We start from the raw sequence: 138,346 nt of genomic DNA on the forward strand, positions 1-138,346 counted from the left end.
CTCTGTTTTAACTATTTAAACAATGCTCTTGTAGAAGGGCAAGGAAAACTTGTTTTGAAGAAGAAACCATCCGAAGATAACCAAAACTCCAGGGTGGCGCAACAGTCCTTTGCAGTCAGTCCTATGCAACGCAAACACAGCTGGGCTTCATGGCGGTGGATGGAAGGCTCTTGACAAAACTTTTGGCCAGACAGTGCTGTTTAATAGCAGTTCTCTAGATGTGCAGTCAGGACAGATTTACAAATAAAATTTTTAAATTTTTCATGTGCAGAATATTTTGAAATTCCATTTTTCATACCACCCTAGTCATTTTTTGTTTCATGTGAGGGCCCTAACACTTGGAAAGTGGAACTATGAATAAAGAGGAGAAAACAGACAAATTAGTCCAACCCACAGCAGAATGTCTGACATACGTAAATGGATTTGACTCTGGGATCTTTGGTTAAAGTGATATGTAGGTCCGAGACCTACATGCTTCTCTTTTATTTTTAAAAGGTGGTTTGAATTTTTTTTAAAAAAGACAATAGCATTGTCTGTAGACGTAATTGTTATTCAGCACAGCATCTTTTTCATTCAATAAATTGCTGATAAATTTATCTTGCTGCTGCTGAGAATACCCACTGTGACATACTCTGGCTACCCAATGTGTGTATTTGAAAAAGCTAGCGTGGACATGTAATGTTCTTTGTAATTCTAGATGCTACCTAATCCCACAGATATTTCTACTGACATCAATAAAGTTGCTGACATTTTACAGCTGTGGAATTAATCACTGTGGCCCAGGATGTCAGAATTTTAGCTGAACACTGATGGTAGTCACACCGTTCCCTCTGTTTAACTGGCATCTTGAAGGGCAAAAGAGAGAAACATGGCAAAAAGTACTGGAGGCTGAAAGGAGCTGTGTAAATTCAGAGAAATAGGTTGCTATGTTAATCTACAGTTTTTATATCCTTGGCTTGCTTTCTTTTTGTAATATACTAGCTTTCCTGCTTCTCCATTTATCAGAATTTTATCTCTACATAAACTAATTCCCAGTTACTGATTTCTAAACCTTGCTGCAGTGATTTCAAGGTATTGTGATCCCCTTGTATTAATCAGAGTAAAAAGTTCATCCTTTAGTTGAAAGTATTTTCCATTTCTTAGAATGGAGGAATGCAAGGAGGCTCCTGCATTCTTCTACTGACTCCTTTTCTGACTCTGTTCTGACTTTACACAGTGTTGATTTGTGTGTCTCCATTTCTCCCTTAACATGCAACTCACTACTCACTACCATACACAGTTCTAGTACCAACAAGCATGAACAAACAAAAAACTTTGCTCTGAATTGTAGTTGTTTGTTACTCAGTGTGGAAAACTGAGCTGTTAATCTGACAATGTTTTTCTTACTCGAAATGTTGGAAGATAAAAAGCACGCAAATGCGAAGTGGCTTCTGAAAGTAGAAGTTGTTCTTGAGGACAGCTCTTGAGGAGTCTCTTGTAGGGACTTTTAAGCCCTGTCTATCTCTACCTCACTTTCCCAAGTGTAAAATTTAATTTGTAAATATCTAAAAATAAAAATACCCCTATAGGGTATTCTCTAAGTATAAATGAAATATTGCCTTCCCCAAGAAGACTGGAATATGATTATCAGCCATACTTTAGTAACTGATGTGAAAGAGATGAAAAAATTTTTCACATTTCTCATATCTAAAAATCTCTTATACAAACATGTTCAGTTGTCTTTACTGCTAAGCATCTTCTGCTTTGTGAGAGATGAGTACAGTAGATAAAGGCAAGAAGCAACATTGTCACTGAATATGAGCCAGCAGTGTGCCCAGGTGGTCAAGAAATGCCAATGGCATCCTGGCTTGTATCTGAAATAGCGTGGCCAACAGGGACAGGGAAGTGATCTTACCCCTGTACTCGGCACTGGTGAGGCTGCACCTCGATTACTGTGTTCAGTTTTGGGCCCCTCACTACAAAAAAGACATTGAATTACTCGAGCGTGTCCAGAGAAGAACAGAGAAGCTGGTGAAGGGTCTGGAGCACATGTCGTACGAGGAGCGGCTGAGGGAACTGGGGGTGTTTAGTCTGGAGAAGAGGAGGCTGAGGGGAGACCTCATCGCCCTCTACAACTACCTGAAAGGAGGTTGTAGCGAGGTGGGTGTTGGTCTCTTCTCCCAAGTGACAAGATGAGAGGAAGTGGCCCTAAGTTACACCAGGGAAGGTTTATATTGGATATTAGGAAAAATTTCTTCACCAAAAGGGTTGTCAAGCATTGGAACAGGCTGCCCAGGGAAGTGATTGAGTCACCATCCCTGGAGGTATTTAGAAGAGGTGCAGATGTGGTGCTTAGGGACATGGTTTAGTGGTGGACTTGGCAGTGTCAGGTTAACAGTTGGAGTCAATCTTAAAAGTCTTTTCCAACCTGAATGATTCTATGATTCCTTACTCCTAGAGATGCAATCTCTTTGAAACTCTTAGCAAAGTAACAGGGATGTTGAAAAGTTCAGCCTACTCTAGATGCCCCAAGTGTCAAATGTTCATGACATTTGGGGATTTTTTTCAAATTAGTTTAACATCAAGGTTATTGAGTTCCAGAAGAGGTTTTGTTCAGCGTCAAAGGTAATAGAAGGCTGGTTTCTTTGCTCCTCTAGCAAAATGTTTCATTAAGTATAAAATTTGCTCAGAAGTAAATTGCAGCTCTCTCATAGCTTCTCCAAAGATAAGCAGTGCATTTTAGTTAAGTGTACCAGCTTATCGCTTCCAAAGGAGATGCTTAATTAAAAAGTACCGACACTGTCAGTGAGAGAGAGTAACTAAATCTCTGCATAAGTCTTCCAAGTAATTTGCTGATGCATTAATAATAGCTCCGTTCTGACCAGACATTTGTTGGTAGTCATTACTAGGGTACTCAGTAACTGTAGCTTTCTTAATTACAGGGTTATCATTTAACATTATCAAAAGAACTAGTAAATACGTGGATTTTTTTCTATTATTTACAATTGTGCTAAGCCTCCTCAATACCAATCTTTCTGTCACTAAATACCTGCACACATAGACACTAGGGAGCTGCGTGCTTGTCATGCTGAGGCGTAAGGCAAATGTAGTAGGTTTCCTGATGATGCTACAAGTGACCGTACTGAGGTTAATGGCAATGCATCCAGTGTTTGTCAACTTCCCACTGTGCTGATCCAAGCCACCCAAGAACAACTTCGATGGATGGAGACTTCAGTGCGGACTGAGAGTGCTCAGTCAGTTCTGCTGCCTCTGCTGGCTGGGAGAGCGCTGATTTAGATCCATCTTCTTTTTGGCTGGCAAAGACTGGCAAAGCAGGGAAATATAGTTGGGGTTTTTTTTCCTCTAATAGGAACTATCAATAATTTTAAAGATACACCAGCATTTTATATGGAAGCATGTGGTTACCTTTAGCAATTGGCACAGAGTCTGGTTAGTTTGACTGGCATCTCGTCTTCCTCTTTTTTTGGCCGTTTAATGTCTTCCAGCATTGCTGCTAATTTTAATTGCCATATGCCAGTCTACGCTGAAGACCAATGAAGAGGAAATAAAATCCTGCAACATGATGCATTATGTATCACCTATGAATAACAACAAGTAGGAAAAAACAAAGAGGAAGCACGAGTCCCATTCATCCTTGGCTGTTGGCTTACTGTGCAATGTGGGAAAAGGACTTTGGCTTCTCCCTGTGCCTGCTGCCCAGGCAGATTCCTTGCCACGCACTTGGTGATCCTCTCAAACACCAGCACAGAACTGCCTCCAGTCGACCCCCAGAGCTCAGACCAATGTCCAAACACACCTCAGGCTGTGAGACCATCAGTGACTCCTACACCAAGTGTATAATTATCTGCCGTTAAGGGAGATTTCTAATTGCTAAGACCTTAGTGTTCATTTCCATTGCATTTTAATTGCAACATAATTAATAGAAAATTGAAAAAAAAAAAAAAGAGTAGATGTGGTAATACCTCATTAACCTGCTTTCTGAAATAAAATATATGTAGGTTGTCTTTCATTGGAACGAAAGAGTGTTTATATAGTAATATGTTTTACAAAGCTGAATTCTAGCCCCCAATTATTTTAAAGTAGAATTCAGCACTGTAGTAATTGCCAGATAGTGCTGAGTTTAGCTTTTTCTTTTTATAGTAACAATGATTTTTCCAGAAGGTTTGGATCAAGAGCTCTTTGACCCTGAAAATAATGCATTTTTAAACCACATTGCAGTTGGAGAGCTGCCTCTGTCTTCCACACACGATTTCCCTTCGACTGCCCAGTGCTGGAGGACGGCGATGTGACAACTCGTCGAGAAGGCGGTCAGGAACCAGACCTGGCGAGAGAGAGGGGCCCTCTTTTGGCAGAAGGGAGTCGTTTTTCCTGCTGTGATAGTAGGGGCGTTTTTACCCCGGGTCTCTGTAAGCGGCCCCGTTACCCCGGGTGGCGCGGCGCCCCTCGGCCCGGGCGCGGGCCCCGGACGGGGCGGGCGGCGGGTCCCAGCGGGCGGGAAGGCTGGAGGGGGGGAGAGGGGGCAGCCCCCCGCCCCTCCGAGGGGTGGAGGCCGCGGGGCAGCCGCCCGCCGGCGGCCGGCCCTGCCCGGTGCCTCCCCGCCCCGCCCGGAGCACCAGGGAGACCCCCGGGGGCGGCGGCCGCGCCTCCACTGAGGGGACCTGCCCTCAGGGGCGCGGCCCGGCGCGCCGCTCCCCGCTGGCCATGGCGCGGGCGGCCCGGGGTCGGGGGCAGCCGCCCCCCGCGGGCCGGGGCGAAGGTGCCCGGCGGGGGAGGGCGGCGGGGCGAGCCGCCGCCGGTCCCGCCTCACCCCCCCCGGCAGGCAGGAGGCGCCTGGCGGTGCCTGTCTCTGCGCCCCGCTCCGACGTCTCGGGGCGGGGGAAGGAAGGGGATATGAAACTGGCGGGGCCGGGAGCCCGGCGCGGGGCCGGGGCGCGGCGGGGCTGAGGGGGCTCTGCGGGGCGGGGCGGGACGGGACGGGACGGGACGGGGCGGACGGCGGTTCCCTCGCCCGCAGGATGCGCCGCAGCCCGAAGCCTGTCCGCCGCGGGGCCGTGCCGGGCGCGGCGGGGCAGCGCCCTGCCCGCGGGGCGGAGGTGCCGGCCGGCTCCCGGGAGCGCCGCTCGCCGCCGCCGGGCTCCGCGGCGCCCTGAGCTCCGCGGCCGCGGCCCCGCGCACGCCTGGCGGGCGGCGCCGTGATGCCCGGCGGCGGCGGCGGCGGCGGCGGCGGCGGCTGGAGGGCCCCGACGTAGCGTGGCGGCGCGGCAGCCCGGTGCCGCGGGGCGGAGGATGGCGTGCCGCGGCGGCTGCTGCTCCAGCGCGGGTCGCCTGAACGCGGACAACGCGCGGTTCCTGCTGCTGGCGGTGCTGATCGTGCTGTACATGCTGTGCGGCGCCGCCGTCTTCTCGGCCATCGAGCTGCCCACGGAGCGGGAGGCCAAGGAGCGCTGGGAGGAGCGGCTGGAGAACTTCACCCGGCGCCACAACCTCAGCCGCGCCGAGCTCCGGCACTTCCTCCGGGAGTACGAGGCGGCCAGCGTGGCCGGCATCCGCGTCGATGACATCCGGCCCCGGTGGGACTTCACCGGCGCGTTCTACTTCGTGGGCACCGTCGTTTCCACTATCGGTGAGCGGCGGGACCCGCCGGCGGCAGCGGAGGGACGGGCGGGGGCCGGGGCGGTGGCGGGGCGAGGGCGGCCGGGGATGCGCAGCCCCCTCTCTCCCCCCCAGCCCCCCGGGCTTACAGCGGGCTTCGGGCCGGTGCCGGGCACGGTCCTGTCGCCTCGCCGCTCTTTCTTCTCCCCGCTCCTGCCCAAGAGGCACTGCCGCGGGCAGCACCACGCCTGCGGAACGCGCGCTCCTGCCGGGCGCCCCGGCAGCCGGCAGCCGCTCCTCTCCGGGGCGGGCAGCGCAGCGTCTGCCGGGCTTCTCCCCGGGAGTTTCGCTTGCCCGCGCGGAGGAACCCGGCCTCGGCATGTGGTGGCAGACTTGGTGGGAGAACTGTCGCACCCAAAGCCGAAAGCTTTAAACAAACGCTGTATGTCTTTAAATTCTGGGAAATCTTACTAGAGCAAATCTTAGATCAGGAGGTAGGTGGCTTCATAGGCTGTAAGCCGGGAAGGGACCTTTCTAAGGATCTAGTCTGGTCGTAACAAGAACCATAAAAGAGATCTTGTAGTGTCCAGCTGCGAAGTGTACAGCTTCGAAAGGTTGGCTTTCAAACGGCTCGGGTTTTTGCTTGTTCCGGCTTTCTGAGGCAAAATCAACAAGCCGGTGGGCACTGCTTATTTCGTTTGTGATTAAACCCAAGTTTATTCAGGTTGAAGGAGCCTTCGGGGGGAAGGCGATATTGAATAGAAATTCCGAGGGGGCCGATGAGAGTACATTACGATGAAAAGGGACAGCACCAGAACTGACATAAGCACCCCAGGGAGCCCATGGGTGTCAACAGAAAGGCTTCATTCAGGCGCCTGCGGACAGCTAAAAGCCCCGGAGAAACGGAGCTTGCTTTAGTTAAAGACAGGCAGTCTGGTGTGCATTTACCACTGTGACAAATGGGGTCACTAAATCTTGGTAATGGTATCTCCAATTCACATCAGTCTCCTTCCACGTGTGAAATGCACGCTGAGGAACGATTATTTAATTACCAACAGCAATTCTTCAGGAAATCTCCATTAACACTTGTTCCCTGAAGAGGAGTTTTGAGATGCCTTGCCGTATGTGGGACGTGGGAGAGTTTGTGCTGTCCTGCCGTTTGTAGAATACCTGACCCTTTCCAGTGGTTCTGTTCAACCTCTCCCTAATACTGAGTTTCTTAGGTCTGGAGTTAATTTTTTTGTGTGGAAGATGTCATGGGGATGCTTTTTTATTTCCTCGGGGCATCAAGATTTGGGTGGGTTTTGTCCTTAGACCTTGTCTGTAAGACCCAAGAACTCTGTTTACATGTTCTGCTGAATTGGTAATTTAAAGTAACTTACGGCATTGTTAAACCAATTTTTGGGAACTGCTGTAGTTTGTTTGCCACTGTAACATCTCCCTTAAGGTGCACTTCTTGTATGATCAAAATACAGTGTTGATGCTAACCTTTGCTACAGCCATAAAATCATAGTAAAGAGAGCTGGGACTAGATCTCCGAAGTCCACCTGGTCCACCTCTGTTCCTGGAGGAGGTCAATTAAATGCTGCTTTTTTTTTTTTTTTTCCTGGTAGATATTTGTCCAAGCTGTTGGAGATCCCACAACTTCCACAAGGAATCCAGCCTTGTGCATTATTATCCTCAGCAGAAAAAAAAAATAATATTTTCCTGATGTCTACATTATCTACATTACTGCAGTTCAGTGACTTGCATTATTTTTGTCTTACCATCCTTCGTACCCAGAGAATGACCTCTTAGGTACTCAAAGACAGTTGTCATGTGTCCCTTCAGCGTTCTCTCAATTCAGAAAGCCACAATATTGTAACCCCCCTTTGAAGTGGTACAGTTACTTCTCATGTGTATTACCTGATGCCAGTAGTTCTTAACATTAATATTTATCTTACATAAATGAGAATGTTAAGGAGAGAACAGTATCTGTGGTCTTATTAACTGTAGCTGCTTGCAAACATAAGCATCCACTTATCCACTCACACTTTCCGGTAATTCCTCTGGCTTGCCGATTTCCGTTGCCCACAATTTAGAGCTCCATCAATGTTTCTGCAGAAAATGTCCTTGAGAACCCTTTTTCCTCCAGATTGTGTATGGTCCCTTCTTTTGACCTGGCATTGCTCTTTCTCAGTCTTAACAATGGTGTCACTTTCTATGGGAGTTTTATCAATTGCATCATTCTTTCTTAATCCCGTCAGTGGCACTGCACTCTTTCAATCATATCAGAGGCATCCCTCTTTCTTAATCTTTTCAGCAGCATTGCTGCTTTCTGAGGCTGATGGTGTGCTTCAGCTCTTTATCTTAGCTTCTGCTGTGGGCTGGACTCTCCAGACATGGACAAGACTGTTGTGCTTCGGCCAGATCCCCTCAGCTGTGCCACGCAGGAACACTTTCCTGCAGGCTCTGCAACCACACACTCATTTTTATCAACCGTATTGGGGTCCTAACAGTAGATTTTGTTTTGCACATCTCAAATCAATATTTTTGCTCTATTCTCAGCCCTTTTCAAATGATCCACATCTTTCGTGCCCCAGTACAGTGCCACAAAATTAATGTATTACTCCAGCTGTGACCTCGCTAGTTCTGGGGAAAGTGGAAGGATTATTTCATGTGGTTTTCAGTCAATACTTATGATGGCTATATACATTTCTACAGCCAAATAAAATTTGGTGCCTTCAGTTACAAGCATTTTTTCAGGAAAAGGTGCTTTTATGGCATATTCCTAATATCAGCTAACCTTCTACACTCAGTACTCTATGTGCTGGTACAGAAGCTTTTAATTTAGGAGGTAAATTGTTGTAAAAGCAGTCATCTTTTACTTATTTTGTAAACTTTTTTTTTCCCCTCTCTTTTGCATAGTGGAAATTACTTTGCTACTCCACCACAATAAATGTATTTCTTCTGCAGCAAATAAGGTGACCCTAGCCACTTTGATATACTGCTAAAGCATCGCTCAAACCTTACCTGTAGCATCAACTGCTTCCTGTACTTTAGCTAGAAAGAAATACCGTCATATATTTTTGGCTTTTAGAGGAAAGGAGAGAGTTTTGCAATATCTAAGGAAATCGTATTGTCTTTTTAATTAAGATTCACATAAAATGTTTGTCACGTAGATATTGGAGCATGATATCAGTGCATTGAGTCAAGAGGTCAAAACTAATTATAACCAGCCTATTTTCATTGTCAGGAAAATACAAAGCTAAACAGCTGAACTAATAAGAATTAAATAATTTGTCTTTTCTCAGTTTAGTAATTTAGAGTTTGTTCCATAAAAGGATTTATTCCTATCAGTGCTCAGCCTGTAACTTCTAATTTTGATGTGTCTTTTGTTTAGTGTGATCCAGCACGAAGATTACCTATACAGTAAGTGGAAACATTAGAAATGTAAGAAAGTAACCACAAATACCTGCCCAACTGGGAGATTACCTAGACTAGCCAGGAAGTGATCCCAAGGAAGAAGATGGGGTCAAAGCTTCTCCATCCCATGCAGGCAGGTGCCTAACTCTAACCCGCAGGGAGGGGCCCACACGTGCGTAGCGGGGTCCTCCATAAGCCCACTTTGGTTTCCAGTCAGCCCTTTGTTGCATAATGTAGTGTCCCTTTTGCCTAGAAATCGTGTGGCAGTAGTACTGGCTCAGAATGTGAGACATCAAAGCATTCTTTCTCAGCAAGGTCTTGAAGCAACATCCCTGTGTCTCAGCAGAGTGCCCTGGCCACCGGTCTGGGGAATAATTTTAAGCCAGGACTCTCAGAGTTTTCTGTTGAAACTCTTCCACTTTGCATAGACTAATAATATATTCTGCAGATCAGAAAATAAAACAAGATCTAAGTCCCAATTTTCACTTCAGTGAATGTTTATGTGGTTTATACAGGGGGATATAGCATTTGGTAGGCTCTGAGTGTTCAGCAGCATTAGACTGTAAGGTCGCAATCATCAGCAGACACTCCGATATCTAAGGACCTCTGTGGTACTTTGGAACAGTAGTGCCTCCAAAAGAGGTAGGGAGCTGCTGCTCAGGTGTTTGAAGATCTACACATTGGATCACTGCTTATCTTTCGTGACAGACACCTGGGCACCCTCAGTTCCACTGGGAATAAGTGGACACTATTACCCTTGAGCAATACAGAGGGTTAGCATACTGGGATATTTGCAGCATCTAGATCCTCCTCTGCTCTTTGAAACCATTGGAAAAAACTGTTATTGACTTCAGTTGCATCAAATGAAGAATTTACCAATGCATCAAGACACCCTTATCTCATGTACAGCCGTTTTTCTTTGAATAACCTAAGAAAATTGAAAGGACTTTGTTTCCTTTTTCTTTTTTTTTTTAAAAAAAACAACCTATGCCCACCCTGGCCTGTATTATGATCTTGATTAAAACCTATTTTAACTGTAAATGGAATAAAATGTATCTTGTCATGAAGGCATAGCCTGAAGCACTCCTCCATGCTAGGATATGGCTGGCCTTTTCACAGGCTGATGGAGGTTGGAGGGGATCTCTGGAGATTGTCTGGTCCAACCCCTGCCCTCCAAGCAGGGTCAGCTACAGCCAGCTGCTCAGGGCCGTGTCCTGTCGGGGTTTGGATATCTCTGTGGACAGAGACTCCATAAGCTCTCAGGGCAACCTGTGCCAGTGTTTGACCACCCTCACAGTAAAAGACTTCTTTTTCTCCAGTTCAAATGGAATTTCCTGTATTTCAATTCATGCCCGTTGCCTCTTGTCTTTTCTGTATGAACTGTTTATAACCAGTGAGGCAAAGGAGGAAGTTGTATCGTCTTCACAAAATGAGGTACATTTTCTGGAGAAATTGTCAAAATTTGCATCCTTCCTCTCTGCAACAAGCTGCAGCATGTTGGGCTGGAGGTGTAAAGTCTTCGTGCGAGGTGAGATTTGTCCACTGATGTATTACCTGAGGCCCAAGAAGTAAAATTTCCTGGAGCGCAGGGTGATTTTATCGTAGAAAGTGGTGAGCAACCACACAGCGTATTGTACAGTAGGGGTAGAAGGAGTCACGGCATCTTTAAGCAGCTAGCGAGGGTTGCTGATGGGAGCATCGTTTACTAACGGGGAAATCTACATGGGGTGAGACAGCTGCACTGTCTGCGTTACAGCAGTCTGTCATGGAGTGAAGGAGGGAGTGCTGATCAATGTCAGAGAAAGTGCCTGTTTCCTCATTTTCACCTGTGTAAGTGCAGTACCTGCTACTGACTGGAGTTAACAGCTGTGCAAGAAACCAGGTGTGTGTGTGTGCAGGACAATGCCCAGCAAACCACCGAGGTCATTAAAACCAGAGAGCTGGGCTACTGCTTGCAGCCTTGAGATCACCCTGACTTTACCATATGTAGACTGAACAAAGGGGCCAAGGGCCAGGCTTATTCCTGGTGTCACAGAGACCAAAGGATCCACCATTACCTAACTGTACCATGCCTAAACTATTTGAACTTGTATAGCACAAGGTGCATTGTTCCCCTAGCTAAAATTTTTCTTCTTTAAATATTGTTTATGCTGGGAGCAGCCCTAATAATTCAAAATGACCTGCTTTAGCCATAACCAGGGCTCCATAATTCCAGGTGGGACAATGAGATAAGCTCACAGGAGTTAGCGTTTTCTTTTTCATAGTTTCATTCAGTTTCTGGATTTTTATAATCATAGGTTTTGGTCTTCTCTTTCTTCTTGGTGAGCTTACACTTCAAGGAAGTTGTGCATATGCGGCAAGTGTGTCCTACCATTTAGAGTGAAGCAATACAAGTTGTGCTTTTAGTTATGCTTCTAGCTGTGCCACTCATTCATTAGTAAAGTGTAAGTGTCATCTCTCTGCTTCACTTTATCCAGCCCGACAGTGAGAATAGACCTATTCTTTGACTCAGAGAGGCTAAGCTCATTTTCATGCCTATGAAGTGTGTTGTCATTCTTGTCCCTGAATGTCAGCTGCCTCATCATGAACTTCAGAAGACACCTGAATTCTGTCCCAAATGCAACCTCCTATACATTTTATTTTAAAGATATCTCTCTTTTCCTTAAAAACAGTGGCATGCAGCTGTTGAATAAAAGCATAGTGATTAAAGTTCTGCCACAGGAAGGGGAGTTTAGGTTTCAGTTCCCTGCTCTGATCATAGCTTTCAGATTCTGGCTATTCTTGATGAAGGCTACATTTAGTGGAGAGTGAAGTGTTTTTAAAATTTTCAGTTTTATGGATCCTTTACTGATTCCAAGATGCTTTTCACCAAGACTGCTCTCAGCGATGGAGATGTTCATATGACGAACTCCTTGTTCAGCACAGGGGCTGTTTCAGATACCCTTATGAGCTGCCTACCTTTTCCCTGGTGCAATGTACAGAACCAGAGCATTCAAGGACTAGATTACATTCTTGGAGCCTCTAAGCCTGAGTCCTTTCCTGGATATAAAGTACTTTTTGTCATCTTGCCATACTCATCAGAAGTGCAAAGATTGCACCAGGCTGTTCAGATTCTCTTTCAGATAAACAATTAGGAATAAAACATTTATTTCCAACAAGCTCTATTGAAGGTAACATACTGATGATTTGCCTGCTTTCTTCTATTGTAGAGTGACCAGAAGGATAGATAAGAATACCCCAGATACCAGTGCAGGTCATGACTGCTTCAGTTAGGGTGACAACCATTCTCTCTTTTGCTTTGAATCTACCACATCCTGCTGTCTCTGACTTGACAAGCATATTCCACTTGTACCCTGCAAAGGTGAAAGACAGGTTACTGAATGTCATGTCTGCTGTCCTTTCCCTTTTGGCATATTTTAAAAATGATAATTAGTTTCCACGATGGCAAAATATTCAAATATCTCATAGTTTCAGTGCAGAAAACTAGCAATTCTGGTGAGCAGAAGTAGTATATGGGAAACAGCTTCATAAAAATGTCATTGCAGTAACTAATCTATCAACAACTGTATGGTGATAATTTAAAAGTGAAAAGCGTGTCTGGCTGAGTAACATTGAACCAGGAGATGAAATTTAGAAGGGAAGATTTTGCTTTGAAATATTTCGCAGATGTAACAAAGTGAAAAAAAATGTTACACTGATCTTTGGAGGCTATTTTTTCAGAAGGTATTGAAAAAATCCTGCCGGCCATCGATGTGTAAATAGAACAGAACAAGGTTTATTTTTTTTCCAAATAATGTAGCATTTGCATTAAGAGGACTGCAAAGAGGATTTTTAATTAAAGACAAAAAACATCTCACTCAGTAGATGTCTTTAAAGTGGAGCTACAAAAGAAAGAGGAACAACAAGGCTTGCCCCGTGTCAACAAGAGGAAACAGCAGCCAAAACCAATGAAATTAGAGGCAGTGAAGAACAAGAAGGTTTATTTGATATGCAGGGAGCTGGCAGAGTGGAAAAAAAGAAAAGGGAAGAATGTTTCCTCTCTCATTTTGATACTTTGAGAAGAAAGTTTTGTCTAATGTATATAAAAAAATCCTTCATTAGTTATAGGTCATCTTTAAAAATGCATTGTAATACTCCTGCACTGACAGTCCTGAGAGCCTAGAAGATGTGTGCTCTGAGAGTGAGGATGGGACTGAATACCTTCCCTTGGGCTTGGGAGGGTGCTTCAGGAGAGGCATCTCTAGAGAAAAAGGCTCTTCACTTTTCACTCCCATCCTTCATCACCCTCTCCCCAGTACTTCCTCCCTCCCCCCCTCTCTTTGTTCTGTATTTGCCAATAAGGGGTACTTAAGCTGATGCTTTAGGGAAGTTGCAGGTAAACTGAGGCTGTTTACTTGCTTTACAGAGACTACCAAGTAGTTGTCAATTTATGTAACTTGTAATTGCTACCAGTCTAGGACTGCATCTGTTTATAAACTAGAATATTCCCCACCTTTGAAAGCCTTACATGCTCAAGTGAATGGTTCACTATAACTTTTACTGAAAGCTTTCTGTAATACATGACAGATCTGTATAAAGCAAAGATGCAGGAAAAAATGTGAAAAGGAGAATAGCGGTTATAATGACAGGATGGCCACCAGTCTCTGCTATACGCAGAACAAAGTACAAATCTTCAAACAAAGCAAACCATGTAATAGAAAGGAAGTATAAAATTAAATCAACCTGGAAATCCTTTTACAAGCAAGATCTAAAAAAGGTAGAGGCATGATAACTTAGCATGTTCTCTCTTGGACACAGGTTAAAACACACAAGATTAAACTACATGGTTGTAACACACAAGGTTAGGGGAAAGGCCAGGTCAGTTCTCTTGTGTAAATTTTCTTGCTTCTGTTAGTGCCAGAGTCTTTTAAGTCATCCAATTTTACAGAAGATATCTAAAACAGATCAGATGAATTAACATGTCCTAATGTGTCTGTTCCTCTTCCCTGACTGGAAAAAAACAGCTGAGGTGCCAAGTGCAAATGCAGATATTTATACTATCAGTGTTGAAATTCAGGTGAAATAAATCCCACCCTAGCAATCTAAAGATGGGCACCCAGGCAGTAGCAGAACCAAATCAGGGCACCACTGTTGGCAACACTGACTATAACTTCTCTGCCACAGGTTCCCTCTCTCTTAAATGAGATCAGTAAGTAGTTAAAAGCACTCTGAAATCTGTAGAGGAAAAAATTTTATCAGTTACACCCTCTCAAGAAGGTTTGGATTAATTTTTTTGTGAGAAGCTGTCAAGATTCTCCAGGACATGACTTGATCATAATAGAGGATTTATCTGTTTACAGTGCTGGGAGGTGAGCACAAGTTCTCTAGCAAGTTTTTGAAAGTTATGTTTTTGAAACATAAGCAACCTAAGAGGAAATCTTTCTGGATTTGACTCTAGCCTAGATTCAGTGGAAGTGTAGAAGGCAACTTCTGTGACCACCAAGTGACGGAGTTCATTATTCTTTAGAGGAGAAGGAGGAAGAACAGAAAATCAGGGGATTTCAAGAGCAAAACTTTTAATAAACTCAAGAGATCTGCAGTGTGCAATCTCAGAGGAACCAAAACTAAAGAAAAAATGAGTTAAGGCAGGCTAGCAGTTTCTCGGACAAAAGATTGAATGATGCTGGCTTAAGTGATCTAAATGTAGAAGGAGGTCAGGAACTGTAATAAAAGACCCAACATGTCTAAATTTTAAGTTAGTTATTGATTTCAGTCACAAGAAGGAAGCATATAGAAAATTGATAGAAAATTAGATCACTGAAGACAAGTAAAAGGAATAATATGGAAATACAGGAACAGAATAAAAAGTCCAGCCTCTCAAAACATGATGATATTAGCAAGGGATATCAAAGCTCATGTAAACTCATTCATCAGCACAATACTGATGAGAAAGACTTCTTAGTCTTAGTCAATATATTGGTCTGCTGTATAGAAAAGAGGAAGAGTTCTCAACAAATGATTCCAAGAAGGCTGAAATGTTTAACGAGTTTTTCTGCATCCATCTCCTGAAAAGGTCAACTCTGAACTGATGTGTGGTACAGTTAATGCTTGTGATGTAAAAGAACAAGTTAGAATCCCTAAATCTGTCAGATCTTTTTAAATCATTTAAACCAACTCAACTGCATTCTAGAATATTCAAAGAAATTACTAAAGTGATAAGGACCCCTTTGGCAACTCACAGAACAGACTGAAATTCCAGGCAACTTATAATGGCAACTATATTGCTATTCTTTAAAAAAGAGATGATGACAGGGGGGAATTAAAAAAGAAAATTATAGCCCAAACAACTTAACCTTAATTCACTGAAAATTATCAGCATGAAATGACCAAAGTGGATCTTGACAAATTTAGTTTATTTTGTTGTAACTAGCCCTTTAGATGAGAAATAAGCAACTGATATCAGATATCATAGAATCATAGAATGGTTTGGGTTGGGAGGGACCTTAAAGATCATCCAGTTCCAACCCCCCTGCCATGGGCAGGGACACCTCCCACTAGACCAGGCTGCTCAAAGCCCCGTCCAACCTGGCCTGGAACACTGCCAGGGAGGGCGCAGCCACAACTTCTCTGGGCAACCTGTTCCAGTGTCTCACCACCCTCACAGGAAAGAATTTCTTCCTTATATCTAATCTAAGTTTAATACCATTACCCCTCCTCCTATCACTACATGGCCTTGTAAAAATTCCCTCCCCATCTTTCCTGTAGGCCCCCTTTAGGTACTGCTATAAGATCTCCCCAGAGCCATCTCTTCTCCAGACTGAACAACTCCAACTCTCTCAGCCTGTCCTTATAAGGGAGGTGCTCCAGCCCTGTGGTGATCTTCATGGCCCTCTTCTGGACCCACTCAAGCAGGTCCATGTCTTTCTTATGCTGGGGGCCCCAGAGCTGGACGCAGTACAGGTGAGGTCTTACAAGAGTGGAGTAGAGGGGGAGAATCATCTCCCTTGACCTGCTGGCCACACTTCTTTTGATGCAGCCCAGGATACGGTTGGCTTTCTGGGCTGTGAGCACACATTGCTGGCTCATAGTCAGTTTTCCATCCACTAATACCCCCAAGTCCTTCTCCACAGGGCTGCTCTCAATCCATTTTCTGCCCAGCCTGTATTTGTGCTTGGGATTGCCTGACCCATGTGCAGGACCTTGCACTTTGGCCCTGTTGAACTTCATGAGGTTTGCACAGGCCCACCTCTCCAGCCTGTCCAGATCCCTCTGGATGGCACATCCCTTCCCTCCAGCCTGTCGACTGCACCACACAGATGGGTGTCATTGGCAAACTTGCTGAGGGTGCACTCAATCCCACTGTCCATGTTGCTGACAAAGATGTCAAACAGAGCCAATCCCAATAGCAACCCCTGAGGAACGCCACTCATCACTGGTCTTCAGTAGGGCATCGAGATGTTGACCACAACTCTTTGACTGTGACCATCGAGCCAATTCCTTACTTACTGAGTGGTCCATCCATCAAATTCATATGTCTCCAATTTAGAGACAAGGATGTTGTGCAGGATGGTGTCAAATGCTTTGCACATGTCCAGGTAAATGATGTCAGTTGCTCTTCCCTTATCTACCATATCTTGACTTTAGCATGACTTTTGACATTGCCTCACATTTGATAAGCTACCTGAGGAAATGTGGTCACTATGAATTATCAGTGGAACAACTGGAAATTGTATTCGTTGACTAGTTTTCACTGCATCACTGTCAGAATAGAAGGATGTCTTAAATGGGTTTCTGCAGGGGCCTGCCACCTGACTCCAGTGCAGAACTGTTGCTATGCCTTTGTAAAAAAAAAATTTTTTTAAATGACATTGAAATTTATGAGGAAGATTGCCGCATTCTATTTCCACTATATGCTGTACTGGGAAGCATTGTCTGGAATACAGTTTTCAGATTTGGGCTGCTTCACTTATAGAAACAGAGTCTAGAAGGAAATGATTCGTGTGATCAGACATCTAGAAAACAGAAATTACACAAAAATTGGTAGAAATCAAGGAACTTGCACAGCTGAAAGAAGGGAATTAGTGAGGGAGAACATAATACATGAAAATACAATGCAGGAAGGACTGAATGCTCTATTCTCTAAGTGCATGGCATCTAGGACATATGTTAATGGGCTTAGATTGCAACAAAAAAGATTCAGGTTATACATTAGAAAAAGTTCCCTAACGCTAAGTAAAGTAAAGCGGTTGTGCAGTCTCTGTAGGAATGCTGTAGAGACTTTATCATCAGACTCCCTTACAGCCAGGTTAACCAGACACCCCACAAGAACAGTGCTGGAATCTTTAATTCCACACTGGGCAATGAATGGACAAGATGACTTTTTTATGCCTCTGACAGAGCTTTTTTCCCCAGGTTCCGATAGTAGGTATTCATTATCTCTGTTACTCTCTCAAAAAAAAAAAAAAAAAAAAAGGCAAGGTGTTCTGCACACTGCATATAGAATCTTGTTCTTTGACAATTTTTCACTTGTATTTTTAGAATACAGATAAAAAGAATTTTGTGACAAATTTACAAGGAACTCATAGATTTATTTTTTAAAAAAACTTTCAGGAAATCAAAGCAACATTTTAATATTAGGATGAAACAAGCTTTGACATGTGCAATTATGTTACCCTGCTTAGTATACATCTCAAATTAAATAAACTTTGAAACAGCTTGAGATAGAACTGATCATGCACTGAGAAGCAATTAAAGTGGTGAAGTCAGATATAACAGTATCTTTACTGCTGCTGGAATGAAAAAAAAAAACCAAACCAAAACAACTCTGTGGAAGAAGATTCATCAAAAATGTAGCTAAAAATAAACAGATCTTTACTTTGAAGAACTTGGGCCCGTAAGGAGCTAAGTACTTTGCTGGAAGTGTCTAGTTTGGCAGCTCTGATTAATTGTACCTCCTTCTGCTATTGTTACATATACTAGTATGACTTACAGACAAAGAGCAGGAGGAAGGTACTGTTATCCATCCTCAACAGATGAAGAATTAAGGCTATGAAATTCCATTTAAACCAAGCAGTGGATATCCTCCACTGTGTCCTCTACTGCTCCCTTCATCTGCTACTTGCAAGAGACCTTGCAAAATAAGCCATTGCTCACTTTGGGACTCTACACTTGCATTGTTTTCCTGCAGAAACCAGGGGACGGGAGGAAATCAAGGGAGGAAGGGTGGCTGGGCATGCCCAGACCTTGCCTTCATATAAGGGTGGGACATGTCTGAGGCCAATTCTGTGAGATCCCACCTTTCAGACACAAACACATAATAAATCTCAAAAATTGACATTGTTGGAAGGCCTAAATGATTTGGATGGGCGAATCCTATATTCAGGACAGATTTAACACACTTAAACTTTCTAAAAGTCCATACACCCCCATGCCAAGGCATTTTTTGCACAAAAACTGCTGAAAGCAGCAGGGACCTTTGTAGGAGGTCTGTGTGTCCAAAGGAAATGTTGTGAGTTCACTAGGTGAACATTGGAAGGAGCATCAGAGGCAGCACTGGACTGCCCAGCCTCCATCTCCAGGCTATTCACACTGCAGCCCTTTGCAGGAAGGTGAGTAGATCAGGAAACACACTGTGCTCATGGCTGCTTTTGCAGCTCCCTGGCAAAGACTGAGCATACAAATACCAGGCCAAGGAAAGCTCTGGTAGATGTTGGCTTTCTCCAGATGGGCCAACTGGAGAATGGGTCCATTCTCCAGACGGGCCACTCTCCAGCCTACTCACCTTGTGAAAAGATCTCCCTGCTATAATTCTACTCCTTCTGCCTAATACTTACTTCTAAGACATCTATAATTTCCAAGCCAGAAGTTTCCTGAGGAGCATGCTGCAGGATAAACTGGAGATTAATTCTAGTATTGGAGCACATAGCAAATGAGGGTTTTCTGACAAGTGGTGACACATGCAGTACTAAGTTTTCCTATTTCCTGGAGGGAAAATTACTTTTTTAATTGAAAGCAAAAGCCTAATCAGGATTGAGAACATTAGACGTGCCATGAAGTGGGATAAGTTGGATGGAGAAAAGAAAAACACTAATTTAAACTAATTACTGGCTTGTTATGGGAGCAGTTTTAATTTGTTCAGTGGATGAATTCTAGGAATAAAAGAGGATCTAGGTATACCGAATAGTGAGATTGTGAAAAAAAAAAAAAAAAAAAAGACTATATTGACTTGAGTGATTAAAAACTAGTCAGTTCAAATAATGATTTATATTATAGTTATTAATATAAAATAATTATCCTGACTTGGATTATCCCACGTATAAAAATAATGGGAAAGTTGTGCTAATTAAATCATAAATGCTGGGGGGAAGCATTGCAAACTTAAATCCCAATATTAGGTGACTGTCTTAACTGAATTTTAGAATAGTTTAGTCAAGATATAAAATACTGAAAATAAAGGCTTTGAGTACCATTTATGTTTACTTGTATGGATAGTACTGTTTATTCAGTGGAATTATTTCAGCTGCTAAAGTGAGGCATTTGTTCAGGTGATTGATGCACCACCAGAATATAGTAAAGCTTTTTCAGTGCAGTAAAAAATACTTCAAAACAGAATTGTTTCAATATTAAAAATTAAAAAAATACTTTTATATATGAATAGTATTCTTTGAAATTTTATTATATAATTTAGATTGCCATGAAAAATATTTAGGATTATAACACTGGGATTTTTATAGCATTCATGTGGCTGAAGTGTTCCACTGATTTCACACTGCCATCCTTGAAAGAAGAATATAGCTTGTGGAAGTGTTTAAGGTCTTTTTGACTTGTGAAAATGCAATATATAAGAAGGTGCTGTTGATTGCAAATATAGCCCAGGCTTTTTGCAATCTCAAACCAATTTTGACTTTGAGGTGGTTTTGTTCTCACAGTAAGAATGTTAATAAGACCCTAAATGTGGTTTTATTCACACAGAAGAAATTATGACTATTTTACTTGTGACACTTTTTAATAGAAAGCAATTCTGCTGAAAATCTGATAGCCTTCAGTTATTAGAAAACTGAAGAAGTGGAAAGTATATGTTGCTTCAGTCTAAAACTGTAACATTGTAAAAAAGCAAAACAAGTAGCACAACATTGAATTTAAATGTACTAAAGATGCAGACTAAAAAAAGTTTTCTATTTTAAGCATGTATTTGCATCCATTTTGTACTTTTCTGCAACACTCTTTTGCTGTAATTAGTCAGAACTTCACAGCAACAACTGTCCAGCCTTCTTGCTAAAATAGACCGTTCTAGTGTACATCTGTACTTGTGATTCTCTTACTCTTGCCAGCAATGTAGATGTAGCCTGTACAGACAGCTGAGCTTTGCTGATTCTGTCTGGTAGAGGATAATGCTTATGGGCACGATACTGAATTCCATGTTCTTATGCACACACATAAAGTTACTTATATAGTCAAGCTCAAAAATCTTAAATCTAGGTAGAAAAAACCCAGCATATTACATGAACTGCTTTGAAAAGAAAGAAATGTTATAGTCCAGTTAGAAGCAGAAACTGATTTTTTTCTGGTTATTTCTATAAAAATATAAATAGAATAGTGCTGCTAGGGTAGAACCTTCTCTTTAAATGCAACTTTTCTTTCATATTGCAGATTAATTCCTATTTTTTTATTCCTTCTTTTTGTGTTCTCCTTACATCACATTTCTATTCCCTGTATGCTGTGCACTGGCACTGTGGTGCTGTTTGTTGTAAGAAAAATTGTATTTTGTAACGGTCAGTTTCTCTCTTTTTCTAAGTAGGAGTTAATTTTGTTATACAGGCTGCCCTTCTTCCTTTCATCTTTTATGTATAATGCTTTAAATGGGAATTTTCATCTGCCCAAAGAACTAGAGTCTGCATCGTCCATCTCAGGCTGCAATATTCCTAGTTCATCAATTAAGCAGGTGCAAGCGTGGTTTGCAGCTTAATGACAAAGTTCTGAAGACTGTCCTACATGCTCCAGGGAGCGGTACTGACTATTCCTTCCTCTGAAGTGTTACTTCACCACAAATTCAAACATCCTTGGGCTGAAAGAGACACTGCCTTCCAGATGAGCTGTAAACCAAAGTCCCTTGTCATTAGAACTGTCCTGGCACCTTTTGTAAGAGTAAGACTTTAGTCTTGCCCATATTTTAATTTGAATGTTCCTGGTACAGGTACATAAAAGAATTTCCCCCGGTTTTCAGCTGGACGCTGTATTCTGGCTGCTCTCCGATACCTCATGGATTTTTGTTTTCTATTACATTACAGCCTTGTTTCATGGCAGGACTGCTGTAGTTCAGTGTTGGTGACAAGACACCCCTGTACAATCTTAAAAATAATTTTGGAAGGAAATGTGTTTCAGAAATTATTAGTATTGAAGGATTGCAAAGAAATAAAACATTTACTCTTGAGCACCCTTATTTGCTCTTGAGGGCCATTAGTGACAATTTCAAAGGTTCCCCACATTTGTTCCTTCCAATGTCTGTCTGGAATCCAAAAGAGCAGAGGAATAGGAGGTAGCATGTAACAGGCTTGTCATAACTAGATACTAAATATTTTGTAATTTATGCAGCTTTGCAAATTCTCCTTTTATAAGGAGAAATGCTCCTGTTAGTGATGTTTTTTCTCTGTTGCTCCCCCAGAATGAATTAACTCCTGCTTCAAAAGCTGATTCAGGAGGGTACTGAGAAAAAATTAACTGGATGAGGTTTTATTGCAGAAACTTTGGAACTGTTTTGCTGATGCGTTTAAAGTTGAGCATGTAAATAACAAGGTGGGTGAGTTTGCAATCAGTTTAAAAGCCATCTTTTGCAGTGTACTTCTATACAGATTGTAAAGTGTTTTGCTCCTCAAATCAAGGACAAAATACTGTTTTTTGAAATAACATTTTAGTCTACAAGTCTATGCCATATCTTGAAGAGGCTTTTGCACTGAAGGGCAGAAAATTTTAAGATTAATTTTTTATCTTACCATCATTCAAGGGGCTAAATTCAATGTTTTATGCAACCTGTCTGCAGAGCCTTCTCACCCTAATGAAAACATTGGCATGACTCAAAATGCACACAGATCTGCTTTGTTTACTATGTGATTTTACAGTTATGTTTCAGAGCAGACTTGCACTTTAAAAATCAAATTTTGCTCCCATTGAATAAAAATCATTAAATATCATCCATTACTACTAGTTTATGTATTTGCTCTTCCTAAAGTTCTTTCTCATTGCCTCTGAGGCTCGTTAACATAAGTACCCCATCAGAAAAGAAGATGTAAATCCTACTTTTAATCTTCTGTCCATGCTCAAAAGCAGAGCTGCAGTCAGCTGGGTATCACCACTCCTTTTAAAGCAGGTGCCTGGGCAGTGAGCAGGCAGAAGTGAGGAGGAAGTGACCAGTAGCAGTGGTCAAGGCAACTTCAGAGAAAAAGGACCTCCCTGTAAAGGGCCAGTGGGCAGGCAAGTATTTAGGATGAGGATCACAGGCTTACAGTCACTTGCGGAGCTTCAGCAGCAGCACAGGTACTCATTACCCCTTGCTCAAACTGACGTGATCCAGCTGTCTTTTAGTGACACTGAATATTATCCAGGCTAAATGCCTTTGTCCCTCATTCACAGGTATTCCAGATATTTTGAAGACTTAGGTCTGGCTAAAGAACGTGTTGAATATAGACACTTGCCTTTCAACAATGAAACTATGCTCCAAAATCTTATGGCTCACATGTTCCTGGACTGCTTGATTTAATGAGTTCTAAGATAGACTTTGTCCCTTAAACATGACAATTACGGCATCACACAGGTGCTTGTTCCTATAACATTTCATTTCTTCATTAAGGACTCTGAGCTTGAGGCTTTGTTGCTAATTGGCATATCTGTAGTTCCTGAAGAGGAAAGACCTTTAACATATTGAGAGGATCCATTCTTTAATGGTGTCTGTCCATTTATTTCACACAGGGAATGCCTGTTTTTCTTCTCACCACTTCAGTGGGAAGCATTTTAATCACTTAGGACATTTGTAGAAAATACAGTCACTTGGGGTGGCTACAGTTGGTGTTTTCTTTTACCTGTGGCAAAAGCTTAAAATCTGCATAATCTCATACTAAGCAAGAGCACAGAAGTTAAAACTTCATCTATATGTATGGATAGGGATGGGACCCATCCTATAACCATTGTAAGAATTTCCTGAACAAGGAACTAACGTGAACCAAGAACCTAATTAGAGTAAAAATGATCTGTCTATTGCTTCCTCTGTCTCACTTCAGACTGGCAGTCCTACTGAGAACCTTCTCCCATGTTGTCTCAGCATGCTGGGAACCTTCCTAAGGATTAAAAAAATTATGCAGGTTTCTGCACAATCCTTACTGTAGAGACCTAGATAACACTGCTATAGCTGTGCCATGAGTGTCGCTGACAGGACCTGCCTTGGTGGCAGAAAATTCCCCTGCAGGATAAGGAGTCATGTTGCTCCAGGACAGACTGGTATTTAAGCAGTCACCAAAGTTGATGAGGAAAGGGCACAACAAGTGTGTTGGCTGTCACTGATTCTGTATACTTTTGGGGCATCCTTTCTCAGAGTGTCACGTGCAATCCTAGATGGAATTCGGTGGGGTCCCTGGGTGATCCTGCTGCCATTCACACCCCCAAACCCCTCCCTCCCAGGTGCTCAGGAGAAAATTCCCTTGCAGTAGAGCAATCTCTCTGACTATTTGGGGTGTACTCCATACTAGGGTAAATCAAGTGCTGGCTAGAATAAATGACTTAAAGTTGTGTTGCTTCATCTATGCTTTTTTTTTTTTTTTTCTTAGAGCAATGCATTATATCAGCAGCACTTTCAATTGCAAACAGATCATTTTTTCCATGACAGAACATGTTGCACAAGGAGGAAGTAATAGGGAGTAGCCCAAATCTAGCATGAAAATGAGCAACTCAGAAGCATACAAAAATACCAGCTCAGTTTCCGATGTGTTTATTTGCTGCTAGAGCTGTGAGATACAACAGTCTCATACCTAGAATTGCCTCCCCAGCATATTAAAAGGGGAGCATTAGCAAGTGTTTGCAATCCTGACAAAATCATGTCAACTCCTGACATAATGAGTAATAAAAAAAACCAGCATGAAACACATTTAAGTAGTAGTTTGGGATATCTTAGAGTTGACAGAGAATCAGCACTTGATCAGCATGGAGAAAAATCAAAGCAAGAAATATGGGTAGGAAGAAACATTGCTCTGACTTCCATAAACAATTCCCAGCACTTGCTCCTAGTGCAGGTACAGCTGTCTGCGGTGAGGATGTTGCAGGGGTCAGAGCCAGCTTTTGCCTTGGTGTGGTATTAGAAAGGCTGGGTGACTAAGCTGTAAGTTAAAATAGCTGTGTAAGAAAGGAATAAATGTAAAGGGCTATGCATTTATAGGAAAACAGTAAGTATCTACAGCAGGGGAGGCTCATCTGATTGGGCTGAAACATTAAAATCACATCATTTATTTATCTTTCATCTTAAATAGCATCTTGGTTGCAAATGCAGTTTCCTTTTCTCCCCCCATGCTGTTTTGACTGTTAACCTGTCTATAAACTGGCGCCATGCCCAAATTAATGTAACTGGAAAAAACTGAACCCTCATGCTTTGATTGATGCCTGCGATTTCTGAGAAGGAAGATGCTCTCAGCAAAGCAGTATGTAGAAGCGTTTATCTAATAGTGACTGCTGTAAGACTCTTCTGTAACTAGGGATGTGGGATCTGTCTTACTGGCCCACAGTATCCAGCCCAGTATTCCTCCACTGCCAGGGGATTATGCCTCTTGTAGCTGAAGAAGGACTTGTTTTTGGCAAAAATATTTTCTTCCTCATTCTTCTGTTTTGCTCTGCAAGTCCTATTTTCCATATAGTGCCTAGTGGGTCCTGGCCCTATATTCTGCTGTAATGCCAAAATCATGGAGTGCAGATAATCAGCTACAAAGAGGTGGATATTAAGGGGGCAATCTCCTCCCGACTCCAGCTGAATTTCATCTTCTGACCTGGAATAATGAGTATTCCTCTTTATCTGAGCTCTTGTAAATCTGAACATTTGGTCATTATTTTATCTCCCCTTTAATGGTAAATTAGGCTGCAGGATATCTGTGACTTAATTTCTGCAGCGCTGCTGCATAATTCAGAATTACAGACCAAGTTATAAAATCAAAATCTGTTTCTTAGCAGAACTGTTTACAAAAGAGACACTCAACTTTATTAAGAAAGGAGCTAGCTAGTAATTGGTAACTGGCCCACTAAACCCTTGAACTCTGGAACTGTCCCTGGACACAGCATTAACTAGGGTGCTAGAGGACAGTCTGCAGTAGCAGTGTGTTCAAAGGAGTTACGGGAAGAGGGTGACCTGGTGGAGCTAGTTCAGGCTCAAGATACCATTTGCACAGAGACTCCTAAAGTTTCTACATGTCATACACAAAAAATTGTCTGCAGGAATACTTTTTTTTTTCCTCATTTTTCAAAGCAACATGGAGCAGCCACATATGTAATGTTAGGGATTCTGCACACTGCCAAGTGTACCAAGGACTCCACTTGCTGAATCAAAAAAGGAGAGTGGTTTCTGGAAAGTTTCTGGCATTGGGACAGTTGGAGACCTTTCCTGGAATAAGGGTAGCTTCTCCCCATGCTGAAGGGAGCCCAAGGAACCCTGTGCGTCCAAGAGCTGCCAGCACAACTGGGCTGTCGTGAACCTCTGGCTCTGCAACAGGTTGTTTTGGGGTTACAAGTTACTTGTCACCAGACAACCCATAGATTGGGGCTTTCAACCCCATGCAAAGAAACCAGGGCTCTTTAGCAGACCGCTAAGGAAGATGGCTTCTCAGTTGTCAGAATCCTGTTTCTGTTTTGGGAAAAATATGTTAAAACCAAAATGTTTCTGCGAACTACTTGGGTTTGATGTTTTGTTATTTCCCCATGAAAAAATGTTTTGTTAGAAAATTCCTAGTTAATTCCACTATGCAAAAACAATTAGAATATAAGTAATTTTCTTTCTTTGTTCCCTTATTGTTTTTACTTTTTAAAAATATATTCTATTTTTAAAATTAGAAACGAATCAAGCATCTGGCAACATGGGCTTTTCTTCACATCAAGTAACTATTATGGGACTTGCCCAACTATTATGGGCAGTTTGTTCCGCCCAGTGATGTTCTTCTGTGGTGGCCAACAGAATTTTACTTGAATCCAGAGAAAACAAACAAACTTTTTTGTTCCATAGAGGATGTCAGAAACCTCTGCCTTAACCACAGAGCCAAATTCAAATTCTCCTTGGCAAAAAAACTGGCAGTGCTGATGGATGTGAACATAAGAAAGTGAAGTTGGCCTTCCCCACAATTTCTGAGGCTTGATTCAGAGAACAGATAACTCAAATCAGTGATAAAACACAGATTTAACCCTGCAGAGAGGTCTGTGCCTCCTTTACATGGCTTTAATGAGGCTTTGTCCGTAGCAAAACAACAGAATCCTAATGCATTTTAGGTCTTTTGTAGACTTCGCTTGGAGGAAGATGCATTCTCAGAGACATGAGTTACGCAGACATTTCAGCTCTTCATATTTAATTGCCACTTAATTAAAAAGTTAAAATGGAATAACTGTACTGGTTAATGTTCCCAGAAAGGCAGAAGGCAGAAAGGCAGAAAATGTTCAAGTTACAACGTTGTGTTGGCATGCAGAAAAGGAAAGTTAAGTGGTTACAACAAACTTTAACAATATACTTTGTGTTAGATGTAAATATAACTGGTTGTCATTACTTCGTTACTTAGGAGGTGATCAAAACACCTATAGATAGAGAGAAGCAAAAGCCTCAATAACATCAAATGCAATTTTTAAGTACTTAGAATAACAGCTATTTCAAAAGAATGGGCAAAGACTTTTGAATCATATGACTACTGATTTTCTAGCAATATACTGTCTTCAGCACTTGCCCTTTCAGAGGACATCCAAAAACTAAATCTATGCAAGATCCACAAAACTAAGCAACATAAAAGAAAAAGATACTCAGCAGAGTGGATGCATAATTAAACACTGCACAATTAGTGCTATAAATGGGTCAGACCCTGAAACACCATGAACTGGTTAGTTTTGTTTTCTAAAATCATGAATTCAGTTTTGGTCAAATAGAAGCAGTGGCAGTAGAGGTTTTAATTTCAGAAGTTTATTTCTAAAATGGAGAATGTAGTTTTTACAACTAGTTCATTCAGAGAAGTATATGCCTCTCAGAGCCTCTCTGGGTTTTGTTTTTTTGTTTCAGGACCCAGTAAAGCTGTGGGGTCTGATGACAGCAGAAGTCCAACAGATGCTGCTATGAATGGTTTCATTCAGATGCTTTTTCCACTTTATATAAAATCGCTTTCAACAACCACAGACTGCACCTGATCTTTCTTTTCCCCCCTCTTCTTTCCTTATTGTCTACTTGTTCATTTGTTCCTGACCATTACCTTGTTCCTGATGACAACACACGCATGACTGAGGCTTTCAGGCTGTGTTGGACTGTTTTTTTCTGAAGAGTGCTCTTCTAGGACAGAGCTCTGGAGAAGCCCTCGGGGGCCTTTACCTGAGTCAGCTGTCTGGTGTGATAAGCTAAGGGGCTGGCAGGAGTGGTTTTTCCAGGAGCAGATTCCTCTGAAGAATCTCATTTTCCTAGGGCAGGGATGAAAGATGACCCCTTAACAGCATTCATAAGTGGTGACAGTCAGCATCAGGACTTTGCTATACTGGTAAAATAAAAAAGTAGAGGTGACATGGTCATTATCTTACCTGGCAGCTCTATGTCCACGCTCCATTTCTCCTCCTGTTATAGTTGGTGTCGTGGCCCAGGTTCCCTAAGAAGAGACAGAAAAGGCTCTGTCCCAGCCCTGTGTTCAGGCTGGTGGTTTAGATACTACTGCGGGGAATGAGAGCAATGCTTAAAACTTCCCTGTGTCCAAGTAGAAGAGTTGAAGCTTCTGGCTTCCCAAACGATTGATTACTTCAGTCATTGCCCACTATATACAATAAAATTAGGCACCACCACTAGTGATTTTGAACAAAATTCATAATTGCCAGTGGCTAGTAAAGTCAACAAGTGTAAGTCAAGTGATGCAAAGAGAGTTTAGACATCTCTTTGATCAGGCTGAGTTGCTGTAGAGTATTCATGGCAGCTCATATTTAGGTCCTTCAGGTACTTTGTGGAGGAACAACGAGGCTCTAGGAATTTGGTAAGAAGTCAGGTATCTGCAAAGGGGAGAGAGTCTGAATAGCACTCTTGAATTTCTGTGTTGAAAATGTGCCTCAAATAGATGGTGCTGTAGACAGTGACTGAAATACAATCCAGATTCAGGCAGATGCTTAATCTTACACATCCTTAGTAATTACCTTGAAGTAATAGAATTACTTACTTTCTTATTCTGGTCAAGTCATACATACTATAAACAGGTCTCTGCAGAAATGAGTTTTAAATTTTCCTTCTGCAATTACACATAAAACATATAATTAATGTAGTTGAAATTTCTCTTTTGCTTTTTTTGCTCCGTTTATTTCTTCACAGGATAGTGAAGTATAGCTAGTCTTCTTCATACTGGCATTTCTTACAGCAAGGTGAAACAGAAGAGCAAGTGAAGTCTTCTGTAAAACCACAAACAATCTCATAAGGATAGAAAGATAGCTATTGTTTAGATCAATTAATTTCAAGTTTTGAGTATCCATTTAATTTTACATTTAAAATTCTCTTTTTATAATATTATGAGAAAAATATTAAGATTTGAAGCTCTGATGTGTGAAGTAAAAGAATAAACCTAATGCTTGCTGTAGAGTAAATCTTCCTGCTGCAGAATCTGCCAAAACTTCACATAGCAGCACCATGGGAACCTCTGGAAACATCAAAGGATTCAGTGATTACTGTCAAAACACGCACAAATTAGCAATAAAAAACAGCAACCCTGCAGCATTTTAGAGATTATTATCTCCTTTGAACCTTCCTGGATTATAACTGATACCAGTTTAGTTTCACTAAATTAAGAGCATTTTGTTGGAAAAACAATCATTGTCCCCTTTGACATAACATAATGAACCATGGCAGTAACAGTTTCATGGTCATTAGTCAACTGTATGCATGAAGTGCGAAGCCTAAACTGCGTGGCTTTCTGCCCTTAAATCACAAGGTCTCAGCACAAGATGCCGCACTGCCAAGGACTGCCTTGACATGCCGCCAGGCACCTGACTGCCAGGGCCATCGTGCCTACAAACTGTGCTAATCTACAAGTGCAGGGCTGTGATATTAGCTTAGATTTGGGTAGGTATTACTTTTTTCAGTGCACCAGCACTTAGAAATGGAGATTTCTAATCTTACAGAATGGTTCCTTGCAGAAGTGACACAGAAGGTTTGCCCAGGCTATTGGGACACCTCTATGTGAATGTCTATTTGACACACGCCACGTGACAGAAGACCTGCATTCATTTACACACCTACACAAAAAAGTGAAGTAATAAATAGAAATTAACCAAACGCACAGAGTTTTCCTCAAATTTATCAGCATTTGATATGGATTTTTCCTGTTTTCAGAAAGCATGTTTTAATGTAGAAGCCCTATATATGTCATTTAGCTGACTTCTGTGTTTGGTAGGCAATTAAAATGCAGGAGTAATACTCTTATACTGAACACTGAAATGTGTGTATGTGATCAAAGTCATATGGAGACCAGTGATGACTGTGAAGTCCATGTAGAGGAACTGAGTTTAGGGATGGTTTTGGAGACGGTTCTAGCTTGCCTGGTGCACTCACACATCTGGTAATAAACTCAGGAAACAAAGCTGAGGTTCTAACTTAGGTTTCATCTGAGCTGTGAATGTGTAACATCCCACCTGGCCTAGATGTTTGTGAGTATTAAAACTTAATTAAGATTGTATCAATTCTATCTGATTTTTTTTTTAATTTTACTCAAACTCAGTTTCCTTTAATTTGTTCCTTTTATTCCCTTAGACAACCCACTCTACAGTCACCATTAAGTGTCTTCTGATCCCCTTATTTTCACAAAAATCAGCACATGCTATATCTTATCAAAAGCTATGTTGCTAAATGCTGGGCAATGTGTATATGCTGATTGCTGTCAAACAAAATATATAGGCATTTTTTCAGACTGCTCTTTTTTTAGAATAACATGAATTAGCATCTCTGTCTGTTACTCAAACTCTTACTGTCAGAAAATCTGTAGGAGACTTCTAGCCCTGTTTCAGATTTGACAGAGACTGATCAACAGCTCCAAACATTACTCAAGCAGAATATGACTGACAGATAATCAGGGAGATGGGCAGCTGGGCACATGAGCTCCATTTTATTGCTAAACTAAAACTATATCTATGCTTATTTTTTAAGTTGCTACCACTACTGGACTATCCTATGTCAAGCTTTTCTTTAGATTTCTGAAAGCTCAGAGCTTCACAACATATCTCTGGGTGTAACTGCTTTTTTGTTAGTTCCTGGCTAGGCATGGTATGAATGTCTTTGTATTTACATGTTTTATGTGTACATACATAGGTTCAACAGAGGTATAATGGGCTTCTCATAGCAGAATTAGACAGGGAACCCCTGAGTGCTAGATCTTTATGAAGTAACATAATCTTTGTCTAAAAATGGTTTTGCTTTGTAAATGTTCTATAAATAAACTAGAATGTAAAGGATGAGCGGGAAGGATATAGACTGTGCATGTTCACACACACTTGGATTAAAACTTGAGCAACCTCTGAGCAGCAAATGAAAATGAGTAAGACAAAACTGAAATCTTCTATGAAAATAAGTAAGACAAAACTTTACTTTCATCTTTCATACACTATCCTCTGACATCATTATTGTTACCTCCACCATTTTTTCTGCAGAAAAATTCCATTTCTTCTCATTGATATGGGACTATGGAAAAACTTTCTGGGTAAAAATGGAACAGCCATGTTTTTCCCCCCATAAAATCCAGTGAATCATCTTTGACTCTTACGCATTGCTCATGATCACATTTGATGAAAATTAAGAGCATGATGGATCTTCCTCAGCAGCCGTAAGAAAAGTTACTGGAAAAAGTAGCCTTTGAGTTCAGTTGAGGAAAATTCTGTGGGGATTTTCACTCTTCCATCTCCCAGTACAATACTGGGGCTCATAAATTATCAGAGCTCTCAGTACCCAGTAGAGAAAATCCAGGACAAATAATCAGCCTTGAAATGTAAAGAATGCAAACCATTCACTGATTCACCCAGGTATTTATAACTTTAAAAATATGGAACCGTTGTTTAGAATCAAAATATAGTGCCAGCTAGAAAGAACAGTATTGCAGGCATAGGCAAGAAAGCCTGCTGTCCTTATAGTGTTAGTTAGTTGCTAGGAAAATATCACTGCTAATGCAGCCCTGTACCCATGGCAATATGAGTTTATGAAGCTGAGTTTGCAGCTCTCAGGTTCTTCTGGTTTCCATACTGAAATGCAAATCATCCTAAGATTTCTGGCCTCACTTCAGGAGCCATACAGCAATGAAATTAGTATCTCTGCCATTAGATAAAACTGGTGATTGCACATTTTACAATGCTAATGTTCTTGCTTAGCACATTAGGATATGAAACTCGCTGTTAATGGTGATTTTAGTTCCTCGCTGATAGAGGCAGTGCCACTGATTATTGTTGAAAACAGAATGTGCTTTGAGCCACAGGTCTACTGTCTTAGATTAGACCCTAATGGTAATCATCTAAATCCAGAAAGTCCTGAATTTGGAAACTCAGCAACACTTTTATTTCTTGGTAGTCAAATCATAATAGGGAAGGAAGAAAGGAAAAGGAAATGATATCACATATTCTCACCTACACAAGTTTGCATTATGTATTTTCTCTTTGTTCCAAACTCTATATTACTGGATATATTCCTTGAGAAGTGGTGCTTTGTTCTTAAAATTAAATGTGTGGCCTGAAGGAAAGAAATGTCTTTAAGGAATGGATAATTTCATGTTTCCATGATGATACATCAAGTTGTTTCAGTTGTAGTGATTTGTATTTAATCCTGGAATATCGTAATATTGGCTCGGTGCTTTGGAGTGGGAAATGTACCAAAAAATCAGCAAGCTGCGCTTGCCAGGTAGTGCTCAAAGGTATGACTTGACTGGGATTCTTATGATACTGCAAACTGTGTCACTTTGCAAAGGTGCCTCCCTTGACAAGGTATTTTAAGTAGAAAATTAGAATAAAATTGTCCTTTTGGACTATATGGACTTGGTTATCTCAGTGCAAGAGACTAGACTCTGAAATTAGTTTTCACGCTTGGACAGATGTGGCAGCCAAAGTGTTGCTGTCGATTTATTACAGATGGTCTTGAACATTAAAATTGAAGTGGACTATGCTATGATCTGAGTTTCAGATAGCTCAGAGTTCCCATTTATATAAAGTCAGTGGTGATCTGCAAGGTATTGAAAGTTGGTGTTTAGTTAGCTCTGAAGGAATGTTTTCCTGCAGATCTTTCCAAATATGATCTCGTACTATAGTGATATTTAGGGCTTTCCCTTCTCTGAGTGAAAGGGATCTGTGCCTCGGCAGATGGAAAGATGGGAAGATGGAAATATGATTAGGACTGCAGGACTTCCCCACGCTTTTTAAATGCTGTGGGATCTTTACATCCTACCTCCACAGCAACCATGCATGAATAAAAGAAACACTGTCTTAATGTCTCAGCAATAGGAGAAGCATTTGTTGCCTTTTGGCCTTAAATAAGCACTGCTCATCTTTCCTTGCAGGAATAATTCAAAATAGAAACAGAAACAGAAATAGAGGCAGAGTGACTTCACTGGAAGAACATGTTTGCCTAAAGATTTCTTCACAAGGAACTGAGGCCTGTGTATACCTGCATCACATAGGAAAGTTGTGCTAGTGCCACTCAAAACCAAGATTTTCTGACATCTTTTACTTTCTATATGTCAGCTGAACAGCACAGTTAAATCCTGCAAGAGAAGCTTGTGCTCTCTGTCACAGATACCACATTACACTGTACTTTGCATTGCTACTTCACTTAAAGTTTGCCAGATTATGCCCTTGTTAATAAGAGTATATGTATTTGGTGTTGTTCCAATAGGAAGTTGTTAACTGTATTGCATAAAAGGAAGAGCCTGTTATATGGTTCCAGCTCAGAAATTGCTGTCTTTGCTATCATATAATGTCAGCTGGCCATACCATAGAGATCTTGCATGCTGCACTATACAGTCTGTCCCTACTTATGTGAGCAGGAAAAGGAAAGAAAATTGAGTTTGTTCCGTGCAATTTGTTGAAAAGAAAAGGGCTAAGTTTAGCTCATATTTTGTGGGCTGACATGCAGCTGAATAAATCTGAGTTTATTAGCAAAACAATCCTTCAATTACAATTATGACAGAGACAAAATATTCAGTAATTATATCCTGTTAATACTGCCAAAACAAAATTTTCAGTGTAAAATTTGGCTAACATGGAATCCCAAAGGGTTAAATAAACTAAGGAGATGAAAGGACAAAGTCCACTGTCAGTGGGAGGCAAAGATGAGTATGTAAAAGAAGATGCCATAAAAATTTAAGCAAACACAACAGGGTGTTTTGCTAGAAGTGAAAACCAGGAACCATTCTCAGTCGTTGGTTTTGGTTTTTTTGGTTTTTTTTCCCCTGCATCTCTGCTAAAAATGAAGACAGTAGTTGTCTTTATCGTCTTGATATGGCCCACCATCACCACAGTACTGTAGTGGCATCTAAACTGCAGGAGATCTGTTGGTCTCCCAGAGGAGACAGGATGGCTGTGGCTAAACTGCACACTGGGCAGTGATTCCTGCTTGCAGGTCCAGGTCTGGCTCCGCACTGGGGTAAGACCTGAGCACACCTGAGATGTTACTCCAAACGGTCAGAGAATGTATTTTATCAATCAGCCAAGTACATAATGGAAATACAAAGGAAAAATGCTTACATGACTCTAAGGTACAATATATGTCTATATATATTGTAAGAGATATATAAGATATGTATACATATATATGTGTGTATATATGTATATATAGTGTATATGAGGTATTTGTGGGGGTGAACACATTGGTGTTATATACACATTCTTCATGTTCTTTTGCAGCATGAATAAATGCTGTTGATTTGAGCCTCTAGGCCTTTACTGCAGGAGGAATAATATCTCCTGGTGTTATCTTTCCCTGCTTCCCGAAGAAGCTCTCTAACAAAAAAGAAATCACTTGTGATATTCTGCCAGGGTGACTTGGATAGATTGCATCGGTCGGCCAACATCAACGGGATGAGCTTCAACAAGGCCAAGTGCCAGGTCCTGCACTTGGGCCACAACAACCCCATGCATCGCTACAGGCTTGGGGAGGTGTGGCTGGAGAGCTGTCTGGAAGAAAAGGATCTGGGGGTTCTAATTGACAAGCAACTGAATATGAGCCGGCAGTGTGCCCAGGTGGCCAAGAAAGCCAACGGCATCCTGGCTTGTATTGGAAATAGTGTGACCAGCAGAAGTAGGGAGGTGATAGTGCCCCTGTACCCTGCACTGGTGAGGCCACACCTTGAGTATTGTGTCCAGTTTTGGGCACCTCAATACAAGAGGGATATTGAGGTGCTGGAGCGAGTGCAGAGGAGGGCAACGAGGCTCGTGAAGGGCCTGGAGAACAAATCCTGTGAGGAGCGATTGAAGGAGCTGGGACTGTTCAGTTTGAGGAAGAGAAGGCTGAGGGGAGACCTCATCACTCTCTACAACTACCTGAAAGGACATTGTAGAGAGGTTGGTGCTGGTCTCTTCTCACAGGTGATTAGTGACAGAACAAGAGGGAATGGCTTTAAACTCCAACAGGGGAGGTTCAGACTGGACATTAGGAAAAAATTTTTCCCAGAAAGAGTGGTCAGACAGTGGAATAGGCTGCCCAGGGAGGTGGTGGAGTCACAATCCCTGGATGTGTTTAAGGGTCGTTTAGATGAGATGTTGGGGGATATGGTGTAGGGGAGAACTTTGTAGAATAGGGCTGATGGTTGGACTCGATGATCCCAAGGGCCTTTTCCAACCTGAATGATTCTATGACTCTATGAAAGCAATCAGAAGAAAAATGCTTACCTTCATGAGGTTATTGTCACACATCTTCCCATGCAGTGATGAAGCATTTTGTTTCATGGTATACTCTTAAAGGACAGGTAGGCAAACAAAATGGAGCATTTAGAAGTTTGCAACTTACCAATATTTATCACCTCTTGTGCAGGCTTTGCTGTTTGCTTTGTATGAAATAACCACTTACTCAGAAGCTAATGACAATAGAAAGACAATAGAATAGCGTGAAGTTATCCACTGAAAATGAGCAGGTAGAAGTTTAGAAGAACACCAGGAAACTACAGGGAGAATATTTTGTGATTGCTTTCCTGGAAGAGGAAGGATGGAGTTTGACTTAAATTGTCAGGGAACAGCTGTGCATAGTTTGCTGAAGAAATAATTAGCTAGTTAAGAGACATACAATAAGCATCTTAGGTAAATACACAGTGGGAGTTATAAAGAAAGAAAATGCCAAAATATTAGTAAAATCTTCAGAGACAGATCTGAAGTGGACCAGTGACTGCTGTAGTGAGAGAGAGAGCTGGAGTTATTGCTATCCGAGCACTGAAATGCAGCAAGCAGGTACAGATCAGATGGTAACTTCACTAAAAAGGAAGATACCAAAAACAATTATGCAAATTAAACTATGACAAATACAAGTGTACTTCAATTGACTGACTTGTATTTATGAAAATAAAATGTTCTTAATTAAATTATGATAATTTTATAAAATAAATCATTATGCACCTAGTTCAGATGTTATATACTATGCCATGCTATACTATATAATCTCTCACAGTATATCTTATGCATAAGACTGTATACTCTTATACATTTGATAATTTTGCCAGATATGGATTATTTAATTTGAAAAAACTCAAATTTTTATAATCCCTTTAGAATAAAAAGAAACAAATTAATTAAAAGGTTAATTTTTCAGTTAACAACCAAAATATATTAAAAAAATAGCCACTTAAATAAAAGAAACCCAAATTTTCAGGAACGTTTTTTTATTGATTGAAAAGATATCTGGAATAAATTGCAGCATGTTCATTGATTCAAATGGCTTGGTTACAGCTGTTTATTCCTGCTATTAGATTTTTTGGTGGGGAAATGTTCCATTGAAATAATTAAAAAATATCCTGTTGAAAAATAAGTTTCGTCTATAGAAAAAAAAAATTGCTCAGGTAGGAAGAAGAAAGAACAGGTCTGAGAATCAGACAGGAGAGGTGGGCATGCTAGGTGAAAATTCATCTAGTTAACCATTTTTTGTTTTTTCATTTGTTTTCTTTTGCTTCTCTGAACTTTTTTTTCTCTTGGAAATTCCTGCCTGGTCATACTTCAGTATTTTTAATTTTAGATAATTCCAATTTTAGGCCATTTCAAGAAAAAGTATGTTTACCGATGTGTGTTGCCAGTTTCTAGTCCACTGTAATTATGAAGTCAGGGAAAAGGGCAGCCTGAAGTTTGGATCCTGGCATCTACAGGGACTACAGTTACATCCAGAATCTTTCCTCTATGAACTGGACATTTTCTTTCTTCCTCTCTTTTTAAATATGGAATATGGAACAGCAGAAATACATTTCAGGCTAAATATATATATATATATGTATGCTGATCTTCTAACAGTAGATGGAAAAGAAAGGAAATAATTTTCTTTCCAATAAACTGAGAAAACTTGAGTAGGAAGGAAATGAGAGGCAAAACCATGAAAACCAGTATATGAGGGACAGCCTGCATGAATTCATTTCTTTCCATGACAAGGTAACGGACCTTTTCAGTGGGAAAACAGAGAGGTCAGCCTTTTAGGATAAATTTTGATACTGTCTCACTTGGCTGATCATGCACATCTTGCATAAACATGATGTAGATTAAATTACTGTAAAGTGAGTATAAACTGGTTGTAAAACACTGTTCAGACAGAACTCATCACTGTCAGTGTGTGTACATATATATCAGGTGGTGCTCCTACAGCAAGGTAATCTGGTCCCAGTGCAATTATTTATTGATAGGACAAGGGGTACTGGCTTTAAACTGGAAGAGAGTAGATTTAGATTAGATATAAGGAAGAAATTCTTCACTATATGGGTAGTGAGACACTGGAACAGGTTGCCCAGAGAAGTTGTGGCTGCCGCCTCCCTGGCAGTGTTCCAGGCCAGGTTGGATGGGGCTTTGAGCAACCTGGTCTAGTGGAAGGTGTTGCTGCCCATGGCAGGGGGGTTGGAACTACATGATCTTTAAGATCCCTTCCAACCCAAACCATTCTATGATTCTATGATGCTCTGATATCTGGTATCAGTTGCTTATTTCTTATCTACAGGGCTAGTTACCTTGTCATACAATAAAATAAACTAAATTATGAAAAAGGAGATAATTTACTTATTGAACTCACAGCTGTCGTAATGGTGGGAGGGGTGCAAGCCTTTTGAGTGGCAGGATGAGAACTCAAATTGGAGGAAAGATCTGCAAGAAAGGGGTGAAGTCTAACACAAGGAAATACAAAATCCTGCACTGAAGAATGACCAAGTATGCAAGTACAGAAGCTGGACAACAGGTCACGTAGAAATTCTTCAGTAACAACCCCTGGGCGTTATAGAGCATCATGAACTGAACATAAGAAGATACCTACCTGGAAAAAGAAGGAAGGTCTCCTTTGGTGTATAAGCAAGAATATTGCTAGTGGGGCGTGCAAAGCAAGCACTGCCATCTGTTTGGACCCTGTTTGCAATTACTGGAGTACTCCTCAGTTCTGGACACTGCACCCCAAGAAAGAAGTGGAAGTCGGAGAGAGTACAGAGGAGATGGCTGAGAACGATCAGAGCCTTAAAACATCACCTGATAGCAAAAACTGAAGATTTAAGATTGTGCTGAAGAAAGAAAGAGGAAGGAAAATAGGATAAGAATCTTTCACTACATGAAAGGAACCTGCAAAGGCAGACAGAGCAGTCTGCTCTCTGTACGGGGAGCAGGGTGAGATGTGCTAGGGGGACTGAGAAAGATTCAGGCTACATACTAGCAGAAATGTATTTCAGTGCCTTTTGGATCTTACTAAGCAATTAAACAACCTTACTTAGCTTTGGTCTGGGTGGAGTAATAGATGAGATGTCCTTTTGTGTTTATTCATATTTAAATTGCAGTAGTGTATAAAGTTCCCATACCTGCTTCTGGGTTGCTTTGTGCAAATGTGTGGTAAAGTGCAACCCTCATCTCCAGTGATTTATATAATGTGAAAATATTTTCTCTTCTTCACCAGTATTTGTATTTAAACAAATACCTCCTTGTACTTGGGCTAGAAAACATAAGCAAGAATGCTTCACTTTCTTTACAGCATGAAGTATCTTTTTTTATTTTTATCATAGTATATCTTCCCTTCATATGTTACAGCCAGAGCCTTTTCAGTCTCTCTTCACTCAGCAGTTTTCCAGTGCTTTTCATCATTATTGTTATTACCCTGAATCCTCTTTCTCCTACACTAAGAGAAGCCCACAGCTGAAGATAATAACCGTGATGTGATCACACCAGTGATGTGGACTAGGGCTTTGCAGTGCTGCACACTCTGACTCCCAACTCCAGCAATTTACAGAAGTGCTTAAGTTTAATTATATATATAGTACCTTAGCCTGTACCATGTTTTAGATGAATCTTGTGTCTGTTCTTTATGTTCTAGCATTTGTTAGCTATTTTAATTGTTACTTGGCTCTATGTCTTTTTAAAGATAAAATTGTTTGGTGTGGCAAATCAGCATCTCTTTTTTATTGTGGAAGGCTGTGTGCTCTCTTGTCATTCTTTCCAGAGGCATGCATTTGACTAGTTTAGACAGGTTCGTATTAGACTAATTTAGTTCATTAACCATTCTTTTCTTACTTTACTTTATGCTTCTTCTTCCATATCTATTTTCCTATTTTTTTCCCCAGTCTGATGATGTTTTCTATTTCTTTGGGGAGATTCTTTACTGAACGAGTCCCTCAGCAAAATTCAAGGCCCTGTTGTGGTCTCCCTGGCCGAGGATGAAGTCAGGAGAGCCAGTGCATGCATGCAGTTTTAGACAGGGTCAGATCCAGATGCTGGGTTGAAGCTGTCATGAAAGCCTCAGAGCTGCAACTGATGTGCAAGGACATGGTCTAGCAATGTTCTTTCACAAAGAAAAAGACAGAGGTGGATGTAGAAGTCGTTTGTACATGAAAAAGGGGTTTAAGTATCTCTGGGATGGTTTGTTCTTACAGAATTGGGAGGATAACAGCATGAGGACTTACAGCACTGCAAAATCCTGCCTTAAATAACAGAGGAATGTTTTCACACTTGCCATAGTAACAGCAAAATCACTAGTGGTAAAATTAACTTAGCCTCTGTGCACTTTGTATTATTGCCATTTTAGCACTTGGTATGCCTTTTAACTTTGCCCATGGCCAGGATACATAATGAAATCAGAAAGACTACAGTATATTAAAGTAGTCCTTGACAGTGGTTGTAGTGCATACGTGTGAAAGATGGTTTAAAATCAATGCTTGGAAATAAAGTTTTAATTCAGACCCTGTCTTCATCAGAGAAAAATTGAAAAAATAATGTTTAATCTAAAACACCGGACACCTTGAGGGATAAATTTACTGCTAACTGCATTTCGTCACTGAGGCTTCTGTGATAAAATTTGGATTTTGCAGAGTCGCCACAAGCTTTAACAGGGACCTACATACAGACTTTTCTCCTAAGTGCTCATTAGGCCTGCCATGAGTTAACTCTGCTAATAGATCATTGTTCAGAACATGAATGTCAGTGGAAATTGAGTTTTAGAGTACATGATGGTATTAGGCTGCAGACATCATGAGTTTCCTAATAAATACATTCATGTGATTGTTATAGGTATGAATACATCACACATTTCAGTAACTTTGAAAGAACTGTGAGGAATCTAAGTGACTTTTACAGACTTTTAAAAATAAACCCTCCCTTTTTGAAGAAAGTATTCCAGCAAGTGTTTTCTTTAAAAAACAACCCAGCAGTTCCCTTCCCTTTCTGAGTCACGAACACTAAAAGCAGTAATAGCATGTCCTCATGATAAATGCTTTAGTGGCAAGGAAAATACAATTGGTTTTTGAAAGTCAGGTTATGTATTTCCATTCTACCTCTAGAAACCAGAAAACTTAGTTATTGCTTAGTCAATTCACTGAGTTTTGTGGAGGTGATGAAGAACGAGAGGAAGGATATCCTTCTCTTTGCTCTGCAGATGTCTGCAGTCAGGAGCTCAGCTTAGAGCACCCCTTAGCCAACGTTATTTCGGTAGCAGGGTAGCACCAGCTCTCATACTCCCTCTCTAGCACTGAGCCTCGCTAGAAAACCCTCAAGCCAATGCCTCTTGAATCTCCTAGAAACTCATTTGGGTATTGGTGGGCTGCACAGGGTTTGACAGTGGAGCAAACAGGTCATCTGCCACCATCCTTGTCCACGGCCAGGCAGAGTAGAGGCAAACAGTGCCAGAGGGTGGGCACCAACCTGGGGCAGGTGAAGAACCTGAAGCAGTACCTCCACACAGCTGGCCCGAGTGGAGGAGGCTTTGGGAGCCCCAAAGTGCTTACTGACAACTTCATCTGGGTAAACACATATAGCTTTTTGGACCTTTTTGATTAATATTTTTTTTCTATTTTGAGCAAAATTTTTACAGAATAAAGGAAGTCTAGGGGAGAGCCACACAAATTTCCAGTGGGTCGAGGTGTGGCTAGATGAGAGACTATTAAAAAAGGTAAATATTAATCACATGGTAAGAGGCAGTTAAGTAACAGCCTGTAAATATTTGATAGCACAGTATAAACTGGTGACAATCTACAAATATTTGAAAATATAAACATATGGGAGGAGTGGATTTACTTAGCATGAAAAATAGTATGATTAATAGTAATGGGCAATAGTAATTAAGCAAGAAAAAGTTTAGGATGAACACCAGGGAAAAATAATTAGAAATTTTATTAACTGCCAAAACTTGTGGTTTTGAATCAGCAGTGGTCTAGATGATGCTTGCTGTTAAGTGTTCTACCTACATTGATCTGTTAAGTTGTGTTCAAGGCAATTAAAAGTGTAGTGAATCTTTTTTTTGTTATTTCCTTCCAAGTTTGCAGTTGTGCCAAGCTGGGCATGGAGATGGACTATGATTGCAAATGCTGAGGGAACTGACATACTCAGTCACAAGTAGAAGAGTCATCTATGAAGCATCTCTTCTAGTAAGATGTGGTTCTTGCACAGAAAAAGATTTTTGAAATGTTGTGAGTGAAGAATATTTTATTAGAAGTTATGCAGATCCTACTACATGATATATTTTAGCCAATTTAATAACTTCAGTGGGTTAGAAGTCTTGATTTAAGAAGGATCCCACTTTAAATTCTGAAATACCATGTAACTTTATTTTAATGGAAAAGCTATGCCCAACAAGTAGCTTTCAGAATACTAAATCTTTTCAGATAATTTCTGTGTAACATAGAAGCAATATAGCTGAAATATTATGTAGCTTAATACTCAACTAGGCTATTAAAATTATTTGGGGGTTTTGATAGTTTTTTCCCCCAATTTTTGTCATCCCTATCAGATAATATTTATTTTGTTTCCTAGGTACTGAGTCATTTGTGCAAAGTTTTACATCTGTTGTTTACAGCACATTTATATGTCACTGAATTTGCTATCTTGGTGTCTGACTCATCATTGTGTTTCCCCAGTGTAAACAGATTTTTTGTAAAGGGAGTTACAAAGGCATAAGAAAGGAGTAACATAGCACTAGACTAAACTCTTTGGCTAGTGCAGAATTTTCCTATGTGAATATCTGTGCATGGCTAATGAGAATATACACAACTAGAGACAATTTTTCTTTTTTTTTTTTTTATAAGCTGTGTAAATAGTTATGCTTTGGGGTCTAAACTGCTCTCTAACTGGCATAGTCAAAAGGAAACTTTCCGTGAACAATTTCTCTTATAGCCAATTGGCAACAGCCCTTCCCTTTCTGAAGACTAGTTATCTGGTTATTTTCAGAGGTGGGATACACTATGTTGGGCATGCAGACACCATAATGTCGTATCTATATTCCTGGGGAAACCAAAGAGTAGCACAAGAGTGGTGAAGCAAATGCAATTTTAAAAACATGCTCTCTCCTTTATATAATGCCATTTACAATCTTTTCCAGCTGTGACCTGGACCTGCTGACCCTGTGCAGGGCTCCCATGCTAAGCATATTGGCTTGTACTGTGTAACAGTCAGAATATTTGGACATTGATGCCTGGGTCTTTTTTAAATCCTCAGATGTAATGAGGTGATGCTAACATGGGGAACAGCACACAGGGGTGAGGGCAGCCACTGAAACTGTCCTCCAAACCTGAATGGGCAGAAATCTTAACGGTGCTGCAGGGTTAACATGCTGCCTTGCCAGGGAGACTGGAAATGCGGGAACATCACAGTGTATAGACCAGAAAGATGTGAGCTGTTGCTGTTCATGGCCTTTTGCAGTTCATCCTTTCCACCACAGCAACAGTGCACTGAAGCTTTAGCAATGGAAGTATACATGGAGTCAAATGTGGAATAACTGGTCCATGGGAAGTCAGAGGTCAGCCATGCGCTGCCATGAGATGCCTTATGCCAGTGTGATCAATCTGTTAGATGATAGGAGTTGCAGAGTCTTTTTGTGCATTTAGTACTTTAATATATTTTCCTGATAAGCATTAATTTTATATTCATGGGGCAGCTACTTAGTCCAGGAATTAGTGCTGTAAGTTGTTTAAAGAAATGGGAGTCAAAAAATTCTAGCATCTATTTGAGGTTTTGCCACTACCTGATAGACAGGCTTTGCCTCTCCTGTGCCTTAGTTTAAACATCTGCCAAATATGGCAAAAATCCTTAATTATCTAATACAACTGCAGTGAGATTCAGTTTAATCACATACATAATGGAATGTAATATTTGAGTTGATGAGTTAGGAAAAGTACAAATAAATACCATTGTTAAAGCCTTGTTAAACATAATTTTTATTAGCTTCTTCGATTTTCAAGGTGATGCTTTGCCATTGATTTCAGCCAAGCCGAGATTCTATTCCAAGTGCAGGGTTTTTTTGTACGTTTAACCCAATGAAATGGTTTCTTTAGCTTACCCCATACAGGTTTACAATTACAGAGAAACATTTTGTAAATTCTGTGCCTATTGCCTCACCTGGAGTAAGTAATGTTGGGGCACTGATTGTCATTTGTTATGACAGACTCTCTTAATATCCTGCTTCATTGCTTGGATTTTTTCACTTTATTTTTTTTAATAGAACACTTGAGTTATATTAGTAAACTCTTCTCCAGGTTTCTGTCCCTTGGTCAAGTCTATGCTTTGTCTTCTGCTTCAAACTACATACAAAGAATTGGGAGAGAAGATAAAGTTTTAGGAAAGAGTTAGGGGAATAGTAGAGTATCATGGGACTTCTTTTCTATACAAAGTCTTGAGTTCATTCTAATTTATGAAAAACGAGGGTGTGTGATGCTTTTGTGACCACACAGGGAACAGAAAACTGATTTTAGAGACAGCCAATCTAGCAGATTGGTTTGTATGGTTTGACCAGCTCAGGCTTTCAATGTTCTGTTTTAGCTGTTGGAGGTAAGGGGTTTAGCTATAAGAGGTAAGGGAGGTAAGCTTTTACCCTTAGGGATTCTTTCATTCAGAATTTAGGAAGAAGGATTTTTTTTGCCTGCTGAAGATTTTATTACCTTTTATTACCTTCCCATATCAGGAAGAATTGCCAGCAAGAATATTGATATAACAAAGTAAACAACTATGTATTATTTTTCTTAATCTAAATAATTTTATTGCTTTAAATATAATCTTCTATCTTACATACTGTGTTCCCTTTCAGACATGAACAGGTTTTCCTTTTTTTATTTGCCATGTTTTCTGAACTTCATGTGATACATGGGAAAAACAGAGACTCCTCCCATCTTTCTCAGCATTCTAGGCATCAGAATACATGAGAAGATGCTCTGTGGAAGGTATTTGTCTCCAGGGATGGTCTAAATCATAGAAAGAAAGCTAATTTAATGTTTTCTTCTAGCCATTAATTACCATTCCATATGCTGTTGAACACATTATTGTGGCAGTCATGGTGATTATTTAATGGAAATATTTTTAAATCATAATTTTTCTGTAGTGTTTGCAGCCAAAATATTATGGCATTGTATATTGCTGCCTGAGAATCTGTCCAGATATCAAAGCAGAACTCATACCTATTTTCACTAACTGCAGAATAACTGAAAAACCCCTCAGAAAGGCTACAGATGGCCATTACTGAAATTCTTTGTTGTTGTTGTTGTTTTTCTCACTTTCAGTAGTGTACGACTGTGCTATTAACATTGAAGAAGAAAAAGAAATACTTGACTTTTGAGTTGGTTTTGATTTGAATTGTAGAGCCAAAGTTTATCTCTGGGAGAACCAATCGTGATTTTAGCAGAATCAACTTAAACCATTAAAAGAAAAAACCAGCACAGAGCATAAGATTTCTGTATCACTGAAAGAAAATTTCAGACCCATCCATTGTAACTGAAAGTGTGCTAAAAAGTCATGAGTGGGATTGACTAGCCATCCATTGGTTTATTCATCTGTCTTTCAAAGATATACCCATGTACTTCAGTTTGTCACAGCTTCAAGCTGGTAATTCCCTACCACAGGATAAACTAAGCTAATGTGTAAGTTTTTGAAAGCGGTGACAATATTTTCAGTCATTCACCTTTTGGTGAGAAATTCAAGGGGGAAGTCTGTGTGTTTGGGACTCAGCCTCACTGCACACATTGCACACTCACTACTTATCTGCATGTGCCATCAACAACTGTTTTTAAAAGAGTTGAAGTTCCTGTTTCCTGTCACCACTTCCCTTTTTTCAAGGCATAAGCCCCACACCATCTGTGCACATTTCATTGCAAGGCTCTAATTTCTATCTGTCAAGCTAAAAGGAAGCATCTTTTCATAGCAGTTCAATATTGCTCATTGACATTCAGTGGGATTCATCCTGGAAGGCAGGAAAAACTTTGTCAGAAAAAAAGAAGTTTTAGAGTGTGAGAATAAGTCTCAAAAGTGTCCATCATCCATGGAGATACGCTTAACTTTTCATGAAGAGCAAATATGGCAGTTTTCTGCATATTCTTACTTTAAATTGTCAAGACCCAACTTGTATTAATGGAATTGTTCACTTGTTCTGCAGTGGGAAATGTTAGAAATTACTTCTTAATTATTGGTGTCAACAACTGCATCTTATCCAGTGTGCTAAAACACAATGCTTCATCTGTGGATGTGCATGTATTGCACATCTGCTTTAAAGTGAGATTTTGTCCTGTTCTGTATTTCCTATGTAAAGCTATAGTTCTCTCTCACAGTGTTCCAGTTAGTTTACATGCACATGAATAGCAGGGAAGAGAAGCTTAAAATCTTAAGAAAGTGATGTTGTTCATGTCTAACAGACTATGCCCATATCAAATGTGCAAAGAGAAAAAACAGGCAGGAAACTTGGATATTGTGTTCAGGTAGAATCACACCTAATTAGAAGATGTCTCAGGTTTTTCCATGAGGTGCTAGCAGACTTCTTACTGTACCTGTTTAATGATGCTAGAAAATAATTGGAGACCTGAAGATGTGACAGTTCCTGATAGGATTTAGTTTCATTTATTAAAGTTGGGCTTGGATAAAATCATCCTTCAATGAAAAAAATGGCAATGAAATATAAACTGGCAATGACTATTTCACTATGACTTCTTCATAGAGCTTGCTTCTATCCTCTGGGAAATAGAAGTCTAAAATAAATGATAAGAATTAAAAGCTGCTAGCAAACTTCAGGATGAGTTCTTGTATATCTTTGCAATTGATTTCTTGCCTTAGAAACAAATGTCATAATGCATGAAACTCAAAGCTGCTCATGAATAACGTTTGGCTGAATGAGATCCCAGGAGACTTTAGTCTCATTTGGATTTGCATTAACAAGTGAGTAATTTGCAATATTTGAAAAAAAAGGTTGATTTAGTCAAACTGCCGTCATATAAAACAGAGATGGATGGAGTCTAATTTGGACAAGTGTGTCCTGAAGAAGTCTAGCTGTGTAATGTCCTGGTTCAGCCCCCACCTTCCGAGCTGACTGGACCTCTATCAGCGAAGTGCCTAAGGAAAAGTAAAACAGGCAAGCAAAGTAATATTTTATCTTGGCTCTGGGAAGAGAAAGGCAACAGCAACAGGAGGGAATATTAAATTAATAAAAATCAATTACTTGATTGGTTAGGTGGCCATTGAGATGAAAGCGGCAGTATTGCACTCTTGGTTTCCCTGTACCAGGGTGAGACCAGGGCAGCAGGGGAAGAAGAACTGGAGGATGCAGAGGAAAAACAGTTCCATCATGGGTTTCCAGCAGTAGCATTGATGTACCTGGTATCTGGCTTTCACAGCGCTTTCTGGCTCCGTGCTATACAGTCATGGGGAGGTTACCAAAGCTGAGGCATGGTGTCATGCATGGGGTTGTCATCTTAGACTCCTAAACGTAATCGCAAAGCAACTGGAGGTAAAAGTCAGCTTTTAAACTCAGAGGTATAGTAGCTGTTTCTGCTACTTTCTGTGTTATGGAAAGAACTATAGTTTTTCTTCAATGGAGGGTTGCACAGAAGGATACCTGCTCTTTTCCCGGACAGCTAAACTGCTCAGATGAAGCTGGCTTGTCAGACACTCTTCAAGTGCCTTTAGAGTAACTAAGCATGAATTTCCCTGATGGTTCCAAAATTTAAAAAAAACAACCTGTGCTCAGCTAGATGTGACGAAGGTAGTAAGTTGATCACGATGGACAACTCTCCCTCCGCAGATGTCAGCTCCTCCTCATCTTTCATGAGAGGAGCAAAGACAGCAGAGAAAGGTGCCGAGCTGACTGCTTTGCTGAGTCTCTGCACTGCTCCATCTGCTCCCCATCCTCAGAGGAACAGGCACCTCTGCACCCTCATTTTAGGAAGCGTGAAAATTCACATCTGCTGCCAGGAGTGATAACTTTTAGCCCATTGGTGCATTGGCTGTGCTTCTTTGCAATTGCTGGCAGACTGCTTGAGTTGCCATTTTATCAGCATTTATACCACTCTGAGAGCTGTTCCTGCTGGGCTGTTGTTTCTGCTTCATCCCCCTGGCTTTCTCTACCTCTGCCTACATTCTCCTATATACAGTTGCCCATAGCAACACCCATTTGAAAAGGCCCCCGGTGATATCTCTCCAGTCCTCTGGAGGGGAGCTCTGCCAGTGCCAGCAGCAGCACTGGAAGAACTCAGCTCTCTCAGCCTCCCTTGGTGAGCAAGGACTGAAGGAAACATACTTTCAGAAAACAACAGTTTCCAGGAATGAGAAGACAGCATATCCAAAACCAAAAGCATTTGATGAATCACTTACTAATCACTAGGAGCTGGTCTGGTGGAAACAACACATCCCTAACGTTGCGCATCTTTCTTCAGTCAGGGCTGCACCCTGTAGCTCTGAATCCCTTCCACAGCCAGCACCCAGAACTACCTCCTTTCTCCCACCTACCTGCTTCTTGTGGGGCTGTGCAATTAGCTGGATCAAGGAACTCACCTGGTTAAAAATACTCTGACAAAAGGGTTATTTTTAACCTCTCCTCTGGATCAATGTGCGGCCAGAGACAATTGCACTGGCATGCCAAGAAAGTCAGCTCCAGGGTTAAGTGGGCAAGAGCTGCTTCTGCTGCCATTGACACTGAGATAAATGCTTATCAAATTTCAGTGTAAATTGAGAAAGCTACATTTTTTTGTCAGCACAGTTGTTGACTTCTGTATTTATACTGGCAATTCTGGCATAACTGCAGCAACAGGTCTGAGACAGAACTTGGTAGGTGGGACCCGCTTGCCCTGGAGTCTGGCACTCAAATTTGCCATCACCTGAAAGTATAAAGGATTTGGTAAAAGATGCCCAATGCTGATATGGAGCCAGCATCTGTCAAGTCAGTGTTCCTGGAGATCCAAGTCCCTGTCTTTTTCAACCTTAATGTTGGGATGTTTGGACTCAGATCTGAGCTCTCTACATCAGGTCATTTATCCTCACGCCAAGCTCCTTCTGCATCCTCTTTCTTTCCTGCTTCCCCAGTGTATGCCACCACCTGTGGGTTACGTGAAACTATGGATCTGTAGCTTTTAACTCATCAGATTACACAAATTCCATTTACTCAAATAGCAAAACTGCAACAGCATTTAGCAAGGCTAGACGTAGCAAGGTCTCAGAGAAAGAACTGCTGAAGTTTGTGTGTTGTCACTCCGAATAGCGGTGCATTGGGCATTGAAGCATCAAAGTCCTCGAGCCTTCCCCTCATCAATGCTAATAATGCTTTCATTTTCTTATTTGGTGTGCATTACACTGATTTTATCTTAATAGGAGAAAGTTTATTATTCCTATTCTTACAGCTATGGCTGTTCTCATGTCCAAATACAAATTAGAAAAGAAGTGTATGTGGTAGATCTCTAATAAACATTGTGAAATAGAAGTATATTATAGCTTTTCAAACTGAAAGTGAATTTCTATTTGTTAGGTAAAGTATGTGTTTTAGAGACACTTGGAAAATACATAGTAGGTGTGTAAATCCTGGAGGAGAAGCTTATGGAAACAGTAGTGGGAACCTAGATTTTCCTTAGCCAGTGCAGTGGGTAGAAAATCTCAAATACTCACAGATACTTTCCTACTCAAAGCAGCCAACCCATGTTTAATTAGTTCAACCTGCAAAACTGTATGCCTGATCCAGCTCTCGGGATCAGTACAGGCAGTGCTGTATGCTTTGCCTCATTCCAAAGAGAGCATTGCTGCAACAAAGGGTTGTGTAAAATGGGGAATTCAGAAATTTTTAATTTGTTTCATTTTAAAGACATCTATACTCTACCAGTCAGTATCATTACATTGTGGAGGACCTGATCCTTGAGCAGCATGCTTTAGCATGTGCCTAATCGTGCAGCACTGGAATAAATCTGTCATTTCCTCACACCTGCTCACATCATTAAGTTGTGACTGTGCTGAATTACTGCCCTCACACTACTGAGTTTAAAAACAGTCACTTCAGCCTGTTTAAAATAGAATTAATTGGAGGATGCCATAATAAAGACTCAGAATTTACTATTCTGAGTAGAATAAGTAAAGCAGTATTCATCTCTAGTATAAGAAGCATAACTGTACAGTCTTCTTAAAAAGATGAACTCAGATTTTTATCATTTGCTTTTTATGGGAATATATAAAAGGTGACAGTTTGTTTCTTTTAATTTGCATTTTGTCATGTACCAAAGTAAGAGAATACCATAGGCATTGATGCTTTCAGTAAACCTGCAGTGAGCAAGGTCCCTGAAAAAAGCAGTTACTGTTCCTCATGCTGAATGGGCTGCAAAGCAAATGGTGTCTTTGCCTGAATCATCAGAGATGTCCTCAGACTCAATTGTTCCAAGGTAAAAATAGCAAAGTCTTCAACTGAAATTGTGAATGTTCTGTGGAAAGACAAGAGTGCAAGAACTGCACATCCTCTTCCTCACAAGCTCCAAGGCTTCAGCTGTGGCAAGAGACGTAGGAGGTCATCTGCATAGCACTGTGTATTTTTGTAATTGATTTGTGAACAAAAACTGAAATACATGTAGTCATGATTACTCTGTGTTGAAGGAGAAATATCTCCTTCCTGAGATGTAGATACCAGAACTGAATGCAGTTCAAGACGTTTACACCAAGATTTTTACATAGGAGCCAAATGATTCCCTCATTTCTATTTTTAGTGCTTTTCTCTGGCTTGCTTTTTTTTCCCCCCTCCGAGTGCTGCTGCACATTGAGCCAATAACTTCAGAGAAATGTCAATGGTGACTCCAAGATCTTCTTCCTATGGTGAAATGGTCAGGTCTGAGTTCAGCATTGTATAAGCATGGTTTAGGTTATTTTTTCCTCGCTGTTTCCCTACATTTTTACACTGAAGTTCATCTGCTACCTTTCTGCAAACTCACTTGGTACTTTGAAAGTCTTCCTTGCTATTAGTGACATTTGATTACCCAAACAAACTTAGTGTCATCCACAAACCTAACGATCTCACAGTGCGCTCTCTTCTGATCATTGGCAAAGATGCTAAATAAAACCGGTCCCAGTACCGATTCCTGGGGAACTGGCACATTCAGAAGAGCTCCTGTCTATATCAATGTACAGAATCTCTTCTACATTTTTGCTGACATAATGATAAAAAATAAAGAACTAAGCTGGATTCACTTTGAATGTTCAAATGGACTCATTGATATCTAGTAAAGAAGGAATACAGGAAAAAAAGAAAGTTTAGATGTGAAGTAATTCTTAGAGCAGAATGTTTATGGGGCTGCATTCATAGTTCTGACACCTAAAGTGAAACCCTGAGTTAGAGTCTGAACAGAGACATTTTCAAGTAGATATTTGATAATTTTTTTAAAATATTGTTTCCAGTCCTCTAATCAGGTGTGCAGCCTCATAATTTGTTAAAACGATTGTGATTTATTCGTTTCCCTATTCTTGGCTTGCTCTGAAGTCAGTGGATACACCTGGCATGCTGCTCTTCATGAAAGCTAGCTAGTTGGTGTGCAGGTACATCTGATGGCACTTTATATTCAAGACATGTTCAGGCAATGTCAGGAGCCTGACACATTTCACATAGTGCTGTAATGGTCAGTTTAAATGTGGGTAACACAAGGGGCCAAATTCATCTAGAGGACCCTCTGCTGCCAGCCCCCACTCACCAGCAAATGCAGAATTTGATTACCAGGTGCTGGCAGCACACAGGAGGAATGTGCCAGTTTGCCTGCAGCAGCCACTCCATAAATCCTTTTGAGCATCATGAGTAGGGGCTCCCCGTCTCTGTGTGCTCTGGGACTACATGCAGCCAGAGGAAGAAGGAGCCGCAGCTGTGCGATTACAGTGCTCACTGTTTTGGCTGCGAGGGGCTAAGTAGCTGTGCTGGGGCAGGGAGTGTTGGAAAGCAGCTGGACTGGGATGCCATGTCTCCTAACACTAGCTTGGTTCCTCCCAGAGTGGAGGGGATCCCATACCATGCTTTATACAAGGTACGCTGCTTCCACCTCAGTGCTCTGCACAAGGGAGCGATGTCAAGAGGACCGAATCTAAATCTCAAACTTCCCATAACCGGCAGACTGCCAGCTGGGTTTTCAAGTGGAAGTGGCAGTAGCTGTTGTGCTTTGTGCTAAATGCAGTCCTGCTGCTGTGCGTTAGCCATGGTTAGAGTACTGCCAGTGATTCAAGTGCTGTGGGGATCTCATCAGAGGACTGCCTTGCCTGTGCATCCCAGAAGTGCTCAGGCCAGTGGAGGTAACAGCATCTACAGGCACACATGGGCAAAGCTAAGCATCTAGAGAAGTTTGGGGGGAGGGAACATAATTACCTGCAGACTTTTCAATACCTGGGGTTTTGTACATCTCTTTCTTAGACTTTGTCACCTAAATTTTTCATGAAGCATGCTTTATATGCTGATGTACGATTTTTGCTTTGATATTTGGTAAGTATTTAAAGATTTACTTTACAATCAATATATCCTCTTATCTTCTGCCAATAGTTCTTCGACATACATCTAACTGCTAGGTGTTCTTCACAGCACAGGAGTTTTTACTTCAGCAAGTAAATTCTCAGCTGTGTTTATTTCCAGAGAATGTTAATGAAAAGGTTATGTGTTTTGTTTCTTCTTTTCCTTTTTTTTTTTTTTTAAATGAAGAAATATCATCAATTTGTGTAGTCCCTTTTTACATGACATCCTTTTCATTCTCACCAAATTTCTGTGCCTGCACACAACTTCCTGGACATTTGTTGCATTTAAGGTGATGAATTGATTTGGTGAGAGATGAATCCCCTTGCATTCTAGCCGGTCCTCAGAGATTAGAGGGGCTAGGGACGACTGGATTTATCTCTTAATAGGAGTGCCAATTATGGCCGTGACAATAGGTCTGACCCAAAACAGCCCATATGCTGTAGGTCTGGTTGCGTTCAAGACAAGCAGTCATGTTCATGAATAGTATGGTTTATTTTTATGCAACATCTACAGATTCTTTGAGATTGCCTGCAATAAATGCACAAACTGCAGGTTGGCTATATAGCACTACACAAAAGAAAAACGATTGCAATCACACACACTTAGTTCCTGGGTAATCACTCGGTGTAGCCGAGGGCTCAAATCTTACCAAAAGGTGTCCCTTCTTGGGGGGGGGGGGCGAGGAGCACAAACCCGTCGATCTGTCTGTCCAATTTGGTGTCGGATTATCATCCCTCTGAGTTAGACACAAACTCAGGGTAGTATTTATCTTAGTATGTATGTGTGAGTGGGTGGGACTGTAGTCAAGCCATTATCTTTTGAGTAACGATACAGTACATTCCTTGGTGCGAGGGGTACAGCTGGTTTTTGTGGGAAAAAGAGGGAGGATGAGAAACAAGGCCAGCTGGCTACTGCAAAAATCCTTGAGATAAGCGAAAGAATGGGACCGCACAGCCTACACCTCACTTCGCATTCCTCCTTGGCACCACGACAAACACAAATCACTGGACTTCCATCCCGTCCTGTGCTTGCTCTGGGCACCCTGTGTCAAGGAAATGTGTGTTTTACAGATTTCTCACTGTTTTGCTTTTCTCACGCTTCCAACACTTAACAACATTGTGCTTTAGCTTCCTGAATTTGAAACCTTTTTTGGTCTCTCTAGAAAGTTTCTAGGAGAGGATTGATTTTTTCCATTTCATGGATCTCACTGTTTGGCTGTCATGGCTTCCAGGACTGATACTGATCCCACAAGACACGCTGTCAGCATAAGCATCACCCTTCCTAGAGCTCTGGCCCCAGGGAGCTCTGACATGTGGTTTACCTCTCTAGGACCCCACAGTGAAGCACATCCCACATAAACTATTCAAATATTCAAAATCAAACACAGCTTTCTCTGAAGAGCAGAAGAAATACTCAAACTGAACTGAAATATCTGTTTGCTAAGATGGACTGGACCACTATCTTTCCAGTATCCCCCATCCTTTACTTTAGGCTTCTTTCCTCACATGGCTTCTCCTCTAGAGAAACATGTCTCCTTCTGCTCTGTAGAAAGTCCTGTTCTCTGGGGACTTGAAGACCTTTCTTGTGCTGACAGCCTTTGGCTTTTTCTCTTTAAAACAGTTCTGTTTGTTCCTTTGCAGCACCTACCATCACACAGTGTTCCTTCCCTGACAAGGGAAGGAATTAAACTGATTATTTTCTGGCTTTAGACCCTTCTTGACATCTTCATCAGCTACTCAGAATTTGGTTATTGAAGTCAAGTTCTTCTTTAGTTTATTCAGTTTCTTTATTTACTTCAGAGAGGAGGTTGGTATGTGTCAGCCCAAAGCTCAGTTGCTACATATTGAGACAGACAATTTTATACAATTACAAACTTATCTTTGAACTTACTTATCTTGCTTTACACAGAGTCCTCAAATCATCATTGGATTCATGTAGCTTTTTCCCTTCATTCCTCAGAATCAGCTGTCAGGTTTTAAGTAGCTGAATGATCTTGGGCAAGGTTATACAAACCTAGGGAAAGACAAGAGTAGGACACAACATCAGTATATATGGTTCTCGGTCTACACTATTCCTTTGTTTCCATAGTTTGTTTCTGCGATATATCTGCTCTCATCACAAAAATTAATGGCAAAACTTCACTTCCTAAGATGTGAGTAGCAAACCAGGAATTTCACATCAATAGGAGCAGGCAAAACCCCAGTTTCTAGACAAGATAAAATGCTGGCAAAAGTAACCATTCTATTTTTAGCATTTATGCTTCTATCTACTAAGATATTTTTATTATAACTAGGTAGCTCCCAATGAATCCCAGGGCTGTGGATCAAATTTTACCTCACTCTTATTGCTGCAAAACCAATATAATTTCATTTATCTTAATAGAGTTATGCCTAATTTGTAGAATATGGTTTGTATCAAGGCCAAGGTCTGATTGCCCAGTGAAATTCTGATATGCCACCATGTACAAAGGGTACAGCAATCTGGCTAAAATTACTGTGTAATTACTGCTTGGTCAACTGGATTTTCCTGCCTACTGGAAATAAAAGCATTGAACCACTAAAGTCAGGTATTTAACATGATTTTAAGAAACATATTTTCAGCGTCAACTGATGAGATCCATTTTGATTAACTCTCTCTGACTTTCATCCTACTGAAATGGCAGGGTGTTTCTTGTAAGGATGGGAAGGAGATGGCAAGGACAATTTATATGGAAGTGCTTCAATAAGGAAGGGGCTGCAAATGTTGGAGGAACTACTAATAATTCAAATTCCTCTCGGTGTTCAGATTAATAGCAAATATTTCCTAATGCCAAAGCATCTTGTTAAAAGATTTAACTAGCTGCTTCTCTTACTTACTGCCAATAAGTTTTTAGGGAAGGGTTTGCACATGCATATAGTCATATTGACCCATGCTCTGTCTTCCTATTTAATTCACTTATCTTTCCTGTGATATTGACATTTCTATTAAATTAAATTTGGGAAGCATGTACCTATCACATTATATTCTTTAGCTAGAATATAAGAACTCTTGGGGTGTGAGACATTATAAGCAGTGATAAGAAACAAGGTAGGATTCCCAAGTGTGTTGTTCTGTCTTTATACAGTCTTTTAGGTAGGAATAAGGATTAGGTCTGGTTTACAAGAGATGAAGAAATGCATTTTTGTAAGTTGTGGAAAAGAACATAAACATTTTGCGGTTGGCAAACTTTCCCTTCCTTGTGTGGTCACTTGGAAGATAAGGCAGCAACGGGCTGCTCAGGTTGGGGCTGTACTCAAAAGCAGCAGTTTTCAAACCAAAGGCCAAATTATCCTCCTGGGAGGGTGGAACGTAATGTGGAAATGTGAATGTCTAGAAAGCAGCTCCTAAAAACAATTCATCACTTTACCTCCATTGATCAGTGACAGCTACCCAGACAGCAAGAGAGAAGACCACTCTTGGTCTGAACTCTTGTTGGAGAAATGTTTCAGTGAATCCATGTAATGGTTTGAACCAAGGAAAAAGTTTGCACAGGCAGATAACAAACAGCAAAAGGGACTGAAAGTGAAAGGCAGCATGCAGCCAGCAGATCAATTGATCAGCTACATGAAAAGCAGAAGCTGTGTTTTATTATTGTTTCTTCTCTTCATTCTCAATAGCTGGATGATGTTCTAAAGCCCTTCAGAAACTACATACTGGCAGTCCTGCAGAAGTCAATATATTGTTCACCCTCCATTGCTGGTCATGCCTGACAGGACTGTTTAAAAGGACACTCAGAATATGAAATAAATTATATGAGAATCATCTCAAACACCATATTACCATAGTTTGGAAAGAAGTTTCTAAAACAGTAGGCAGATGACAACTTGGTTTCCAAGCCAGGAGGCTTCCATCAGCACAAACGCTCTTAAAAAGAAAAATGTTTCAGACTAGGAGGTTCAGTGATAGGCAGCTATGGTGGCAAGTCACCGAACATAGTTTGAAATTTTGAGTGAATTTTATACGTTTTCTCTAAGTAACTCAGTCCTTAGATCTGAAAGACAAAAGAGTTGCTGAAGAACCCAAGTTCGTCAAAGCCTTTTAAGAAGATGACACATATACCAAAAATTTTAAACAGAGAGGGGATATTTTTAATAACTTGTGAAATGATTTGTTAAAAGCTTTTGCTTCATCAATCACAGAAACAAAATGAAGCTTAATATGTAGGATGTGGAAACATTTTCTGATCCACAGTAGCATTTGCTAAGAAGTATTTTTTTTGAATTTGAAGATTTTTAACACAAAATTTGCCAAATGCCTGTCATATATGTACTGACATTTCCCTACAAATTTTCTGAGAGCATGGAAAGGGTCTATGAGGACAGTTTTCCCTGTCTGTAACCCATTTTCAAAGGCTGATCATTTGAGGTTTCTTCCTGTAACCAAAGGTGTCTTTGAAAGGGTTGTGAACAGATGTTTACTGATGAACTGTTCATCATGAATGATTTCTTAAGCAAGAGATTGAGGCCTGAATACAGGTATAGTGATTATAAAACAGTTCTTGTTTCTGACTGAAGAATTACTTAGCCCCAAAAAAGACAGGGATTAAAATGTTCTAGTTGAGAAGAAAAGGCCATTTAAAAGTGCTTCTTAATTAATTATTTTGGATGATCCAATAGATACAACGATTGTGGGGAAGCCTTTCAGCTCTGCATTATATTATAATGAAAGAAAACCCAGAGATCATAAGGTTAGACTTCAACCCTGTGATGCTTCTTATACAGTGGATTATTAGCTAATAGATTCATATTATCCATTGAGTTTATTCATTGGGATTATCCAATGTCTACAGTAAAAATTAATACAGATTTTAACTGGTTGTTTCTGTACATAATCAAGTAACAACTACTTATAGAGGATTTTTTTTAATATCCTACTGCATTCCCTCCCCATCTAAAGAATAAATAATAAATACATTACCAGACTGCATGCAGACTCTTATGACAAATTGCATTGCATCTGTAAACACAACCCTAACATGATCATCATTCAGAAAAGGGCAGAACAAACACCTCTTTATTTGCTTTATCAAAGTTGCTGTAGTGCACAAGGATTTTAAAACCCAAAGACTCCAGATCCTAAAAATGGAGACATATTGCAAAGTAGAGGCTGGGCACATCCTCTGCCTGTGCTGCCTGGAACCAGTGTGTTTGGTGGGAATATAAATGCCTTCTTTCAATGTTATAGCTCTTTTGAGAGTGGCAACCATGCGAAAACCAGCATCTCCAAAATAGCCAAGGATGTAGTGCATCACTTTGCCAAATCCTTTTTGACCAACATGAAGGATCTGAGCTGAGAGGATGCTGACACCCTGTTTTTTCTGAATTCTTTAAGCTGTCATATCTGCCATTAAGGAAAGTCTAAGAAGATGCCTGGGCAAAAGCAGGAACTTCCTGGATAAAAGCCTTTAGCACCCATGTGGTTCTGCCCTGTGACTAAAGGGTGTGCCAGTTCCAAACTGGTTGTGCTCCAGTTTGTTGTCTGGCAGACCAGCATTAAGTACAAGTAGATAATTTCCCTCCTAGCATTACAGAGGCTGATCAGGAATCCTGCTTGATATTTTTATTCCTGGAAATTGCATAAATTATATGGTTTTAAACAGAATATTGCCATTCCTTTTCTGAAATTTTCTGTGGCCTCTACTGCTTATGCAAAGACCGATGTTTAACTTCAGTGTAAGTATTTCACCTAACAATTTTATGTTGGTTTATTTTATAAATATATCTGGTGACACAAAACAGCAGAAGTGGACAATAGGAAACAGGATTTGAGAAATAAGTAAAGCTCATTTCCAGAGTGAAAAAATAGTTTCTGAGTTACCTGAGCATCAACCAGGTATTTTTCAAGACAGGTTTACTAAATGACATGGAAGTGGAAATTAATATGACTTTCAATAAGATCATCTGCTCAGTTAGTGAAGATCTGACCAAATATGTTAAACTACAGGTTGCACCCACACCAGGATTTGGGAAGGAGGTGAAGACATTGCTAGGCCTTCCTCACTGATAAATACTGCGTGGGTTATACGTAATGATACACAGATGTTCAAACAGCTAGATCAGTTACTGGCAGTACAATTCCTGAGGTAGTTCTCTGAGCTAGGTGTCAAGGTTTTTGAAAATTATTTCTTCAGTAGAAAGTCTGCTAAAACGTCTTCAGCTTTAAACATTGTGCTGTCAGTTGTGAGTCTTCTAAGTGGATGTTGAGAAGATCCCTGATATTCAAAACCACAATATAAGGTCAGAAGATACAAGGAAGAGAACATGAATCAGCTATAACATGCATATGAAACAGCTGCCATTGCTAGCCAATGGTTATCTGAATGTATTTAGATCTTCTCTCTGATGACACCTTATCATTGTTGTTATGTGGCCGATTAACAGATCTTACACAAAAGAAAGTTTCTTTGGTGTGGCAAGGTATCTTAATGTCCTTGGACTTTTCCATCAATGCACATTCACAGAGATGGATGGGGTTTAGTTTGCTGCTCATCATCAGGAAATCTTCGTTCCTCTTTCCCTGAACCACATATACTGTTCCAGAATAGTCATTAAATGTTTAGGTAAGAGTGGATATTATATTTTCACTGGATACTTGAAACACCTCTTACTGGTGGACAGCACTGGATGCTTTTTTTCTTACCTCAACTGGAAAGATTTATCATTTGAATACACTTAAAGCTTGTTATTCCAGTGCTTCTGTTAAAGAGGACTCTTAGAGGTGCATTTTGTAAAAGATAAATCTTAAAGCCATAAACATGTAAAGCTTAGCTAAAAACATGTTTTAGCAAGCCCAGACATGCATCTGGTAAAGAATGTCATTGTCATGTTTCTAAGTAAAATATCACTCTTGGGACTGCAAGACAGCTGGTGGCTGGTTTTATTTTTTTGTTAGTTTTGCTTCAACTGCTTCTAAGAAAACATTCGTTGTAACATTTTTTAAAGCAAAATTTTATTCAAAGTCAAACTTTAAAATCACATCTTTACTGAGGAAAAAGTATTTTAGCCAATTTTCACTTTCTAGGAGGCCAGAGGGGAAGGGACAGTGGTGGGTTTTGGTTAAATCCAGTGTGTGTGATACAGATTTTCAGGTGTTCCCAGAGATCCTGGAAGGCAACAACACTCAGCACACAGCAAAGTATGGCTTCACTACTTCAGCCATAGTTTTCATTAAAGTATCAGCACCCCAGGAGCTCTAATAGCCTTGATGAAGCTGAGTGCATTGGAATATTTACTAACCAATTTTTGGTCTACAGCTCCCTTCTGTTATTTCGCAAAATATATTTGTACTGGACCAGCTAACTTGGATGTTCAGCATTTTAACGTTAGTACATATTCAAATCACACTATACTAACAACTGCCTGGTGTGGTTTTGGGGTTTTTTTTTCTTATTTTGCATTTGTGGGAGTTTGGTAGTTATGGCCTCCCTATTCTGTTGAAACTGGGTTAAGTTTTCTCTGTCTATATCATTCTGCATGATAGATCTTGAGAAGTTTTTTAAAACATAACAACATAAAAGCTTGGTCTTTTCTTGTTCATTTAAAACTGTCCTTTGGAGAAAGTCACTTCTCTACCTGTAAAAAAAGTTGCTGTGACTTTGAAACCATTAATTTCTTCATCTCCTGGCTGGGTGAAGAAAAAAAAAAAAGTTTTTTCTATGTAGTTCACAAGCCTTATTTTCAGAAGAAAACGAGCTTCTAATGGAAGTCTGATAAACTCCTTCTTCAACTCCTTCACTGACAGGCTTTTTATTTTGAAAGAGATTCCTTTGTGACACAGGCTTTTGCACCTGTTTTTCAGCATGTGCATTATATACTGTATCAAAGCACTATTTCCTTTTCATGTATGGCAAACTGGTTTGGACATGGCTTCCAGGAAGCTATTATAGAGACAAAAGATTGCACAGAGTCCTTTTAGTGCAGAAAGGACTTGATAAATTGCCTCAAAACTTTCAGATTTGTTTTCACACAGTTAGCCACAGCACTGGTTGCTTACACTCCTAAGAAATACTATCATTTAATTCTGTGCTTTTTTCCAAAGTAGAACGTGCCATTCAGCTGGGGAATAAGCACTGTTAATGATGAGGTTAGAAGCATTTAAACCTATTACTTCTACAGATAACATTTTCAGAACTTCTAGAAGAGCCAGGACTTTGCTTTGCCTTTTCATGATAACTTTTTTTTCAAGGGTTTTAAAATGAAACAAGTACTTTGTATTTAGAGTTATGTGTGCATTTCTTCTTCCCCTGCCAGAATACATTATGAACTTAATAGGTGATGCTTCTGTTCCTTGGATAAACATACATAGTAAAAACTTTCTCAGCTTCACCATTTTCATAAGCAGAATCTGTAAAATAATTTTCATTAACTGTAGTTAGTTAGCTGATCAACATTAAAAATATCAAGTAAACCATGACATATCTGTGCAAAAGGTATTTACGAAGGGGGGCATTGTACGCAGGCTGCCAATAAGCAGAACCTCTCTCCTTCCAGGCTTAACAGCTTCTGAAAGACTGGGAAAAGCCATCTTCCAAAATCTGAAATCATGATTCTTGTGATAAATTTCTCTTTGTGCTTTTTAAAATGTCTTTCCTTCATTTAACTCTGATGTTTGAAATGATGGACCTTTCTTAAGTGACCATTTCTTAGCACAGAGGCCAGGACACAGCCCTAGGTTAGGTCTTTCAGACTCTAAGAAAGTGAATTTTTATGTTGCACTCCAAAGTCCATGTGATCTCTTTAAAGTTCAGCCAGGCATTTTCCCCCAAAGTTTTTACTTTTACATTTTTCAGACTTATGATTTCAACTCAGTGATTGTCTTCAAGTAATTGGTCAAAGAAGAGCTCGCTTCTCCTGGAGGCTCACAAATACTGAGCTCCAGTAGGAATCTCCCTTGTTGGGCCAGGTAGCTGTAGATCCTGTGGGCAGAGGTGAGAGCTCCCCTGAAGCAGCTTACATTTCCAACAACAGTGCAGTGTTTTCTCACAAACAAAAGCTGTCAATTCAGTCAAACTTGCAGAGAGAAACATCATAAAGCAGATAAAAAGTAAATAAAGAGTTTCTGTGAGTCTCTCAAAGGTTGCTATTGAGTGTTTAACCTTTAATCAAAAGTATTTCAGAAGCGGTTTCACCATTTTATTTCTGTAAGGATTCACTTCAGTTTTATCTTTGCATATATGAACATCTCTGTTTCCAGACATCATTAAAGTATGATTTTATTTCCTATAAATATCTGACTGGAAAGCCTGGCGTCCCTTTTATCCTCTAGATGAATTCCCATCTGACTGGACACCAGCTGTGCATGGGAGGCCCTGCTCTGAGCTGGCAGATTGGACTACCCAGTCTCCAGAGGCCCCTTCCAAACCTCAGCCATCCTCTGATTTTTGGGATGTCCTTAGTACATCACTTGTCTAGTTATATCAGAAAATGCCCAGCTTTGTAGCTTTTGACCACTCTTTATCATCTTAGAATCTCATTCAATTCTACCCTTCTCTGCATGCTTGTCCTGTTCTTGTTTAATTGTTTGCACGGGTAAGGCAGCTGATGCCGAGACCTTGAGTATGCCTGATGCACAGAGAGCAGGATTGGTTATCATCCAGATGGGCAAGAACAGAATCAGTCCTTGCAGTAGGTATTGTATTAGGGTTTTTTTAACATTTGCAATGGCACAATACTTTGACAGCAAGCCAAAGTTGCTGTGGAGTATTTGGAGTAGTGCAGTGTGAACGTCTCATGTCCTATTTTACATATAGGTCCTTTTTTACATAAATGTTTGGACCTGTAAAATCATATGAGTAGGCTGGATCATTTAACTTAGGCTTGCCTTACAGAGATATGCCACTAGACCTGTCGCTAAAAGAGCATCTCTGGCTTCACAGGAAGGGACAGGTGCATTTCATTTAGGACATCCATGAGCCAGGGGCTTATAAAGTCCTTGCCTTTTGAAAAATCCAGACATTTTGAAAATAAAACTATACTATATACCTTGTCATCGTGCTTATAGAAGCCAGCATACTGCTTGGCAATTACTTACTCTTTTCTCCAAGCCAGAATTCACTGAGCTCTCTATTGCTGTCACTAACAGTTCTTCAATTTTTTTTCTTCTGTATAGTGTCACAACATTTTTGCACCTGGTGGCAATAATGCTTCTTTTATAAGTGATGTACTCTTTGGAGTAGCCTGACATTATTCAGGTTGGATGGGGATTTGACCAACCTGATCTGGTGGAAGGTGTCCCTGCCCATGGCAGGGGGGTTGGACTAGATGATGTTTAAAGGTCTCTTCCAACCCAAACCATTCTATGATGCTGTGATAATTTCACAAAGTCAACTTTTATTTGCAAGTGTCCAGCTATCAGTCCTCCTAGCATAAGTTTTTGCTTTTAAAATGTCAAAAAGGGTGAAAAATAGCCTTTGCCCCCTTCATAACTCCTAGCTTTTGAGATATCTTACATGGATTAATGGATAAGAAATTCAGAGTTGATAAAACAGATGTTCAAATTCATCATTATATGCTCGTTGCAAGTGCTCACAGAATTGCCAGTTCTACGTCACGAGTTCTCCGGTGATAAATATTCACTGCAATCTCTGATAAAATTTGCTGTCAGCACTGTCTACCAGTTTTTGGAATTTTAATCACAACATTAATATCTGCTTCTTTTTTATACAGAATATTTAAAAAATCTTATCACATACCATACCAACAGCCTTTTCTATATGCTGTGGACTCATGGTCCTTGCTTTGCATTTGCAGTCCCTGCAGGACCTGCTTGGGAACTATGTATTTTTTGTCTTTATTCTTAGCTTTTGGGGGCTTTCTGACAGCCTCCAAAGAACTAAAGCAGTGTTTGTGCTGTCTTTTACGCTATGCTCCTTTGGTCTGTTCTTCAGTTTCATGTATCCAAGCATCAGGCTAACCTAATTTTCTGGGTGAGGTTTTCTGTTCCTTGGAGGTAGGAATGCTGAGGCCCTTGTCATCTGTTAGCGATGGCTCCCAACCTTCTTCTCTGCCATCAAGATAAGGCATGAAATTGGTTAGGAAAATGTAATCACACACACACATTCACATATAGTGGTTTTTCACGTTACCAAAAATTAGCTTTACCTATCTGTGTCCAGCTTCCTTCCAGCCTGTAACACTGGAGATTTTTTTCTTTTCTTTACTTTTTTGACCTTAACACTCACAGCCTCAGTCTTTCTGCTTTAGTTGAACTGCAAGTGATGTTGTTGCATAAAATTGTTCTGATTGTGTTGGTATTTAAAGCAAGGGAAGAGCCTTAATTTTACAAAATCCCCTTCATTAAAATACCACCAACAGGGTTTCCCCAGGCTCATGTTACCAAGAGGATACAGACACCACATTTTCTCACTTGTTTTTTAACACTGAGGGAAACCAAAAAACCTGCCTTACTTCTCATAGTTTTACCACTAAATGAGAAGAAACACTAAAGCTGTATTCCAGAGGAAAGCTATATAAATACATCTTGAACTGAAAAAACAAATCACAACAGCTACAGATGTACATACCTTTCCTACAATATTATAGGGAAAATGGCCTCCAGGAGACACAGAAACACTTTTTTCATCCAAGAAAAATAAGATATCTAATGTATCCATGCCAAGAATAAAATTCACAATAAGCAAATTTAATGTAACCTTTGAAAAGTCTTAAAATAGAGGCATATTTGTACTATTTAAAAGGAAAATTTTAGTGTAGATGAACCTATGGCTTAATTAGTACACACCATTATATTCCCATTCCTTAATAGCTAAAGTTATTATCATTACACAGACTGACTGACTGAAAACAAGCCCTTGAAACAGTGTTAATTACATTCACGATTCAGATAAATTATTAGCTGTCAAGATGAATTATGGCTTGAAGGTACTGCTTATTGCTAGTAATGTAGACTATCCAACAGAAAAAAGGGTTTATGTGCATACGTATGTATTCATCATACATACACATGCTTCTCTGACATAGGCTTAATTATATATATTTCTCAGGTTTGCATATATATGAATCTATTCATGTTCTCTGAGACTGTCAAATATTTTTAAATCCCTGTTTCAATCACACTTCAAGACCTTTAGGTCTGGTTTTGATTCTTCAACACATCAGAGACACTTCATGTATAAAGTATATACCGTATATACCTGTCTTCTGAACATACTCTTCTGGGATCAGTAAGACCGATATTTTAAGGCATTTTTCCCTAAAATGTCTTTACAGGGACTTCTTTTAGTGCTAAATGTTAACAGAACATACATCACAAATCTGTTACTGCATTTCCCTTCTCAAAGACCTGAAATTCAAATGTACATGCCTTTGGTTTTCAAATTTAAAATATTTTTGTTGTGATTAAAATTTTGATTTGTTATTTTTATAGTGCTTTTAACAGGAATGGAGCTTGTGATACTGCTATTTCTTACTGTATTATATAAACTACCTCCTCAGCCATGGCTTTTTTTAACTATGGAAAGGATCAGTTCATTTGTCCTGATGAGATGCATCCACGAGTCCTGAGGGAACTGGCAGATGAAGTGGCTAAGCCACTATCCATGATATCTGAGAAGCTGTGGCAGTCTGGTGAAGTTTCCATTGACCTGAAAAGGGGTAACATAACCCCCATTTTTAAAAAGGGAAATAAAGAAGACCCAGGGAACTACAGGCCAGTCAGTCCCACCTCTGTGCCCAGCAAGATTATGGAGCAGATCCTCCTGGAAAATACGCTAGGGCACGTGGAAACTAGGGAGGTGACTGGTGACAGCCAAATGGCTTCACTAAGGGCAAATCATTCCTGACAAATCTGGTGCCTTCTACAATGGGTTTACAGTGTTGGTGGATAAGGGAAGACCAACCAATGTAATCTACCTGGACTTGTGCAAAGCATTTGACACTGTCCCACATGACATCCTTGTCTCTAAATTGGAGATATATGGATTGGATGGATGGATGGATGGATGGATGGATGGATGGATGGATGGATGGATGGATCACTTGGTGGATAAGGAGCTGGCTAGATGGTTGCACTCAAAGAGTTGTGGTCAATGGCTCGATGCCCAAGTGAAGACCAGTGACAAGTGGCATTCTGCAGGGGTCGGTGTTGGGACCAATGCTGTTTGACATCTTTGCTGGCGACATGGACAGTGGGATTGAGTGCACCCTCAGCAACTCTGCTGACCACACCAAGCTGTGTGGTGCGGTCGACACGCTGGAGGGAAGGGATGTGCCATCCAGAGGGACCTGGAGAGGCTGGAGAGGTGGGCCTGTGCAAACCTCATGAAGTTCAACAAGGCCAAGTGCAAGGTCCTCCATGGGTCAAGGCAATCCCAAACACAAATACAGGCTGGGTGATGAGTGGATTGAGAGCAGCCCTGAGGAGAAGGATTTGAGGGTATTAGTGGATGGAAAACTGACTTTGAGCCAGCAATGTGTGCTCACAGCCCAGAAAGCCAACCGTATCCTGGGCTGCATCAAGAGAAGTGTGGCCAGCAGGTTGAGGGAGGTGATTCTCCCCCTCTAATCCACTCTCGTGAGACCCCACCTGTACTCTGTCCAGCTCTAGGGCCCCCAGCATAAGGACGTGGACCTGTTGGAGCATGTCCAGAGGAGGCCACAAAGATGATCAGGGAGCTGGAACGCCTTCCTTATGAGAACAGGCTGAGAGAGTTGGGGTTGTTCAGCCTAGAGAAGAGAAGGCTCCAAGGAGACCTTATAGTGGCCTTAAAGGGGGCCCACAGGAAAGATAGGGAGGGAATTTTTCCAAGGCCATGTAGTGACAGGAGGAGGGGTAATGGTTTGAAACTGAAAGAGGATAGATTTAGATTAGATATAAGGAAGAAATTCTTTCCTGTGAGGGTGGTGAGACATTAGAACAGGTTGCCCAGAGAAGTTGTGGCTGCCCCCTCCCTGGCAGTGTTTAAGGCCAGGTTGGACGGGGCTTTGAGCAGCCTGGTCTAGTGGAAGGTGTCCCTGCCCATGGCATGGAACTAGATGGTCTTTAAGGTCCCTTCCAACCCAAACCATTCTATGATTCCATGGTTCTATGATTCTACCATATTTCGTTACTGTTCCTTCAATAAATTTGTGTGTAGCTTGGCATTTAGCATATTGCAGCTATTATAATTTTAAGGAAAACTTTTAGAAAAAGTCTATATTTTTTGTATGATATGGTTTAAATGCAGCATAGTTCTGAAAACATATTCTTTATGCAACGTTTGACAGTATGTTATCCAGAAATGTTATGACCATTTACAACCATTAACGGCTCAGTTAGTGCTAGACACTAACACTTTGCTGTAGTTTGAACTTGCACCACATCTATTTACTACAGTTTTGCTCATCCCTGCCAGGCATGTTGGCCTCTGTCCCGGGGAAAGGACTTAGGCAATGTGTTGGGTTATTTGCAGGGTCAGATGCGTCCCCTGGTTTTGGTGCAGTCAGGCTGGACAAAGAGGAGCACCTTTCCCTCCAGCATGTAGTAATCTGATTATTTTAAATGTGTTTACTTTGAACAAGAGAAACACTACTGCTTTAGCATCCTTCTCTTATCAAGACATTGAACAGGACTTTTTTTTTTTTTTTTAAATTGTAAAATGTAGGGCTTTTATTTCTCCAAAAAGAAATAGTGAAAAGCAGGTTTCCAATAGACTCAAACAGCAGCCTTAGAGCTGCAGCCTCTGCCAGAGGCCGGAGACAGGGGGACAGGAGCACTAACAGCTTCACTCTCTGAATTGCAGTTGACACTAGCTGTCCACAGAACCAACACTTGTCGTTATTATGGTACTCATACCAAGGTATAAGCTGCTAAGTACATTTTGGCACAGGGTTTCATGTTATCTTGGGGCCACACATGTGCAGGTTTGCTCCCAAATTGCGCTCTGAGCCCCCCCAAAGCTGGTCTTGGTGTCACCATTGGGGCCAGATGTTTCTATGGAGGAGAGAGGTAGCAGATGGTGTCTGCAGCGCATTTGCAAATAGCTGCAGGACTGAACCTTTATCGCCTTCCCAGGGTCTGGGAAATATTGGTATAGATGTAATCGAGCAGTCGAACACTCCTGCAGCCCCAGCAGAGTTACTGATATTATTCTGCCTTTTAGAGCCTGCCAAACTATTGATGGCTAGTTTTGATGGGTGTTCAAGCTGGACCAGGTGTGGTGTTGCAACCATATGTAGGGCTCAAGTATCTTTCCATACAACATATTAAAATTAATATTTAATACAAATGTGTTAGTAAAATTTAGATCATCTAATTAGATAAATGTTTTTATGTTTTAAGATTAAATAAAAACTACACAAACCTTTAAATGACTGTTCAACAAGTCACAGAGAAGTTTGAAAATAATAATAATAAGGTGTTTTTAAAACTGAGCCCTGTTCTATCCCTATAGTAACACAAAAGGTGTACAGACTTACAAATCTATCTAGGGATGATGGAAAGGCACTGGGCTGAGCACCTCAGGCTTCAAAAACTACATAAAAATTATAAAGGGAAACCAGAAGTTAAGCATAAAATATTTATACATTGAATTTATGATAGCACAGGAGCTGTAACAAGGCTGTGTACATTTCTTACACAATACCTTGAATGAACCTTAAATAAAATATAACCTTAATTATATAAAGCAGAATGGCAGGGTTCCCATAAATTATCTTATACAAAAAACTTACAATAATGAAAATTACAGATACTCTCTCTCCCAAAGAGCTATGTATTATTTAAGGGCTACACAGACATCATAACAGAGGTATCAACAGACCCATAAATATGTTGTCTATTAAAACTGAGTTTTATTATATTTTTCATCCAATGTTGTCCCTTTAGCACTTTTTTTACTTATGTCTTTTAGATCTCTTAACTCTGGAAGCTTTTCTTAACCTAGGTTTCTGTTCAAGGCAGAACACACAGTTTATATATGTGAAATGAGAGAAGAAGGGCAGTAAAAGGTATCCAGCTCTCTAGACAGGTTTTAAGAGTGACTTACTGTGAGCTGAACTTCACTGTGTTAAATACAGACACTGCCTCACACACACTAACACAACACCAGCTTTTCTCATGCTCTCCAAAAACAAATTGGTGAAACCCCCAAGATTTTTCTATTTCTACCCTCAAAGTCCCATTCACACACTCGGTGTGACACTAACCTACATCTGTGTTACAAGTCTGGGTTCTCAGAAGGCCATTCTCAGAGGCAAAGAAATGTTATGGACAATCTTTCACACCAGTCTTATATCCCCACAATGGCACAGTCTGAGCATGAGACTCATGCAGTTCTCAAAGCAGTATCTCCCTCCTGTCCTTCAGCCTCAGTGAAACAGAGAGGGTTGTCTGCCAGGTTTGATGACTCCAAACAAGTTAGGGAAAATAAATTTCAATACATATGGTAGAGTGTAGATTGCACTTCAGTAAATATATTTATTGTTTCATCAAAACATCTTATATCATTAGTTTCAACATCAATATTGCCCTTTAGGAATGGACTTGCTAGGAGCTCTGCAGAAGGTTACATCTCTCTCAGCCTGCCTGAGCAGAACATTGTGGATGCAGACCGGCGCAGAAAGAAGCAGCAGCAACAGCACACGAGGCAGGGTCCCAGGTCACCAAGAAGCTGGTCACTTGGCGTAGCAGTGTATCTGCAGATATGACTCAGTTCTAATAGCCCTGGAGACATATCCAGCTTTTACAGCTCCATAGTGCTCACTCAGGAGGCACAGAGCTTGCTCAGGCAGGCCGATCTGGAAACAGAAGAGCATATAGCACAAAGCAGTGCTGTTAGAGCCATACATCCCCGCCTTCCTGGGCAGGCTGAGCCCTTCTCCACCATGTAGCCACCTGCATGAGAAAATAAGCATTGTCAATGAAATAAATGCTACCACACACCAAGCTGTCCCAAATAAAACATTATTTTGTCAAATAATTGTTAAAGTTCTCCCCTCCTAGTCAGAAAGGTTAAGAAGTTGGAATGCATGGTTGTAACAACATGTATGGACATATGTCTCACCAGCCAGCTGTACAGTTCAGGTGTTGAGCTTCCACTGATGGGAAATCACAGAGGTGGGTGTGTGCATGTCTGTGATTTTCTGCATACACTTAAAAAAATGAACCATACCAGACAGTTTTTTCATATCAGAAATTGGACCCAAGTCCGAGCTTACTGCTCTCAGGTAGCTGTGACAGCGTTGTGACTGCTTCCATGGGCGTGTCCTCTCACACAGTGAAAGTCTTCACAGAAATGTCTTTTTCTTCTCTTCCTGGGAAGAAAGAATTAATGTCCTCATTCCTTTCCAGAACAGGACTATTACAAGCTTGCTGACGTGGGAGTGTCATAAGGGGAGCGATATGACGTGATATGAAAATGCTTTAGCTGTTCCTACAAGAGTTCCTACAGGTGACAGTTACTCCAGCAGAACTAGAGTTTTGCTAGAACTACTTATTCTGCTCAAAGAGCACCAGAGTAGGCTATCATGGCAGAAGTGAATTTTGCTGAATTATTAGTGTCTGCACACTGTAAGAACAGTGCGCAGTGTAGGACATTTTCTCAATAAAGTCTTTGAAGTACAGCTTCTCTTAGAGTTGTTTCTTCTGCCTCTTTTAGAAGCACAAAATATCCTTACGTAGATAGTTCAGTGCCGAATGCATCTGAGGGAAGGAGGGTCAGGATCTTTGCAGGTATCTAAGACTTTCTATATTTCTCTTTCCTAATTACTATTTTCTTGATGATCTTTTCACTGCAGTTGAAAATCTTGGTCCTATTTAGTTCATACCTGTCATGATCCTCAATCATTTTCCAGTGACTGTTCCACTGGTGAAATTCATAATTTCCCCAGTGAGTCATGACCAAAGTACAGCTGATGATAGAGAAAAACAAGGAAAAGAGTTAATTGAATAAATAGAAAATGCATTAGGAATACAGCCACAACATCACAACAACTCTGATCACAGGTTAAACTGGAAAGCTGTTTTGTGATGGTATTTATATTTCTAACATCACAATGATTCATTATTGCTGCTGTAGTTTTACCCCCTCTTTCTACCCATTTCCTCTTTGCGAGAAAGGCAGGAGCAGTGAACTGCACACATTCAAAAAGGAAATGAAACCTCTCAGAAAAGAGAGATATTTTGCAAAACAATAGAAAGACCCGATCTCATGATCCAAAATTAACTAAAATCTCTATGTCTGTCCTAGTCCTCCTACACACACATTATATTCAGCGCTCCAAGCTTCATTCATGGGGGATTAGGATTGATAAACTGTTTCTCATACTCTTTCATGGCCTCAAGCGTACCAGGAAATGAAAACTGAAGGTTTAATTAATGTAACCTGTGAATGTCAGGACATCCAGAATTAAAACACATACCAAACCATGTATCACCAGGCAGAGGGAGATGCATGTGGGTAATGATACAGGAGAAATGCTTACAGCAATTGGTAGCACTGGAATAGTTTACAACAGAAAAGATGAAATGACCTAGGCAGCTGGATTCCCTGAGACTGTATGTTGTGTGTGTGACATGCCAGGACATGGGTGGCATGAGTCCGCTGGCCTGTGCCCCCTTGGCTCTGTCTGGGGAACAGGATGGGATGGGGCTGGGTGGCATGGGCAGTGCAAGAACAGCCAGGTGGGACGGCTGCACAGCCTCACCCCAGAGGTCTGGATTTTGGAGGCTGGTTCTTGTTTTAACTCAGCTTTTCTAGATTTTCAGGGTCTGATAAATCAACATATTGAGAAACGAAAATAGAGAAACTAGATTTTTTTTTTGTGGAGTTGATTAATTATAGTAAGTTGGTGCCTGTTTTCTCTTTTTCAGTATAAGCATGTTACTGTTAGATGGAGATCAGTATTTGCTTAATGTTATTCAATATTTACCTTCTGTTGGAGGATTCTGCTTTGGGAGAACTTCCTGTTGGACCTCAATCCTTCTTATCAAACTGACTATTCATAAGAACTACAGCTGCTTGCTTTTCTTTGGTTATACCCAGTACTTGCTTCGGGAAATCATGAAGCATGATTATATTATACTATCAATGTGTTTACACTTTTTAATTGTCCTTTTGTGTAAGTAACCTGTATCCTCTTGGAATATAACCTGAACACAATATAACCTGAACACACAGGTGAATTTTAGAACACGTTGCAGTAACAATCTTCATAATAGAAGTTTTGCTGCCAAGACAAAATCTGCAAGATTGTTTTGCGTAGGAGGTATGCAGTGCTTTAGAAAACTTTTACTGACTCTACTTGGAGTTTAAATTCCTTTCAACTCTGGAAATATAGCTCTGCTACAGAGAAATTCAGAATTAGTATGAATATTCAGCAAACAAATCTGAATTCTTGCTTAAGCAGTATGTGAAAAAAAACAGTATTTGAAGGAAAATTGAAGCTACAAGTAATGTACTTGCTCAGTTCAGCTGAATGCTAGGAAAGATAACACCAGTTTATAGTAGTCAATGGATCATGGAGCACAAGCAAATCAGTATCATGCTGATTTCAGAATAGAAATCTGAAATTTGTACTAAGAAGGCCTTCTTCATTGCTGGGCTGATAAAGTTAGGATTTGTCATGCATATCTATCAGTGGTGATAATATCTGCACACATATCTAACAAATCCATTGAAATACTTTTCAGTACCTTAAAAACATTCAATTCTCCCAACTCAGTATTATCTGATTCTCACTTAACTATAATCTCAATTTCTACCTGAAATACTTTTTCAAGAAATGTTATCCAACATGTAAAATAAAGTTCAGTAAATTTCATCAGCATTCTTTCATAGCATAAAAAAATCATTAGCATTTTTTTCCTGCCGTTGTTTCCTCTTTATTTCATCATCACAAGAAATGATCTTGTATTTTCAAATAATTTCCAAGTGTCAGCTACTGCTTTTATTACCTCTTCTACATTATTTCATAATTTCATTCTGTATTTGCTCCTCAGTCTGCAATTTAATTCTGGTTCTTTCACTGTTATGCTGTATGGATCAGACTGCTGCTCTAATTGCTCGCTAAGTCATTTCCCTTCTATACATTTGACTGTTGTTTTCTTCTCTATTTCTCATATTTGAATAAACTCTTTCAAACTGTCAGGAGTGATGTTTTTCATGCAGGACTTATAAAAGAACTCAGACATGAAACTGCTGCTTAACTAAGTGTGGTTTATAGACTAAAATCAGGTTTGGTGCAAGGAGAAGAAAAGATAGCAAATGTAACAATTTGTAGAAAAGGCTGCAAAGATGTTCCTGGGAACCATAGGCCAGTAGGTTTGTCTTCCATAGCGGCACATTAGGAAAGTGTAAACAAGAATATTAGTTGCGATTTCAAAAATGTGATACAACTTTTGCAGAGGGAAGTCATGTCTCACAAAAATTACAGTGCACCTGGACATTCAGAAAGCTTTTTCACAACATCTTCATCAAAGCCTCTATAGAAATAAAGAAATAAAACTCTAATGGGATGAAAAGCAGAGTCCTATCATTGATAAGTAACTGTTTAATGAGAATAGAAGAAAAGTCTAGGCATCAATATTCAGTTTTCAAAATGGACACAGATTAACAACAGGGTCTCTGAGGCTCTTTGCTGACACCTGCACATTTCAACAGTCATAAAAAATGAAAGAAAAGAGATAAATAAATAGATAACATTCTTTAGGACAGAGACATATTCGGGGTAGTCAAACCTGACTGTAATGAACTATAGCAGAATCTCATATGGCTGAATAACTAAGTAAAAAAATTAGATTAAATTCAGTCGTGACAAATACAGAGTAGTGCACATGGAAAAAGATAGATGTAACTACCTTTTGAATAGACATTGAAGAGCTCCAAGATAGCCATCACTTGTTGAGCAAGGGAGCTAAGACCCAGTGTGGACAGGTTGCTGAAAAATACTGGTTCAGTAGTCGATAGCAATTAAAAAGACAAACAGGAATTCCTATTAAAAAAAGAGCAAAGCACAACACATCAGTATTCCCTGCATAAATTCAAAGTACTTTTGCACTGCAAGTACTGTGTATAGTTCTGGTCCTGCTCCTTTATCTTTGAAAGACTGTATTAAGGTAGGAAAGAAACAATGTAATAGGGCTGATTAGAAGTATGTCTTAGGAGACTGAAAGCTAGAGACTGTATGTTATAGAACTCCTCAGACTGGGGAAAAAATAAGAAGGAAATAATAGAAGTCTATAAAATCAGAAGGGTGAAGGTGAAGGGAGAATGTGTGTGGAGAATGATGATTGCTACAGCTAACTGTAAAAAGTGAGAAGCCTGAAATGAATTGTCAGGCAGCAGGTTAGACAAAGCCTTCTTTTCCACAAAGCATAATTACACTGTGGAACTTACTGCCTCAGGTTTAATGGAGACCAACAGTATAAATGATCTGAAAAATGATTTGACAAGATTGATGATCGAATTATTAAATGTGATATCCTCAAACCATCTAAAATGCTGTTTTCTGCGAGCTGGGGGGATATCCCAGGGAAAGATCACTCTGTTCATTTTTTCTCCCCTACTCACACTTTCTTATATCCTTTCACTGTTGAAGGCAGCAGTCTGACCCAGTATGGCAATTCTGTGCCCTTGCAGCTGGGTCCTGCTCACCTGAAGTCTGTAATCCCAGGGCAGCTGACACCCCTCAGCTGGCACATAGAACATGGATGACCACATCCTGCAGCAAGTAGAAAGTGAAAATATGGCAGTTGCTTCTAAACCCATGATTTTTTACTGTAAGAAAAGCCAAGCAACTAGGAAGGCTTAGTTACACAACTGTAGTATGTATTTGGATGGTTGATTTGACAATGACAATATCGAGAGCTACATTTTCTGATAAACATGACTTGCAGCTATGAAAGGTATGTAGGTCTAGTTTGTGAATAAACCTGATCTTATAATTACAGTGGAGAAATACTTGTGTGTGACACTTTTAGCTATCTCAAGAAGACATCAAAAATGATCTGGCAAGTCTATATGCACAGTCTTTAGTGTCTGCAAGAATCATTGAAGTTACAAAGACTTTGCCTTTGGTTAACATTTTAAGGGATTGGAAATGAGAAGTCTGGTGTTTGTAAGACTGTAGTCTCTGAGGACAGGTCAGGGACAGTTCTGCCTGTACATGTCACAGGCATGGAAATGGGGCTGCTAGCCCAGTTCTGGTGTACCCCAACAGGAAACAGGGGAAGAATGTTTCTCCTGGGATGATTCAGGGACTGGAGAAAGACACCAGACAGAGCAATAGGTGTCCTACCATTCTGCCAAGACTTCAAACTGACATATTTCAGCTGCAAAATTAAATATTTTGGATCAAAAATGCTGTCTCAATCAAGTATGTCAATAGTAATTCAGATACCCTGTGGCCTGTTTGTGTCTGGTTCGGTTTGTCAGGTAGGCAGGATCTTATGGGCATGTCAGAGAAAGCCTCATCTTCTATGCAGAGACCTGGCAGGAATTTATTCACCTTACAGTTTTGCAAAAAAAAAAAAAAAAAAAAAAAAAAAATCTGCAATATTTCACTTTTTAAATGCTGTAGTGGCACTCCAGATTCTATTCTCCTTTTCTGTAATGGAAGGAAAAAAAGGCATTTTACAAGCAAAATAGGGAATCCATAATTTTTAGTCCCTTGCCTTGTAGAGTATCTGAAGCAGATAGAGAGGGGATAAATACTGCTTTGTCTGGTGTCTCACTGATCTTCTGGAAAATATATGGTGAGTCAGTAATGCTGTCTCTGGGTAGGGGAACATATGTGCACTTTGCAGCTATCAGGTGTGGGTGCGTGTCCCACGTTCACGGGGAGACATCATCCTGCTCTGCACCAGCCTTTGCTCATGTCCCTCCCTGCAAAAGAGCCACCGCAAGCCCTGACCAGGTCCAGGATGGACAGGGGATGTATGGGGATACCTGCCCCCAGGGCAGGCATTGATGGGCTAAGCTTGTCTTTGCTTTCAGAGAGAACAGCTCCTCTGATGCCCAAGTAATGTGTATGAACTCAGCACACAGCCAACAGGCTTATTTTGGTGTCCTTAGGTTAGAGGGCAGAGTTTTAGTGTGAGAGCTTTCACTGACCTCATGAAGGAATTGATTTATCCATAGATCCTCTGTGTTTGCACAGCACAAGATCATCAGTAATATTACTATAACAAGAATGAATCCTACTGATGTGCCTTTTTGTCCATGAATGAGAGACATTTTTCCTTACACAAATTTAGGGAAAAGAAGAGGTAGATCCCACCAAGATAACCATTTACTTCCAGCTACTATTTTCAGGGCTGGTGTATGAAACGGGTTTTTGAAAGAATTTGGTTTAGTGGAGATTAATGATCAGTACATTTCATATTTGATGGCCAGCAGGAAAAATTAGGACAAAAACTTAACCTGAAGTTGTGTGGGAACAGATTTTTTTAGGTCTTTCATAAGGACAAAATCTAATGAAATTTTTGATAGATTTGGTTTGACCGTTAGTGAAATACTGCATCCCATTTTCAGATGATGAAGCCTTTAAAACTCTGAAAGATTTTTCAAATAATTTTTTCCATTCTTTTTACTTCAAACTGAAACTTTTTTAACCAAAAGGTGATAGATATTTTGAAATGAAATATTGTATCATAAAAATGCCGGAAGAACAGATTTAATTTCATGTCACAGATTTAATTTCATGTCAGCTGTTTCAGCCTTTTACAGTTTTGCCCTCCTGCATTTCTTGGCTGAGACAATTCCTCAAATCTACTTGTATTTGTGAATATTTCAAACACCCCAGGAGTCCATTTGGAGAAAAATGTACTTACTGTCAAACAAGTCCTAGTCTATAACACAGCATCCCAAATTAATCCCAGGTGTAATATGGTGATGGTCAAAGTTAACCAATAACCAATACACATGTCCCCCACTTCCCTCCCAGTTGGCTGCTTTGGGCAGTTCCTACCAGCTGCAGAGGTTCCTCTCGTCCATTGGTCTTTATGTGTCTGTCCACAGGGTGGAGGTCATGACTTGCATATAAGCCAGCCTGCACAGAAAATAAGCATCAAAACTAGGATTATAGGGGGATCAGGTCACGGAGCAGAAGGGGAAGGAGAAAGTGAGTGGAAATACTTGTGTGCCAAGGGGAATAATGGCAAAAAATTCTTGTCACAAAGAACATTTTGTCTATGTGGTTTGTCTTGTCGTGCTGTTTCCCACGACACAGAGCTGCAGTCCAGCTCTCTCTAGCACAGAAATTTGATGAGGAGGCTTGACCTCCTGCAGGTCCTCTGGATGCTGTGGTTTGGCTGTGGATGCAGATGAAGATGCAGCGACCCTCAAGAGCCCACGCTTGAGGGTCGTGCTGGAGGGGTGAAGGCAAGGGCTGTTGCTTAACCATGTGAGGCAGGAGCAGTGTTAGAGAGGAATCTGTGCTGGTAGCAGGTTTCCAGTGAAGGGAAGATGAGTGTAGTTCAGCACTGTTGGAAATGTGGTCTCTTCACACTGCAGTTGTCTGTCTTTCAAGCACAAGTGTACCGCACTGAATATGATTTCCTTTATTTCCCAGAGCCTAGTGTCTTTATTTCATAATTATCATCTCACAATTACAAAGAGAGGGAAACAAATAACTGTGTCTCTTGTCCAACATGATTTTTCTGTCCCCTCAGCAAGATTGTTTTGGCTTAATTGATCAGTTATATAATCCCTTATAATCCTAATGAAACAGCAGCAAAGTTATTTATCATGAGTATTACTCCAATTTGCTCAGTGATGTCTGGACATGCTTTTTATTCTTTAATAATATCTTATCAAAGAAAGATTGTTTTATCAATAGTTTTAACCAAAACAAAACTGCTATTTGCATGCTTTAAGAAGGGAGGAATTTGAGAGAAGACTGAAGCACCTCTGACCTGAGAAATCCCATGACAGGGAATGAGACCAGAAGAGATGTTCATTAAGACTCATTTACAGAGTTGAGCTGTGGAGTGGGACACATAGAAATAGGGAAACTTCAGCAATGCTGAGTTAAAAAAGGGCTGATAATGGGTGATAGACACCAGGGTCAGAGGCAGGGCAGCTCTAACGCCCACTGGGGACTGCCGTGAGGGGCTGCTGACCCTGTCAGGGGCTGCATCCTCCCATGTGTGCTCCCAGCTTGGGTTTCCCCAGCAGGGCTGTGCTGGGTGCTGGGTGCTGGGTCATATGCCACCTGCACTTACAGCAGGAGCTACATGAGGCTTAGAAGAATTTCACCTTATGTTGCAGAGATCTGGTGGCAATGGACCCCTTCAAGGCAAGAGCCACCCCTGGGTCAGACCCATGGTGCAGAACAGCATCAGGGAGAAGAAAGCAAGTGCAATAACCCTGAAGCCTGGAAGTGATCCAAGGCACAATGAGCAAGCCTAGCAACCAAAATTCAGACCTCCACTAAACTCTCTTTCCTTTCCAGTGTGTTTTCTTCTGCTTTTTGTTTCATTCCTATTCTGGAGGAAATGCTGACATGAGTTTCCTTCCCCTTTCTGCTGGGACATGGTGAAGCACAAGTGCGTAACAGCTGGGGAGAGTGTCCTTGCTTTTTTCCAGAACTGAGCTATACCACAGGGATTTGCTGCCAGTTCGTCGGTCTTGCATGTGACAAAACTCCTGACATGATAACTACAGGTTTATTTTTTTCAACTGTTTTGTTTTGTCTTCCAGGGTTTGGCATGACCACCCCAGCCACTGTTGGAGGCAAAATTTTTCTGATCTTTTATGGCCTTATAGGATGTGCAGGGACCATTTTGTTCTTTAACCTGTTCCTGGAGCGCTTGATCACTGTCATAGCCTACGTTATGAAGTCCTGCCACGAAAGACAGCTGAGGAGGAAAGGCGTCCTCCCTCACAATGGCCGGCGGGGCTCGGGGACCTCTGAGGTGGACAGCCTGGCAGGCTGGAAGCCCTCCGTGTACTACGTTATGCTGATTTTATGTGTAGCATCACTCATCATTTCCTGCTGTGCCTCTGCAATGTACACACCAATTGAAGGGTGGAGTTACTTTGACTCACTTTACTTCTGCTTTGTGGCCTTCAGCACCATTGGTTTCGGTGATCTGGTCAGTAGCCAGAACATCAAGTATGAGAGCCAAGGCCTTTACCGCTTTGGCAATTTTGTCTTCATACTTATGGGGGTGTGCTGCATCTATTCCTTATTTAATGTGATCTCTATTGTCATCAAACAATCTATAAACTGGATATTAAAGAAGTTGGACTGCAGGTGCTGCCACAGATGCCAAAGAAAATTTTTTCGTTCACGGAGGAATGTGGTAATGCCGGGAAATGTGCGCAGCCGGAGGAACATCTCCATCGAGACTGATGTTGTCAATGAGAGTGACACAGATGGACGCCGGCTGTCAGGCGAGATGATCTCCATGAAAGACTTCCTGGCCTCCAATAAAGTCTCACTGGCCATCATGCAGAAACAGCTGTCGGAAACTGCTAATGGGTATCCGAGGCAAATGAGCTCTAATTCAAAGCAAAATGGTTTCTCTGGTGGGGTTGGAGCCCTAGCAATTATGAATAACAGACTGGCAGAGACAAGTGTGGATAGGTAAAATAATAACAGTGAAACAGTGTGAACCCTTTCAACAAGTGTAGAAACAACATGAATCAATTGGAAATAGCTAGGGAGAGAGTGTTGCCAGAGGGTGGGATGGATGTGAATGGCATACATCCTGTTGGAAGACCTCTGACACTTTTTGGGGGCTGTTACTTAATGTCTTTGCTCTTTGAATTGCACCAGTCCAAGCCTTCCTTCTTCCCCTTCCTTCTGTTCCTCAAGCAGGTGACTGCAGGACAAATTTAATTTAGCCTTCAGATCATTTTTTCACATCCTACTCTCCTCCATTTATGTGAAATACAGATTTCAGGATAAGAAATCTGTGGTATGGGAAGAAACCAAGTGTGTCTACTGAACACATTCTTAATTCAAAGGTTGTTCTGAGCTTTCTGTCTTACTCTTGTCATATCTGTTTTCTGAAAGTAGCTTATCTGAAACCAAAAGAGGAATCAGCCATTCTCTGTGATATTGCAGATCTAATTTAATTGAATAAAAAAAACCCAAAACAAACCAAACTATTTTCTTTTATATATCACTTCTTAAAATGTATTCCTATTGTGAAACAGCTAGGCTGGAGAAGCCAGCTTCTGCTGTCATTAACGTTTCTGTAAATCTGGAGTAATTCTGTGAAAGCTGGTAGGACTATTCTGGAGTTATTGTGATGTGAATGAGAAGAGAATTTGGCCTTTAGAATTTAATTTAGTCTTCTCCTTAAAAGGATACTGTCAGAAGTGATAGAATAAAAATTTATCCTACTTTTGTTTTCTTCTGTCCATTTGCAAAACATGTGATTTTTTTCTAGGCTACTTTTTCTTCTGGAATTGAATCACTGTGTCTTTCTGTTTCAAAAATATCAAATCAAATTGAAAACTGCCACACTAATGAGTTGTATGAATTATTCCACAATAACAATCAGAGGCTTTTCCAAATTTCTGTTCATATTTTGCTCAATTGTGACTGAAGCAATTGAGCATCAGCATTATGTAATGCAACTAGTAATTGAGTTTACACAACAGGCTTTAGTATGCAATTAGATTGCCATGCCAACATTCAGTGTATTATTATAAGCGATTGTGATCACAAAATCACTTTGGCAGTGTCCTTTTTACCTTTTGTGTAATTCTGTCATTGTTCACCTGTTTTTCTGGCTTTCAGTGATGATAATGACAGGGTCTTGATTAAGGAAATAGAAAATGTTTAACTCCTCATTTTTCTCAATGAAATGCTCCAAGTGTTCATTATGACTAGAATGGAGACTTCAGTGAGAAGAATAAATAACAGTAAGAAGAATACGAAAACAGGAAAAGAGGTGATCCTTAGTGACAATAAATCATCCTTTGTATTAGGCAACTGGAGAAATAAGGTATTAAATTAACCTAAAGTCTGGCAAGAATGTAAGGAAGACTGGACTGAATTCCTGATTCTCCTTTAATCATGTGGTGCATTAAAGCTAAATAGTATATGAGAGTGTAAATTAGCAGAATTGGTCACAAAGGACCTGATCCAATTCACCCTGAAAAGAATAGTACATGCATCAGGACTAAACGTTTTCTCACAGATAGAAAACCTTGCAGAATACTACAATTTTAGGGAATTTAAAAATACCATTATGCAGTTCTTAATTTCTCTCATAGGGAACAATGCAGATAGCCTCTTCGGTTTAATTTGTATTAGGAATTAATATCCTATCCTTTTTCTTCATTCTGGCCAAAAGTTCTTTTATTTAGGTTCCTAATAGTGTAGAATAACATTTTAATACTCATTTTAAGTAATATTTGAATTTGAAAACAAAACCAAAACCCAACACCTCTTGGAATCCTTTCATGTAATAAAGTAAAACCAGATATTAAACAAGTGTACTTAACTTGCGAAAAGAATTGCAAGTTCTTTTGACATATTACAGATAAAATGTCCTGATTAAAAGTCAGATCCTGCTGTCCTTAGTTACAAGGAGAGCTTCAAGCTGGAACCATTAGTCCAAATTGTGATATCACCTCAGCTGTGCAGCAGTGCAATACCCCTAAGTAATATCCCTTCATATTTGCATCCATATAAAATCTGAATCGGTTTTCAAACTCTAACTTTGGTGAGAAAGGCAGTCTGCCTTGTTGGGGGGGGGGATTATGTATTAGCAAAAATTACCACTGAGTTATTTTAGATGATATTATGGTACCCAAGTACTTTGTTACATTCTCTTTTTTTTCTCCCAAGACCTTCTTTGTCTCAACCTCACTGAATAAAAATACTTGGATATAAAAAGAGAAGAGTACTGCTGTGAAGCCTTCTTTCCAAATTCATCCAGCAATGCCTCTGTTCACTGCCTGTAACCCTAAGATCTCATTGTTACAGAAGTATTCTTCATGATGCCAACTAGTAGAAATAGTTTAGGACTTGACCCCTTGAGCAGGGTTCTCTCATCCTGAGCACAATAGCCAGAGTCTTGAAAAGTCCAGCTTACTTCTCCATTTAAGCCAGTTATTAACTTTAAGTTGCAAATGTCAGATTTTGCTGAGCACTGAAGACAGGAGTAGTTACTCAACACTATTCCCTTTTCCAGATGATTGAGGCAATGAACATTGTCATCTTAGACAAATAAACAAAGCATGTAAGTTTCTTTAGTTCATTTATTACATAGTTCTGTGTCATCATTAATGAAGGATCTGGCTTCCATATAGGATTTTCACTCAAATCCTTCCATATCTAATTAGCTTTCAAAATTTGGTTCTGGAAGTCTAAACACAAAGCAATATTCATAGCGAATAGGTGAGAGAGCAAATTGGAGGAGAGAAAAACATACATACACTGATGGAAATAGATAAAACATTACAATCTGTATAGTCGATTCAACAAAGATTATTTAGCTTTTAGAATACGACATCCTAGTAGCAGCTCATTAAGATGGTCTTCAGATGGTTTCAACTGCTCGCAAGACATGAGACAGTTACGTTGCTCCTTTCAATTCTTTGTGATACCAAGCCTCCATTACCCATCAGAGGAATCCTTATCAGCTATTTTCAATAGATCTGAAAACATCTGTGGTTATGAAGGCAAGGGACTAATATGTAGTCTTGATCAAATAAATTGGGCAAGGCTGTATGAGATCTTTGGTGTATGCTAGCTCTGCCTTCCTTGATCAGTCCTGACCTGCTCTCTCAAGCATTGGATTCCTCATGACCCAAGCCTGCCAGTTGCAAGGCTCTCTGCTGTGGTCTGATTTCATGTCCACTGAAGATAAAGAGGGAATAAGTGCACTAATTTTGTCTAATCATCTCTATTCAGATGTGAATTGCTGTTCTAGAGATGAAGGACCAGTACATTCTGTGACTGTGCCATCTTGTATCATGATGTCATCCTGTCCCTGAAAGACCTCTGACTTTGTCATTGAGTTCCCCCTCTGGCAGTCATGCTGAATATTGAATGAGGTAGCTTTACCTAGGAGACCGGTAGAATTCTTAGACAATATTTGGGGATAAATAAGACTTTTAAGATCAGAAAGGGAAATTTCTGGCTCCAGTCCAATGGTACTACTACAGTTGTTTTTTCTAAAGGGGTTGGACAGAGAAATCCCAAAAATTTCAGTTCATATTGTAGCATCAGGTTATTAAGGTCGTAAAACATGTGGAGATATAAACATACATGTGCCAAAAAAAAGCAGAGTTTAGCATAGGAGTGACAAATGCCCATCCTGTGTGCAAAATAATAAAACTACAGACAACATTGCATTTCTAGCATTACTTTTTAAAGTAGAGATGAGGAATTAAAGGAAATAGTGTCAGATAGCCAGGGATTTATTTTCAAAGCTATGTAATCTAAATTTTAATGCTGTATTGCTTAGCACTAAAATCTCAGACAACAAGACAGAAACCTGCTTTCAAAAGTACTGAGTTTCCTTATTGCCTGCTATGAGATATGGATCTGTGTTTTTTAATACAAAAATGTTTTAGGGAAAACCTTGGATGTTCTGAGGCTCTGAATCTGCACTTAAAAGGTCAGGAGTACCACTAAAATCAGTGGGTTAAACTGCAAGTTGCAGCCTGGCAGACTGAAACTGAAAGTCCTTAATGAAGTAATCTCATGGAAGTTGGGTTTATAGTTATGCCACACCTTATTGATATCATTATTGTACAATATGATTATTGCACATTGAAAGGAAATATTTAAGTGCTAACCAAAATACAATCAAATACGTAAAGGTGGCTCTTTTGTGGCTAGTCTTAGGTTTTGTAAAATTTGTGTATTGGATGCTCTGCTGGGTAAGTAGTTGTCAAAGGAGTTACATTAATTTATTTCCATGAAGGACATGGTCCTCTGTTTACAAGGATATGGATAGGCTTTTCAAAAGCATCTAATTCCTGCTGAAAGTCAATATACTTCCTCCCACACTTTGACTTTCAGTAGAAGTCAGGTACCTAATTCCCTTAGGCAATTTCAGAATCCCAGCTGTGTATTAAGTTTTGAATCTGACCTGACAGTGTCCCTGAAAAGTTCAAATACTTGGAGCAATGTTTCAGTGCTGCAGCACAGTAATAGCTGAATTCATTTATTTAAAAGCCTTTTATGGTGAAAGCTTTGCATCAACCAAATAGCACAAGCAATGTTTACAGTTTGTTTGATTTAATCTTGGCCTCTACTAGTTTTAATTATATTTGACACATTTATAAATTGAATAACAAAGAGAAGGTTAGGCTGGGCATGACAAACAAACCAGCTCCATTTCTCAGACTGAATTAATCAAGAGAAAGAGGTCAGGTTGGAGAAGAATCTTTCTGATTAACATTATATTTGAATAAAGTTCCTCTGGAGGTGGAGGGTATCAAGTTTCTTTGATGACTCCTCTCCAACGGCTGTGGAAGTAGAGCCATTTGCTATGACCTGCCAATGTCCCCACTCTGAGAACAGCAGCTCAGTGAGCCTTTGCTGAGAGAAGGGTCAGCTTTTCAATCAATACAGTTTGCATCTTTGGTTGTTTTGATTTAGGTTACTAACATTTGGCTCATACCATAATTTCTCAGATTTTCCAAGAAGTAGTAAAGTTATTTTGTCCAATTTCATGTACAAGCTGTGGAGAATCACCAAGTGTTGTCTTTTCCTTGGGCAGAAAATACTGCCAAATATATGAGTACAATCTGTCTATTTGAGAACTTTCACAGTAGTTTTTTGCTTAATCCAGGAAATAAGAATACAATCCCTTCCCTCTTCCCTATTTTCCAAATATCTCTTGGCAACAATGCCTACACAATACTCTGTGCTTACTGCTTAAAAGGTCACATTTCACTAGGAAAATTAAAGCCACTGCTCATCAAGGTGGACCAACGCAGTTTATTCTTTATTAGATTTAAGAGAAACACAGTGTGAACACAAAGAATGACACTTCAGGTCCAAGTAGTCATTTGGATATAGTAATGGCTTTAAAATGAAAGACAGTAGATTTAGGCTAGATATAAGGAAGAAATTCTTTCCTGTGAGGGTGGTGAGACAGTGGAACAGGTTGCCCAGAGAAGTTGTGGCTGCCCCCTCCCTGGCAGTGTTCCAGGCCAGGTTGGACGGGGCTTTGAGCAACCTGGTCTAGTGGAAGGTGCCTCTGCCCCCGGCAGCAGGGTTGGAACTAGATGATCTTTAAGGTCCCTTCCAACCCAAACTTGTGATTCTATGATTCTACAGTATGGCTCATGTTTATAGAGCTGTTTCATGTTAAACCAGAGAAAAACCCCATCACTGCAGACTTTTAAAAGCATTAGTAAATGTAAGAACAACCTTGTGGAATAGATACACTAATTATGTTTTTCTACAGTTCCACTCTAATATTTCCCTGCAGTTTTCATTATTTGAAATTATTTGCGGTAATAGACTAAAGAATATAAATTTGCAAAGATTTTGAGAGGCACGACAGTGACATTTGTTTAAAATGACATATCCTTTTCCTCAGGCTGCCTAGCCTTTTATAAAGGGAAAGTTTGATTAAAAGTAGACTCAATGGGGTTTCTTTCCAAGCAAGTATGCCAGTTTCTGGATTCCAAATGGATTTCCTATTAGGTGTCAATGCAGAAGCTCCCAGAGAGAGGCAAGATGGCCTAGTTTTCAAACGTTATCCTTTGGTATGTCTTTCAAAGCTATTTCCCCCTTTCAAAGCCATGTAACACTGTCAGTGTTTTCTGTTTGCGGTCTTATCTAAGAAAACTTAACTCGCTTTTTGATATCTTTAGAAGTAGAAGATGAACATAAAGAAAAATGAAAATAACCTTACATAACCTTTACATGTACCACTTGGAGCTTCTAAAGTCCTCCTTTTTTTATTAACTTGAAATTTGCATCAGAGCTTAATTTCTCCAGCTCACTGAAGAGGTTTGGTCTTAATAGTGAATAATCACAGTTCAAATCAAAGAACTTTAAAGTTGTATTTGTTCATCTGTTCTAAGCGCTGGAAACAAACTGATGATCTGAATAATGGGTGCTGTGCTAAGTCTGTTAGAGTTAAAAAGACTGAAATCACCTTGCTCTCATCTCTGCAATGGTCAGACAGATGCTCTGTGCCCCGTGGAGTCCATATTGCTAAAGTAGTGGCAGTTGCTGCCTATTAACCTCTGGGTGTGATATTGTCTGCATCTAGTGTACAGGGCCAGAAGTAAACAGAGATAATGCTGTCCAGAACCACCAGTTCAGAAATTCACAGAATAATTTACTCTGGAAAAGGCCTCAGGATGCCATCTAGTCTCCAAAACCTTTTCCAAAGCAGGTCCAGCAAGTTCCTGACCGTCTCAGTGCAAATATCTGTAATTTGCTGGGTGATGCTGCTTCTGCATGTAGCACTCTTTTCACAGTGTGCTGAAAATGCCATTCTCTCATGAAATATTGACCACCACCCCATACCAAGAGGAAGCCACAGCCCTTCCTCTGCAGCTGTTGCATTTGGGCAAATACTTAGCTCTAAGTTAAGCACATTTCTTTCTAAATAGCATTTAGGCATCTGCTTTTCTCAGCCTAATACATAGCAGATGGGTATTTTGATCCCTTGGTATCATTATTGTTGGCAGTCTTATCAGAGATGGCAAGGACCGAAAAGGTCAGTCAGTCTGTCAGCCCTAGGCTCCTAGGCAGGGTATTGCCCCTTTGGCAAGCAACCCATGGCATCTTGGCTTGGCTCTGCACGTTGGATTTGGCTGTGTTCTTGGCTCAGGAATCACTGAAATCAATGGAGACTTTGCTACTGGGCTCATTATCTGGCATTTTTCACAGAATTAATTTCACTTTACAAAATCCAAAGAAATGTTGACTAACCTTTTGCTTTGCTTTTACCACCAGCTGTGCAAATGCTAATTCTACTCATGCAGTACTGTGTTCTGCACCAGCTTATTGCCCAGGGACTATTATTTGGTCTACAAAATAATAATAATCTACTTATAAGAAAGACTTATTTAAAATTGAAAGTATCCAGATTATTATCTCTAAGATTTGTTAGTCACTCATTTCCTTAGCTGGAAAACTCTGACAAATATCACTTTTCCCCTGAAACTTCCTGCAGTTCTGCAAGGGCAGGTTTTGATCTGTGTTGACTGCCTGTGTCAGTTTGTTCTCTCCCTCAACTTTCTTCCCTTAGTCCACACCTTCAAGATCCTCTTCCATCCTTTTCTTTCTTTCAATTCATCCTTTTCTCAGCTCATCAAATATTTCTCCTAGCCAAATATACCATCGGGTTTGCCTCTGCTGAACATTGCGCTTGAAAGTGGATTCACTGTCAAAAAAAGATTCTCGTAAAACAAATACCGCTTTATTCAGTATGGATTCAGAGCCATACCGCAACCATTAAATGTAATGATAAAAATGTATTTTTATTATTTTTCATTCCTACTTCCACTGAGCATAGCAAGACGGTTTTTAGGAAGTTGGAATATAAGTATCACATGCAGGTACTTGGACGGAGAGCAGCAGAAATGACTTTGACACCTTGGCAGCTAGAAGGGATATTCTGCCTCTTTTTGTACATCCAATTGGCCTGCAATTTGCATGGACTCTTATGTTATCCAGTGACGCCTTCAATAGAGGCTTCTGAGTTGATTTGGCCTCACAGAGTCATTATTTGTTGCTTTTGGCTTACTACATTTTTAATAAATGGGTCTGCATTGCTCAGTGAGCACAGTAACAACAGGTAAGACTGCAGACTTCCCCATGAATTAGGGAAACGGTAGTCTTGACTTTAACTTTCTTCCTCTGATAAGGACTAATCTTCATGGCTGCTATAAAACACAACCATGGCACAGATGTTAAAGATTTTTATCTCATCAGCTTCTCAAGCCATGATTTCACTGGCATTTGAGTGGAATTTCTCACACCAGTACCAGAGGCAGTAATAAGATGTTCTTAAAGCATTTTTGCCTGATGCCTTATGGAAACAAAGTGCATGGGATCAGACTGTACATACATGTCTGGGTGCCTCTGCTCTGTTTTAAATATTGGCCAGTTTAAAAAAAAATTGCCAAAGGGGGAGAGGTCTCACACAGAATCGACTTCCTACACCTTTTGATAAACAATAGCACCCTGCCTGAGAAAAAGTCTGAGAAGCAGGCTCGCAGACTGTTAGATAGAAGAAAAGCCACACAAAGCAGATCAGGAGGAAAAGAAAGTGAGGCACACAGCAGAGGCACATTGTTTGCATTCTAGCTATGCTGAATATGGAGAACAGAATATTCCCTTCCAAATATTCCTTTCCAAAGGAAGGTATTTTTTACAATATCTCCTCTCAGTCTTCGCTACCCCAGACCAGAAAAATCCCCTTCCATATGTGACGTTTTCTATAGTTGCTCTACTGGGCTCCAGACTGTCTGCTTGATCCACTTTTTTTTCACCTTTGAAGTATAGTGCTCAAAATCAGATACAGTGACACAGAAAATATTTTATTAATATAGCATGGAGCAGCATAATTATTTTCCACTTCTTATATACAACATCCTGTTCATTTATGTTCTAGGCTGGTGCTTGCTATTTTAAAAACCGTTGATTCATTTTCAGTTTGTCATGTGCTATTAATGCCAAATTCTTTTTTGCAATACTCTTACCTAAACTGTAGTGTCTCCAGTCTACGCAGGTGATTATTCCTATGTATCATCTTACAGGTATTGTTGTTGAATTGCTTCTATTTTTTCAGATCACTTTCCCATACCCATTTCAGTTTGTATCCTAGTCCTTCAGCATCTTTGCCACCCCTGACTGCCTGGGATCATCTTCAGACTTAAAAATGTGTCCTCTATTACATCATCCAAGTTATTAATAAAAATATTGACCCAAGGAAAGTTTTTCAGAACCCAGTCAATACCTTCTTCCAGTTTGAAACTAAACTATCACTCTGTACATAGTGTTGTCTGAACAGTTTCCCAATCAATTTTGCACTCATCTTGTGTTACTTTCACCAAGTATAAGTGACAGTAAGCTGCGATTGCAATATTTTTATTCCAGGTCATGAGATACGAGCCAGAAAAGATGTAGTTTTCAGGTCCCTGAGTGAATTTGCACAACTGATTAGAGGGAGGAAAATTAGTTAAAATTTAAAATCAACCAAAAATAAATCTTGATTTACTGAGCCTCCAACACAAAACTCCACTGTCCTTTTACAGCTACATCTTATAAAATAATTGTGTTCCCAGAGCTGCAGAAGTAGATGAAATTACTTGAAAGATTACCTGGAATGATTCATTCTGAAAAATACAAAAGTACTTTGGCAATACACAATAGGACTTGGGTTGAGCTTTTTCCTCTACACCATGTATTTCTGACTGATTAAAATCCATTAAAAAAGTCAAACATCAGCATGAAATATTTTTTTATACATATGAGTTCAATTTTAATTTAAGTTTGTAGATCAAATCCTATTTTAGGTGAGATAATATGCTAGACGTACTTGACCTAATTGTCTAAAAGTACTGAAACACAGAACAACTTTTTTGTTGTGACAAAGATTTTTCAAGAACAATTTTCCTTTGATGTGTCAGGCCGTTGATTATCTTTCTGAAACATTGATCTCCATGAGGACAGCAGGAATAGAGCTCTGTGACCAGCAGATCATAGAAACTTCCTTGCTTCAATCCCCAAACAAACTGTGGATTTATAATGAACATGCTGAATGTGAGGGAGTTCATTATTCATTTGTATAAAGTATCTTGGCTTATGGTCCACCAGCAAATGCTTGTCTGACAGAAAAAAAAAAAAAGGTGTAAAATGTACTTTGTATTCCCATCAGATATTCATTGTAAGGAAGTCTTCCTTGCAGGGAAGCTGACCTGAGCTAAGGCTTGCTGGAGGGAAGTCGTGTTGCTCCCTCTCTGAACCCTGGAGAGTTACACATTAAATATACAAAATCCACTTTGTAGGAAGTAGGTCAATACAGCAAAGCCAACACTCTCTTGATTTTTATAAATTTTGAATGGGCTGATGAGAGGAGTTGTATCATGACTCTTTGACTGCAATAAGCAGTTTCCAGCACAGAAGAGCACAGAGCTAAATGGGGCCTCTGGAAGCAAATGTAAGTGAATAGTAATAGCAAACAACAGAGACAATGTAGAACAGGACCACAGAGAGGAAAGCGATGAGAACTCACTAAATACACTCATCTTCTTACTACCATTAGGAAGTGATATTGGATGTTGATGATGACTGGATGTAGGTTGGGACTTTTAAAGGGAAGCACTGCTCTCCTTTCAGATGCATGGTAAAGTGGGAAATTTTTAGGGCTGCTTTTTCAAGAAGTTTCCCCTGAGTGTGTAAGCAAAAGGGCCTGCTGCATGCAGCATCCTGGTGATCCTATTGCCATGGTGGGCTGCAGCACAGGAATATGTGATAATGAAAGCATTTTTGAGTTATTATTACAGGAACAGAGTATTCTTCTGAAGGGAAAAGAAGGACTTAACTATCTTAAACAGACTAGGTTCCTCCAAAATGAAATTTCCAAAAGATCTAAATTATTTAGGTGCCTGAACCTGAAATTAGAGTTGTTTTCAGTCAGGTTCTATGGGCCACTTTAAAACAGTGGCTATCTCTCCAACACCAGCCTGCTTTGACAGTCTCCTTATGCTGCAGCTCCATAGAAAGTGGGCAATGTGGCCAAGTCACTCCAAATGCCTCCTTCAAGATGAACACAGCCGCCCCACGCTTCCTGCTCCACACACCAAGCTGGGGCCCTTCCCTGCCTGGAGGGTTCGAAGGCACACACGGCCCCCTCCCACGAGGGCTGCTGTGCTTGTGGTAGCAAGGGATTTCCCTGCTCTTACAGTTTGTTTTCATGCTTATCCAGCTCTGATTTTCCCAGGGAGCAGGCTCACCAGGTAGGCAGCCACATGGGCTGAGGGCCTGCCAGGCACCATGTCCAGGGTGCCCACCCGCAGCCCCGTCTGTGTTGTGGCACGGCAGTAGCAGAAAAGGCTGTGCCTTGGGCTGTCTGACTGGCCTCTGACAGGTTTCTCTGCCCAGCCAGCAGTTTGGGTGCTTAGACCCCCTGCACGTTCCTGAGGCTGATGCTCACAGGGATGGGCAGTTTTGTAAGAGCTTTAGGATGACATTGTAAGACTCTGCTCAGACATTCCTTTACTTAAAAAGTCTCTCTACTAACACAGCTAGCAAAGGTCACTATCAGAAAGTTTTTCTGTGAGCAGCAGAACTAATAATGTCTGTTTGCATACAAATTTATGTCTGATGTCCCCTATACTTGTTCCCTGTAACGACTGTAACATCCATATATTCCCTATAGGACCAGCAAAGAAATCCAGTCCCTTTCTTTCTATTCCCAATGACACCCTAATCCAATACCCCATTGGATATCCAATATCCAATATTCAGATAGTCTCAGCTCCTTCCTGTAGCCATAGCAAGCCCACTATGGTATCCTATCTTCCACATTTTTAATACCTCTGTCTCCTGCATTGCCCCCTGCCTCCCAGCCAGCGCATCCTAAGCCCAGATGCTGGCTGGGCAGGCTGCTAACAGGTCAGGTAACAGCTTGCCCTGCCCTTCTCTCAGGCACACTTCTCTCCTAGGCACTTATCTTCACAAAATTTGTACAAATTTAATATCTTTCATATTTCAACCCCTGCATCAAATGTGGTTGAAAATAACCAAGAGGTTCAGATGTTTTCAGAGTCCAAACAGTTGTGTTCCCAGCTCATTACCAACAAAAAGTGTGAGCAGGAGGTTGTAGCCATGACGCACCTCTAATACTAAATAGGTATTGTGATGGGGGAAAGAAATCTGCATCTGACTCAGTCCAGCTGCCAACACAAATACTCTAATAACTAATTAGACTCAGGGTATTTCAGGAAGGAATATCAGCATATTTCAAGGTCAGTGGAAAACCTGAACAAAGAATAGTGTTTCACATTCATAGAGCTACAGATAACTCTGAGGCACTTCAGAAACACTGTGTTATTAGCAGATGTAATACCACAAACCACCTGAGTATATTCTATTTTAAAGGGAAAACATGAAATTGCATGACATGGGTTCTGAATGATATTTAATAGAGGCAAATGAAAAAGCTATTGCCTGTGTCTCCAAAGGCAGCTGAATGATGACATCTGCTCAAGGTGCAAAGCAAGTGAAAAACAAGTAGCATGTTAAACTGTATTAAGAAGATGTGTTATTGTGCTGTATAGATCAGATATATGTGCTCATCCTGGTTATTATTGTAATAGCTTGACAAAAAGATGATTACAAAAGTTAAAAACTAAAGCTGAAGGAAAAGCAATTAAAAAAATTCAAATCAGAGGTCCCTAAATTCTTAATTCCAAGCCACAGATGTAAGAAAACAAAAAGTCAGGGCTATTTGCAGATCTGAGTCATGAAATAAGTGCGAGTCTTGCTTATACGGGTGCCTGGAAAGAAGAGGAAAAACAAGGGGCACAGGACATGACTAAGAAAAGCCAGTCCTTCAGCACGAGCTCTGTCAGGTGCTCAGGAGGGCAGCTTTTCCCTCCTGTGCAGGTACAACAGGAGCAAGGCTCACACACCTCGCTTGAGTCCCAGGGTGTCCAGCAGAATGACTGCTTGCAGAATAAAAGGAACAGAACAGATAAATATTGGGACCCATTTGGTTACCTCCACTGAAAGCATTAAAAAGGATTGAATTGGAATGCCAAATTCTTGCCAAAAAGTCACAAAAAAGGCAAATAAAAGGAAAGAAGACCAATTTAAGATTGTGTTTAGTTAAAGCAGAACAATAATCGTGTAAAAATGCAGCAGAATTTAAAAAATTGATGTCTATGTACATAATAATTGTGCTATCTGGTATAAATTAATGCTTCTGAATTATCATTCTTCCAGATAGATAATGTTGAGAAAAAATCGCTCTCTCCTGCAAAACATAATTTTTTCTAAAAAGTGCATGTGAAGGTTTTCTCTTTAGCAGTTGGCATTAAGGACTTGTAACCAGACCAATAAGCCTCTGCAGTTTTTCTAAATGTTTCCCATGTTTCTAAATGGCTCAGGAAGTACATGAGCAAAGCAAATTTACTTTAAAAATGTATCTGTGCTAAAAGCAATATGGATCCCATAACAGAGTATTTATTGTAAAAGCAAAATACATGTTTATATACTGCAACCATATCACACATTTATAGACCTTCTTCTCCACTGACAAATGCTCAGGAGAGCAAGAGGTTTGTTACAAATGGATGCAAACCACCAAGTTCCTTTCCAGCTTTGGCAAAATCTGTGAAGTGTTTAAGGGTGAAGCAGTTACACAAACAGATTTTTCAGATGTGGATAAACTGACAGATTTACACCAAAGAAGGGTTCGGCCTTTGGCACTGTGGGGTCTAAATATTAGGCCAGCTCTTTCCCATTAAAATAATGTAGTGCTCTCTCCAAAGCCTTCTGGAGTACCCACATTTCTGATTCTTGCAGCATTTAGGTATTAGAATAACAGTAGGGGTACAGTGTAGAAGGACGTTTACATTAAAAGCCCTGTAAGGAAATGAATACTAATGTGGCTAAGATATGTAGCTGTATGAATCTCTTATTTGAATCTTATTTGACATAGCTGTATGAATCTCTTATCTTTGTATTCCATCATCTTATTGTACTTTAACAGCTATTTGCTTGTTGCAGAGGTTAGGAATTGCATCCCATAGCATCAGGAATTAGGCTAATTTTCCATGAAAATAGGCAACCATGATAATATATCAATCAAAACTCATATTTTATGAGATTCGAGTCTTTCGAAGTGATTTTCCCACTATTTCTTGAATTACCTATTCATTTGAAGACACTTTCTCATTAAGAGATATTCAGTTATCGACCAGCTATTAGAAAGATTGGTGCAGCATGCTGAAAGCAATGAGGAAGTATAAAATCTGACCCTATAAAAGCACTATTATCACCCAGTTTGGCTCCCACAAACGACAAGCTATGAGAGTATTAATAGCATGCAATCCATTTATTTTCATGCCCAGAAATGGTTTGTAAGTTATTTAAAAACTAAGATACTGATATTTTTCTATTCAATAAAAGATAGCAATGTTATCATACAAGTGTGGATTTATTTTTTTCAGGTAATGTTGACCAAAATGACTACTTACTTAACACTACAAAGCAGCAGACATTAGGAAACATGTCAAGCTTTTTTCCAAACACCTTTTCAGAGCATGCAAGGGCAGGATGAGTGGCAGTGCTACAAGGCACAGAAACTTACAGCTGGTGGTTTGGGATGAAATTGGGATTTGGCACTTTGCAACACAACACAAAAGTGTTTGCACAAGTCAAAAGGCTGCTGTATGAGCAGAGATTTCAAGCTGTTCAAGCAAGAGGGCTTTTTGTTGCTCCTGCCATATGACAGGGATGCACCCCGGCCCCCATAGCAGCCCCCAAAGCAGGGAGCTGCACTCAGTCCCACATGCAGGCCCTGCTCCCCCCACATCCCCCCCCAGCTCCAGCCATTTTGGGGAGGCACCAGGTGATCCCCTGACACTCGGGACGAAAGCCAGCGGTGAGCCAGTCCCTCAGGGGAGCAATGTGCCTTGGCCTGTCCCCCACAGGGCTGTCCTCAGCGGGGAGGGCTGGGGAGAAAACTAATCTTGTGAGGCACCGTGACAGACCTCTGCCCAAGACCTCCCGAGGGTGAGGTGGGTATGGATGAGACCCTGCTGAGGGGAACCAGGGTCAGAGACGGCCCCAGGATGGCTGGGCAGGGCTGTGGGGATGGGGCAGCCTGAGGCCAGGCCAGGATGTGGGCCCCTGTGGCTGGGCAGGGCAGGGCTGTGGGGAGCTGGAGACCAGCTTGCTGGGCTGTGGGCAGGATGAGAGAGGCCGGTCAGGGTCAGTGGGGTCCTCAGTGCCCTGACTCGTGGGGTTTGCCCTGGTGAGGGCAAGAGTTCTGGCTCTGACAGCCAGGGCTGCCCCTAGGCACAGGTCTCTCAGCTGGCAGAGCTAAGAAACAGCCATTTTAGGCAGGAACTTCTCAAGGGGCAGCAAGAGCATGACCAGGTTTGTGGTTTGCTTCAGCTCAGTTTTGGTTTCCTGGAGAAGCCCTACCAGCGATCCTCCCAGACCCCACCAGCCGTTTGCTCAGCATGGTGGAGCATGATGTGGCTGCTCCCTCGCAGCGCTGTGAGGCCCTGCCATGTCCCGTGACAGGAGACACAGTCAGTGCTCACTGCTGAAACGAGAGTCTGGCAATTAAATGCTCTCTAATTTAATTTGCCTGTCACAGACTTGGGCCATTTTGTGCAAGAGTGTCTCTAACCCAGTCTATTAGTATGTTAGCACAGCTTGTCAAAACACTCTCATGGTCTCAGCAAACAGCTAAATGAGTCACTTGTTCCTTCTAATGCAATGTATCAAATCCACGCATATAACTCCTGTGCATGCTGTTTGCCAAAAGGCAGATGTTTCTGTTTATTGAAAATCAGTCGCTATAATTGAGAGGATTGCTATGTCTTCAGTTCTGTTTCTTCAGAAGCTATTCTTGTGTCTGAGTTTGTGCTCCTGATAAATACAGTATCAGTGGTGAGTGACGGAGAACTCGGTTCCCACCTGGGAAGTAAATGATTATGTTGTTCTCAGAGCATAACCTGGGGTTTGTGTTTTACAGATTCCTGAAGGCCTCTTCTGCTTTGCTTGGTATAAGGTAACAAATGCTGCAGGAAAATGCATTGGCTTTATGTAAGTGGAGGACGAATATTCAGATGGAAATCACTGTTGGAAACAAATGATCAGACTTGATTTTTGTTCTTCTAAAGAGCAGACTTCCTATATCCCAGGTAAGCGTCTCAGACACAAGGTCATGGACTGCTTTCTTTGGGTTATATCTCTCTTAGAAAAATGTTCCTATGGGCCTGAAAACTTGTCCAATTAGTGACAAAACAGTTCAAATTATTTCAAAGCAAAATTAGGCAAACAGGTGGGGAAAAGGTCTGTTAAGGGTGCTTGCAGGTACTTGTTTATTTGAAAACTAACCTCTGTGATACTGCTGTGATCATTATTGAAGCTGAGTCTACGTGGTGGGAGAAGAGGTCTTCCTAGTATGTCCCACAGTTCAGGTCACCCTTTCCTCCACACCAAACTTTGCTGAAGGCTTGTTGGAGAGCAGCTCAGCTCACCCCTTCACTTGTGCCACCGCTTCCTTTTGAAGGAAACCTGGAGGTAAGTGTAGGTCTCAAGCCCAGTCTCTGGATGTGCCACTGATGCATGGCCAGGGAAAGCTGGGGACCAGTGCTGCAGCATAGGTCATGGAAGAGCTTAGTCCTGTAGCCTCTGCTCAACATGCTTCACACCTTCAATTTCTTTGTTTTCCTAGCACAATTATACAGAGGAAAGGCAATAACTAATGTCACAGCAGAGACATTACTCCACTGCCTTTTTTTTTGACCAAGAGAAGGTTTGTTCTAAGGCATAAAATTCTATGTGATCTATTTTAGTGAATAGATTGGGTGGTGAAGGACTTCACTGTGCTAGGTAGGGAAAAAAAAAAAAAAAAAAAAAGCACCATTTCCAGCTTGACTGTAGTGCACTATCTGTGGCACAATGGACTGGTGAAATAAGGTGTCCAGGTGAAATAACCACAAGTTCTGCCATTTTTTTCCAATTAAAAGTGTTTATTAGTATAGTCCTAATGAAGTAGTGAGGCAGATTTTGGATGGGTATTTTTTCAGTTTATGTTTTTTACTTTGTCTGATTATTCTAATAATGTTTGAAAGCCTTGTTCTTACTCTAAGGAGTAGCAAAGTAGATTAACTTTTGACAATGCATTTCTTTTTACCAATACTGAGAACAACTGAGGGGAGAATTGTCCTTCATGTCAAGTTTCACCAACCTTCCTGCTAAGGACCTTGTCCTCTTTTTTACTTTTAAGACTCCCACAGTTTACTGATTACTTCCTGTTACTTCCTGATTTACTCAGAAGTTTTCATAGCATGGCAGTGCTACTGTGATAATTTAAAACCACTTGTTGCTGATGAAAATAAATGTAAGTGGTCTCATTTACCTCTCTTGACCATTATTTTTGATCTGAATGTCAGAAGCTGTGCTCAGAGGAAGTCTACATATGCAGATTGATGGAAATCTATGGACACTCATGGAAATTTGCTACCTAGAACGCTGGCAGTTTCCTCTGCATTTATGGCACTCCCTCTTCCCCCTTGCATATAGCAGATGTAGCACCCTTATGAATTAATTATCTGATATACAGGAGCAGAATGAGTTTCCATAACTTTCTGTACTGCAGTCTTCTGCTTCTAAATTAAAATGTTTGATTGAAAAGGAGACAATTGAAGGTTCCATTTCTCCCTGATTATTACACCAGGGTTCTTGTAGCCTATTTAAATGGAATTTGTGATAGGGCAGATGACCTCAAAAAGAACAAGGAAACATGTTTCTCCCATTCTTTATTTGCAGAAAATACAGAATACTTAATTCTGTCTTCTCTGGGAACAGCTACAGGAAAAAATTATATCAAATCATGTGATTTTACCTCAAGTCTTTTCCCTTAGACAAAAGTTTAGTATTTTTCTTCAGAGCTGTCAATTTTGCAGGTGAGGATGTCTATGCAGTTTTGGAGCACATATCTTTGCAAGTCTGTAAGTGCATGTTCAAAATCATGGATATCTTTTCTGGCCCTCCAGGACGAAGTAACTGTAAAAGTAACAACACTGAGGAGATCTGGAGTGTGTTCAGATAAGAAATTTCAGGCATGACTGCAGTAGGGAAAACAGCAGAGCAGAGATCTGGCAGTCTGGGTTTTATTGTGAGCCGAGAACCAGAGCACAAAAAGCCTAGGGATTCTGCCCATGCAATGGTCATATGTACAGGCAATATGCTAATGTGTTTAAGGGCTGTGTTCTCATTGCCATTGCTATCCAGATAGCTAATTTAAAAACCAGCAGTGGATTTATTTGCATATGCTACTGTCATTCATACAGTAAAAACATCAGCTTGTTCCTAGATGTTAAAGTTACTTGAATTTATGCAAGTGGATTTTCTAAGATTCCTGCAGAAAAGAATCTAGTTTAGTTTATTTGAATTAACTCTTCCAAGGCCTCTCTTTAATTTTGCAGATGTTCCCCTTATCTATGTGCTTTTCCTGGGATGGCAGCCAAATGTTAAGAGAATGATAATACTAAATAGATTAAACAGCAGCACTATGTGAGGTAATGCTTTTTTTCATATTGTATCTGTAACAGTCTTGGAAGCAAGGCTGAACTGAAATCCCCAGTATAAACTCATAGCCCAGACTGTGCAAGAAGAATTAATGAGATACATCCCAGAGACATATTCAGCTAAACATCCTTTGAAAATTGCATGATTTATCTCTTGCATGTATGTGTGTGCCTTATATTAGTTCTAAACAAATCTTAATATGTTAATCTTGCATAATCCTTTTTCACGCATTCACTGTTTTTACTGCTGTGTAGCTCTCCTCCCAACTTTCATAATTGTTTGCCTCTTAATGGCTTGGTAGCAGAAGTTTTATGGAGAAAATACTTAAAATTACTTAGTCTACCATTTCATTTCCTGGAGATAGAAATAACAGAAGTATCCATAGTAGGAAAAGGGATGACAATTTCATTTAACTGTAAGCCTTATAACAAATCCGTGTCCACCTAACACTTTGTGGTTGTCAACATGCAGCACGTCATGGTCATCTGAAATTTTTCAGTGATAGTGGACAAAAATCTGGTCATCCTACTTCAAAAGCACTTACCTTTTGTTCAAACAATAGGAGTTAACTTTGCTCCAGCTTTAGCAATGGTAGCACAACAACAGGTAATTTTGCTCCAGCTTTAGCAATATAGCACAGTTGAGCAATTCCACTTGCAGCAAAAATGTAAGAGCAAGCCAAATACACTTTCCAATATTAGAAGAATACCTGTATCTGACCATTAAGTGTATAATCAGGCACTTATTGTATTTGCACAATTATCCCAAAACAACACTAGTTTAAGCACACATTTTGTTAAAATAGCTTTGATCTATAAAGCTCTAACACTCTGAGAATATGTGACAAAGCTGCAAGGTAATTTGTAGATATTCTGCTTCTTGACAAGTTGGTTTAGACACCTTACTAGCACTTGCTTTAATAAAGCACCACAGTGCAGGTGGTTCCCTGGTGTATTTAAGACATTTCTCTTTTGTTGTCACTAGTGATTATCTTGATGAATCTCTTCTGAGAACATTGGCTTCCAGTCCACTTTACCTCACTCTTCTCAGGGAGGAGAATTAAATTTAACCATGCACAGTAATGGGTTACATCAATACTTGAATAAAGTGTATTAAGTGTTTTGCATTTACATCATACTTAGCAGTGTTTCTCTGGAGTGGCCTGTGCTTTTATTTGGTAGAGAATCATTCAAGCCAACAAGCTAATCCATCTGAGAGAAATTAGATCAAAGTCCACTTCCAGCGGACATACTGAATGTGGGCTATGAGTAGGGGTGCTAGACAAGGGCCTGGGTGTTGGGTTGTGAAGAGGAAAGAGGAAAACCCTTTTAAGCCATTAAAAGTAAAGGTCATGTCTGCAAGGATCAGAACTTGAAACGGCCAAGTGGCTCTGCACTAATCACTATACTAGTGCAAATGTGGCAAAAACGGGGTGGTTAAACATCCTTACAACTTGCCAGGCCATCTCTTCTGAATGTAAACAAGTGAAATTGGAAACTATATTTAATAATGAAGCGTTTTGAAGCCAATGAGCTATAGAAATTATTTTTTTTCCCCAGCAGCCTGGACTGTCTTTTCTTATAAAAGTAAGACCCTGCAATTTCTGTTCACGAAGTATAGAAGCTATGTCTCTTCCTGACAAGACTCAGAAATCTCATCAATCTCAAAGAGCTCAACTGAATATTTTCTTGGCAGAAATTATCTGAGTCTAGAGAAAAAGACACAATGTTACTTTCAGCCTTCAAAGAGCAGCTTGGCTCTGACAATCACAAAATGGGGCCCATAAGGGGAGGGAGGTAATTCCATCTCTTACTAGATCACTCATTTGTGTTCTCTGCTCCTCAGATAAACACTTCAGAAGGAAACTGTTGCTTCCCTCTTCCTCTTGCTTATGGATGTCCCATTAACTAACTGGACTCTTCAAATATGCATTCATATAAAGGCAGCTGAAGTGTGGTGGTGAGTGCTTCACTACCTATGGTTAACACAGGCTACTTGGAACTGCGAGTTTGAAAATCTGCTTTACTGAACAACAATATTTCTTCTATGATGTCACTTGGAGACACTTTTTTCTGGTAACTGTGGTGAAACAGCAGCAGCTTTCTGCTTCAGTTCTATTTTGCTCCAATGGATAGATGTGCCATCTCCTTCAAGTGCTCTACACTTGTGTCAACATTTCATAATGGATGTGGAAACACTTATGTGACAGTTGGGCTTAGTGAGATATTTTTGAGCTAGGGATTATGCAGAATGAAACAAACATTCCCTGGCCTTGCCAACTATGGACTACGTCTGCAACAGCTCTGTTCTCACCATGTAACTTCCAATCCTTTCTCTATTTGGAGATTGCTAGGAATCTAGGAGACTAGGAAATTTCTATGCCAAACTTAAATGTCATGTTCCCATCTGTAAGGTGTATTACACTGCCCTCATTTGTCATATGAAGCCTTCAGCCCCCACCAGCTTCATTGCCCATTTGGGCACTTGTGCTGCTGTGTTTGTGCTCTCCCTGCACAGCTCCGTCTAGGTGGGAACTCCTGGTATCATGGTGATCTATTGCTTGGTACTTCACTTTTTTTACTTAATTACCTCCTCAGGTAATGGGAGTTTAACAGAACAATACACTAACAAGAAAAAAAGTACCCATTTTAATTGTCTCCGTCTTAAAATTCAGGTGCTGGCCAAATGGTCACAACTGAGCAATAAAAAAAGCCCTCTCATGGTTAGCCTTGATAGTGATCTTATAGTTTCTATGGTTGCAGTATATGCTCAGCTTGAAAGAGATCTAGCTTCAAGGTGCAGCTGTACCCAAGTGTTCAAGCCAATTTCTTCCTTTTCCCAAGGAGTATCTTTCTGACAGAGTTTTCATATATAGACACTTATTCCCACAGGAACAGGGTCTGAAAACCTGGTATTTCACCTACTAGGTTACCTAAGGGGTCAAGTTATTGCACTGTGACTGTTTAAATATTCTGTACAAATATTAATATGTAATACAGTTGCAATGAAAGAGTGGGAGAAAAAGACTTACCCTAGAGTAGCCTGTCATGTGGTAATTAGATGACACTCCAACAGATGGCATATCTCAGGCCTCTGAATCTTCAGAACCACCACCTCTTTTTGAATTGTTCCTCAGATAGTTATTGAAAGGTGAATAAAGCTGATTTACATTTTGTCTGTTCATTGTATTTTCTTTCATTCACTGCTGGACATGATGGGATCATGCTTAAAGGGCTGCAGTTCACTGATTCTGTGGTCTGCTGCCAATTCTGTCATTGCAGTCACTGTAGTGACCCCTTTTCCCCTCAGTCCAGTGAGTCTGAACAACAATTTCATTATAAACCTTGTGGCCTGCCCTAGATACAAGAGTTAATATCAAAGTTTTCTGGCAGTCTTGTGCAGTTAGTGCTGGTGCCTATCATAGCTTTGTTTCTGTTGTTACTCAGTTAAGCTGTATAGAGGCGTCCTGAGCATGATGATCCCATCCAACTCCAACATATGTGTGTCTGGCTCCAAAATCTGTTGTCATGTGAGTCTTTCTTTTAAAATAATGCCTTTCAGAACCAGTATTTTAAAGAATGTTAAGACTTGCATAGGGAAAATGTTATCACAATGTAGTAATTTTATTTTCTTTTGCTGTACCTAAATTCCAATGCCTTTAAGGGTGGAAATACTCTGGATTTGCTGATAAGTTTCTTTTTTTTTTCCTGAAGTGCAGTTAAACTACTTCTATTATAAATGTAATGCATTTTAAATTAAGAGGTGGTAGGGCTCATCCTGAAGCACAAACTTCAAAACCATAAATCCTGCAACTCCTTGTTTCATTCTACACACCCACCCCCCAAAAAAAATCCCAGAATAAACAACTAGGACTTTCATTTATCTTTATGAGGAGAGAAGAATATAACACTGGATCAGATGAACGGTGTATTCAAATCTGTGTCCGCCAGCAACCAGCACAGGATGCCTTAGAGAAGACTGCCTGACTTCTAGTAATGTATAACTATGAAATAATCTGCTTATCTGAAAAAATTATCTTTAATATCTTTCACTTAGAATGTAGCTTATGTCCAGAAACAGTACAGTTTATACTGCTTAGAAAATTGTCATGTCTAATATTGAATGGTCTTGTTCAGATGGATGTTACTGTCTTACCTTGTTCTGTGTAAAAGAAATCATGCACTGGAGTTTCGTGGGTTGAGTGTAACATTTTAAACATCTACACAAAGTGCGTAAGAGAAAAGCAGTGAAGAATAAGGCCAGTCCTACTAAAACTGGGATGTTTCTGTGGAAAAGGTTTCTGATCAAAGCTCTCCAAGACCTTAAGCACTGAACCATCTTCACCATCTTCACTGATCATATGACATTCTAGCTGGCCCAGAAAAGTCTCGCTGATTTGCCTGTTTCCGCATCCTTCCAGATTTACAGGGAAAACACATTTTTCATTTCAAATAAATTATTTTCTATTACATCTATGTAAACACCTGTATCCCTTTCAGCTACACACTTTGCAAAGTTGCTGGCAAAGTACTCATTTTTCTTATAAGGCAAGATGACATACGATAGTACTTCAATAAGGTGATAGCAACAGTAGTAAAAAGAGCAAAGATATTTCATTGTCTTCTGATAAGGCATACTTCACATGAAAAACTACCTAAGTTTTATGAACTCTGACTAAATTATTAAACCTTTCATTTTAAGGTGTCTGACTGTACTGTGGATTTCAGTTATTGCTTTCTGATTTCTCATAGTATAATAGATGCAAATCCTTCACCTAAAGGATAGCTTTATCACTTTGAAATTGTCATTTCTGCATGTTCCCATTCTGCCCCAGTTCAGCTCATTTAGAGGTGCTAGCAGGTCCAAAATTAATAGTATGGTGGGCATGAAACCTTTAGATTCAAGTGTAAGCGAAAGCAGCAATAACTGATTTATGTAATCTTGCAAGTGGCTAGGGAAAGTTGGATCTTGATTTTGATGTTTATACACTTCCCTCTGGTTTGATTTCTTGGTGACAGTTGCCACCACAGTGTTTGAGAGGAAAAGAAACATCCTCCTCTATGGCTGTGAACAGGGCCTTCAGTGCACTGATGAGCTTCCTGGGGTCACATGCAGTCTGAGGCTGTCAGGATTTGAACCTGCAAAATGTTCAGCTTAAAAACTCTTCTTTGCATTACAAAGCTGTATGGCAAAGCCATAGCTTGAGTAGCATAGGATGTTGCTTCACACATAGGGAAAGGGTGCAGGTGGTCCTTCAGAAGCATGTAAAGGTGTCTATTGCTCCTGGAGGAACCCATATGTAACCCGCTACAGAACAAAAGCCAAGGTATTTTTGTCAGGTGTTACCCTGGAGTAGTAAAATCCAAAAAAAAGTAGACTCTGAGCACTGTCAAGAAGTACAGAAATGTCTACACATACACACTGTATGGGTAATTTAGAGGCTGAAGGGCTGACACTGTAATGTGAGACACTCTGAGGCAGCACAATATTGCTTTGTTGGTGTGCTCCAGTCAGTCTGCCATCAGTACTTGGTTTCAAGCAAGTTTTCTCAGCTTTGGCTCTTGTTCTTAAAAGTTTTTGGTATAAACACTTGTAGCTCAATACTGCATTATTTGTTCTGTGCTGTAAAGTCTCCTTATATTACTGCTCTAACTACACACACAATTCCAGGTTTTGCTTATGGGTAATGAAGTTGGCAGATGACTAATATTAAGTCAAACAAGGAGAATTTAAGCTCATGTGATAGTCCCTGGGAAAGACATACTGTTATATATTTCCCCTGAGCCCCAGCAACTACATAGTCATTGCTTACCACTTCAGATTTCCAGTTTTAACATGCGGGAAGGGGGAGTTTTTGGCACTTGTTCATTAAAATTTAATCCCATGTTTGCAATATGTCATAGTTTACTGTAGGCAAAATGATGAGTGAGATGTGTTAATGAACATCATTAGTATTACAGGCTGTTACTCTGGACTTCTACTCCTTAATTTTACACCAGGGGTTCCCAAACTGTCTTTGCTATGTACCGTCACAAACAGGAGCTCTGTGATATAGGGCAAGCTATGTACCACTGTGAAGCGTTCTGCACATTATTAATGTTACGTGCACAGCTCCTCGTGCAGTATAAACTTGGCACTCCAAAACCGTACTAGGGTACTGTTAGATAATCTCATCTATTTTAGATATTTGGCTGGGATGCAAACCCCTAAGTTTAAGGAATTTAGTTACATAAAATATTAGCTATATTTTTGAAGCTGGACGGAGGAAAATTAGGTTGAAAATTTATTCCATTTAATCAGGAAGCTGCTGTGAGGCTTTGCACTCATTGGTCTGACCTAATCATTCTTCTAATTACTGACATCTGATGCACACACCTTCTTGTATTCAAAGATAAGTATGAAATAATAGTCTTAGAATTATTTCTGCAATGCAGGTCTGTCTTGATTGAGCAACAGCTACCTTTACTCTCAACGAGACAGAAAGCCTCATGATGTCATTTCCAGAGAACCTGGGGTGAGGGAGCCACAGACTGACCCCTCCTAATGCTTCTGCCCTCAGCTCCTGGCTGCTTCTGCTGTGCGCTATTCAGAAACATCCCATGACATCTGTAGCACTCATCCCAGAAAAGGGAATATTAACTTTGACCTCTTCACTGGTGAAATGTGGAATTATACTAAGCTCCTTTTCCTGCATTTTGATGGTGAACCATGTCTCTGACACAGTTTTCAGTCAGTTCTGATTCACCATTAAGCAGTCCCATTTGGGCCATATTTCCCTGGATTGTTTATGAAAATATCGTGGAAAGATGGCATCAGAGATTTGCAAAGATATATGGTCTCTACCTCTTCTCCCTTAGCTAGAAGGTCCCCTCTTGTAGAAAGGAATTACACCAATTTGACGTACTTTGTTGTTGACATACCCATGTAGATATGCTTTATCTGCTTGGAGCTGAGGAGCGGGCCTGATCTTTGTTTTTATAAGTACTTATAGACAGTTTGGATGTTTATTAGCAGAGATAAGACTCTGACTGGGGCTATTGAACTCTTCCAAAACTCATATAAAATAAAAAATTGTAGCCTAATGCACCTAAATGAGGAGAGAAAATCATGATCAGATAACCTAGAATTTCTAACTGTTCTGTGCTTGGTTTAGCAGCTTCAGTAGGTATTCAGTTAGGTGTTTCTAAATGGAACCGGCATTAGACATTCTCCTTTAAAAGATACTCCAAGGCACAAAAAGTGGGAAAATTTTCTTCGAATTTATAGTGTGATGCCCCCTCTGTGATTTTTTGTAATTTGTCTCAAGAAAATTAGAAGAATATTAGAACAGAGGTACATTCTCTTTTCCAAGTTATTCACGGGTTGCACAAGACACACTAGGAGTAAGTGTTATTTTCTCTGGACAGAGTATTAGCCCAGACTTTCCTATTTACAAGTAAACCAGACAGCCTAGGTGAGATTATTACATTAATAAAAGCATTAACAAATCAAGCCAAAATAGGACTGACCACTTGTACATACCAAAGAAGGTATGCTTTATAAATTGAGTTTACAGTGAAGAATGTGGAAGTTGAATTGTCTGTTGACACTTCATATCCAGATCTTTACCAGTGAGGTAGCTTAGTGCAGAGCTTATAAAGACTGTCTTAAAGTGAGTACTGTTAAGATCAGCTGGAAAATTAGTTAAATCTCTGTGCTCTCTGTGGTTATGAGAAACTCTTTGGATTTTGGGGGGCTCAATTTTAAGGCCAGTGCTCTCTAATGTTCTTAGAAATGACATGGATGCTGGAATTGAATGTACGTTAAGTAAGTTTGCTGATGATACTAAACTGAGAGGAGCTGTGGGCTTCCTCAAGGATAGAGAGGCCTTACAGAGAGATCTGGTTAGAGCTAGGCAATCATCAACCATATGAAATTTAGCCAGGTTCTGCACCTGGGATGGTGTAGTGTAATCCTGCTTATATAAACAAACTGGGGAATGAGATGCTGGAGAGCAGCCCCATGGAAAGAGATCTGGGGGTTTGGGTTGATGACGAGCTGAATATGAGTCAACAGTGTGCCCCGGCAGCCAGAAGGGCCAGCTGTGTCCTGGGGTGCATCGAGCACATCATAGCTAGCCAGTTGAGGGAGGTGATTGTCCCACTCTATACTGCAGTGGTGCGGCCCCACCTCGAGTATTGTGTGCAGTTTTGGGCACCTCAATGTAAGGACATCAAACTATTACCATGTGTCCAGAGGAGGGTGACCAATATGGTGAAAGGCCTCAAGGGCAAGACTTACAAGGAGCAGCTGAGGTCACTTGGTTTGTTCAGCTTGAAGAGAGAAGGCTGAGGGATGACCTCATCACAGCCTACAGCTTCCTCAAGGGGGGCAGTGGAGGGTGAGGTGCTGATCCTCTCCCTCCCATGACCAGCAATAGGACACAAGGAAATGGAATGCAGCTGCATCAGGGGAAGTTCAGATTGGACATTAGGAAAAGATTCTTCACTGAGAGGGTGGTCCGTCACTGGAGGAAGCTCCCCAGGGAAAGGGTCATGGCACCAAGCCTGTCAGAGTTCAAGGAGCATCTGGATGATGCTCTTAGTCATACGGTTTAGTTTTAGGTAGTCCTGCAAGGAGCAAGGAATTGGACTTGATCATCCTTATGGGTCCCTTCCAACTTGAGATATTCTATGATCCTATGATTTTCCTTCTATGTAAAGGGACCTGTATCCTGATCCAGAGCAAGGCCTCTCCTCTTCTGGTTCCTGGCAGGCAGCTGTCCCTCCTGCCCCCCGTTACTATATTTTCCTTATGATTTGTACTTTTGGTTTGGAAAGATAAAAGAGGAAGAAAACAATAAAGGAGAACCATGACACAGAGAACAATGCTACACTGAGTGCTGCCCATCTCTGTGATGTTCTGAATTGTTCAGATGAACAACCCAGCCTTTAGGGGATATTGAAAGCTGTCCCCAGTCTCACTTCATGAGCTAGTGTTTGGTTTGTGAACACCCCCAGGAGATAGAAAGACCTCCTCCAGCTCTGATGCATAAGGCCTGTTCCTCTGCTCCATGGCTTCATGGGGGATCCTTGCTCATTCTGCTACATCCAGCCCCTGCTGCACAAAGACAGCAGCAGACAACCCATGGGGGAGGTCAGGCAAGAAGTACCTTGGCCAGGGCCACATAACAGGCAAATGCAGCAAGAAACACCTGGCTCTCTTGACTCATGGACCGCTGCCTCATCTGCTTTGCCACTGCCAGAAACCATCTGACTGTCTTGGGCACACTGTGACTCAGAAAGTCATAGACAGGAAGGACTTTTAGAGAGCCCTGGGGTAACCTTTGTCCAGCTGCAGATGATGCTTACAATGATTTCTTTTTGAGCCAACTAAGTGAACTATTCACCCTTCTAGGTGTGAATAAACAGGACAGGTGTTTTTTACACTAGGAAGTATTTTGATTTGAGTTGAGAAGCTGTTAATTCAAGGAAGGCAAGTAGGCAGGTCCAAAGGCAGAAAATCACCTTAGTTGTTTGTTGGATAGTTATCCAATAAAATTCTTTTTCCCTGTGGTAACTTTAATATCCTTGAGCTAGGACTTAAAAAAAAATTATACTGCTACCCTAGGGATAACTGGTGAAAGAACCAAATTTAAGAAAAAGAACACCCTTCCCCTGCAGCCCAATTATACCAGCCCTTCCTGGGAGGAGGCCAGAAAATGGTTTTTCACCTTTTGCTAGCAACAGTCAGGCTTCTATGGTGGCCATGTGCCTGGATGTAGCTGTGATTGAATTGGATTTTGAATAAAACACCATCAAAAGTTGTAGAACAGAAAAAATTGTTTTTTCCCTCCCTAACTGAATGTGTTACATTAATCTATCCAAAATCAGGGTTACTTTCTGCTCTATTTCATTATCCTGCACACGTTTAATATTAATTATACTTCAAATAGTAATGTAAACAGTCTTAAAGCATCTTCTTCATGTGTATTTTAAATGCAATGATGAAATTTAAAAAAGGTGCAGGAAAGAAGTAGAGTTTGTGACAAGCAAGTCTCTTGACACTAAGCAGGCAATTGGAGACTAAATCCTGTAAAACATTTATGCAGCTATTTATACAATCCAGCAGCCATGTACATCAGTAGTCACTTGTGCTATAAAATTTATGTGACTCTTAGGACCCAGATACTGCTATTCAGTCATCCTACTGATTTTTTTGTCCTCTGTGACACTGACTTTTGAGGATGAAATGGGGCATGTTGCCCTGTGAGCAGAGGACAGCCTCATGTCTGTGCCTGAATTCTTAAAGGTGTTTGGGCAGGCACAGATGCAAGTAGCAGCTTGCAAATTCCGCTTGGCACACACAGCCCTAACACATATTTATCAGCCTTGTCTTAAAAGTTAGATTTGGTGGGGTCAGGAAGCTGTGCAGGAACAGCCCCTAGTTCAGATCATGGTCCCATGCGACGCTGACACTTCGGTGTAGCCATTGCAGCAGCTGGTGAGGAGAGCAGGAATCACCAGAAACACCAGGCAATGCCTCAGGAATGTTTGGCAGTTTTGGTGCTGATGTTCCTGTATGCTTTATAGATTGTTTTAAGTACACTCTCATAGGATGTAGAAAAACTTCATGGAGACTGCCCTAACCATTGCCCAAAAAAGGATGGCTCTACCTTTTCCCAAATGTGTGTGTTTTGACATTATAATGCTCTTAGCTTGTTGGAAGAAGGTTCTGCAAGGGTTGTGAGTTGGAGAGCATTCGGTGTACCACCAGTTTGTAGTCTTGAAGAGGCTGAATGCCACTCAGACCTTGGTTGTTTTCCACATGCCCATGTTTACTGGATCTGTTTTAAATGCCCTCAAGAGCTGGATAATAACAGGGCATTCATTTTGAGAATCTATATTTTCCATATAGTTGTCTAAAACTAACATTACCTATGCATTGTGAAGCTACTCTGAAGTCCCTACTTTGATTTGCAGGTTTTTTTTAATGGATCTGAGGCATTCTAAGGATAACTTTAAAAAATACCCTAATTTTGGAAAATCTCAGTTACTCATTGTATCTGACAATGTTTGTAACTACTAAAACCATTTCATTGCTCACACACAATATGTCATAGATCTTGTCTGCTGCTCATGCATTTTAGTCTATTGAAATGATTCTGCCTCTCAACAACACTGTTTGGAGAGTAGACAGCCATCAGGATAATTAGAAATAAACTCCAGGATCTCCCACAACCTACTTGCTGATTTAGGGTCTCTAAGGCTTTAAGGAATGTATGATGCATGCTCCTCCTTACAGCTCCCAACCATACTGCTTTATTGCAAGATGCCTCACACTCAGTCTTGATTCATAATCTTGATACGATGAATGAAGAAAATGATGCACACAGACACTTCTACCTCTGTTCCGTTCTCACTGACATCAAGCGCTATCAGAGGCACTAGAGAGAGTACATAACCTTTGTGATATTACCAATAAACATGGGCAGGCCCTTTCACATGAGGGATCAGCTAGTTTAGACATTATTTCTTCATATCACATGAAATGGCTAAGACTGGCTGAGGCATTTGTGCTGTCAATACAGAGGACTAAACCTCCAAATATCAGCAGCTGGAAGCTGTCAACTGAAAGATGAATCACACACTGTAAAATCTGGGCAGTCTCTCAGGATTTGGGGCTTGTCAGTCTGCTGATTTTTAAACCAGTGATGAGGTGCTCAGATGCCTTGGCAGTGGGCAACCTGACATACAAGCAACTGAAGCAGCTAAATAAATGGTGAGTCAAAGATTCTCAATAAAAATGAAACATAATAGCTTAAATCAAATTTAACATCCAAATACTTCCTGCAAACTGGGGCAATTGAAGCATAACATAGAAACAGGAATGACTTTGTCGGATATGGGGTATATCAGGTTCTGAAACAACACAGACTGGATTGTAGGAAGCTAATTGGGCAATGCAGGTGAAATCTATGTGTGCTTGGCAAGAAGCAAATCTTCCTCTTCTGAGTAAAGCTTGCAAAACCCCTTGTTTTTTGCAGGCATTTTGTTCTATGGCAATTTGAAAAAGGAGAAGTCTTGTCCTCAGACAAATACACCAAAATGCCCTACACTAGTGACAGCAGTGACTCCATTCCCTTCAGAGAGGTGCTTTGACCAGTACCTCTAACAGCTGCAGGTCCCTTAGTTTGCCATGTGAGCACCTCCATTTGCCCACTCAGGCCCTCCCCTGAAGCAGCCAGCCCTTCTGCTGCTCTGGCAGCACTCTGCAAGGCATAGCTTCCTTGGTGGGACACAGCAAAAGCTGGGTTTGCTTTGCCTCTGTCCTGAGAGGTGAAAGAATGACAGCAGCAGCAGCATAGTGGCCTCTCTGCTGTGGTCTTTGTGTTGAGACACGAAGAGGGTGACCTGCACTGAAAGGCACAGTGCAGGGAGGGAAAAATGCATCACTCTTACATCCAGCTCTTTGGAGCAGCCTACGTGTGCCACAGGCTCTGCGTCGTGAACAAGCACCACAGCCCCTTTCGGCTCTTAGCTGAGGAAGACCTCTCCTAAAACATACCATGAGAACAAAAGCGAGGCTGATGGTCCAAAAAGTACATGAACTGCTGTGTTGTGTGAGATGGGACAGAGGGGCAGATTCTGTACAGTGAAGAGAGGTGCAGGGAGGGAGGCAGCAGGAGCAGGAGCTTAATTGCACTGGTGAAGTGTGTGAGAGCACCAGCTGCTCATGTGGGTTCAGATAAGAAGCCATGGTGCAGCAGTTGTTGTGTTCTGTTTGGGTGAAAAACTTGATGCAAAAAGCAAGCGTACTTGGGCTTGTGAGAAATCGGACACAAGGCTTTCTGGCAGTATGTATGGTAGAAGAGAGACTTTGAGAGAGCTCACTATATGCAGGTAGCTTTGATCAGGATGATGGGGTGGGGGGGATGAGACTCTAGCCACTGTTTAAATATAGAATAATTACAGAACATACCCAGTGATATAATGGCTGTTGCATTGATCCAAACCACTGGGCCTGTCTGGGCAATTATTTCCTACAATACCAATAATACTGGATGTTCTTTAAACAGAAATGTTCAGTTTTTTCTAACAAATATACAAACCACTCACCTGTTGGGTCCCATTTTATAAGCCTTAGCATCTTCTTCTCAGGGTCTATATTTGGGCATATTCGTGACTGAATCAAGATTTTATTGTGACTGACAGAGTTAATCTTCAATTGTAGAAACAAGTGTTGCCCAACAAGATGTCTCCAGTCAAGCCACTATCCTTGGAATTGACATCTTACTTGTGTAGCCCAAGCATATTTATCCCATTAACTCCCTCTGTACCTCCATATTCCACATGTACCACAGGGGAAAGCAGAGAGGTGCATGGCCAGTGGCAGTGGGTGGCTGTCTTGCCATAAGCACACACTCCAGCTTGTGCAGAGTGGTTGGTTAGCTGGTTGGTTGCCTGTTCAGGGAAGGAAAACAACTGTACTTGCTTTCCAATTGCCGTTTCTCTTTGCAATGCTTTACTGTAACTGAGGGATTCTTGACCCTCCACCATCAGAGCAACATTTAGAAGCAAAAATTCCTGCCATCTGTTCCAGAGTGAGCCATATGCAGCAAACACTTTCAAACACAGAAATAATAACACTAAATACCCGAATATATCACAGCATTTCAATACCTTAAGATCACAGCTAATACTTCCCTTCAGCAATTTAAAGCTGCCATGGTTTGTTTGAAAAACAAGAATAATATAAAAATTTAATTCCCAATTAGTCAACAGATAATATGATCATGATTAATTATAGCTTTGCTGACTGACAATGGCCTTTACACCTCCCTTGAAGTACACTGACTTTTTGAGTCTATAGCTTGCCATGAGCTGTGAATAGACTTCTAATGAGGCTTGTTGTGCTTGAGGTATAAAAGCAGATGAGTGTTTATCTTCCCACCATACAATGAATAAATCAGTGTACATGTTTTGGTTATGTGGCTTTTTCATGGTTCTCTTCTGCAAGTTATTTGAGTTCTGTCCTCAGTGAGGGTGCACAGTATGTTACATTTTTTGTGGTTATCTGAACTCAGACAATCACAGGAGATAAACTCTCCTAGTTTAACAGGTTAGCTCTTGAATATCCTTCTTTACTGAGCAGCTGGAAGAGAGTGAAGGAAGTATTCTTGTGATCAGACCCACTGTCATGGTCTGTGATTATTAAGAGCAGATCCACATACCACACAATAATACTTCAGTCCTGGAGTGACCAACACACACATGCAACTGCATTTTTATTAAATTAGCCAGATCACAGAGTAAGGAATTTATGCCAGCTTCATGACTTCATGAAGATGAAAATACAAGGTTGGCAAGCCTGCCAGTGAAAATATTTTGAAGAAACTTCAGCTACTTGAGTGAATTCTTACCAGATCATTAATTTGCTTCATGCTTGATCCTGCATTATTAAGCAATAGATCTAGCTCTAGAGACCCTCAAACCAGTCAGTTGAAGTGAAAGCTGTCTCAGGACACAGGTTGACAAGACCACTCAGACCGCAACAACAGCTTGCTGCCAGAGGAAGGGAGAGCTCTTGTCCATGCTCCAAGCATTGGGGTAAAGAAAAATCTATTCACTAGAGCACCAGAAATCTCAGCTGCTCCTCACCAGAAGGTCCTGTGGGAGCCAGAGCCTTGATTAAGGAGGAGGAGTGGAGAAGGTGCAAAACCATGCCCTTAGATGTATCTTCTGATCCCAGCTCACTTTCAGTCCAGACAAATCTCAAGCCCTATGGGTGCTTTAGATGACTTCTAGATGTGCAGACCCAAATCAGGGCTCAGACTACCTGTTCCACTCTCATTTTCCCTTGGACCTTGGAAAAATCAGACCTTAGCACTCAAGCTGCACTGCATTTTGCATTTAGTGGCCTTCAGTTGGGAACTTCCAGCACAGCATACCTCCCCACACAAACACACCAATGCATTCGAGGCTTGGGAAATGGGTAGGCTGGGCTCCAAACTGAGATGTGAAATCGGTGGCTTGGAGCACAACTCTACTGCTTTTCTATATGTAATTAGTACTTCATGCACTATGGTATATCAGATATGGAATTATGAAGCCTGGACTTTGTCTGGATGATTTTGGTTCACAACAGGGGTTTAGAAAGGTAACTTAGTCTCTCTGTAATTCAGTTTCCCCGCCTATAGAATGATTTTCAGTAGCTCACTTTTGTGGGATGCATTGAGACCTACAGAAGAAAAGCACTGGTAATAAACAGCATTTATGCAATGCAGTTTGCATTAAGGGATTTTAATTTATATTTATGGACCTGAAAGTAATTACAAATTGTCTTCCTAAATGAGTATAGTTGTTGAGACAGTATATTAACTTCTACTCCATTCCAGTGTGTTCTTGTGATTCTGCCTGATGCTTTGAAGACTTTGAGACTCTTAAGACTAATAAATACAAAAGCTGAAGAGAGTAGGAAATGCAGTCTCTTCTGAGAGAAACCCTGGTAATACAGACTACGTGATACAACAGCAGAGTGCATTTCACTCAGGAATCAATGTGCTTTTTTGTTGAAGCATTCGAGGCACAAACTCTTCTCATAGTAGCTGTTACTTTAACATTGTTAGTTTTGAAAGACCCTGGACAAAACCAGAAGTCCTCCAGAAGGGGCTGTTCTGAATAGCAGGAGCAGCACAGCACATCTGTTGACTGTAGCCAAACAGAAGTTGGAGCACTTTGCCGCCAACCAACTGGTTGGTATTCCCAAATACATTGCACTGCTTTGGCGACAGCACTGTGCCAGGACTCCTCACTTTATGAAGGGCATACTCTAATTCATAAGTCAGACCAGTGAAGCCAAGACCTGCAAAAGACTCACAGTGGAGTCCAAATGACAAGACTTTTTTTCTATATTTGCAGCTGTCATATGATTCTGTTGAGTGTTTTACAAAATAAAAATCTCAGCAAGCTGTGGGAGCATGTGGTATCCTTGCAAGATCTGGCTCAGGACACAGTATGTTAAATGATTATTTTCTGTATCTGACTGTAATCTTCAAGGCACAAGTGCACCACATGGGAGCAACAAGCTCCCAGACAAAGCACACTGTGATCCTTGAAGCTGACAGAATTTCACAAAAAAGGTCAAGCTGATATCCACAGGGATGAAATCACTAACTGACCCATGTCTTATACAGATTAAATGTTGAAAAAGGTCTTCATGCCAGTGAGTGGTCTGCTTTTATACCCATGATATATCATATCACTAATAAATAAGTGAAGGGAAAAAAAGGCTCTTTCCTTTCTTGATAGAACATTTACCTATGGTCTGAAGAACCGGAGATGTCTTACCAAATACAAGCTGATTTCATAATGTTATACTGATACAGTACCTCCTGGCAAGGTTGAGTGAGGAGATCCCTGAGGAAGAAAAAGTTAGAACTTTGTATTACCAACAGAAAAAAAAACACAAATAAAGCAAAAAGCATTTTTCTCATCCTCTCAGAAGAAAACTTTTTTATATCTGTCCTCTTTGATCCAAAGGAGAGAATTGCAGGGTTGGTAGGAGATCTGGTAGTCCATTCCCAGGTTTGCTCCCATGACATGAGCATCACAGTTATTCCTTCACAGCTCAGCCAGTGCAGAACAGGCAGATTACCAGGGAGTATGCTGGGGTATGAACATTCAGCTGCATGGCACCCTCAGCCTGCAGGGACTGCAAAGTTGTTCAACCCCTGCCATTGAAGAACCAAGCTCCCCAACACTTCCTCATTGTAAGCTCACATGGTATCTTGCTCTGCAGTAACATGTCCATACTGTAGAAAATGAATTCGGGGATTTTAATTTGATTATAGCATTTTAGTCTACTAACTGCAAGGTACTGAATAAGGTCTAAGGATTATAATTGTTAATAAAACAGTAAGTTCATTTGGATGGCATCCTTTGAGTCTTTTACAGGTTGCCACAGTCAGATGTAGGTTTTGAATGGCATTTGGTACCTTTTGGCACAGATGAGTTTTCACAGGTTTTGCCAGTCCTCAGCAGATCTCCTGCACCCTGAGATCTGCATCGGCAGTTGCCATGGTATACCTCACTTGGATAAAATGGTGCTGTGGGGGGTACACGCAAAGCAGCTTTTAATGGCTCTCCCTTCTTCCTTTGAGCAGAAGCTAGCAATGAAACAAATATTTTTCTGAAAAAAATGTGTTAAGATTGTCAGCCTTATAGTAGGAATAAGCCACTACAGCACTACAGGGCTCCGGTAGCTCCCACTGAAGTGTACAGGAGAGCAAGCACACAGCCCTGCGGGATTGCAGTGGGAGGCAGCAATACCAGCTAGCATGCAACTTCAGGTCAGCATGGATTTCAGCCCAATTATCTGCAGCACAATTTAAGCATGCGTTCTTGCTATACTGATCTGGGGCCAAGACCCTCAAAAACATAAATCAGATGAAAAGCTGCTGCTGACTCTGCCAGCATCCCCTAACTCCTGCAGAGACCATCTGTGTAATACTTGTAAGATAAGCAGCTTTGCTGGAGGTACATCACAGGTCTCCTGTGTGGTGTGTGCTGTAAGGGGCAGATATGTTGTTTTCATACTGCTGAGCTCTTTTCAGGTCCTTCCCTGACACAGCAATGCATCATTCATTTGCTGAAACGCATGCTGAGCCCTGGTGACCTCCTAACCCGTAAGCATGGGCTTAAATGCGCTGTTGAATTGGGACCAAAATGATGTCATTTAAATACAAAATGCTTTCTTTTCCTGCTGGTTATTAAAATGATTGAGCCTCAAGTGATAGATGCAACACAGTGATACAGAGACGATCTATAATAATTAGACCTTATGGGAATTCTGTACTGTAAAACTAATTGAGTGGTTTGCCACCTTGATAAATGGAGAAATTCAAAATGTGATTTGTAATTCAGAAAATAATGGGATTAATTAAACAGTCATGTAAAACCAAAGATTCCTTGAGTAATAAGTAACTGAACAGAGACACATAATTACAGCAGAAGAGAGGGGAAAAAGCTGACTGTCAGTCACATTATCATCTATTGTTCCAAAATTTACTTGAATTGTACAGTGAAAAAATTCACCAAGGAAAGAGTGATTACAGTGAGCCATGGTACAAAGCCAGATGGTAGCTACATAATTTCCTCCAAAAATGGTCCAAATCATGTGGTTTGATTCCAGCTGCCCAACTCTGGAAGATGACCAGAGGCTAATGCCTTTTCTGAATTTGCTTTGGGATGTTTCCTGCCCTGTACCAACATTGCTACTGATCTGCCCATGTATGTGGCACTAAAAGCAAGTCAACAATTGCTAATTGGGCTAGAAATGAGGCTTTGTCTAGGGGGGTAGCAGTATATCCATAATCTGCAGACCATAAACACTAGGATTTTGGGTAATTTTTATGAGACTGTTTTTAGCTGTTCTTATCCTGCCATCTCCTCTCTAAGTACAGATTTGTTTATGCTTTTGGGGGTAGGCAGAAAAAGAGTATGTCTGTTTGACAGCCAAGGCAAACCACTGTTAACAGCATGTGTTCAGAGTGCTACAGATACTGCCACATTTGGAGGGAGGGTAGCTGGGAGGTCCCATTGCTCCCAGGTTCACTCAGGTCCACTCCCAGCCCAATCAGGTATGCTCCAGAAACACCTTCAGACAAAACAGCTGGAGCAGCATCTAAATGTCTCACAGTGTAAGCCGGGTGCTCAGTCAAAATACAGCTGTTTATGGATCCACTTTGAGGACATAATGATGGACATGACTCCAGGCACTTCTGGGGCTGGGCAGCAATTGTGTTTAGAGTTTATCATCTCAGACTTTCTGTATTGTCATGCTATGGCCATTTGTGTGAATTTACGCACATGAATCCTCTGTGGATCTAACTGTTACTCGTGATAGCAAGTCTTGCTCGGTGGAGAAGGGCTGAGAGAAAAATTGGGACCAGAGGGTCAGTGTTAGCTAGATACACTTCAGTGGGAAAAAGTAAAAGTCAAACCTTACTCTACTGTGAGATCCTCTGTGGGGCCAGAGAGTGAGACCCTGACCATGTGTTATGAGGGATGAGGAACCTTTCTCTCTGCTCTCAGTTTTCCACCATGCATTAGTCCAATGTAAACTATGTATGAGAATGGAAAAGGAAATTTCATACTTACCACTCTGACCAGAGAGTCCTAACAACAATTTATTAATCTATTAATTTTAAAAATTCTGAAATGTCAGGAGAGAAACTGTTTTCCTGGGAAGGTTAATTTACCAAGCCCTTATCATGACAAAAAGGGTTCTGTAATGGCATGACATTGGAAGCAAAGAGAAATCACAAAGGAGAGAATAGGGAGCCAGAGACTTATGTGCCTGTTGAGCCATGCTAGTGGGGAAGCCAGTCACTCTGCCTTTGCTCAGCTCTCCCAGGGCATTTATGTAATTATCAATCCCATGTTCACTTTTGCAGTGTGCAAAATAACCACAGTTCTGTGATTAGACTCACAGCATCTACAGCCTTGCTCTCTTTCCCATGAGGCTGCTACAATGTAAAATGTGTGTTTCTGTCCTCCCACTGCTGTAAGACTTTTATTTCAGCAGAAGTCACACATTCAGCTCCACAGAACATAATGGCATCAGATTGACATGAATGCTCTTTTTAGTTATCTGAGTGCTTTTGCCTTTGAGCAGGGAAATCCTCTCTCTGAAAGCCTCCATTCTCCACATTGTGCCAATGGATGGCACCATTAGCTACCAATTGCAATGTAGCTACACTTTGAGGGGCGTGGTTGTGCCCCGTTGATACCTTTTTGGCATTCTTGTCCGCATCCCAGCTCCAGAGCTCTGCACCAATATGTAAAATTTCCTCCAATGTTTAAGAAGGAGGTCTACAAACTTTGTAAAATCATACAAACAGAACTGTCTTTCTAGCATCAGCCACCTATTCTTCAAGCTGTTTATTTCTGTAAAAAGAAAGCAATAAAAATTGACACTACAGCATATTGTGAGAATTAACAGATGTTGCAGAGCAGCCAGGGACCTGGGGTGCAGGATGTTCACAGTGTGGCTGTCCCAGTTTTGTGAGGCAGTTCAGTCCTTCCTAGATGTTTGAAATTCAAATGCTCTCCCCAGCTGGCATCACAAGCAGTAGTGGCACATACACCTCCTAAGATGGACTTGTGCTAACTTCTCAGAGTGATTTCTAGAGGTATGAAAAAGACATAAGGTGGTTCACTGCAGCTAACCCCAAAGCACTCTCACATCTCCATGGACAGGCATGTAGAGATGCACCAACATCCTGTAGTATGAGATGCACCAACATCTCATACTACAGAATCCTGGGAGCTGCTCTCCTGTGGCGTGCTCCTTCCTTCATGCCTCACTCCACACTGAAGGCTTGGAGGTTTCCGCTATGGAAATGAGCTATTCTTTCAGCTTGCATCTCTAGCTCTGAGTTTGCACTTCGGTGCTAGGACAGTAGCAGCAGCTGCTGCAAAGTCAGGGGTCAACAAAATATAAAAGCCCTTGTATTACCACAGTTGTGCTTTCCATTCTAATGAGAAGAAGACAACCAGCCACTGCAGGGTGAGAGGTGGCTGCCCTGGCCCCAGCTGTGGGAAAAAGTGTGTTCCCTGGGAAGCTCAGGCTGATCTCTGTGGGACTAATGTATAAAGCAGAAAGGCAACTGAAAGGTTGGGAGTGTCAGCACTGCTCTTGTTGTGCTTCATCATTGTCTTACAGTTTCCTTTGGGTGGACGTTTGTATAGACACTTCTGCAAGTGACAGGCTCTCTGCCCTCCGCACACATGCCTTCTAGCACAGCCCCTGCCAAAAGACCAGTGTCAGCTGCCTGGGCAATGGGTTCCCCTGAAGTTTGTTTGCAGTGCTGGGGAATGTGGGGCTGATGCTTATCTGCCCATCATTTTGTCCTTCCACAGACCAGTTCCCTCCTGACAGACTTCAGATTCATTCCATGCCGTGGCTTAGACATGCTTCATGCACTCTAGATGAATCAATAGGAATAATGTATTGTTAAGAGCAACAAAGGACCTCAAAGCATCTTTGACATTCACTTTAATTTCCCCTTTTTTGAAAAAGAACAACTGTAGTTTCCATTTGATCTCTTGGGCAAATTTAGAGCAGTGTGTAACATGTGGCCACTTGTGCCGGGAGCTTAGGCTTGGTAAAATATGATAAATTGGCAGGGCGCTAATTAGCAACACAGCCCTGTTCTCTCATTTGTGGATGTGGTTTCTGGCTGTGGCTTTGTGTGAGAAACCAAATCAAAAGCAAGTAAACAATCTGGAATTTGCAATCAGAAGTGCTTGGGCAAGAAGCTGTTTGACAGCTTCTAACCAGAGGCACAAAGATGGCAACAGGCACAGTAACAAAACCATCCACACAATTTACAGGGAGAAAACAGTCACTGAAATGCCTTGTCCCCAAGTGACAAAAGGAAGAATCTGTAGATTAAAACCCAAACTGAAGGGTAGATGAGCTGCCATCAGTTTCTAGATCAGATTTGCATATTTACCCAATAAAGCCCCACTGCTGCAGGGACCTCAGGCTGTGCTGACTCTCCACATCTCCTGTATTTTTTTGCCATGGCATGTTACAGTCTTATGGACTTTTGGTAGTGTGTACAAAAGAGGTTACACTTATCTCAGGATATGGGGAAATATTTCGAGGCCAGAGCTAAGGCACGGAAGGGATGCTCTGGAGAATGCTGTGGATTAAATGCCTGTTGTGTGGCTGCCTGAGATCAGAGGGACTGGGTTTCATGACCCAAACAACGACTTACAACTTTCTGAACTTGTTGGAATATGTTATGTGCTTGGTCACTCTTTGATTCTAATGCACAAGGTAAAGTTTTGCTTGACTCTAGAATTAAAAGTTCTTGAGGACAGAAGCAGCCAAGCCCTGGCCATGTCTGACTCAGGACAGACAGGTGCTCTGGCTGGCTGCCAGCCCAGTAGACAGGAATACAGCTCTGCTCTGAGCAGACTCTGGTGAGTTAAGGGAGCTCATGTTTCACTTGCCAGTGTCAGCAGGCGAAAGAATTAAGATTACTTTAGCCCATTCTCCTCCCCCTCATAAACCTGCATGGTTTGGGCAGGTGTTTTCCCTCATTTTTCCTGTGTTAGTATAAGCTTTTTGTAGCAAGCCAAGCCATTGAGCACATTCTGCAAATGCAGTTCTTTGTCTCTTCTCCCACAAGTTGCCTTCTGCACCTCAGAAACAGCATGCAAACCAGAGACCTCTTGAAGCAGGGTTTGGTCATTCCTGGGCATCCCTTCAATGAAGAGGTGCTACCCAAACATGGATCCCTCATAGCCATCCTAAAACAAAGTTGTTAACGGAACAAAAAGGCTTCTTCATGGCATAGTGCTATGCTTTCTGTGCCTAGCAACGTGCTTTTTTTCCTCATGGAGAACAGATGTGTCTTTGTGGTTGCAGTATAAGCTTATTTCCTCTATAACATTTTCCTCTATACAAACCAGCTTCTATATTACAATGCTCTAAAAGCTAAGAAAAACCCACTCATGGAAGATGCCGTAATGAACCTATGCCAGATCAGGTCAGGTCAAAGATCTAGTCGTGCTTCCAACAGCAGTCAGTAGCAGAAGTCCAGGGGACTTCATGCAACAGTATCTCCATACAGTCTTTCAGCCTCCAGGGGTTCTTCTACTTAAGGATTTCCCACACAGATTGTGAGGGAACAGAAACCACAAAGAGACACTCCATGTCCCTATAATCTGGAAAAGAAGCAAAGAAAAGGAGTCGGACAGCATAACTTAGAGGGAAAGTGAGAAGTGGAAAGGAGAACATCACATGATATCTGCTGACCTGCAGATCAACATCAGTCCTGTAAATCCTCACATAGTTCCCAAACATTGTGTCATCCTGCAGTCAGGAGAAACATTGGTATTAATGCTAAATGATTCTAGTTTCAAAGCTAACTTAGTATTTTCCTGCTCTGAAGAGGCTGCTAATGAAGGTACTCTCTGTGCTGGTGCTTGCCAGGTGGCACCAGGTTGGTCGCAGTGAAAGCAGGGCTGTGTGCCAGAAATTACTATCTAGCGCTTTGTAAGATGGGGTCATCAGTGTCTGCGTGCACCTGCACTCCCAGCTGCAGAGAAGTGTGTAGGCAATCCAGGCAAGTAAATTAATGAGCTTTGCTTAACAAACCGCCTCAAGTGAATTCCTGAAGCAATTTACGTGTTAGGTATATAGCAGTAAGGATGTAAAAATTCAGACCAGCTCTTTATAAGGGATAAAATAGCAGGGGATTTGTAACAAAGAGGAAATATGACTTGGTAATTAGATAGGAAATTAATAACTGAGCTAAAGGCAGAGTTCAGACAATGAACTTAAATATACTTTCAGGAGGATTTTTCTATTAAGGCTAATTGCAACAATAGCTGTTCAATAACATAATTCTCAAGCAGCATGAAATGCTTCTGGTCCTGTGAACCTAAGCTTAACTAAAAGAACTTACAGGCCTGTAATAGACTTCCATTTTTTAGTGAGTAAACTTCCAATATTTGTATTAGTACTGCTTCAGGACTTTCATCTGAGCTCTTGGCCCTGGCCACTGCTTTCTGCAGGCAGACTCTTAGAGTCAGCCCTGGTGTAAACTTACTTTCAGCAAGGTGAATTAGCCTAATGACCAAAATCAATTCTGGTCCTGAGTGTTGCATTCATGCTCAGAGAGTGGTGGTTTATTTTCAATTAGCTGTGTAGACAAAGGACTTGAGACCTTCTCCGTAGTGCCAGAGAGAACACAGAGGTGGACAAAAAGGCAGCAAACAGCTCACATGTTTCAAACAAGTACTATGTTTAAATACAAAAAAAGATGTTAATCTGACACTTTCCATGGTCTCACAGTGAGTTGTTACAGTAATCAGTTGCAACAAGCCACATAGGAGGAAAGTCTCATCTCCTTTTTCCTCAACAGCGCACCCATTGAAAATAAATCAATGATCTTGTGCCTTGGTGCAGCAAATGGCCCAACTGCATATATGTCTATCATTGAATAGCACGTGCAGGGAGTTTTCTGACCCACTGAAGGTATATGTTTCCATTCCTCCTTATTGCTTGTCTGTTCTGGAGGGCTGGGAGCACAAGGGTGGCAGTCAGTGATTTTCCCTCTGGGCCAGTAACTACTAGTTTCTGGTGGCTGCTGGGTCTGGATGCTTTCAGTAGCAGGTTGTTCCTCAGCAGCTGTTTGGGGAAGTGAGTTGTCTATGCCCAGTTCCTCTAGGGCTGATGGTCCTACCTCAGGGTGTTTTTCAGCTGGGATGCATGAGCTGAAGGGAAAGGATGAAGAGAGGTCATGAAAACTGAACTCTTCTGCCAGTTTGTAAGTGTATCCCTCTCCCCAGGTCACACAAGCAGCACTGAAATTCAGGCTGTCTTTGACATGTATAGAAATCTGCAGTCACCAGGTTGCCAGTATGTTCAGCCATGATGCATGGAGAATGGAAATGAGAAGGAAAGAAGAAACCTTCCTGGTCCTTCTGACCACTCAGCTACTCACATTTCTGTGTGACACTGTCTTTCAGCTGCCAGCAGTGAGTGCAGGAGCTCTCCAGTAGCCCCACATCTCTAGGAAGCCTGGCTAGGCTGGCTCCAGAGAACACATAGTGTTGTCAGGATATCCCACCCCAGAACTGAAACTCTCAGGATTGTTTTCCTCCCTTGCATCTCTTTTACCATGGGAGGAATAGAATTGTTTACAAATTCAGGACTTTAATGCCAGTAAAAGGTTAAGGGTTCCCCCAGCAATTTTTACTTCCTACAAAGAGTCTGACAGCACAGACAGAGACAGCATATTCCTGCTGGTTTTGTTTTAATTGAGGACATCAGACCTCTGCCTGCCCAACACTCCCTTTTTATTTTGGGGTGTGTATAAACAATGACTTTCCAAGTTCCTACCACAAGCTAGTGATGAAAAAGAAATGATGGTCCCATTTTTTTCTATTCACTGTTACACATCTCCTCCAGACTCTCACTATTCTCTTCTGGAAATACCTTCTCTGGCTATAGGTGACAGGAATCAGCTGAAATCCCTTCGTACTTCAGTCAGCAGCCAGGCAGCACACCCCTATAAATCTCTGCTCCCCTGCCTCTCCTTTCATCGCTTCAGCCATTGTTGCCCTCTGTCTAGCCAACCACTTCTTACTGTTTTATCACTTCCTTGCAAGGTCTCCACTTTGCTCCTGGAGCAACCATCAATAATCATGGTTTTTGTCAGCACTGTTGATTTTATTGGTGTATTGAGGATATTGAACACTTTCCTTGGAACTCCCAGCCCCTGCATTACTGTGATCCAGGAGCATCTCAACTTTCTTTTATAAAAGAAAGTATTCTCTCAGGGTCACAAAGAAAAGCTTGAACACTAGGTTCTGGTGCACTCTGTGAAGTCATAAAGCTTGAGGACAGAGGGACCATTAAAATGTGTTTCTAAAAATCATGGAAAAGACTGTAATTCTCATTTTGGTGTTTACAGCATGGCTTTGGGATTTGGGGTTGGCAGTGCTGTGAATGTTACACATAAGTACTGCAGCCAGCAGTTGTTAGCATGGGGTTGGACTGTCATCAACCTCCACAGAACAATCATCAGGAGATAGCAGAAAACTCTGACAAGAGCCTCTTACAAGGGATTTAGCATCCTTGAGGGGGAGAGTGTTTGGACTCTGCAAACCAGCAGGAATACAAGGTACCTATTGCTCTGAACATGCAGACTGTCAAGCGAATGGTGCTGGCTGCCTCCCCAGGGGCTGCACTGCCTTCAGTCTTTGCCTGCCTGGCATGGACACTGGTGACTTCTGACACTACAACTCAAACTTGGCTGCTGCCCCGAGCAGCCCACGCACCAGTCTCCTGCTGCTTGTCCAGTACCCACATGAGTTGCCCTGCTCCAGATTCAGATGAGATACCTCACCTAGCAGTGAACCAGCTCTGCTACCTGCCCTGTCATGTCTGGATCGCTTATGAAACCTGGCTCCCATTCCACCCTGCATGAGTAGTCTGTAGAACAAACTCACAGGAACATCAGACATTGACCTATCCAGAGGAAGAAAAATAGATGAAATGATAGTTTTCTTGGAACTGCTATTTCAGGATGTCTTGTGGCCTTTTCGTTTGACAAGCTTAATAAAGAATGCTTATGTCGTACAGGAAATCTGGTTAGTCTCCATGAGAGGATTTCTCAATTGTTAATCTCATTTCTGCCAGAGACTAAAATCTGGCTACCATGATTATTGTCAGCCTGTTGATCTAATATTCATAATCATATCCGTAATTATGTAGCCAATCACTTTTTTACTGGCAGTAGGATCTCTGAAAAATACATCTGGCTGGGGGAGTAAATCCACCTGCTCTAGAGATTCCTGCTTCTAGTTTGTCTTGCTTATGATATTGAACAATTTTCAGACTTTCAATGAAGTCAATACAAGCCATAATTGGCAGCACTGCCATTCACTGTACAAATGTATCATTTGTGTACTATTTATTTTGATACCATTTATCCTGTTGTGATATAACCAATAACACAGTCATGAGGTGAAAGACAGATCAGCTGCTCCAAATACCTTGGGGAGACACAGACTGTAGTTAGTTAATAAAAAGAGAGACAGTCTCCTTACAAGGCAATGAGTCATATCAGATTTTTTTAATTTCCTGGTATTTTAAAGACAGCATATTAATAGTTTGGGATCTAGCATAAGTGGAAATGACCATAGTTATACAGGCTACAGGGTTTTCTGGCTAAAGAACAGATATTTAATATTAAGAGTTTTACATAGGTATCATAATTACTTACAGTAACATGCCTGCTTCTCCTCTGCCACGGTACAGTTCATACTAGGACTGGCCAGTTTGTAGTTACTGTAGAGATCCTCAAATGGGTAAATGCCAAGTTGGGCTTCAGACACCCACCAAAATCCTCTGGAATCACATGACTGTGAATTCTTTCTTGTCACCTCTTGGAAATCATGACCTTGACTTGGGTGTATGGGCTCCCCTGGGAAATGCATAGAAAGGGTCAGGATCTCCAGAACAAGATTCACAGGATTTGTGCTGTGTTTAAGACATGCTGTGTACTATCTGCTGTAGAAGTGTGGTATCTTTAAAGAATAGGCCAGGATAAAAATGGAGTTTTCACCCTCTGTCATCACAACTGATTCCTGAGACGTACTGGCTTTCTGGGAACACACCATTGCTGTCTAGGTTTCAGAGGAGTGCTCTGCTTCTCTGTTGTGAAATCAGTTTGTAGAAAATATGGTTTGCATTTATCCAAGCCCTGGCACAGGCTCTGTTGGGTTGCTCACTTTCAAGGACTCTGGTGTTGCTCCAGAGGAATGATGCTTATGTTAGGAAAAAAAGACAAATAGTGTCTCATTATCAAGATGTAATAAAGAGAAAAATGAATTTTATTTGTCACCCATATTGTAGAGAAGAAAACCATTTCATCTCCATATAAAGTCCCACGTTCACAGCAGAGTGGAGGTGGAATAACAGTAGAAATCAAAAACAATGGGAGAGGGCTCTTGTCTAGCTTCTAGGGAAACAGTGATAGTTCCCATTTAATTGCTCTAACACCAACTTGGAAGTGCTTCTAATTCACCAAGTAGTAACTATGCTCCAGCCTGAAAAGCCAAAAGCCTGGATTTATTGGGAAAATGCCCTGAAGTCCTTACTAATACTCTGAAACTTCAAAGCTTAAATTGGACAGAAGAATGAAGGACAAAACAGGTCAACAATGCTGCTAAGGACAAAGAGAAAATTTGGTAGGTGCCCCTGCCTACTTTCTGTAACCTTTTCTATAACCTTTTCTGTAACCTTGTCCCACAGGAGCCAGCAAGGCTCTTCCCCCTGCAGACCTGCTGCATGGCCAGGGCCAACTCCAAACAGCTGAGCAGGGACTCTTCAGTCTGGCCACAGCCCCACACCTGTGGGCTCAGCGAGATAGGAGGATGGAGGGAGAGTGCCTTGAGGAGTACTTATGAGTTTTGTGTAAACAAAATTACACCACCCCTTGAAAGCTCAATTTTTGACAGTTCTTCTTTTGTGCACTTTTACATCACATGAGAACATGAACTGATGTTTGGAGTCAGTCAGAGCTGAGAGACCACACAGGCAACATGAGGAGAGATTTGCATATTCAGAGGGCACTTCCGAGAAAACTCCACAGCAATTATGTAAATAGCTGTACTCAGAGTCGTTAATAATTGTTTTCAGGGAGTCTACAGAGCCATAGGCAATACAATTGCCCAGAATAACAATATAGTACCAACAAACGGTTTTCAACAACCTCCTAAATGCAGAAAAGGGGGGAGAACTCTGGGACTGTGTAACCCAGCCGTTGGAGGCTGAACTGAATTTATTTTATTGCAACAGTGCTATATTCAGTCTCAATAAAATGTGCTCCAGAGATCCATTTTCAAATATTATTCATACTGTATCACCAATTCTTCATTTACAAAAGGAGCATCCTGAGCTAAAAAGACCACAAAGTGAGCAATTCCTGTTGACAAGGAAGTCCCAAGAAAGCAGGCTTCGGCAGAAGGAAACAACGTGCCACATGCTATTGGGAAGCAGAAAGTTTCTGCCCCATACCCAGAGCCACTCATGGCCAGGGTGGGACATGGCCAGCAGTGTGTGCCCAAACATTTGGCTCATTGTCCTTTTAAATGTCTTTATTGCAAGCCTTTGTTTAGAATACTCCACAGACTCATCTCTGGGCAGCTTTTTCTGTGCAGTAACATAATGTTTTGCTTCTTTCTCTCATCCTGGTATTCCTATTTACACACTACCTCTCACTTCTTAGTGGTTATATTCCTCTATTATTCTGTTCTTCCCAACCCTTGCCATGTATATACCCTGACATACGTCTAGATACTGCTTAGAACTTTTTTTTTCTTTTCTATTTATTATTGGATTTGCAATGTTAAGTATTTCTTCCTTGGTGATTTGTATTACCATATCCCATTCTGTCATTGTTTAGTCTTTCACTTTATTATGTATCTAGGACTGAGCTAAACTGGTTTATAAGCATCTCGCTTATTTTTCTCTGCAGCTGTGATCTTCCTGTGTAGGGAGGCAGTTTACTTAGATTGTATGACCACTGTCAATAAGAGCAACAGAAAACAATAAATGAATAACAATGGGGAAAACCATGATAACCTAGAGCAAAATGTGCATCTCTTCATGAAGACAGAAGCACATATACATCTCTGCTGGCAAGCTCTATTTGAGAATCACTGAAATGAGAATGAGAGTCTAAAAATGTTATAACTGTTTAATGAATTTTACTTCTAACCTTAAAATATCACTTGTGTATTTGTTGAGGAATATTGTCATGTTGTCATGGCACTGTTTCTTACAAAGCATGATTTGTTCTTAATGTGTATTTTCTGCCAAATATAATACTAATGCAGTTAGAAAGGTCCAGGCAGTTGTTTTCCACTATTTCCCTTGTGATACATAGCCTGGGCACTGCTACCTTTCCTCCCTGACTTGTCCCAACATAAGTTCCTTCTCAAATTCCACCCCTGGACTCAGAGTTTGCAGTTATCTTGTCCTTTGCACATGCACGCACATTCCTAGCACACCTAGATGGACTGAATTATTAATCTTTCTTCAAATCAAGCATTTTGTTTCTTTGGTCAGAAGTGTCTTTAGTAAGCTAAATATATGTTAAACAATGTTGCTGTCTTTCAAATTTATCTGGTGAAAGTATAAAACTAATCTTACAGGCAGACCCTGTCTTTGGAAATTCCAGATCTGGGTTTTTTTCTACAGCATAAACATGAAATATATGCTGGGTCAGCTAAGGCTTGTATGACAGTCTAGGTTTGGAAGAGGAGAGAAACATGTTACTTATTTTGCTCTAAGCCCTAAACTGAGTTTGGAGTCAGACCTCCATGAAATTAATTAGAAACAACTGAAATCTGTCACTCAACACCAGACAGTTTTTGAAATTGCAAATGCTTTTCTACTCTGAAACCTGGTGATATATGGTAAACACTATGTTATCTCTAAAGCTGATCACAGGGAAACGCAAGTGAATGGAGCACATACACTCACAAAGACAGATATTGATAATAAGAGTACGATCAGTCATGGGAAGACATTAATTTATATGAATTAAATTATACTCTTAGATCCAATGACAGATACAGTCCTGTATAATTATTGCCAATGGCGCACTGTGTTTAAAATACCATTTTAGCCAGAATTCTTTTAGTTTTGCAAAGGACCATTGTTTCTCTGGGCGGGCAACCATCTTTTTCGTTCTCAGGCTGGGAAGATTTGGTTTAGCATGAGCTAAAGAGTTTTCCTTTGAAGAGCTGACAGCAGAATATGTTGGCATTGTTCTAACTACTGTCCCTGTTTCATATTTAGCTAACTAGAACACTTACATGACGTTCCTGAAGCCATGACTGTGCCATGACACAATCACATTTTGTGTGGGCTGGATAATTTTTTGCATGTGAGACCTGCCAGCAATATACTGCTGCTGCAGAAAGTTGTCTTTAGGTGTTAAGAGCGATGAAAGCAGGATAATGGACTAGAGAATTTTGCATCTTGCTGTTGATTCATATGTAGCCTGTGACAAATAGGTCACTTCAGACTCATCTTGGGGATACTCTCATAGGTTGCATCAATTTTTTTTGCAGACTGAGAAACATATTCTTGAAAAAGTAATGTCTCTTCTACCTCTGATTTCTATAATTCTTTGGTTGAAGCTTTTCTCTTGTGTTAGAGATGACACAGACAAATCCTACCAAATAATCGCAGCACAGACAGTTGCAAGTCCCTGCAGTGATGTGGTATGATACTTTTGATATGAAGAACTGTGCACATCAGCCTTTTGCCAAAGCATTACAACCTCTTCATGTTGCCATTCAAGAAATCACTAATACAACAGGTGATTTTACATCTTTCAAATACAGTTAATAGCACAGCTTCTAAACCAGAAGTTTACAAAAGAAGGGGTGACACCCAAAATGTCATAATATCACCCCAGTGCAGTTTGATGTTACTGAAAAACAGTATAATCCTACAAATCAAACTCACATGGTCTCTAAACACTTCACACTAGAATATGAAGTGTATTATCCTGATAGACGTGACATTTGAGTAATAAAATATGAAAGAAACTGCTGTGAATGAAAAAGAAGGAAACTGAGATAGAGAGCTATTTTTACAGCAGGGAATACGGATAATTTCACTAATGATAAAATTATATCTGAAAACCTTTGCCAAGGCTGACTTTATATGGGATTGGGGGAGGAAGAATCTGTATCAGGGAGGGACAAGGTTTTTTCAACAGACATCTCTGTAGAAGATAAAATACAGCTTCAGAACCACAGCACCTGCATGGCTCCTACGCTTTTCCAGAGGAGACTGGCATCTCCAAACACTCCTCAATTCATCATCCTGCCCATTATTAGAAAATCCCATATGAAGCAATACCCAAAGCAAATAGGAATTCATGCATTTCTCATTTCTCAGTCTGCATGCCAGTACCACACTCATTCCACTGAATTCAGGGCCTTCTCCAGCTGTTTTAGATAGACAAGATTTCTGCACAGCTTCTATAGTAAATGCAGACACTTCCACAATGGGGCTTTCATTCTTGTATTCAAAGTTATCTTTCAATAAGAGTATCTTTTGTCTGAATGAGCAAAGCAGAACTAGAAAAAACAGTCCCTCAGCAGCTGAAGAAATCATCTGTAGAAACTGCTGCTTGCAAGTGGGGATGACGGATTTGCCTAACTGAACAGATGCAATTTGCATTATTAACAGTAAATATAATTACATAGGTATGTCAACCATACCTCCAGATAGTGCTGCAATTACAGGCTGATTGAACAGACTATGCATCATAAAACTGAAGCCACAATTATTCAATAGAGGATGTGAACATAGTGAGTTGCTTGTGCAGTATTAGATTACAGTGCTGCAGGAAATGACAGAGAGGAGTGATTACATTACAGCCAACAGATTAATGCAGAACCAGTTCTTCAGTAAGGAACAATTAAAACCAACATATCTTCATCTCAGTTCCAGTGGCAAGGTGGTGAAACTAGTGACTCCTCGGTTACTAGGGACATTAAGATTTTTCCACTTGTTTTTCTGATGTCTCAGATAATTAGTTCCCATTCTCCTACACTGATGATAACTCTGTTCCTTCTCTCAACTTTCTGCTTCCTTTTAATACTCTGGAGCATTCAGTCCACTTACGCTATTCATTGTTAGATTCAGCCTTTCTTTCCATCCACTTCAGTGGGCTTTAGGACTGTCCCTAAATGCTTTCTGACTTCAAGTCTCATCTCAAAACTACCATCTTTAACGAACCCTTGGTTGGTGTATCTGCGCTGATGTGCTTTGACCTCTGGGCTCCTCCTGCACTACATATGAAGCCCCATGGAGCAGGCATAATGCCCTTCTTGGGTTTTGCAAAGCATGAGCACTTACAGTATTAGATATGTAATTACAATAACCCTGTCCTTTCATGAGGAAAAACATACAAATCATTAGCCATCAATAATTCAATGGAGCACACAGACTTGGCAAACATCTGTTACTGTCTAAGGATTTCAGAGTCACAGCCTAAGTAGTAGTCAGTATAACATTTAGAAAGCATTCATATGTGTCTTTAGAAATACTACTTTCTGTAAAATGAGGGGAAAAGCCTATTTAATGTTTTCTTCTTTCCATGAAAATTATTTCAGTGTGTCTTCATCAATTGACTGAGTCCTGCAAAGTGGCTCTGGACAAACTCAATTTATGTGAATATTGTTGTAATTAATGATGAAATATTCAGTTTGTTAAAACCATTCTAGGCTATTAGTATATCAATGGGATGACTCTGAGGAGCGCTGGGTTATGGCATCTTTTCAACATCAGCAACCATTAATCAGCCAGGTGAAGAACTCTATATTCATTTAGACAGTATCTCCGTATTTCAACACTTCTCTTTTTCTGTTTTCCCCAAACTTAGTAATTTTCTCATCAGGTAGTCTTTTGTACCAGCTTTCATAAAGCTACCAAAAGCCCTACAAAATATAGACCAATATGTTAGACCTTACGAACAAATCAACTGATTATTACGTTTGCCTGTCACACAAGAAAACGTCGCCATAGCAACATTGTTCTTCACTGACTGCTAAAGTACTGCAGGGTCTTTACTTACAGAAATATGAGAACTAATAAGCCACACTACCTAGTATTTTGCCAACCACTGTTTAAAAAACAGGGAGAAAGGCATTTTCTTCTTACACTCACTTTCAGTAGGTGTTTAGGATGCCACTTTGCTCCTGTGTTGTTTACACTCATTGGAACCTTTTAGGTCAAACTTTGCCATCACTTATGGGAATGTATTTGCTACCAGGTGGCTGAGGTGAATCTGATACTGCTTACACTAAGGGAGAAGTAATTTCACTTCAGCTACAGGATGATAGGACTGAGACAGTTTCCTTCACCTACCCGCCTGCCTACAAGACTATGAGGTTTAACTTAGGGGAATTGTTTGTTGCTTTGAGACTTCCAAATGAGACCATATGAAGACACAGTATATCACAAGCATAACTTTTAATTGGTTGGATGGTCATATTCAAAGAGTTGCAGTCAACAGCTCAATGTCCAAGTGGAGACCAGTGAGGAGTGGCATTCCTCAGGGGTCAGTTGGGACCAGCGCTCTTTAACATCTTTGTTAGCAACATGGACAGTGGGATTGAGTGCACCCTCAGCAAGATTGCTGGCAACACCCAGCTGTGTGGTGCAGTCGACACGCTGGAGGGAAAGGATGTGCCATCCAGAGGGACCTGGAGAGGCTGGAGAGGTGGGCCTGTGCAAACCTCATGAAGTTCAACAAGGCCAAAGTGCAAGGTCCTGCACATGGGTCGAGGCATAATACACAGGCTGGGCGATGAGTGGATTGAGAGCAGCCCAGAGGAGAAGGACTTGGGGGTACTAGTGGATGGAAAACTGACTGTGAGCCAGCAATGTGTGCTCACAGCCCAGAAAGCCAACCATGTCCTGCGCTGCTTCAAGAGAAGTGTGACCAGCAGGGCAAGGGAGGGGATTCTTCCCCTCTACCCCACTCTCGTGAGACCCCACCTGGAGTACTGCGTCCAGTTCTGGGGCCCCCAGCATAAGAAGGACATGGAGCTGCTTTAGCAAGTCCAGAGGAGTCCACAAAGATGATCAGGTGGCTGGAGCACCTCCTTTATGAGAACAGGCTGAGAGAGTTGGGGTTGTTCAGCCTAGAGAACAGAAGGCTCTGGGGAGACCTTATAGCAGCCTTCCAGTACTTGAAGGGGGCCTATGGGAAAGCTGGGAAGGGACTCTTTATCAGGGAGTGTAGTGATGGAATGAGGGGTAATGGCTTTAAACTGAAAGAGGGTAGGTTTAGATTAGATATAAGGAAGAAATTCTTTCCTGTGAGGGTGGTGAGACACTGGAACAGGTTGCCCAGAGAAGCTGTGGCTGTCCCCTCCCTGGCAGTGTTCCAGGCCAGGTTGGACGGGGCTTTGAGCAGCCTGGTCTAGTGGAAGGTGTCCCTGCCCATGGCAGGGGAGTTGGAAATGAATGATCTTTAAGGTCCCTTCCAACCTAAACCACTCTGTGATTCTATGATGATTGCATGACTTGTTCTGCAGTATTCTGAAACCATGTATGAGTCAGTCTTCAAGGTGTCAGATTTTGCTACAGCTCAGAAAGTTTCCCAAGAATTTTATTATCAAAATTTTTGAAAGTCCATTCACTTCGGGTGTTTTGAATTCTGCTTGTTCAGTTCCAAATAATTCCTGCTCCAAGAAGTCTGCTTTTCAGTGGTACTCAGACCTCACAACACCAACACATATCAGTGGGAGCTGTTATGCAGAGGAACAAGTACTTGAAATAAAGTGAGGCAGATGAGTCAGTAGCTGGAAACTCAGGTGAGCTATCCAAATGAATAGGAACTGCAGAAAAAATAGGTTTAAACATATCCATTGTGGCACTAATCAACCCACAACACAGCCAGCAGAGAAATGAGATGGGACAGATATTTTACAACATGCCAGCACACTTCAACTCCTAGAACAGAAAGGGGAAGTAAAAATTATGGCATCTTGTTTACACTGTAGTTAAGTGCAGTGTATTTAGTCTAGCTCCTGAGAGTGAACATTTGCTGTACTGCTCAGCTGTCCCCTTAATAATTATTAAGCTAAGAAAGAAACATATATTTATAATTCCTTATGATTCTTGCTATTCAATAGTTGATAATTTTTCCTTATTTCCTGATCTCCATCTCTCAAATATACACATTTAAGTGGAATACCTTCCTCCAACTGTAATGATATGTGGGAATGAACTGTGCCCTTTGCAGATAGAAACTGTTTCTTCTACTCCATTCAACCTGGCATCATTTGCCCTTCAAAAAAAAATCTCTGATGTATTAAATTTGGTCTTTTTGGCTACAGGACCAAAACCAGCTTTGCTCAGCTTTATTTAAAGTTATTGTCGTCTGGAAAATGAACAAAGTAGTCACTTCCTCCCAAAGCTAATTAGGAATATCTAGTTAGACATTTTTATTTGGAAAGTGTTTAGGTTTGCTGTTTGCTTTTTTTCCCCCCCCCCCCCAAAAGTAAGGCTATAGAAAGGGTTTGTTACAATTAATTTCTTTACGGAAGAAAAACTTGGGGAAAAACTTCAACATTGTCAACCCATTCTACTTGTTTTTTTAAATAAAAAGGGTTTTGTTAATGCTGTTCTGTTTAGAAATTTTAGCTAACTTATATTTAAAAAGTGAAAAATTAACATGTCAATATGAAATAAATGCTTAAGAATTTTTCTAAATTTTCATTCTACTTTTTAAATTTATTCTTTATTATCACTTCTATTGGAAGCAAGAAATAATCTGAAACTTCTCATATTTCAAAAACATAAGTAACTTGGAAATTTCAATTGTTAACTAGGTCCTTAGACTTCATGATAAGAAATATATTTCCTCTGACTAATAAAAAGTGTTTTTTTAAAAAGTGATTTAAAACTTCTTAATAAAGAGGAATTTTTTATTAGCTAGTAACCTCTTAAACTAAAAGAACAAGAAAGATTAAAGCCACTATCAGGCAACTTTGGTAGCACAAAGAAATTTTTCGAATTATAAATGCAAAGACTGGCAAATGGAGTTTTATGGTGACAGTGGAAATAATTTTCATGAGTTAGAAACCCTCACACAGAAAGTTTTTGTATAGGTGTGCCTGTTTTGCCAGCTCAGGCTAGGAGGGACGAATGGTCAGTCTGGCAATTACTGTCATACCCCTTGCCATAACCAGCAGTGGTTGAGGACCAGAAAACCACCTGCAGGTGCAAGGGGCAACCCCAAGCTCTTAGAGAAAAGCCAGCAGGTAAGAGGGAACATGGTGGTGGCTGCTGCAGGTTAACACACTGCAGCATGTGAGTTACTCTGGCTGCCAACAGCACCTCAGCCCACCCCATGCTGAAGCTCCATGTTTAGGGAATAGCCTTTTCCACTTCCACTCACCTCCACAGCCCTGCAGCCTTCCAGAGACCTGCATATACCAACCCAGTGGAAGAGTGTGGTCCAAAGTGTATGACCAAGAAAACCAAAGAAACGTGTGCAGCACTATTACTGGTTTTACACAACCTGTTTAGATGGTTGGTGAAGTTTCGCACACAGTCTGTTAAGTCACCCTTTATGACCCTCGGGTCAAGATTTGTGTGTCCAGTAAGATATCTCTTTTCCATGAAGATTAAAAAAACCTTAATTCTGTGTTCACAGAAAATTTTACAGTATATTCCAAGCTTAAAAAATAAACCTCTTAAGCTAGTTATTGCAAAAGTTAAGTGCCTAAAACCTTATCAGCTACTTTTAAAGAATGGTCCCAGTAACCTTTCTTATCTGACCTTCTTCTAAACAGAACTGTAATAACCAAAGCTTCAAAGCAAGTCTATATGTAATGCTGTCAAGACATTTAATTTTTAGTATTTCTAAATGTTACTTTAATGTGGCTGCGGTCAAGAAATAAAATTATACAACAGAAAACTAAGCATAAGGATGTTTAGGAATATAATAAATACCAATTCAGGTTGTGTGAATAGAGGACTTCATATCCAAGAACATGAAGCTCACACAGATTATTCCTAACCACGCAGAGAAAATGTGGTTTTCTAATTCTTCAGGAAGTCAAACTGTAAGGATTTCTCTGTTTTAGCATCTCCTTTCCAATGTACAGTAGAATCTATCCACTTTGGCATTTGTTTCAATTTGAGCAAGTAAACAGTCTCACTGGAGTCTTTGGTACCACTGGTGGGAACAGCATGAATGTTTTAGAGGGATAAGACCGCAGTCACAGTCCTAATGCTCCATTCTGTTACAGCCATATTTGGTGCTAATTCACGACCATAAATCAGCACTAAAGCTAGAGATCCATCTTGGGGCTCTCCACTGAAAAGAGGAATCAGTGAGTGGCCTTCAGTTCCTGTTTACTCTTTTCTCTTGAGTAAGAGCATGGCGATTATGTGCAGGGAAAGAAAGGCAGGGCAAGAGCTCTTTGTGCCTTGGGGGTGCAGCAGAGTCACTGCAGATCAAAGGAGGCTGAAAGCTGCTTTCATCCACCCCGGGAGCAAGGCGGTTACAGAATATCCCGGGGATCAGGAAGGCATAAGGACTACCACCACCGTTCACAGTTTAGAAATACAACACTACGTCAAGGAAGTTATGACTAATGATTCAAGTTGTGAAACGTCAGGTGAATCTTCTCTAAGGGAATGCTGTCTTTGTATATACTCAATAATTCAAATCAAATGGGTTTTAGTTAAGAGCCACTGATGTAGTTCGTGCTGAAGCTAACAGGCTTCCACTCCTTTTTGAAAATGAACAGGTGCAAATGTACAATACAGACTTCAGGAAAAGAATGGAGGTGAAGGTGATGTTCCCATTTTTAAAATCATCATATCTGAGTCTTGGTGATGAGAGAAGGCAGAAGCAATCATGCTGCCTGACATAAGGCACTTATTTGAGCAGCTTAGTTAAAAAAAGCCATGCCCTGAGCTCCCTTGATGGGCAATGTAAAGTAAAAGACTCTTCTAGAAGGTGATCAGCCTTGCTCTGAATGTGGGGAGAAACTTCTCTTAGTTGATTCTGTGGGGATCCTACAAGGAGTAAGTACCCTGCTAATAACTACCCTTCACATAGTTACATGCCAGTTAGTAGGTGGTGGAATACCTTCCATTACTAAAACATCTGAACATCTTGTAAGCAGCACAGAAACTTAATGGTTAATTTGGTACTTAGACACCACTTTAAAAAAATAATCTTTTCCAAATGGTCCTTAATAACCTGCAGTTTTATTCATTTATTGAAGGGGGTGTAAGTTCCTAATCCACTTATGAAAAGAGGGAGTCCAAATTGCAACTTTTGAAAATGTAACCCACCATATGTAGCAAGATTAATTTTTTTCTTATCTGTAGGTTTGTTTATTTAAATTTCTGGAAACATAAAAAGCTCTAGGCACCTAGACATATATTAAGAAAGACAAATTAACATCAACAACAAGAGTAATCCTAGTAATTTCCTCTATGTGCAAAGGGAAAATAAACCTCTTTGCTACGTACTAATCCCAACCCCAATATTCCCCTAGCCCTCAGCTGCCCTCTTCCTCCTCAAAAGCCTGGGAACAGAGATGGGGGCTTTACAATATGCCTAAAAGATCAGCAGTAAGCTTACTTCAGACTAAAGAAGAGGGAGTAGAAAACACTAAGAAAAACAGAACACAAAAAAACCCACCCTCCCTGAACAACTCTTAATATTTTCTGATATGAAGAGAAGCTTTCTGATGCCCCCAAGGCTATGTTCATCTTTAGCAAACAAGGACTGTGTGTTCTTTCCTGTTACCCCTGCTTGCTCACTCTTGTTTTTTTCCAGTGAGGGTAACACAAGAAATCAGAGGAACTTGGATCATTAAACATATTTATTGTTTAAACTTCCTAATTTGACATTATCCATACTCTGCAACCAAACCAAAACTCTGGATGTGGAAAGTTAAGACAAGCACCCAGGTTACAGACCGCGTTTCCATGGCACCTACAGTTAGCCAGCGCTGCTAAACCCAAGAATTGAAAGCCATTAGCCAGATCACCCCGAACCAGGAAGCTGGTTCAGAAACCACAGCATTTCCCTTCTGTGATTCATGTTTTCTACCACAGCTGTTCCACAGCATGTATTACAGCAAATGAGCTGGGAGACAATCTTGACAACATCCTTTCACTGTTGCTCCCATGTATAATTTCCTAGTATTTATAAAGGCTACAAAACCAGATATGCCGTCACAGATGCGTCTTGTAAGCTCACAAATGCAAAGTTGAGCTTTTAGATTCACCCTGCGCCCCTACCCCTTTGGTCAGCTTATGAAATAATTCTCCCACTTCAAATGACTGCAAAGCTACAAGTCACTAAAATCAAGAGTTTTCTAAGAAAAAAGTGACAAGAAATCTGAATCATAACCAGCACTACCAACTACAGGTATAATTGTAAATAAATATGGGTATGTCTGAATCTAAAGTGAGATTGAAGAGAGGAAAAATTGCATATATTTGAGTGAGAGGATGTTCTAGCATCCGTACACTGTAAGGTTAAAAGAAATACAGATGCAATCCTCTAAGACACTAAATTCCATAAAGTGGATGTTACTAAAGCAAAGAACATCTGTTTTCATTTCATTTCAAGTGTCCTTAAAAGTTACAGAACAGCTGACACCATAACAAAAATGCAGCTAATTCATAAAAGAATAAACATAATAGAAAAGTCAGATTAAATCCACAGTGTGAAACAGAATGTGAACAAATTGACCCGAACCAAAGTAAATGATCAAAACCTCACACCTTTCTGCACAGCCCAGCCAGTTACATATTTGATAAATAAAGTTCCCTACTCAGACATGAATTCTAGAGAAAGTGTGAAAGAAAAAACATCAAAGCAAAGAGCAAAACATACTCCACATCCTACTGGCTGCTCTGAAGTAAAGGCCTTTTTCATGAATGCTCTGATCTTTACACTGAAAACAGTGGCAGATGTAAATATAATCTATGTGCTGGTTAGCAGGGTGAAAGCAGAATATAAGTATTTTTAGAGCATACCCTCATCTTAACCTTTCTGTTGATAGCGATGCTCACAGAAGATCCTGTCCTCCCACACAACCCCCCAATATCTTGTCACAGAGTTTTCAGCCCCAAGAAAATAAAGTATCTGAAGGTCCCCCAAGTTCATTAGTGGCACAGCCAGCGCTCCCACAGAGGAGGCAGGCACCTCAGGTCTGCGGCGCACAGACACGCAGCAGCCGCTGCGGGCCCCAAGCAAGGACGGGGCCTCTGGTGCAAGGACACAGTGTAAAACTGAGTCGACCCACAGCAGGCGTTTGGTTCTGGACTGAGCACAGCCTGGTGTTCCATCTGCGCTTTACCTTTGGGAATGTCCAAAGCAGACACTGAGGCTTTCTACTGCATTTCCCTGGGAATATTACAGATTGGTAGACCTCACCGTATGTGTAAGTGTTATGTTTATCTGGAGGGAGGGATTTCCTGAAAACTTCATCAGTGTTCTTACAGTGCTACCTGTAAGAAAAGCAATTGTTACACCTCAAAAATTTATGCTTTTACATTGACTAGCCAATACAAGAGATGGAAAGAAACATCAGGTCTAGGGAAAAAAAACCCGTAACTTTAAATACAGGTCACAAAGAATATTTGCCACTGTTCCTCCTCTACTTCTACACTCCCACACAGGTCAGCTCACAGCAAGAAGTCCTAACAGAAAGTGTCTCTTCTTTCTTGGCAGTTAAAACTCCTGAAGCTTAGATTTCATTCCTAGACATACAGAAACCCCGTCACTTTCTTTGATTTGTATTTCCATTCTTTCATTACTGAAAACTTTTCTGGTTACTCCCTCTGCAAATAACTTTAAAACGAGGTTGGATGCCTTCATTTATTTTGAAAACACAGTTGGAAAAATGTTACAGGAAAACAAACTTTTGGAAAAAGAGCTACTGGCATTCTATACATGGAATGAATGCCTGTTTTTATAGCTGGAACAGTCAAAACACATGGCAGCTCACGCTACAGGTGAAGAACAACCAGCACCAGTAGCATTCTGAAAACATTTGCTGTAAGCAAATACACTAGTCCAGATACAGTCTCAAGTAGAAGATCCTTCCATGAATGTTGCAAAACATTATCTCTGGTTTTGTTCCTTTCCATACTTCAGGCTACTCTCCTGAGCTTTAAAGCTGCCGTCCTCTACAATGTTCACATGCCTTCTTCCACAGCACTGGGCCACACATTAAAAGGAGAGTTTGCAGTATGTGCAAGGCTACGTTGTGACTGATGAATTCTTCATGACAGCATATTTAAAGAACCTCCCATGACACCTGACAGGAGCAGGACCGCTCACCGAGCAGGCATACAAAGCAGCCAAGAGCTGCAAACTCTTTCAGTGTTTCCACTTGTGGCACAACACAACCAGAGTGTTTTGGTCTTTCCAGAAGACCCATCTCTTAGTGATTTAGCAGTGTTTAAGGGAGGTAACTTGAACTACCAGGATTAAGGTTTA

At 40.8% G+C, this 138,346-nt stretch overlaps 1 protein-coding gene across 1 annotated transcript; it reads left to right on the top strand.

The window, feature by feature from the left end:
* Positions 1 to 5,248: 5,248 nt before the first annotated feature.
* On the top strand, positions 5,249 to 80,390 carry KCNK13 (potassium two pore domain channel subfamily K member 13). The gene is made up of 2 exons (XM_074868580.1): positions 5,249 to 5,623; positions 77,229 to 80,390. The coding sequence occupies exons 1-2, from the start codon at positions 5,287 to 5,289 to the stop codon at positions 78,119 to 78,121; spliced, it is 1,230 nt and encodes a 409-aa protein (XP_074724681.1). The 5' UTR covers positions 5,249 to 5,286; the 3' UTR covers positions 78,122 to 80,390.
* The last annotated feature ends 57,956 nt before the right edge of the window (positions 80,391 to 138,346 follow it).

Source organism: Strix uralensis, chromosome 4 (assembly GCF_047716275.1).
Source record: "Strix uralensis isolate ZFMK-TIS-50842 chromosome 4, bStrUra1, whole genome shotgun sequence".
Classification (NCBI taxonomy): Eukaryota; Metazoa; Chordata; class Aves; order Strigiformes; family Strigidae; genus Strix; species Strix uralensis.

Coding starts and splice junctions, on each gene's coding strand:
- KCNK13 (XM_074868580.1), top strand. CDS start 5,287: ATGGCGTGCCGCGGCGGCTGCTGCTCCAGCGCGGGTCGCCTGAACGCG. Junction 5,624..77,228: donor CACCGTCGTTTCCACTATCG/GTGAGCGGCGGG, acceptor TTTGTCTTCCAG/GGTTTGGCATGACCACCCCA.